Raw genomic sequence first — 144,179 nt, 5'->3', positions numbered from 1 at the left:
AGACCTGGAAGTTCAAGGGAAAAAGATTGAATAGACTTATTGGATAGATCTCTTATTTCGGTGTCAAGAAAAAGTTAAATATATTTGTTGGCAGAAGAAAGCTCAAGACTTTTCTCCCAGCCTTGATGTTTGTCATTCTGTATTACCATGGACACCATTCAAAAAGAGAAAATCCAGAAATGGAAAATTCAGGCCCAAGAGAGTAGCCAATCCCAGAAAGCCATTCCGCAAGTTCAAATATTTAAAAAAGCACAAGCAACCAAAAAGAGACAATGCATGTTTTATTTGCAAACAAGAAGGTCACTTCGCTAGAAAATGTCCAAAAAGCTCTTCCAACAAGTTGAAAGCCTGTATAGAAATTGATGATTTTGTAGATAATTGGTCTATAGTTTATTCGCAAGATGAAGTATTAGATGTGTACATATTAATTGATGCTTCCCTGTCAGATACAGAGTCAGTTCTTGACATATGTCAAAAAATGAATATCTGCTATGATTGTTTTGAATCAGAGATTGAAACTGACTTGCATTTCAGTGATGAGTATAGCTCCGATGATTACACTGATGAGACATCTAAATCCATTTCAGAAGATGTTATCTCTACGGTTCCCTCTTTATCTATTGATCAAGGTACTAAGAATTCACAGTCCGTTTTAAATTCTCTGCCTCCACAATCCACGATGAATTCTTTTTTGCCCTTATCCAAAGATAGTCTCTCCATCATCTTCATCATTACCTGTTCCCACATCTGTTAATACAGATGAAAGCTCTTTTCTCAAAAAGATTGTTAAAACAAACAATCTTCTTTATATTCCTGTTGAAGTCCAAGTAAAAGGAGAATGGATCATTGTGGATGCATTCATTGATACGGTGGCTCCAATAATTTAGCTCGCCAATCTTTATTCAAAGGTTAATGGAAGCCTCTACAAAATATTCTGATTTCTGAGACCATTGGTGGCCAATTATTGAATTGAGGCTTCTGTGATCCATAATAGTTGTAAGCAGAACTTCGGCGAAAATCACATGAGGAAAGACCTTTGTCGACGCGTTTCGAACCAACCAGTGATGATGAACCACACTGGTTGGTTCGAAACGCGTCGACAAAGGTCTTTCCTCATGTGATTTCCGTCGAAGTTCTGCTTACAACCATTGGTGGCTCCGTTAATCTCACCCACTATGTTGACAATATTTCTTTAAAAGTTGGGGGGAGTATTGTAAAAATCTCTGCAATTCAGCACTATGATGCCTTTGCAAGTTTGTTGCTTGGAATGTCGTTTATTAATTCTGTGTTGCCTGTTACGATTAGTGATGACAAAGTCATTCTAAATATAAAAAAGAAGGCAATCTCAGTTCCAAGATTGTCTTTGGCTAATTCATAAGCCAGAAAAGAAAATAGCCAAAAGAAGGCAGGTATGAAAAAATCTCAGAATACTTCTCATAGTTGGCAAGAAGTGTTGCAGATTTATGAAGAAAGGAGTCAAACAAAAACTAAACAAAAAGAAAATAGAAATCCTGATTGGTCTCCTGAACAAATGGCTATCTATGATGAATTATTGAAATGTTGTTCTGAGAATCCTCAAGCATTCTGGATTAAAGAGAGTCCTCAGCAAGAAATAATTACTCTGCATGACAATGGGGTTACAGTAAAGCTCATATCCTGTACGCCAATAGATGAAAAAGAAATCAAAAAGCAGATTGAAGAACTAATAAACCTCAAACTGATTGAACCAAGTTCTTCCCATTATTCCTATTCTGCTTTCCTGGTAAGAAATCACTCGGAAATAGTTATAGAAAAAGAACGAATGGTTATTAATTATAAGCCACTGAATGCAATCACGAAGGGCTTTAATTATCCTCTGCCCTGCCAGGAAACAATTATGCAAAAAATTCAGAACAGCAAGATCTTCAGTAAGTTCGACATGAAATCTAGTTATTACCAGATACAAATCAAAGAAGAAGATTGTCATAAAACTGCTTTTACATGTCCCGCAGGATTTTACCAATGGAGGGTAGTCCCATTTGGTCTGAAGAATGCTCCAACTTTCTTTCAACGGCGAATGGACTATATTTTTGGTAAATATGATTTTATTATTGTCTATATTGATGACATTTTGATTCACAGTCAAAATCTTGAATCACATACGAAGCATTTACAGATATTTCTTGAATAAGCAAAGCAACATGGTATTGTTTTGTTAGAAAAGAAAATGCTTCTGTTTCAAGATAGTATTGATTTTTTGGGTATCCATGTTATCAATGGTAAAATTCAGATGCAACCCCATGTTTTAACAAAATTATCTGAATTTCCCGATCAGTTACAGGATACTAAAATGATTCAGCGATTTCTAGGAATACTCAACTATGTGCATAAATACATTCCTAGATTGTCAGAAAAAAACTGCTCCAATCAGAAGACATTTGCATTCTGGATGGTCACCAGAAGCCACAACAACAGTTCAATTGTTAAAAGCTGAATGCAAAAATCTCCCCGAGCTCAAACCACCAGGTAATGGATTTCTCATCCTTCAGACTGATGCGTCCGATAATTTTTGGGCAGCCATCCTTTTCGAAAGAAAGGAAGAAACGGGAGAAGAAACTTTATGTGCATATGCATCTGGAGAATTCCTAATTCACCGAAAAAATTATTTTCCAGCAGAAAAAGAAACTCTTGCCATTTTTAATGGCATACAAAAATTCGAATTATATTTGGCCCCTGCCAAGTTCTTGATAAGAACAGACTCAATGAATTTCAAGTATTTCTTATCAACCAAGATATCAAAACAGCACGCAAGAGGTAGACTTTTGGCATGGCAAATATGGTTTCAAATGTATGATTTTGATGTTGAATGGGTGCCAGGTATTTCCAATTATTTAGCCGACTCTCTTACCAGAGAAATGAACAAGGCCCATGTTCATAACCAAAGAACTGATATTTTTGTTATTCCTGGTAAGACCCCTGCAGATGATAGCTTTGAAACTTTTGTAAAAAGGTTTCAGATTCTTGAATTAATTCTTGGTGATGTGGTCGAAGAAATTAAAAAGGTTATTGGACTGAGAATGAGAAGAAATCAATGGATATACAGATGTGAAGCTTGGCAGTCCAAAAATGTTGGTGTTTTGTTGGGTCTAGATGAAGAATTGGTATAGGTATATCCTCTGCCAAATATGAAGGTAAAACTTTATTTCAAGACTCTTGATGATTATTGGACTAAAGAATATACTAAATCCATGATCAAGGTTTTGCAAACTTTGAATTATTATCAGATCATTGGAGGTATAGATTTCTCTTTTGTTGTTTATACTTCTGCTAAAATGCTGGATTTGGATGAAATAAATATGACCGAAAGGGTAGGAAGGTTTCTAAAGTCGTTAAGAATTCCTGATCTTTTTGAAGAACTTGATGCTGCATTTCTTCAAAGAAATGATGAAAATTTTGTAGGAACAGATTCATTTCCCCAGTATGAGCTCTTTGAACCATTTGCAGATTAGGAAATAAAAAATGGCCATTGTCAAAAGAAGCCACAAACAAGAGCTTCTCAATGTGTTGAAAGGACATTGCAATATTTGCGAACATTCTCAACACCTTGGGATTATCAAAGTTTAGAGTTCAGAAATCCTATTATCCCAAATCCTTTTGCACAATTATATGGCCCTGAACGAGTTGTTGCCTCTGTGATAGCCAACAATAATGAAGAAATTAAGAAAATAACTCTCTGACTTAAAGAATATCACAGCCTCAAGTTACCTGAAAAATTGTCTATGATCAGAACTTTGGAAAGTTGAAACACTTCAAGGAAGATTTGGAGTAATCAAATTACTGATTAATTCAAAGGCATTAATTACTATTAGTGTTATGGCAGGAAATTGGAGTGATGATGTAGTTTGTTTGATAAATTTATTATTGTCAACCAAGGTTTGTTCATCTATGATTTTTGAATTAGGTTGGCAGTAGCAAGAGAATATCAATCATAACTGCAAGCTATGGGTCCAATGTGCCATAGAACGCTCTGTCAGCATGTTTCAAAATTTCAAATGGGAATTATTAGATGGAGTCGAATTGTCAGTTCAAACAATGCCTGAATTCTGTAAAAGCAAAAAGGATTCCTTCCTTGACATTGAGATAGATCCAATGGCTTATGTAAATCGGTGGACGAAAGAGGACAATAAATATCTCTTTCCACAAAAGAATCTCTATGTTACGACTAACACGATAAAGTTTGATACAAGACAATCATCCAAGGCACCACTAAAAGGAGAATCTTCTACAGTCTCGACAAAAGAAAAAGCAGCTACGGCAAAAGGAAAAGAGAAGGTATCCGATGAAAAAGAAACTATTTTCGTGGATTTGTACCAAGATGCTCAAGAGCAACAGGACCACACATGGGAGACAGAATATTTGGAGTGGTTAAATCAATCATGGTTAAAGCAAAAGCTTCCCTCATCTTCATCATAAGCACATGATCCTGATTTCGATTATGATAGTGATCGAAGTTCGATGGGACCTTGGTAGTGCGTTTTCTTTTAATTATTGTACTTGAGAATATTGAACAGACACCGCCTGGACTAAGAAATGTCTGACAGGACCTTCAATAATTCTCATATGTTTCTAAACTTATAAGTATGAGTCTTGTGTATGTAGATGGATATGTCTGTGTCGTGAGAATGTGTGTGTGAGCGTGTGAAAGAGTGTTTTGTATTCTGTGCTTTAAGAGACTAGAGACTAGAAAGCTCTACTCTGAGGCATAACTTGGTATGTAACATCTTTATTTGAATTAATTCTGAAGCCTGCTGGGCCGTCTGTCTGAGGACAGTGTGTTCCAAGATCGCCTTAAGTCGGGATTGTAAAGCGAGTTGAAGACCGAAGGAGTCATGTATGTCCTCGTATTTCCTATGCCCTTGGTGGATGGTGTGATGAATTCAGCATACTCTTTCAGATATTCAAGTTACTGAGTCCACTTTTGCTCTTTGCTATAACCTGTTTAGGTCCGTGTATTATCGCAATCGACACTTTCAATGTGGCAAGGCTTTGCGAGAGTCTTGCGATATGGCGATGTGATGTAACTTTAAGGTGTATTACAATGGAATCCTCGGGCCCGAGTATTGTATCGCGTATATATATATATATATATATATATATATATATATATCGCAATCACATATTTAATGTGCCATCCCTTTATAACTTATGCTATGATATTAAGCGGTATTCCTTAGCGATCCTCCACCGTTGATCTGCTCACGATCTGATGGTCAACACTTAACCTGATCAGCACAAAACTATCTGTTGATCCTTCGCCGTCGATCAACCCGTGCTAGATCCAACGGCCCGCATGAATTTCAGGTGAGCAAGTTGCAAGGGAAATAACCACCCGAAAAAGTGGTTTTCTCTCTCCACCCGAGTGCTACGTGTCGCCCATTGAATGGGATCGGGTGCTCTCCTCTAAATACCACTTACTACCTAACATCCACCCAAAAACCATTGCCACTATTACAAACCCGCTTATAGTTGTTGAACGCGGATACACAGAGTAACGACTCTCCGCTCCAATAGCTCTTTCCACTCTTCTCTGGTCTGGTATGGCTCCACGTAGATACACAGAGTAACGAATCTCCGCTCCAATAGCTCTTTCCGCTCTTCTCTGTTCTGATATGGCTCCATGATGGCTTCTGATACACTGCTCCAATAGCTCTTCTCTGATATTCCTCCTCTATCTCATGATATGGCTCCTTTGTTAACTGCTCTTTCGCTGGCTTCTCCTCCTAATGCGTGTTCCTCTTTGTTCCTTCTAAACACTATGGCTCCTCTGTTAACTGCTCTTCCGCTTATGCACCTCCGATATGTGTTTCTCTTTGTTTCTCGTGGCTTCCAGTGACCTTTTCCTCTTACGCTTTGGCTTCATGCTTTATGATGGCTTTTGATAACTTCTTCTCTTGTTTCTCCTCATGGCTTTTTGCATCGCTTCTCCTAGAATATTGCCATTTGACATCAATTACAATCTAGGTCAACAAGTTTATCTAGGCAAACAAGTAATAGCTCAAATATGAGGTCTCAGAAGATAAGTGAGAGTGTACCCTCCACTGAGGCTGAAGTAGGAAGGCCAAGGTGCAACATGTGAAAGATTTCAAAGCCCACTTTGGATACTATTTTTGATCAACTCAGCATGCAACCTACACCAAGGAGCTTTATGGATATAACTGGAAATAATTAGTCGGCCCTGCATGTAGTTCTGGATGAACAATTTGCAGTTTCATCGGCAATCATTTATGATAGCAGAAGGCATGTATGTAATACGACAATGGTTAGTAATGCATATAGTACTATTAAGGAGCTTCTTATTTCATTTAAGGCAACAATGTGTTAGTTTTTGTAGCATCGGATGTGTTCTAGCCACAAAATTTTGTGGAGAGGCTCCAATACATGTATTCTCCAAAACCCAGAAATCGTTTATGGAAATTCCACCTAGAGACGACTTAATTAAAACAATCAATATTTTTTTAATGGCGCCTAAGTCTAAACTAAGGAAAACTACTTAATTAAAGGGTATTAATTAGGTCGTGGTGAGAATTTTCTAGAAGAAGACTTGGATCGAGTTCTAGTTAATCTTAGCCATTGATTATGTTTTAATCTTGCCTGTTGATGCTTCAACGAGAGATTATAAGAAAAAAAATAATGGGGGTTGGAGAGCACACTTGAGAGGCAAGGAATTCGATATTGCTGGGAAATCAAACTCTAGATGATCTGATAATCACCCTATGAGTGAACTCAGTTAAAGATTTATTGAATAAAGGTATTACAAACTCATGTGCTGGTGTGTGTGTCTATGTTATTTAAGCAACGGATCGATCAGATTGCCAATACACAGACAATTGAAATGGAAAGACAACAGAGAAATACAGTAAGCAAATACAAGAACACAAGAAATTAATAAGGAGTTCACCCTATCCTCCAAGGCTACATCTCCGATCCAACTTTCAGTGGTGGCCTTATTTTATTGTGTCTTAAGAAGAGAATTACAATACAGGAGCTCAATATGAGTCACCTGAAGCAGATTTGCTTGGCAGGGTGGTTCTTGGATTCCCCAAGCCACTGGAGTGCACAGACTCGTTTGCCTACCAGCTCTGTGACCTTTTGGTCTACAGTGAAGAGAGCCCAATGTGGTGTTCAGTCCGGACAGATCCTCTCTGGGATGGCTTGAATCTCTCAAGCTCTCTGGTGCCCGACGCTGCCTTTGGTCAGCTCGGCCCTCTGTCTTCTTCTGCTTTTGCTTCACTGTCTTCTTCTGTTCTCTGTCTTCTGTCTTCCTCTCGGGGTTCTCTGTCCCTCTCTATGTGTCTCTGTGTTTTCTGTTCATGGCTTTAAGGCCATTCGAGACCAAGACTATTCAGTTCCTCTTCCACCTCCGTCGAATTGCCTTCTGCAGCTGTGCTTGGAGTTCGCTGTTCAGCGTCATCATGGGGCTCACAGGGAGTGGCCACATGTCCTCCTGTAATGCGCTAGCCTACTTCGTCGGTTCAATTCTTCGGTTACATTTGTGGAATGAGTCTTCCTCCACCATGGCGGTCAAAACAGACCTCAAATCTTTACAAATCGCGGCTTATTCCCTCGTTGATTCCGCTTCCCCATCGGGCGTGATCTCAGCCGTTGGATCTGGGGCCTCCAGATCTGACGCCATACGCACGTTTCGTGCGGTTGACTTGCTCGACCGTTAGCGCGCGATGAATGGCAGTTTTCTCTCTCCTCCGCTCGCCACGCATCGATCGCTGAGTGGGATCGCTCCGCTTCCATCCAAAACCGCTTACCGTTCAAGGAGCCCCCGATCAATACCGCCGGTTTCGGAGCGGGTCCCACCTTTAGCCTTTAGCTCTTCTGCCTTTTGCCCTACGGTTCTTCGGCTCCCCACGCGACCGAGTGCTTGGGGCTTCCCCATTTCGAGCCTTTTCGCCCAGCTAATCGCGCATCAAAATCCACCTCCGTTTCCCGATCCGAGCCTCCCAGGGGCTAATTGGACCTCTTGCGCAGTCTCCATGGGCCTCGGTTAGCGCACTTTGACCGAGGTCCTCGTCGTTCCACGCTGGCTGCCATTGCCACTGGTTCAAGGGTGTTTTTGATCGTTGTTTTGAATTCTTAGAAGTTTGTCTCGACCTGATACAGTCATGGTTCTTTGACAGTTCTTATGGATCCAATTCGGATCACGACCTTCCTACTGAAAAAGCTTTTGGAGCACAAAGTTGGTTTTCAAGCATCGACTAAGTGAGGGTATTGCTTTCTCACTTGTCCAATCTCAATCCACTTTGCACTGCTTGGCTTTGAACCTTTGAGCCCAATCCTGAGGTACTCCACGTCTCCCCTGCGCGCGCGTTGACCTCACCTTCCTGTCCAGCACTGTGTCTTCCTGCAATTCATTAAGATATTCAGGTAGCAGATCATCAATAGAAGGCAATTGACTTCGCTCTTCAGGGTCCTCAATCATTGAAGGTTCAAACAATCTCAAGCAATCTGCATTTGAGACTAAGTAGATGTGCATGTAAGCTGGTAGATCAAGGCGAAAAGAATTTTCACCAATCTTCTCAAGTACCCTGAAGGGTCCATACCTGATAGGCTTTAGCTTTTTACCTTCACCTTGCATTCTGTCCTTACTGATATACAGCCAGACCTGGTCACCAACTTGAAAACTATGCTCCATCCGATGCTTATCATGCCTAGCCTTGTACTTGGCTTGGCTCTTTTCTAACTGTTCTTGTACTGCCTGGTGGATCTCCTGGATCTGTTCAATGAACCTAGTTGCCCTGTCCACATCACTGTGTCCATCAACCATGGTATCTTTACCAAAGACAAAATCCAAAGGAGAACTTAATGTGAAACCAAAACAGGTCTCAAAAGGAGATCTCTGTGTAGAAGAATGTTTTGCTCTGTTGTAAGCATGCCGCACATGACACAAGTGTTCATCCCAAAGCTTAGGATGTTTGCTGCAATAATCTCTCAGTAACTAGATCACTGTCCTGTTAACTACTTCTGTCTGGCCATCAGTTTGTGGATGAAAAGTTGTGCTCTTTTTCAATTTGGTGTCCATCAGTTCCCACAGACTCGACCAAAACTTCCCCACAAATCGGGTGTCTCGATCAGATACAATGGAAGTGGGTAATCCAAAATGAACCCATACATATTCAAAGAATAATTTTGCAATCTGTTCAGCTGTAATCTGTTTATTACAAGGTATCAAAATACACATTTTGCTGAACCTATCCACAACAACATATAGATAATCATGAACTTTTTTAGATTTAGGCAGTCCTACAACAAATTCCATGGAAACACTTTCCCAAGGGTGAGAAGGAACTGGCAATGGAGTGTACAAGCCTAGTTTTTTGTTGCTGGGCTTGCTTTTAGCACACATAGCACACCCTCTTACATATCTAGAAACTGTCTCATTCATTTTCGGCCAATAGCAAAAGCTTTGCAGCTGTGCAACTGTTTTACTTACCCCAAAGTGACCTGATATCAGAGAAAAGTGTACTTCCCTAATTATCTTTGCTCTCTCAGTTTGTGGAATGCAAAGTTTCCCCCAATGATATAAGAGTCGGTCTTTCACATGATAGTCCAATTCTTCTACTCTTTTGCCTTGACTCAAAGTTGCATATACATCTTTAAAGTCCATATCCTGAGAATATTGTTCAATGTAGCTTTCATGTAGTACAGAATTATGCTTAAGTATGGTAGGTGCATTTATAATGGGTCTAGATAACATGTCTGCAACTTTGTTATGTATGCCCTTTTTATATCTGATGACTAAATGAAATTGTTGTAGAAAACCCATCCATCTGTAATGTCTTGATTGCTGCAACTTAGTTTGGGAGTGCAAATATTGAAGTGGTTGATGATCAGTATGTATTACTGTCTCTTTGCCCATTAAGTAATGTTTCCACTTTTTTACACTCTGAACTAATGCATACAATTCTTTATCATATGTAGGATAGTTAACTACTGCAGGATTAAAATTCTCAGAATGATAACATATGGGTTTACCGTGCTGTGTCAACATTGCTCCCATGGCATAGTCATTAGCATCAATTTGGATCTCAAATGGTCTTTGTAGATCTGGCAGTGCTAGTACAGGTGTTGTACTAATCTTTTCTTTCAAGGTGTCGAAGGCTTTCTGATGTTTGCCTCCCCACTGAAACACCTTATTCAATCCTGTTAAAGCATGTAAGGGAGCTGCAATTGAGGAAAAGTTAGAAATGAACTTCCTCCAATACTGTGCTGCTCCTAAGAAGCTTCTCACTTCTGTAGCAGACCTGGGTTTAGGCCAGTTCACAATGACTGCCACTTTAGAGGGATCTATTTTCAATTCACCTCCCCCTACTATATGACCCAAGTAGTTTAGAGATGTTTTGCCAAATTCACATTTTGAGAGTTTAACATAAAGTTTTTCTCTTTTCAAAATATCTAATGTCTGCTTAACATGCTTTAAATGTTCTTCCCACGTTTTACTAAAAATCAGAATGTCATCGAGATATACAATAACAAAATTATCAAGAAAAGGTCTGAGTACATCATTCATTAATCTCATGAAAGTAGCAGGAGCATTAGTTAAGCCAAAAGGCATAACCAGCCACTCATACAATCCCTACTTTGTTTTGAAAGCAGTCTTTCATGCATCTTGCTCTGTAACCCTGACCTGATGGTATCCACTGTGCAAATCCAGCTTGGTGAAGTAAACAACTTCCTTTAATTGATCTAAAAGATCATCTATGCGAGGAAGGGGATAACGATTTTTGATTGTTATCTTATTCAGTTCTCAGTAATCAATGCACATTTTCCACAAGCCATCTTTCTTTCTCACCAAAACGATTGGTGACCCACATGGTGATGTGCTAGGCATGATGAACCCTTTCTCGAGCAACTCCTGCACTTGCTTCTTGATTTCAGCATTCTCTAAAGTAGACAACCTGTACATCCCAATGTTAGGCAATGGAACATCTTGCTGCAAAATAATATCATGTACTATTCCCTTTTTGGGTGGCAGACCTTTAGGTTCTTGAAATAAGACATCATACTCTGAAACAACCTTTTCTATATCAGCTTGCTATTCAGCATTATAGCCCTCAAATACATTGGTTTTATCAGGTTTCCTTTCCTTTACAACCACCAGTAAGAATTGTTTGCATGAATTTATCATTCTTTTCATCTGCCTTGAGTTTATGAAAGTATAATTATTCTTGAGCTTATGAGCTCTTACAAAGTATTCGATTCCACCTTTAACAAGTAGATACTTGTTTTCAGCTCTATAGAAAATGGCCTTTCTATCATACAAGTAAGGACTTCCTAAAACAATTCCACATATATCCAAAGGAATTATGTCTAACTCAACCTCATCTACAAATGCTGACCCAAAAGAAAACTTGAGTTTGCACTGTCTAGTCACTTGTAGTTGTGCTTTATCATTCAACCATCCTAATGGGTATAGTTTCTTATGAGGTGTAGTTGCTAATCCAAATTTCTTTACAATTGCTTCAGAAATTAGTTTTACTTGTGAGCCACTATCAAACAAAGTATCAATCTTTTGATTTTTGGAAATGACTCGAATATGGAAAAGCTCATGTCTTTTTCTCTCATTTTCTTCATCAATAACAGATTGAGCAGAATTACTAGTAGATGCTTCAGAATTCTTACCTTTTATACCTGTGGCTGCAATAGTTGTTTCATCTCCTCAGTCTGACCCCAAATCTTTCTGAATAGCTGCAGCAGTGTTCTTCGTCTTGCCCTCAGACTTCTTAGGTCTCAGCTTTGGATGCAGAATCCAACAATGCTCATCATCATGTTCATCCTTTTACAGTGAGTGCATGAAGCTTTGCCTCTCTGTGCAGTGTTAGCCTTCCTTGCTTTCCACTTCTGCTTTCTTTTCTCCTTGCTCTTGCTTACAGTGGGTTGGGATGATCCCCCAACTTCTAGATTTCCATTCTTTCCTCTAGATTCTAGATGAGTAGCTTGTACAGATACCTCATCTATACTAGTGGGATTAAACATGAGGATGGTATGCCTCATGTAGCTATGTAGACCACCAATGTACTTCAAAAGAGTTTCTGGTGAGTCTAATGAGATACCCAACATCAATGCTCTCTTTCTGAATTCTTGAGTGTACCGTTGTACACTTTGCCCTTTCAACTGTCGAAGAGTTTGCAAACTCATCATGGCTTGTTGCATGTAGGCCAATGGATAGAACTGCTTTTTTATTGCAGAAACAAATTCACTCTAGACAGAGATAGTCTTACCATGTCTTTTCATATCAGCTTGGGTTCTGCCTTCCCACCAAACCAAGGCAGTGCCTCCTAGGCGTAGGCTTGCCAGCTGAATCTTACTCTTGTCTGAGTCTATGTTCTGTACCCTGCAATACACATCAATTTGTCTAATCCAATTGTCCAACTTTTCAGCATTTAACTCTCCATCATATATAGGCAAATCAAATTTAACATCTAGCTTGATCAAAGATGCTTTCTTATTATGCACAGGGCTATTAGGAGGTGTGAGAAAGCTTTCCTCTTTCCCTTTTCCTTTGGAGTGGTCATGGAAGTGAGACTCATCTTCTTCTTTATCTTGTTTAGAGCCTGAGTAGTCTTCAACCTTATGCTTTCTAAAGTCCCTATACATTTCTTCTACCATAGACTTTATAGCTAGGAAACTTTCTATGAATTGAGGGTCTGGCCCCACAGAACCTTCCTCTAACATTGTCTTTCGATGATAGACTCTCCCAATTTTAGGATTAGTTTCCACCAACTCTCCTTCTCCTAATTTGAGCTTTGATCTAGTGAGCATTCAACAGCTAAACCAACACAAGCTTGTCTAACCTTACAGCCTAGAGCTCTGATACCACTTGATCTGATAATCACCCTATGAGTGACCTCAGTTAAAGATTTATTGAATAAAGGTATTACAGACTCATGTGCTGGTGTGTGTGTGTCTATGTTATTTAAGCAACGGATCGATCAGATTGCCAATACACAGACAATTGAAATGGAAAGACAGTAGAGAAATATAGTAAGCAAATACAAGAACACAAGAAATTAATAAGGAGTTCACACTATCCTCTAGAGCTACATCTCCGGTCCAGCTTTTAGTGGTGGCCTTATTTTATTGTGTCTTAAGCAGAGAATTACAATGCAGGAGCTCAATATGAGTCACCTGAAGCAGATTTGCTTGGCAGGGTGGTTCTTGGATTCCCCAAGCCACTGGAGTGCACAGACTTGTTTGCCTACCAGCTCTGTGACCTTCTGGTCTACAGTGGAGAGAGCCCAATGTGGTGCTCAGTCCGGACAGATCCTCTCTGGGATGGCTTGAATCTCTCAAGCTCTCTAGTGCTCGACGCTGCCTTTGGTTAGCTCAGCCCTCTGTCTTCTTCTGCTTTTGCTTCACTGTTTTCTTCTGTTCTCTGTTTTCTGTCTTCCTCTCGGGGTTCTCTGTCCCTCTCTCTGTGTCTCTGTGTTTTCTGTTCATGGCTTTAAGGCCATTCGAGACCAAGACTTTCCTCTTCCACCTCAGTCAAATCGCCTTCTGCAGCTATGCTTGGAGTTTCATCAAGCTCACAGGGAGTGGCCACATGTCCTCCTGTAACGCGCCAGCCTACTTCGTCGGTTCAATTCTTCGGTTACATTCGTGGAATGAGTCTTCCTCCACCATGGCGGTTAAAACGGACCTCAAATCTTTACAAATCATGGCTTATTCCTTCGTCGATTCCGCTTCCCCATCAGCCGTGATCTTAGCCGTTGGATTTGGGGCCTCCAAATCCGATGTCATACGCACGTTTCGCGCTGTTGACTTGCTCGACCGTTAGCGCGCGATGAATGGAGGTTTTCTCTCTCCTCCGCTCGCCACGCGTCGATCGCTGAGTGGGATCACTCTGCTTCCATCCAAAACCGCTTACCATTCAAGGAGCCCCCGATCAATATCGCCGGTTTCGGAGCGGGTCCCGCCTTTAGCCTTTAGCTCTTCTGCCTTTTGCCCTATGGTTCTCCGGCTCCCCACGCAACCGAGTGCTCAGGGCTTCTCCATTTCGAGCCTTTTCGCCCAATGATGCGTGATTAGTGCTAATCGCGCATCAAAATCCACCTCCATTTCCCGATCCGGGCCTCCAAGGGGCTAATTTGACCTCCCGCGCAGTCTCCATGGGTCTCAGTCAACGCACTTTGACCGAGGTCCTCGTTGTTCCACGCTGGCTGCCATTGCCACTGGTTCAGGGGTGTTTTTGATCGCTGTTTTGAATTCTTAGAAGTTTGTCCCGACCTGATACAGTCATGGTTCTTTGACAGTTCTTATGGATCCAATTAGGATCACTAGAGTAGCAACAATAAGTTACTGGAGGCGATTCAGTAGTTTCGAAGCAGTGAGAGAGGGTCAGGGATAGTAAGGTTGGAAGGAAGTTTTTCCAGCCCGGTGAGTGCATAATAAAGAGACGACGTACTCCACAGAGAGGTTGACGCAGTGCAGAGAGGCAACGCAGAGCTTCAGAGGGAGGTTCGTATTTTGCTAAGGAGAAGTCGAGATTCAGTGGTAGGAGCCGGAGTGTGAGCCCGGAGGCTAGGAAGATCGAGTTTCCAAAGTAGCAATTGATCAATAGAGTGAGAGAGACGTTGGTCCGACCTGGGTGATGCAGATCTGCATAGGGTGACACAGAGGCAATATAAAGGCAACAAAGAGCAACTCATCTTGAGCTAAGGTCAGTGTCAGATCACCGGTGGAAGTGAGATTTTTCTCACTAGACTTCTGTTAGTCATTTTCTCTGTATGGAAAGCTAGACTTGAGCTTCCATAGATTTGTACTCACATTTACTACTACATAATAATAACACCCTTAGCTGCTGCACTAGTTTTCCCCTGTTGGGTTTTTCCGGGGACATTGGTCCAAAAATAACGGTGTATTATTGTGTGTGCACATCTATTTTTCCAGTGTTTTTATTTCTTCCGCAATATTGTATTTGTGAAGGCTGCAATGTATATGTTTCGATATTTTCCATAGGAAACTGCAAATAATTTGTTTGATTAATTTAACAAATAGAAGAAACATTATCAGTTGTTGTAGTAGGATTCAAGGTTTTCCGAATTTTCACATGGTATTGGAGCACAAATCGTAAGCTAGAGAGCTCAGCGCAGAAGGAAGGAGGCAGTTCGAATCTCTGTAGAGGCAACAATTCAAAACCCTCTAAGGCAGCGTAGTACCTTGGGCCAAGAGGGTCAGTTTTTGAGGAAAAAATATTTCTCTGAGTGAGTCGACAGAGAAGCTAATTTTTCCAGATCGAAGATTTCCAAAGGCAGAGGGAGTAGAAACAGTTTCCTTGTAGAGCAGATCTTCAACTGGGACAAAGATATATTGCAGCAGTTTGCTAGTGCGAAATAACGCCAGGCAGGAGGAAGACCACACACTGAGAAAATTCTTTCATCAGGGGACTTCTAGCAGTAGTAGTTGTGTGCATAGTTTCTTACTCCAGAAGTGAGTGTGAATAGATGGGCAACAACTATGTAGAGGAGAAGAGGAGGAATTCAACATTTTTTTTTGGAGAGATGGCTCAGCAGGGTTAAGAGATCAAGATCAGTTGGAGGGAGCCTCCAACTATGTGATCTGGAAGGCTAGAATTTCTTACCTTCTAGATGAACATGATCTCAAGACTTACATCGATAGTGTAGTAACTGTACTCGTAGATGCAGATCCACTTAAAAAGTACAAGAAGGAGATGGCGAAATCAAAGAGGTTGATTCTCGATGGGATTCGAGATCACGTGGTATCTCACATCACTGGCAAAGATACTGCTTGACAGATGTGGGAGGCACTTGCTACATCATACGAAGGATCTTCTGAGCAACGAAAGATTTATCTCGAGGAGAAGCTGAGATGCATGAGGATGTAGAAAGAAGAGCGTATAGACCCCTTCCTTACTAGGCGTCAAGATGTCCGCGACCAACTGCCTTCAGTAGGGTCAGTACCCCAGCCTACAGACTTGGTGCGGTTAGCTCTAAACAACGTTTCCAAAGAATGGCAAGTTTTCGTCCAGAGTATCCTGGGCAGAGAAAAACTGCCAGATTGGGATCGTATGTGGGTGGGTTGATATGCAACATGAGGAGATGAGGCGAGATTTGGTGAAGAGCACCATCAATGGTAGTAGCAACAGTAGTGGGACGAAGCAAGTAAAGGAAGAGGAGAATGCAACCATCGCATCAAAGGGGCAACAAGAGCAGTGTATGAGGAAGAAGGACATTTCCAAAGTGAAATGCTTCAGATGTGGTGAGCTTGGCCACTTTAGCACTCAATGTCCTCTCAGAAAGGACAAAGAGGAGAAGCAGGATCAACATGTTGCATCCACAAAGATAGACATGCTTTCTTCCAGATTGGAGGAAGAGTTTGTCATGATCACCGAGATACCTCCAGGGGTGAGGTGGGGTGATTTGGTTTTGTAGCCCCAGAGAGCTACAGGATGGGCAGGATTCTTAAGTAGGTCCACCTCATGAATCAATACCTTGCTACGGGAGCCCATAATATGCAATAGAAGGATGGATCAGTGGTAGTTGGTGCAGTTAGGTGCCAAAGTGACAGATGTAGTAGCTAGTAGCGGTCAGATACTGAGCAACGCAGAGTAGAGTTGGCAGCAGTTCAGTTGGCACAGAGCAGAGTCAACAACAGCACAAAGGCTTCAGTGACAGCGCAAAGTCTAGTAGCAGCCAGGACTCGGGTGACATATGCATCCTACGGACCACAGTTGGTTCAATATTGTGGATGCTTTTCCGTTGCAGTTGCAGCAACATCAAATGGAGAGGGAGTTGCAGTATCAGAAGCAACACAAATGCAATGTTTATAAGAGTTGCGCAGTGGTTGGTGGGCAGCGGCAACCAGACATCAACAACGTAACAGGAGGTGGTGCAGAGACAGGGTGTTGCTTTAGTGGGTTGCAACGCTAGAGCACATTCCTCGCTAAGAGGGAGTGTTAGTTTTTGTAGCATCAAATGTGTTCTAGTGACAAAATTTTGTGGGGAGGCTAGAATACATGTATTCTCCAAAACCCAGAAATCGTTTCTGGAAATTCCACATAGAGACGATTTAATTAAAATAATTAATCTTTTTTTAATGGTGCCTAAGTCTAAACTTAGGAAAACTGATTAATTAAAGGGTATTAATTAAGTCATGGCGAGAATCTTCTAGAAGAAGACTTGGATCGAGTTCTAGTTAATCTTAGCCATTGATTATGTTTTAATCTTGGCCGCCGATGCCTCAACAAGAGATTATAAGGAAAAATTTGATGGGGGTTGGAGAACACACTTGAGAGGCAAGGAATTCGATATTGATGGGAAATCAAACTCCAGAGTAGCAATAGTAAGTTGTTGGAGGTGATTCAGTAGTTTCAAAGTAGTGAGAGAGGCGCAAGGATAGTAAGGTTGGAAGGAAGTTTTTCCAGCCCGATGAGTGCATAGCAAAGAGACAGCATACTCCACAGAGAGGCAACGCAGAGCTTCAGAGGGAGGTCCGTATTTTGCTCAGGAGAAGATGAGATTCAGTGGCAAGAGCCGGAGTGGGAGCTCGGAGGCCGGGAAGATCGAGTTTCCAAAGTAGCAGTTGATCCACAGAGTGAGAGAGACGTTGGTCCGAGCTGGGTGACGCAGATCTGCGTAGGGTGACACAGAGGTAGCGCAAAGGCAACAAGGAGCAACTCATCTTGAGCTAAGGTCAATGTCAGATCACCAATGGAAGTTAGATTTTTCTTACTAGACTTCTGTGAGTCATTTTCTTTGTATGGAAAACTAGATTTGAGCTTCCATAGATTTGTACTCAGATTTACTATTGCATAATAATAAAACCCTTAGCTGCTGCACCAGTTTTCCCAAGTTGAGTTTTTCCGGGGACATTGGTCCAAAAATAACGTTGTATTATTATGTGTGTGCATCTATTCTTCCATTGTTTTTATTTCTTCCGCAATATTGTATTTGTGAAGGTTGCAGTGTATATGTTTCGATATTTGTCGTAGGAAACTGCAAATAATTTGTTTGATTAATTTAACACATAGAAGAAACATTATCAGTTGTTGCAGTAGTATTCATGGTTTTCCGAATTTTCACAAAGTGAATTGTTAGGGACACTTCACAAGTCTCACTATTGACAATGGAATCTGAACATGTGAAGCATAGTGAGTATGACAAGTTAGAGCATAACTCATGGTTGCTAGAAACTTTCCAAAATTATTCTACACTTCTATCACCATCCTTTGTATCATAACTATTAGCTCAAACTGTTTCTGGTGGGTCTTGCTCTGTTCCATATGTTACAGGCTCAGGTGCTAGATGTTGTTCTTCATTTATTAAATCATTCATTATTCTCTTATTGTAGCACAACTTTGATTACATATGTAATAATTATCATCAATCGTTATATATCCTGGCATAGGTGATGTGAAAGGTAGGAACGAAGGTCCTATAAGTGAAAATCAACGTTTTATGGCTTCTCCTCCTGATGAGTCTACTATATCTTTGATTGTGGAAATGGGCCTCTCAAGGGAAAGAGCAGAGGGAGCCCTAAGGCATGTGGAATAAAGCAATGTTGAAATGGCCATGGAGTGGTTGTTCAGTCATCCTGAGGAGCCTGGGCAAGAAAATGATGATCTTGCACGAGCTATTTCTCTATCATTGGACAGTTCTGTGGACCCCCCCAGGATGATACTAGTAAGACATTAGCACAAACTAAAGTTATAATTCCTGGAACTCCCCCGATCGAGTACATACTAGTTATTTCTATAAAATTGTTACAAAGCACAAATTTACTAGCATTCCCCTTGGCTTATTTGATTGTAAATTTGTCTAACCAAAATAGAGGTCAAGACCATCTCAAAGTAGTTTTGCATCTTATTTAGAAGTTAAAGCTCTTTAAACTAGATAGCCCTAAAATATATGGTGGTCCCGAAAGTACAATTTCTCATATATTGGCCTTAGTTCTGGCAGAGGATGACAATGAAAAGGAAATTGCTGCAGACTATGGTATTGTGAGCTTTACATTGGATATTTTGATGAACTTCATGATTACAAATGTTGCAGGTGGAAATATTTTAATTTTAATTGGGTGACTTATTTTTTAATCATACTCGATCACATATTGCAGTGCAATCCTCTAATTTCACCAGCTAGTCCAGATGCAGCAGGAACTTTTGTTGTTAAGATGGGCCTTACTATTTTTTGGAAATTTTACTGGGTAAACTATAAAGACCTCTTTACCATAAGGTGTTGAAACGGATTTCCAGGTTTGTTCATGGTCGTATTCTCCCAGGAGCAATTGATGAAGTTGGACTACTGTGTTCTGCCACATTATATTCTAATCCTACAAATGCATTAGTGCATCTGCTTCAGCCTAGATAAAATCCGTTGAATATTCTCTTAAAGAATCCCTCTCGCCTGGATGTCGCAGTCGTGAAATTTCATCTGCATTATCTGTAATAGAGGTATCGTTATCTTTGGCTTTGGAAGCATCTATAGCATACCAAATGAATGTTCTTTTTGTTGCCATCAATTTTGGAGGCCCATATATTCTTCAGGACAAAGAAGAAATAGAAGAAGTCATTTCAGCTATTGTGTTTGATGCACCATCTTGGAAGGTGAACGTGGTTGGAAACCATCTTTTGAGGTCCCTTATTGCAAGCGTAGTTCTTTATCCCGGCATTGTTGGAGTAGAAAAATGGATTAGCACAAAGGAAAATCACAATGAAGAAGCTTTAGTGGGCCCTAAGTGGCATATTCCTAAAAAAGATGAGATAACATATTCAAATGAGCTCTTGGACTTGAATTTGAAGCAAATTCCTCAAGCATAACATCCACCAGAGTTTGGATATGTGAAGTAGGTCCTAAGAGTCATTCTTTTGCAAATTGGTGCATCACTCCAAGGTGCTCGATATTGTTTGTCTAGATTTCACAAACAACTAGGAGAGGAAAAACATGATACTGAGAAATACAACACCTCATACATTGCAAGAGCATATGGTGTAAGTATTGAAAGTACTAAACTAAGGCAAGAGGCTACAAAGGTAGTAGATTTCACCAACAAATATATATTGGAGCATCTTTGCTTAATTTAGAGGGATCATGAGGATCTATACTCTTCAATTTTATCAGAAATTTTTGGGGAGCTTGACCTACATCTTTATGACATGGCAGAGTATGGTAGGATTGGAATGATACAACAATTGTGTAAGGAAGCATCCTGCAGACTGGTGTGGGATCCTAGTATTGATGATGGAATTGCTTGGGGCCAAGCAATTTCGGGAAGGGAGGATTGTAATGTTGCTTTCCAAGGAGATCGTTTTAATTGTTCATTTTCAATCAGAGAGAAAAAGCAACATCAAAAGGTGAAATGAATAATTAAATTAAAAGGGGTTATAAAGAGAAAATCCATGGTATTTTGATGACCCATGGTATTTTAGCGACATATGGTATTTGGATGAGGAAAAATTATAAAAAGAAATATGAGTGTCCTTTCAGGGTATGATTGGTTATTGATATTTTGATAACTGTATTGGGAGCTTTAGTAGCTTACGGTGTGAGGGGACCCTTGTCGAGATCCCAGTTTCGATGGTGAAACATCCACCTTAGCTAGTGGCAATTAGTTTCAATGTTTGCAAGATACAACTTAGCTAGTCATTTGGAGGGATAAACCAAATTCCTCATTGGTGCTTAGCTAGGAAGGACGAGATTTTGGAGCATTAGTTAGAAGGTTGAAGCAGCACACATTTGCAGACAGGGGAGTCCAACCATAAAAGGTTTCTCCAACTCATCTATTTGTCAGGTTCCTTTTCAAAATGAACTTGATGTAATTTCCATCTCAGTAACAAATAAATAAATAGTTGGGATTTACAATGGAATTTGTCTACAAGTTTGTAAATATTGATTTTAAATTTGTTTTTTAAATTTGTCAAATTCTTGGCAAGAATTATTATGTGTTTTTTCTAAAAAAGTCACAGTAATGTCAAGGAAATTAAATAAATTTAAAAAGGGAATTACATCATCTTCGTAGAAATAAAAACTAGTCCTTTACATCGATAGACATCCCCCCTATTCAAAGGTGGTAGAATAATCTTTCTTTTAATCTAAAATCTATTATACACCATGGTAAAAAATCAAAGATGCCGATATATCCTCATTGTCTCTCTAGATCAACAAATAGTGTTTTCAATACCAAAATCCTTGCACTTATAAATACTTATATTTATCATTTGAACCAATTTACTATTTCACATTTACCTAATATAATTAAGAAATTAACATGGACAATCAAGTGACACTTGGATTTATGAAATTAGAAAACACAGCCTGAAGTGTGGGCTTATGAAACATATCCTATGTGGGTTTGTGAAATGCATCATGCTCACTCTCATTTATGTTTTTGGCTGAATTAATCAGCCATCAATTATACAAAGAACTTACAACTTACAGGCTTTACAGGTTTGGGTACAGTAGGTTAAGAGAGCTTTTTTATAATGCCATTTTTCTAAAAACATTCTTTTAGAATAAACAATAAAACAAATGTTCATCACTTGAATGAATAAAGTATCGTCTCTTATTTAATTACTTTAAAGCACGTTTGGAGAATAGTTTGACTCTCTTTTAATGTGAATTGGCAATATCTCTCAATGAATAATTCTATTAATAACAAGGCCTCATAGCTAGCGTTCCTGCCGCTTAGTTTAAACATTCAATTTTGAAATGTATGAACCAGCTATTTATGACATATATTTAAATGGTTACGCTCCAAATTATTATTTTTTTCTCTTGTATTGTTCATTATGTGTAAAAATAATGAGAACTTTTTTTTTCCTACACATATTATCTAATACTTGATAGAAATCATTGAACTCAACCCATATTATTTCATGTTCTTCACCAATCAAGAATAAAAATATATAATAATGCATAATAAACTTACTTACATTTAAAAAAAATAAACAATAATGGTAGCATTGCTATCATTGACCACTACAGTAAATTTTACTAATCTTCACACAATAAACTAAATTAAAGTAAAGAAGTTAAATGTGACCTCATTACCAATGTTTGAGTTCAGAAGTAAAATTGCACAAAAAAATAACAGATCATTTATAAATTATTGTAGATAGCAGCAAGATTGTGTCAGATGTAGTGGGTGATGCAGTTCACATAATAGAGTTCTTCTATTAAGGAGAGGGCAAGGCTCTACCTTAGTTTCAGACATACATAGAGATGGAGAATCTCATACTAGACACCTAGATTAGAACTGTCTAGATTAAAGCTCGTAACTTGAACCCATACCTAGTACATAATGCAGTCTTGTAAATGTCTTCTTCTTTGATGCACACCTAATAATATCTTGATCTCAAATCAATCTTTGAGAACATTTTTGTTCCCTTTAGTTGATCAAACAAGTCACCGATTCACGACAATGGATACTTGTTCTTGATAGTCACTTTATTCAACTACTTGTAATCAATGCACAATCTGAGAGTATTATCCTTCTTCTTTACAAACAATACTGGTGCACCCCAAGGCGACACACTTGACCTTATGTATCCTTTATCAAGCATCTCCTTAAGTTGCAACTTCAATTCTACCAACTATGGAGTGCTCATCTTATATGGTGCCTTGGATGTTGGTGTTGCTCTTGGCATCAACTCAATAGAAAATTCCACTTCCATATGAGGTGGTAACTTTCAAGGAAACACATTCTGAAATTGCTGCAAAACAGGTCACCTCCTTAATACTTCATCATCCTCAACATCCTTCCCTTTGCCACTAGAAATGTGAACTGCAAACTATATACACCCCTTCCTGCAATTGTGCTTTGCCTGCATAGTTGTAACCATTCTCATTGATGTAGGCTTCTTCTTTTCCTGGAAGATTCTCCTTTCCCCATTATCATCCAAGCACTCAATAGCCTTATCATAGCAGTCCACCTCAGTCATGTGAATGAATAGCCAACCCATGCCCAAAAGCATACTATATGAACCAAAGGGAAGCACATTTAGATGTGTTGATGTAGGCATACCATTAAACTCAAATGTACAAGATCTCACCCAATGATGAACTCTTCTCTTAGTCCCTGTAGCCAACTGTACCAACCAAGATTCTGCATCCACTTCTTTATTCGAGCAACACTTATCCACCAATTTAGGACTAATATAACTATAATTAGATATAGGATCAATCAAAATGGAAACAAAATGATCATAAATCTTACCTTCCATTTGATTAATGGATGTTTGATGATCAATTTGCATGTTATCCATTGCTGCATAAATCCGAGGAATACTCTGCCCAATGTCTCCAACTGTCTGTGCCTCCTAAGCACCGTAAATCTGAGACTCCTGCGATGCTCTCCACCATAAGTCCAACACCTCAAGGCATCCTACCATCGCCCTTATTTTCCCCCTCAAGTTGAAATCCATGCCCTTTGTCAACTGCATTAAACTTTTTGTACAATGTTACATTCTCCTCGTCACCTACATCTTGAAGTCTTCCTCACTTCTTAGCCACTTTCCTTTAGTCTTCTCATTACTTTTCCAATCCCACTTAGGCTCAGAATTGCTCTTTGACTGCTCATAATAATGCTTCAGCTTCTTGATGGATTCCTCCATTGACCGAGGCTCATCGTACTCAATCTGATCTTTAAATGCTAAAGGCAATGCACTTATGAAATTTTGGACCTTTGTCTCTCATCCTTAACGTAGGGCACATACCTCAACAACTCCAAAAACTTGGTTGTGTACTCTTCATATTTCATGGAACCCATCTTCAAATCATAAAACTCCTTGGCCTTTCTGTCATAATATCTTTTTGACAATTACTTCTTCTGAAGAGTTTTTTAAACTCATGCCAATTAAGCTCCTTTTCCTTGATGCCTCTGATACACTTCACATCTTCCCACCAGATATATGCTTTTCTTTGAGACTAAAGATAACTATCATGGCTTTCATAATTTTTGAATAATCATGCAATCTGAAGAACTTCCTCATCGCAAGTAGCCATGCTTCTGCATCTTCTGGTTTCTTCACATCCCCATCAAAAGTAGGAGGCTTGGCTTTCTTGAACTCTTTTGGAAAATACTACTTCTCAATCCTCCTATAAGGATGTTGGCAGTAATGATGATGATGTATCTTAGAACCGGAACTATAATAAAATCCACGAGTGTTAGCCCATCTGTCAGGTGTATCCAAAAATCTACCACCTATGACTGTGTCATCCTTGTCCAACCTATATCCTAATCGAGACTTGTTGCCATATGCCCCATTAGTCTTTTCCTCTTGTCCATAACTGATCCTCAGTTGTCCATGCTTCTGCAAATATGAAAGACTCTAAAGGATGACTACATTAACCTTTGCTTGCTTTTCTTTTAGCTCCACCAAGCCTTTCCTATACCTCAATCAACATGCTATTATCTGCCTTACAACTTTTGATTTCTACCTTTAAACTTCTTAGTGTATCTGCTATATCAAGACAATACTCTTCTCCTTGTTGCTCAACTGACCTATCCCATTCCGTTGAATTCACACCGGGCCTATAAGGGGAGTCATGTGAATTGTAGTCCACCATTATGCTCTTCATCTTTGATCTTCTATCTTCTGCAAACATGACATTTTATATAAACCAAATAGAGACAATCAAAATCATACGTCAATGTATTTCAGGGGAGGTTATCTCATATGCCCAACCAATCCAGATTAGCATGGTATAGATACATAATGGTATCAACATATCAAAATCATGCATGACACAAAACTACAGTAATGACCACATGAATAATAACAATAACCATCATAATGCATGCATAAAAATATGAATTTAGCCCATCCAGTCCAAGCGTTTAAACTTGGAAGTTGCGATACCACCTTGTAAACGCCTCCTCCCACATTTACCCACTTTTACAAACTCTCTAGGGTAAACATGAGATGAGTGTCACTATGATATGACTTGACCTCCAAGTTCCAGTTATGGAAGTGGGGTCAACTAAATAACAACTTACAACCATCCCTCAGGGACTACAAACCACTTAGGACCCTACAGACCACCCCAGGTGATCAATCCTCGAGTTAGAACTCTTTTTCACAAGAGAAACTCCCCAACCACACCCTAGACACTTTGTGCATGTGGTTGTGAAGCTATAACCACACCCATAGGCCTGCTTGCATGTAGTTATGACCCAAATTCCTTAGTTCAGAGCATGCGTTCATGAGATCTATGGCACCTTTTTAGGCAGGCTTCCAGACCACTGCCTATAACTTTCTAGAATCATAAATAATATGATAACAAGGATAACCATACAAAAATTGGACAAGATCTTGACCAGAACATGCCTAGTATATGATAGACATTTCATCAAACACATGATAAACATATTAGTTACAGGTAATAAATGCATATCTAATCATAAACTTCTGAACTTGATATGAAAATCACTAAGAAGGCTCAATGCCCTCTCAAGCTAGCTGCAATAATACTTGTTAGCCCAACCATTCATCAACCAACCAATAACCTATCAAATCATGAGAGATCCATAGCAAGAGCACATCATAGAATCATGCATCTAACCAACATATATCCAAAATAGAAACTATGAGAACTCAACCATAAGATCACCATAATAATTAGTACAAGTTCTCATAGATCACAATAGGAAAATAACTCATATTAACATATGAAAATGCCAACCAAGTCAAGGACTTCCACATATCGCTGACCATAGATTGGGCTGAACCAAATCTCTCTTTTATCCAATCAACCCCACACCATATTCCAAGCATGAATATGGGATCATATGGGTTAAATCAAAATAAAACCAACCAAGGCTTCCTGAGGCAACACCATCTCAACCCCTAATCACAGTGATTTCACCTAATTGGTCCATAAATCATTAATACCAAACCAGATTGGTCTCTATCCAAGTTGTTTAGGGCTATAGGAACTAGTAACTCAACCCAAAATCTTCAGGGAACCCAAGCTGTTTCAAGGCTCCAAAGCATTTGTCCCAAAATGCAGCCTCCAGGGACTAGTAACTCAATCCAAAGTCTCCACGGAACCTAATTTGTTCCAGGGCTCTAGAGATTTTTTTCCAACCCATAGCCATAGGAAACATGAGAACCAATAAAAAAACCAAACGGGGAACCCATTACACTATGTCTATCCAAAAAATGGCAACACAAGGCTTAAGCCATTGCCAATATAGAGAAATCTCCATGCTAATGACAACACATAACCAAGAAATCACATGCATATATCATGCATCCAAAAACCAGTAAGGAGATCACACATGCAACATTTTACTTGCAAAGTAAGCTTGTTGTAGCTGTTAATCCAATTGTCTCCTTGAGTTTCCTTGCTTTCCTTTGCTTTCTTTCTCCAATCCAAGTAAATGCTAAAATGCTCCGAGGATGCTCTAAGAATTCTCTGAGTGTGCAAGAGTACGAGAGAATGAACATGAGCTAAACTCAAACTATCAAAAAGTTAGTAATTGATTCTCTGATGTCTTTTATCATTGATGTCTCAATTTTCTTCATTTCCTTCATTTTTCCTCTAATTTCCCTTGCGTGCAAATTTGTCTCTTCACCTTCCTTTTCTCCTAATTTCCTTTATTTTCATAATTAAATGCCATATATTGCCTCTCACCTTCACCAATTTCCATAGCCATTATTAGACCACAAGTGATGCCCACTACAATGTTTGCCCACCATTTAGCCTGGAATACATGTCCCATGACCTTGGTGTTATTTTACTTACATGGAAAATCAACTAGGGGCTGTTACACACTACGTTTGAATTGACACTTTAATTCCACTGCAGGTTTGGATCAACACAACTACAAAGTTTTTCACAATACAAGAAGTGGAGAGAGGAATTAAGAAGTTGAAAATAGGAAAGGCAAAGGACTTGGTTTAACTTCAAGCAGAATATCTAAAGTGAGGAATGAACATTCTTGCACGACACATTATGGAAATATTCAACAACATCATTTGGAAAGGATTCCCAAGAGATTGGACAACTAGTATAGCAATACCCCTTTTTAAAAGTGAAGACATTAACAATGCTTCCAACTACAAAACCATTATGATCAATCCTTTGTTTACAAAGCTCTTTAGCGGCATGGTATAAAATAGAATCAGTAAGTGGGCGGAAGTAAAAGAAAAGAGGGAAAAAGGGCAAGCAGGTTTTAGGTCGAAACATTCTACAGTAGATCATGGTATCACGTTGAGACACATTATTGAAAAGGTTTGGGGGGGCAAAGAAGAAGTATTTTGTTGCTTTGTTGACTTCAAAAAGGCATTTGACATGGTCCCTAGAGATAAGTTGTGGAGTAGAATGGAAGAACTTGAAATTCCTTTGCATTATAGAGCTGTTGTCCATAAGCTTTACGAGGATGTGAAAGTCCAAATTAGAACTTCAGCGAGCATTTCAGAAATCTTTAGATGTGACATTAGAGTCAAGCAAGGTTGCCCTTTATCCCCTACTCTTTTTGGTTTATATATTGATAAATTAGAAGAGTGGCTAAATCTGCAAGGCATGGATGGTGTTCGGTTGGGGGAGTTTGCAATAAAGCTTTTTTTATATGCTGATGACCTTGTATTGATTGCTAAATCGGCCCAGGGATTGCAGATGCACCTATATGCCATTGAGCATTTTTGTAAAGCAGTGGGGATGCAAGTCAATACCAACAAAACCAAAATAATGATTTTCACAAATAAAAAGAAGCAGACCCAACATACGTTCTTCTTTGAAGGAAACATTCTTGAAGAAGTAAATGAATACAAGTACCTCGAGATTGATTTCAACAACAAGCTTAATTGGGAGGATTGCAGAAAGAAGATAATTTTAGAAGGGTGGAAAGCATTATATGCTCTTCAAAATAGTTGTAGAGAGGCAAAGTTATGGGATTGGAAAACTATTAAAGTGCTTTTTGGGCTCCTAGTTTGTCTAGTGATATTATATGGGTGTGAACTATGGGCTAGAAACATCCTTGTCTCAAAATGGAAGCAAATTGAGAAAATCCAAAAACGCTTGATCATGAGCAAGTTTAAAATAAAAAGTTCGGTTCCTTATGAGATAATGTTGAGTGAAACAAGAGCAAATCCCATCGAAGCAATTGCTATGGTGCATCTCATAAGGTACCTACAAAGAATTGAGCAAATGGGAGAAGGTAGATGGCCTAAAGTTAGGTTCAATGAAGGGATGAGTGAAAGAAAGAAATCATGGATGAGACAAAACAACAAATGGATGCAAAAAAGGAATATTTACCTCAATGCATGTACCACAAATAGAAAGGAGTTAAAGAGTTTTGTTATGGATAAGTTTCGTAACCGTATATGGGGATGTTGTGGCCACAACCACTTTCAAGTGTTTTTGTTGTTCCCTCCAGGGAACAGTTGCTGTTCCCTAAAGGGAACAACACCTTTTTGGAGTGCTTTTTGTTGTTCCCTCTAGGGAACAACACTTTTAGAGTTTGTTGTGGCCACAACCACCACCCTATTGAAACCTGCTCTTGGGGCAAATTTGAATGGGTCCCCTAAGAAGTTTGATCTTTCGTTTCTCCGAATGATAACTGGAATTGTCAGATGGAATTATGTCCTCAAAGCTGAATGGTTCAATGGTTTAATAATTATGTTTGCAATGCGTTTTGAGATTAAAATGGAAACTGTGACTGTGCATGCCTGAAGAGTGTCACGAAATGCTTGATACTATAATTCATGGAATCAACCTAAAGGTTGAATCGTGTCCGACGTTGAAACCTTGCCTAAGATAGTAGGAGTTCAAGATCGTCGTGTGATCGCTTCCCCTGATGCCTGAACTCTAGATTTCGAGGAAATTCCTTGAGGGCTCTCAGTTCACAGTATCGAACATGAAGAAGTGAAAACAAAATTCGAAAGAGGTGCATTCCCACCGTGCCGAAAGACTTTAACCATTTCATCGCATGGCTATCCATTTTACTTTAATCATCAGTTCCCCATCGCCTAGCAGGTTTAGAGCCATCATTGTGCCGTGACCAAATAAAGATCACCACGCCCTCTTGAGACTTAGAGCTCGAAGGACTCACAGAGCTCCCAGTTACAGAGTCTTTCTCTTTATGAAAGTTCTAATGAAGGCAAGGTTTGTTTTTGGGCGTTTCTATCATATCTCTCATAATCATAGCTAATGCTAATTATTTCTGCAAGTGAGGACCAAGCGAAGAAAAGCGAAGTTGGTGAGCAGATGCGTAAGCATCAGGAATGGTTGCGGGGAAAAGATGCAAGCGTGACCTAGCCGAAACAGAGGAATTTATGACAGGCAATCGGGAAGGCATACACAGTGGGGAGCTACGCAACAGACTATGGTGATTTCTTGTTGCTTATCCTCCCTCCAACCCTTTCACTCTTGTAACAGAGCTTTCAATTGCAACTGCTGACTTGCAAAAGGATCTTACGTCCTAAAATACCTGTCCAAGAAAAGAAGGTACGGGCTCAGAGATTTGTTTCATATGTATAGTGTTCTGTGGATCCTAGAAAAACGCCTCCGTCTGCTGGATCTGTGCAAGTTTGATAAGGCTCAATGGACGGAAACAACCTCACAACACTCTACCTCGCAATCTGTCAAAGAAACGTATGAACACATCGGAGAAACTCTGAATGAGTACGAAGTCATTGTTGATCGCTGGCCTGAATGCTCAATTGATTTGAAAAATGAAATCACAGTCATAAAGAGGTAAATACACATGGGCAACATATAGCTAAACTTTAAAGAATTCTTCGAGATGCAAAGGGATATGGAACCACCACATTGTATAATGGAGGCACGCTCTATACTAAGTAACAATACTCCTGATAGCGTAGATCCATCAAGTTATTATTACCTCTGGATACACCTTAAATCGAGCCAGATGTTGAAAAATGAGCGCACTGTTTGCATTTGTCTTCAAGAAATAGAACGTTCTAGTAGCAATGGCTTCAACATGTTCGCTGTTTCATTAACCGTCACATTTTGTATATTTTAATTTGAATATGGAAAGGAAGAGGGAAGGCCGAAGGTCGGGAGAAACCGACGGTCAATTCTCTTTCTCCATAAGTATCACCTTTGGATAGAGGAAAATGACTTTTTTTTGGCAGAACAAGGGTCGATTTTATTGTGTTAATAAAGAAGACTATTTCGGTCAAGAAGAAGCCTCTTTTTTCAGATTCTTCTTCTTCTTTTTTTTTTTTTTTATATATATATATTTTTATTTTTATTTTTATTTTCTATGTTTGGAATCAGGGTGTTGTGACTGGCATGAGGATATATATGTTTTGTTTTTGTGCACAGTGATAATAGACAGCTTATGACTAGTCTTGGTTATTTGAATATAATTCGTTATCATGGTTACTTCATGAGCAGTCTTTGATTCGAAGCTACATTAAACATCAGTTGCAAATTTTATTTGTAGAAACAGGAATGTGTATTCTTGTATGAATAATTAGATTGCAATTAAGCTTAAATATAGCCTTGTTCATCGGTGAACTCAGTAATTGATTTACTTGGACTTGGAATCTATATATGATGTTTAATCTCTTTTATTATGCTCCTGCAGGATAGATTAGAATAGTTAGAACTAGCATAAGTAGGTAGAATCAGTGTAGATAGGACTTGATACATATAGGTTAGCTGTTTCTTTTGTTGATTTAATTGAAGTCTTCCTCCAAGAAGCAATCTTTCAACACCTATAATAGTTTACGGGATCCTTTAAAACCCGTTGGAACTAGCCACTCCAAACGAAAGCGGATCTAATTGGGGTCTGCGATCGGGTTGGTTCCCTTTGTTGGCACAAAAAACATTCGACGTGTCAATAGGGGAAAAGAGTTGGGTAGAAAGAAGAAGTACTATAAATGAGAATAAAAATTAAGATATATATATATTTTTAATTAATAGACGACCTTCATCTCCTAAAATAAAATTATCTTATAACTATTTATCCTCTCACTAAGCTCTTCTTCTATCAGCGTTCAAAATTGTCGTGATGATGGATCCTTGTTGGGATTTGAAACGTTGACAAATATGGTTATTACTGTGGATATTCTGAGACTTAATTCAAAAGAAGTACTATGTTCACGAATTCAACCCCACTTGTGATCTCCAACAAAAAGAGTACATTGGACCTAACATTCTATGGAGAGCAAATATTCTTATTTCTCAATTAAGAAATAACTCGCATCAACTACGGTGCAAAACAGGTAGGTGGAAAAGGCCTAAAGAAGCTTGGGAAGAACGGGTGCGTACTTTTTGCACTTTTGGGGCAGTGGAATCGGAAAAACATTTCTTTTTGGAATGTGACACTTTCAGAGACATCAGAGATAGTTACAATAGTATGTAAACATCAGTTCCTTGGCATTGTCTTTTAAGTGAGGGGACCGTTAGAAGGTTGGGTCAACTCATCATTAATTTGAATAATAAAAGTATTGAATTGCAAAAGGTAGGGAAGTTGGTGGTCCCATTGACTATTTCTAGTCTCGTGGACGTTAAAATTTCATTCATTCCAACTTCTTTGCACAAGTTGAGGGAGGCGAGGAATACCTATTTAAGGACGAGGCTGCAAGAATCCATCCTCCACGTGACACTTTCGCCTTTCCAATGCCACTATGTCCTATTCCTTGTTCAACTCAATCAATCCACCTGTCATATTATTCCCCAATGCCACTATGTCCTATTCCTTGTTCAACTCAATCAATCTACCTATCAGATTATTCCCCAATGCCACTATGTCCTATTCCTTGTTCAACTCAATCAATCCACATGTCAGATTATTCCCCAATGCCACTATGTCCTATTCCTTGTTCAACTCAATCAATCCACATGTCAAATTATTCCCCATCGCTTCCTCCTTATGGGTGAGAACAAGGTAGGTTGAGGTTTCAACTGCTATCATGGAACGAGATAGGAGGACATGGTTTTGTCCACCCACAAGGCTCCATAGTTAACTCCTTGTTGTTTGGTTTGCAACACTATCTACATTGGTGTTTAGGTCTCTTAAAACATAAAATGCTTTGTAATTTGTGAACGAGGTTAACTGTTAGATGATCCTTTTATAAATTAGAAAAAATCTAAAATATGATAACACTCAACTCAAATTCAAATATCAAAAAACATTATTAAATCTCTTATTATAATGATTTTGTTAATTGAAAATTTTCAAAACAAATTTAATCCACGCCCCAAAACAAATTTAACACTTTACATCAACTCATTTCTTTATTGATCCCTAAAGCCATAACTTACCATCCTATGTAACAATTTTACCATCTAAACTCAACCTATTTTCTTTATAATTTCAAGATAGAAATAAAATATTATTAATATTAATTATCATGTAATGGAAAACCCCTCTCTTTATCATATTTCTCAAATAATTTATTTCATACTCAGGAATTTATTAATTATTTTAAATTTAATTTATTTGAATTATACATTCATTGTTTTTTATGATGATTTTATTTGAATATAAATCCCAAAATTCTTACACTCAAGGCATTACTTCAAGGGCACACTTCGTAAAAGCATTGGAGGCCAAGAGTACGTATAAAAAATTACAAAGCAATACGGAAAGGCAAAACCAGAGGGTTGTGGAGTTCTTTTTTAAAGCCCAGCGAAACAGAGGTTGGATTCCATCAACAGATCCATTTATCCCAGCTGCTGCTGCTCTATTCGCATCTGCTCGCTTTCAGTGCATACGTTTAATTCATTCCCGGCACCAACAATGGTTCTGGAGGTACTTATTCCAAATCTTTCACCCATTTAATTATTTGCCATTCAAACCCTGAACGCCCATGGCATTGGCAGCAGTAAATAAATGCAGAGTAATTCGTATTGTTTTGCAACAGGCGACTATGATATGCATCGATAATTCGGAATGGATGAGAAACGGAGATTACCCACCAACCAGATTTCAGGCGATGGCCGACGCCGTTAATCTTGTTTGTGGGGCAAAAACCCAGGTTCGATTCTTGTAACGTCCTTTTCTTCAGTTCTAAACCGTTTTCTTCGAAATAGGTGAGTTTATGCTTGATTACTGGCTTTCTTTTGCAGTCACATCCCGAGAACACGGTTGGTGTTCTCACCATGGCGGGGAAACATGTTCGTGTCTTGGTGACTCCCACAAGTGATCTTGGCAAAATTCTGGCGTGTATGCATGGTACCTTTTTTTCGCCTTTGCCCTCTTCGTTTTGGAAATTATTTTTACGTTTATAATGCCAAATAAAGTTGTATATATATCATTTTTATACGGTAAGTTATTTTGGTCGTTTTTCTATATTGCCATGCTTTTAGAACGCAAACTGGTGGGTGTATGATCTTACTGTCTGTTAGTCTAAAGGGGCTTTAGAAATCAATTTTTTGATTTATGTGATGTAATTTTTTCTTTTGAATATAGGAGCTAGGTTTGCTGAGTTTGGGTTTTGGCTGTATGATTATTTGTGTGGAGAATACGTCTGCCCAAAGGGTGTACGGTGTGGAAAATAACATTAAATGCATAATTGTGGTCAGTATTTTCTACTCGGCTCATCTAATGTCATTGAACAGGATGCCATACATGTGAAAGTTACTGGGGATATAATGTACATGATTAAAGCTCTAGAATCCTCTAGATTTTTTTTTCAGAGCTTCCGAGATTCACAGAACTTGGTCGAGACAGTAATTGGCCAACAATTATGTTGGACTGTGAAACCTTGTGCGTGGGTTCTTGTGATACAGTAACAGTTGCTATTCTTTGATGCAGAGAACTAGCAAGTAATGTTAATGTGATTAACTGCTTGAACATTTTGTGGGGCGATGTAAAAATTTTTGGAAGAGAAATGTACTTGGATTGATATATTATTGCAATACATAGGACTTATGACATTATCTTATTTATGAGATGGGAGACGTACAATGAGTATGCTACCGACTTTCCCAAACACGTAACATGAATTTATTACTTAACATTACATTATGACATGATACATCACAACATAACCTCATTATAAAGTACACCAAAAAAGAGTGCCAAGTATTAATATGACCAGTATAAAATTTATCTAACATCTCTTCGCCCCCGTAACAGTCATATTACACAGTTACTTGTCTCATGACAAAAACAACTTGCCTGGACTAAACAAACTTACGGGCACCGGCTGCAGTTTGCTTCTCTGTGATGGCAGCAATTAGCATCTCGAAACGATCAACATGACATGGAACCTGCATGGTTAATGTCGAACAAGTTATTTTACTAACCATCCGCCTGACATTTGACTCACCCAGGGTTGTGGGGGAGCGACCTGCCCCCCCCCCCCTTCTCGCTCCCGCTCCCAATTCGCGCTCCGAGCGGGAGCAGCTCCGGAGCGCCTCGGGTGCACGCTCCCTGCGTTTTGGGGAGTGTTTAGCCTTTTTTGCAATTTCTTTTTTTTTTGCAGTAATGTTCCAAATGCAATCTTTTTTCAAAGAAACAAATAAGTTTTGAGTGGGGCAGCTTAATGATCAAGCCTATGGCCCTAGTATTGATATGCACCTTCCCCCCTGCACTGTGGCTGATTTTGCAGCCATAACAAAACCCTCATTAATTATTTATAGTTCTGATTTCTGATATGAAATGGTCTGAAAAAGTCTTGCCGCATTATTTTTAAGTCAGATTTTTGATATGATTTTGGTATCTTTTTCTCCTTGTTTTACCCTCTGATTTGTGTGATTTGGATCATTTCACTGCTGAGTTCTTCCTGCACACCAGCTGCAGAGGATTCCTTCCTCATGTATCTTTTTCCTCTGCACTGGTTGATTTTGCAGCCATAACAAAACCTTCATCAATTATTTTTAGATTTGATTTCTGATATGAAATGGTCTGACAAAGTCTTGTACTTTCATTAAAGATAACATCACAGTTGAATATCCATGTGTCAGTAAACATAAGTTTCATGCATTTTACATCAAATTCATCAACTATTTTCTGGAATTAATGCATATGCAATAGAACCAAAAACTTTAAGTTAACTCACCTGAGGTTTTCTTCTGGACCCAGCTTTTGTAGGGAATTTTTGCACTGCCTGAAGCGCACTATGGTGCCTATTGCTTCTGCCCTTAGGCACTGCCTATGATCCAACATGCATCTTTACATCTCAACTACCATGCATTTTCTTGTTTCAACTACTCCATTCTGCTGAGGAGTATAAGATGTGGATATTGGCATTGAATTCCTTCTCTTTTACGAAATTTAACTAATTCATTGGAGGGAAACTCTCCTCTATGATATGATCCGAGGATTTTTACACCTCTACTAAACTCCTCTTCAAAAGTTCAACCATGGCTTTGAAATTTTTATCTTCAATAAAGACAGCTGACTGTTGTTTAACCCAACATTTTTCTCGAAAAACCATCTACAATCAATATAAGTACTTGGTGCGTAGGACAGACATTGCCCTAGTTGGACCACATATATCAACATGCATCAATGCAAGAACAACCTTTGCCCTCCATGCTTTGCATTCATTTGTTGTTGATCAACGTTATTTCCTTCAAGACAAGCTTAACATAAATCCTTCTCGATTTGTTCTCGAATCTATGGTAGACCAAACACCTTTTTTATTTTTTGTGACCAAACACTTTTTTTTTATTTTTTGTGGATAAATAAATATAATGGAAATACAAAGATCTAACTTCTGGTGCCAAAGTGTATTCTCATTTCATCCATTGTTGGCTATTAGGGCAAGTGACTTTGCCTCTTTATTATGGTTGGACATAATCCTTTGGGATTTCTATCATGTAAATAGATTTGTAGATAAATAAAATAGGAGAATGTGAAACAACCCTCGGAAACAATAACAAGGGATTAGTTCATTGTATAAAGTAGATATTAATGAAAGATCATCAATTCAAGAGTTACCTCCTATAGTGATATCAAAGCCCTGCTCAATTCTTGACCTCTCAGCACTTGCAGAAACACTTCCCCTCAGGTTTTCCATTGCTGCGCAGAGTACAATAATGCTCTTGCCACACTTGCATACCCCAATGCTTACATGCGTCATTGTGTTTGATAGTCCTTGTCAACTGTTGAGATTCCCTCTAGACTACGACCTATCCTTTTAATGTGCACTCAATCGGGTGTTCTAGTTGCTAAAACTTTCTAACAATATCCTTAGTAACTCTTTTCCTTTCCTAGACGACACAAATCGATTTCCATTTCTTCTTGTGTATCGTTGATGTTGTGATCACACTCATCTAACCTCATCTCCCTCATAACCCTAGCGTAACAAATTCCCTTTCTTGTGTAGATGGAAGCCACAATATACCCCATCATTGTCATATATAGCAACGAGAAGGCCAACCCGAAGACTTTGTAGTCTGCTAGAAAGACAAAGAGTTACGTCCATTCCTAGATAGTTTGAGAAAAAGTGGTGCCCCAAATTGCGAAAGAAAGGGAAGAACAAGGGTGACCGACCCTAATAGTTTAGTCACTAGTTCATGAGAGAAGGATCTGGAAGGTCTCTCCAACGATTCCATTGAGGAATTGGAGGTCCTTACGATCTTTGTTCATTGTTTTCCTCTGATCTGAACGCTGACTTTTTGCTTTGTCCACGAAGTAGTCATTCATCTTCGTCTTTGTCTTTGTAGTTGGCATCTCACTTATTCTCTCAAATGTTTCACTTGTCTTGCCTTAATAGTTTTCTCCACGGATTGTAAATAAACATTGATATTTGTTTGCAAAGGGGTTGAGGATAGAGTTGCAAATGGAGAGTTTTAGTGCAATCCTATTGTTTGCAATCTCTTTCATTGAATCGATTTTTCTTTTTAGGGATTTGAAGCAACACCTGCATCACATAATAAAAGGAATTCATTTACTAATTTCTTTTATTTAGGAAATTATTGATGCAAACTTTGTTGCACTAGTTCAATTATTCTAGCAAAGATTTTGTTATGTTTGAAGATGCATTCCCTCATTTTCATTATTGGCATAGTGCAAGGAGAATATCGAGAATGGTCTAGAAATATTAGGCATACCCTCATTTTTAATAACTTGTCGAAAATAATTTGTGAAGGTGAGTCGTCATATAGTTTTCATTACAAATTATTATGGTGCTTTAAAGAAGTTGAAATATTTGTAAGACTTATACTTTGAATTGGAGCTTGTTCAACTAATGGTCAAACTCTTCAACCTTGAGTTGAAAAGATGGACATGCCACTCTTCAAACTAATTAGAGCCTTAATGCAAGATATATACTGGAGTGAAGATGGACATTCGTCTCATGGCCATCATCAAGGCCCTCTAACCTACATACTCTCACTATCTTGAATCCTTGAAAGCTAGTGACCAACTCAAGTCTATTAATTTTGACTGTTTGAAGGAGAAGGTTGCAAAGCGAGAGAAATCTTTTAATAAGAGGAAGACAACAACTTAGGCCCCTGAAGAAGCACCGTGCCTTGTTCAGAAGGGAAAGAATCAATCGCATGATTCTCCTAAAGGAAGTAGTAGTAGAAGAGGACGTTGAAGAAAGAATTTCATAGGCAGGAGTTAAAAACCATCAAGGAGGCTTGGTCTTCATTTCATTCATTGCGACAGAGATGGACATGATGCATCAACATTCAAAATCTCCTAGGAAAGAATCAAAGATAATGAAAACAAAAAAGAAGGCAGAGGTAAAACAACAGATCCAACTAAAGGTAAAGCACCTAAGTTTGCTCATTATATTATTGCTCATTGCAATATTGGAGTAACTAAAGACAGTGTCATAGGGTTCGCCGAACTTCTTGGTTGAAGTTGAAATTTGGCAAACCCAAATAAAAATTTCAAATTTGTTTTGGTTTGACCTAGGTTCGTTCTAGTTTCGCATTGTCGGCTAGCTTCAATGAGTTGCGGTGTGGTCGACCTTTGTGTGTCCTCACGATACCACCAATTTTTTTTTGAATTTGCTTAGGTTTGACTTAGGGTTCATTTAGAAATCTGGTCTCACATTGTCACCCCGTTTCAACATGCTGCAGTATGGTCAACCTTTGCAACTCCTTTCCATACCACTGACCAAATCGGTTTTAACCGTCGAGCTTCATCTCTGCATTGTGGCATTGTGCGATCCACCAAGCGACTAGGAAGTCGACGATTCCATTATCCATATCCATACCCGTGTCATTGAGAAAACATACTTTGCAACAGAAGATGTTAGCTGTTTCGACTCATTGGGGACTATACAACATCATTGGTTTTGTCTCGTCGTTGAACATGGGCACAACATCACTGGTTGACCATGATTTCCTTTTTTCTCAGGTTATTTTTTATTCATATAGTTTATATGCTATAACAAAACTTAAATGCATAATACAAATCGTATTCCATATATATATATAATGATTAATTTATAACTTATATTTTGTATGAAAAGTTAATTGCTCTTTATATAAGTTAATTTATGTGTGATATTTTAATAATTTAAATTATAATTATAATTATATACACATATATAATTAAATAAATTATAATTTTATATATAGGGTTTCCAACCTAATGTCGAACCTTATCCTAACCTCATGGATAATTTCGAGCTCAAATCGATTTTTTGTTGTTGTTGAACTTGAATTTGAACCCAAATCATGTAACATTGATTGAAGATTTGTTTCACTTTTGATTTGCTTCTTAGAGAGATGCATGGTTGCTTGATACAGGTGCAACATACTATATAATCTTCTAGATAGACTTCTTTGAAGACTTCAGTGATAATGTAGATGGAACAATGTATTTTGCAGATAAGTCAAGTCTGAATTGCTCATGACTTGGCACCATCAGGTTTAAAGTGCATGGATTTCTCGATTTTCTTTTGCATGATATACTCTCCCTTCTAGAGTTGCAGAGAAATCTGTTATCCCTTGTTCACATTCGCCAGCAAGGCCACTCTATTCATATCTTTGATGGAAAAGTAGAAATAAGGAAAGCACTTGACAACTTGGTTGTCATGACTGGAGTGGAAGATGAAAGATTGTTGATGCTAAAAGGGACATCTGCTCATACGCAAAATTCTTACCACAACTCTCATCGTGATGAAGGTACGTTGCCATCTAGTCTTCTGTGGCATGTTAGATTTGGGCATATTAATTATGACAACCTTTGTTGATTGAAGAAGGATGGTGTTTTTGGTTCGCCTACTATTCCTAGAAAATGAAACATGTGATGCTTGTATCTGTGGAAAGCATAACAAACAACAGTGTCATGATTCTGCTTCCAGAGCATGTAGAAAACTTGGATTGATAAATTATGATTTGTGTGGCCCTATTCTTGTTCCTTATGGTAATGGAAATAAATATATGATGACTTTAATTGATGAGGACACCAGAATGTGTTTGGTGTATTTGTTGAAAAGTAAATCTAAAGCTTTTGAAACTTTGGAAATTTTCATCTATTGATTGAAAATGAACAATAATCACATATTGGCTCTCTTTGTACTGATAATGGAAGAGAGTACACCTCTAATGAATTTGAAAACTATATTTGCCAACATGGGATCTGACATCAAACCACAGTTCCATACCATCCTCATCAAAATGGTGTAGTTGAAAGATGTTTTGGGGCTGATGCGATGTTATGTGCAGTGTATGTGAAAAACAAATGTCCATCTCATGCCTTGAGAAATAAGACTCCTTTTGAAATGTGATACCACCAATGCTATCGTCTTTATGATGAGGTAAACAAAAAGATTATTCTTTTTAGAGATGTAACTTTTCTTAAACCTTCCAAGATTGACAACACTGTTGAGCGACAACTCGATTGTTTGGATAGATTCATTCATGCAAAGACATATCAAGAATTTGATAATGAGATTTCATGTTTTGAAGAGGGGATTCCTATCTTGGATCAATCTATGGAATCTTCTTCAAAGGCGCTGTCTCCTTCTCATGAAGTTTCAACCACTTCATCACATCAGGAAGACTCTTTGAGTGATGTGATTGAGAGGATTGGAAGGCTAAATCTTGATGCAACCCCATCTCATTCAGTGGAGCAACCTTGACCATTTCAGAAAGGCCCCCCAAGATGGCTTACCAATGAAAGTGTTCATCCTAATGAGGTCTAAAAGGTAGGAACCAAAGGCTCCACTAGATAAGATGGAGGTGATGTAGATAATTTTGATTCAGTTGATGTAGATGATATTGATGTTTCATATGATTGTGGATTGAATTTATTTGCTAACTTTGAACCAATTTCCTTTAAATAAGCTCCTTCTCATAATGAATGGAAAGAAGTAATGAAGGAGTATGATGCTCTCATAAAGAATGTAACATGGAATTTTGGTTGACCCTCCATTTGTAATTAGACCAATTGGATGCAAGTAGGTCGACAAGAACAAGTGCAAATCAGATGGCTCACTTGACAAGCATAAAGCAACGCTTATTGCAAAATGATTTGCATAGAAAAAAAGGTGTTGATTATGAAGATACTTTTGCTGCCACAGCAAAGTGGGCCACCATCCTAACTATCTTTTCCTTGACAACTCAAAATGGTTGAAAAGTTCATTAAATTGATGTGAAGACTGTTTTCTTGAATGGAGACTTGAAAGAGAATTCTTCATGGCTCAATTAGAAGGTTTTGTTGTGAAGGGAAATAATAGAAAGTATGTAAACTCATCAAATCCTTATATTGCGTAAAACAAACACTGTGAGCCTAGTATGAAGAGTTAATTGAGCATCTTTTGAAATTAAATTTCAAGCACTTTCATAATGATGATGCAACATTGTTTGCCAAGAAAGTTGGCAAAATTGTTGTGTCTCGTGTTATGTGTAGATGATATGTTGATAATAGGGGATAATCAAAACTTTATTGCATCTATAAAGAAAGAGTTGAAGAAGGGATTTTAGATGACATATTTGGGACACTTTCACTACTACTTGGGGATTGACGTAATTCAACATCTAAAGTATATTTTCCTCTCCCAAAATAAGTATGTTGGAGAAACGTTGAATAAGTTTGGCATGGTTGAATGCAACCCTCTATCTAATTCAATGGACCAGAACTTGAAGCTCACATCAAAAGAACATAATGAATTTGAGGATGCAACTAGTACATACATCTTGTGGGAAGTTTTATCTACCTTACTACTACCATAGCATATATTTCATTTGTTGTGGGAATTCTTTCTAGATTTATGCAAAAGGCTTGTGAAGGATATTGGTATGTTGCAAAAAGAGTTTTGAAGCACTTGAAAGGAATTCAAGACTTTGGACCTAAATACTTATTGGTGGATGGATTTAGTTTGATTGGATATTCTGATTTAGACTTTGACAAAGACAAAATAAAATGGAGTTGCAAATTCAAGCTATCTCATGATTCTTAGATCAACAATTGTCTGTTGGAGTTCACGCAAATAATTAGTTCCAACAAGTTTCACGACAAAGGCAAAATATGTTGCATCTATAAAAGCAACAAAGGAGGTTGTGTGGCTCAAGAAAATTCTTAAATATTTTTAAGGAGAATCAAGTGAATTCTACTCCTTTTGGTTGACAATACTTCTGCAATCAATTTGGCCAAGAATACCATATTCCATGGTTGAACCAAACACATCAACAAAAAGTATCATTTGGTTTGATATTGTGTAGTGGGCAAGGCTATTCATTTAAGACATTGTTATTGTAGACATCTTCACTAAAGCTCTTGGAATAGAAAGTTCGAAAAATTCAGAATAATGCTTGAGCTCACAAACACCCCTTTGACATAAGGGGGAAATGTTGGACATAATCCTTCGGGATTTGTGTCCCGTAAAAAAATTTGTACATAAATAGAATAGGAGAATGTGAAATGACCCTTGGAAACTAAAATGAAGGGTCAATTCGTCGTATAAATTAGATATCACATTAATGAAAGATCATCAATTTAGGAGTTACCTTTGATGACATGCAAAGGTCCTTCTCCTTTACCCTTGTTCCAATAGTCTTCTTGGTTCGTTTGTTTTTAATGGGCATATCTCGTTTTGGAAAGTGACATCCATTTGTGGATTGTGTTTTGTAATCTTTTTCACTAAAAGAACAAGAATATGGAAAACATTCATGAATAACAATGTAATGTTTCGTTTGATTTGGACATTGCCTTTTCCTTTTACAAAGTATGCTCTCCAACATAAACACCACTTAAGTTGGATTTGGTTTTATCCCATGCAAAGTTAATAAATCAATCTTTGTAGTTAGTTATCTTGGGAATTAATATATCAATAAAAAAACTTAACACCCTTTTAACCCCTGTTTCTTGCTGTAAAGGAATAAGAGTTTTCTGCTTCGTGTGGCTACATTGGCTCAAACGTTTTCAAAATGTTGCCCCTTTCTAGATGTGGTCCTTGGTTGTTAAAAAAAGAACTTTATTATTTTGAGTTTTCATACCTAGAGTTTTGTTGCCATAATTTGGTTTTCCAAACTTTCACTTGTTTATCAATTTTGCTACAAGAGCCTGTTGACCACTACATGTCAAGGACCCAAAGCAGTACACTCCCTTTTTTCGCAAAAGGAATAGCGCCTGATCGACGTGTTCGTGTTGTTCAGCTATTATCATCAGCTTGATCACCATGTTATAATGTAAACCCATTCTGCATGTGTATAATGTAAATAATCTCAGCAGATCCGTGTCGTGTATGTAATTTCCTAGGTAAACTTACTTTTCTGGTGATGATCTACATTCCAAGAGGTTTTTTGTCTCACTGATCCATTCTCGAATGGTCGATAGAGTTTTCCTTTAGCCTTATCCCAAAGTCGGAATGGATTTTGTCATTGGGATCTTAGGCGAGTCCTACTGTTATAGATCTAGTCTATGTAACAGTGATTTGGGAATAATCCTAACTATTTGGTTAGGTTATTTTATTACAAATTGCTTGGTCTATTGGATTATATTTGTGTCGCAAAAATTGGTAGTCTGTGAGGGTCTTCTACAAATGGGTTTTCCCCCTTGAGATGTAAAAAATATGAAAATTATGATGTAAAGTGTCTTGAGGGCTGGAAAAATAATTTATCCCCTCATAGGTTAATTAATTAAATTTTCTGGCAAAAAATTAATTAAAATCCTAAGCTGAAAATTTAATTAATTCTATGTCCTAGGTAAATTTAAATTCTTCGAAGGCAAAATTCGTCGGTCCTTAAAAATTAAATTTTAAGAGGTCCTGGGACTTAAGGTAAATTGATTATTTTGTTGAATCTTAAGCCTTTGGTCCCTGGGGTTAAGTCAAAGTCAAAATTTTGAGGAAATTAATTCAAGAATTTAATTTTTGAATTAATTAAAATGCATTTAATTGAAAAATTCGAATTTCCTCGAGAATTTAAAATTTCGACAGATGAGATTAAAAGAAATTTTGATCCTCATCAACAGTCGAGATTACTTTGACAAGGATCACTCGAACTAGCCATTGGAGGACTTATCTTTAAATAGGAAGTCGTTTGTCAGTCAATTCATCCGATCTTTTGAATCGTGTACTAAGCTCTCAAGCTCTCTTGTATGCTTTTTTGAATTAATACAAAAGTCTTTGGGGTTTCAACGTGCTGTAGTGTTCCTCTTCATGAATTTATGGTAACATTGTTTTAATTTTTGCTTAATATTATGTGAAAACTGTCAATCATTAGCTCTCTTAGAATAATCTGAATATAGGTATCTTATTCAGTTTGTTGGATCTAGGATAACATTTTCAATTTTGATTGAATGGCAGGTATCTCTATTTTTTCATAATTTTATTGTTGTTCTATTTTTTTACTTGATTTGATGGTTGATCTAGTGTTTGCAGAAGATCTCTCAGGTTCTCATTGAGCGTTTAGGTATAGTCTTCGGCTGGACTAGCCAACCCTCAACACATATTTTCTGAAGAGCCTACTTCATATAAGCCTCAGGATTTATCTAACGATAATCTTTTTCTGCAGTGTGTTTTTGGGCTAGTACCTCTCTAAAATTTCAAAATCTTTGAATATTTTGTGGAAATTTTGATAGATTTAGCTATTAAGAGCCTTAGATGATCAGATCTGGGAGCGGAGTTGGACTCATACTCCTCGGATCTGATAGATCTATAAATTATTTGTATAGATTTGTTATTCACTTATGTAGATATGAAATTTTGTAACATAATTTTGAATTTTAACACTTGAGTTTTTGGGATTTTCTCTATTTTTGTACATATTGGTTACTGGGTTTTTCTCTTTTCACTTGTGCAGGAATAGATCTAAGAAATCAGCCAAGAAAATCTTCAGATCTGAGCTAGATTTAGACCCTAGAGGGCAAGATCTGGGCTCAAAGATTGTTTGCAAGAATAGATCTGAGAAATCGGCCAAGAAAATCTTCAGATCTGAGCTAGATCTAGACCTTGGAGGGCAAGATCTAGGTTCAAAGATTGTTTGTAGGAATAGATTTGGGAAATCAACCAAGTAAATCTTCAAATTTGAGATTTTTTTTAGGCAGATCTGGGGGTTTTGAGACAGATCTAGGCCCTAGAGGGCAATATCTTGTTCCAAATATTTTTGCAGGGTCAACCATTAAAGATTTCGCAATAAATCTGAAGATTTAAAGCAAAATATTTTTTTCAAAACAAGGGTTTCAAGTTTTGGGGTTCTTAAGCCCAAATCTGCCTTCTCTTAGCCCAACGCTAGTTCTATTGGCCCTGTGCTAGCTCTCATTGGCCCTAGATTCCCCTTGCTCCATTTCTGATTTGAATATTTAATATTCTGAAGTTGATCATTGGTGGGTTTTTACAGAAATTTTGGTAAAAAATTGTGCTTCAGGTATTGAATTTTTTTTGGCAACTTGGGCAAGTGATCTTCAAGGCCTAGGGCCTAAGGGTTTGATCTCTAAACCATCTTTTTCCTCACTGTTTGCAACAACAATCATATATCTTTCTAATAGTGGTAAAAAACACATCTAAGTGGTTTGAAATTAACTAAAAAAATTGCTAAACACATTAATAGGTCATTTATGTTTGATATGTATCAAGAATTTGACCTAGATCTACATTTTGGGTGACTGTTATCTCTGAATAATTTTGTTTATGAAGTCTGAAATATAACAGTGGCAAAATTTTATGTGGGTTACCCTAAAATCAGTTCCTAAGTTGTCTATTACATTAAAGAATTAATTTCTTGAGTTGGGCATTCATCATTAGGCTTATTTCATGTTTTAATGGCTGACTGTAATAAGTATATCAGATATGATATAATTATGGAAATCACATCATAACAGGCTGAAATTTTTTGATAATTCATGTGGGCAAGGTTGGAAACTTTACAGTGAATTTTTGGCATAAAGATATCATTGCTAGCTTACTGTTTTCATTGTCATATTGCTGTTGTCCTAAAAACTAATTTCTAAAAATTAAGTACTCTGTCATCGAATTGTGATAAAACGCATATCTTTTGTTTCATAATTGAGTTTTTTTTGAGCATCTGTTGACATTGATTGCAAAGAAGTTTTTTTTCTCTTTGAGCTATAATTGTATAAAAAAGATTTGAAATAAGCTTGTGGTTTAAATGTAATATTTGCAGGGGTTTATTTTTAAGTCTTCCTCCAATAAAGCGAGCAATATATTTTGGTGATTAAGGGATTTTGTGACGCAAGTGTTTCTAATCCTTGGGTCTAACTTCTTCTCATCATCTGGTGCATTTGCATATAAGTTAGTTTTGCATAAACAAAATTTACTTCCAAGCATAAGCTTGGTCGATAGAGAGATAGGTATCCATCCATCTTTGCTTGAGAAGCTTGCTTTTAATAGTACTTAAAACGGTGACCTTGCAGTCGTCAGAGCCACAGCTCTTTGCAGCGCCTGAGGCACTGGGTATGTTAGATTTTCAAGAGAGGTATCGTTAATCACAACTTAGTGTGCTTCACCTTATCTTCTTTCTGCCAATTACTACGAAATCAGGCTCAATATAGAAAGGATCGAAGCGTTAAAACTTAGATAGGCATTTAACTAAAATTAACCAAGATTCTTGCATCTCATATTAGCTTTAGGATCTGCACTTCATATAAGATAGTCATTCATTCAAGCAGCAATTGCAAATCAATTACTTGGTCCTAAATTTCCTAGCAAGATAGTTGACTCCATAAGGCATTGAAATCAATTGCTTAAAATCTAATCAAATCCTATAAATCTTGCTAAATCTAAATCAAGTACTTGGTCACTTCACTGTGTCTCTCGAACGGGCCGATTTCCAACTAGTTCACCTTCATTCCATTTTCGTAGGGTCTACCCCCCTTAGCCTGCTGTAGGGAGACAACTTAAACGGTGAGATTGGGGATCAGGGTGATAGCCCCCGATTTGAGCCGTTGTCGCGGTGCCTAGACATTCCGTGCGACAACAGAGCCATCTCTCAAAATTTGTGGTTGCTATCGTTGTGAAATTGTATTTTTTGTCCTTTTGAAGCAATTTGTGGCACAACTACTCAATAATAAGGTTAGTATATTCTAGTGTGACATCTGAAAAACCTCAATGAAATTTTTAAAAGATGGGTGACTCTTCAAGGTTGTACTAACTAAGTCTTCCTTCAATAACCAAGTCTTCTTCACTTTCTTTTATATCAATTTGAATCATGAGTAATTGATCTTTTTAATGTCTCTAGTCTTCAATAGATGTTTTTGAAGTGATTCTGGTTCCATGTTCATTGTAAATAACATGTGTTTGAGCAAGAAAGATTTACCTTTATGTGGCGTGTTATGGATTGCTAGCAACAACTTCTAGATTATGCGAGCAACCTCACCATCCCGCACTTCAAGAAATCTTTCATTGATCACCTAGAATTTTATAAGCATTATAGTTTCCCTATTCTTGACACCAAAAGCATCATGCGTAAGGACTACTTTTCTTGCAATGGCTTCCAATTATTCTTGGATATTAGGTTTTCTTACCACTCTACTTGTGACTATTACTATTAGGGATTTATATTGACAAATAACTATCATCATCTATTTACAACTATTGAGGTTATGTTGTTAAAATCTTTGACTTTCTTCTAAGATAATGTTTGATAGACGATCACTCTAAATCAATTTTTGAGCATTGCACTACTAAGCGAGCGTGATTTTTTGTTGTTGTTGGAAAATTCAACCTCAAAAGGGTTGCCTTTTTTTATTATTTTTACGAGTATAAGTCAATCTTAATGATTGTTGTACCAATGTGGCCACTCACAACCTTGTTGCTATGGGTTCGTTCTGAATTCATCAAATTTTGTATGCGGGGCATCTATTTTTTTTTGAAATTTCTTCTCACATCAATTAGAGAAAAAACTTATGCCGACCTAGATAATTTATCATAAAACTTCATAACTAAACTTAAAGAAAAACACCTTGATAATTAAACTTGAAATTTTTTTTGCGTATCCTTATATGTATGACATAGTCATGACGTTTATTCATGCTTATATGGATATCTCCTCTTTGTTCAACGTCCTTGCAACACGTGTCTGTGACCTCTACCACCATTTGCTTCAACTTGTCTTTTCACGAAGCTTGTTTCTGCCCTATGTGCTCTCTATTTGTAGATGAACCCGATCTTGATCTTTTTGTTGTTGAACTTGATCTATTGATGATGTAGGTGTTACTTGTACACACATCTATCATAAACAATTTTCTTTGTGCCTTGCTTGCACCTACACTGTGATCTTTTCCACAAGCATTTTATCTTGTGTGCACTATTGTTTATGCTCTAGAGGTACCACAAGAACTTTTCTTTAATCACGTCTCTTCACTTTGCCAACTACGCTTAAATTATATTTGTTTTGAATGTCAGAAATACACGCATAACCACAACCTACATTATTCACCAAGCCACCCACGTAGCCATAATTTGTTGTGCCGTGTCGTCTGTGCTTATTGAATTGTGAAATCTCCTGTTAGTGAATGTTAGGGAAGACTTGCACTGCCTTTTTTGTTGATGTTTGTAGTTTTGGAAGGTCTTCTACATTGGCTTAGTGTTTTAGCACGTAGAAGATATTTGATTGCCTCTGTAGGTGCTTGCTTGTTGAAGTAAGTGATTTATGATTTCTTTTCTAAGGATAACTTAGGAAAAGTACGATAATTAATCTAATTAATTATTGTGGACTATTAGGAAAAATTTGTAAGGATAAATAATAAAATTATTTAAGTGACCTAGATATAATCTCAATCATTGATCTTAAGTGAGGCTTATGATTTAATCCCAACCATTAATCACTTAGGAGATTAGGTTTAGGGATTTTGGGTTAATGAAGTTATAAAATAAGCCCAAGGGAGGTGAAGAGACACACAAGTTAAGGAAGCGATTTTTCTTTAGAGCGAGAGGCTCAACTAGATTGAAGAGAAGTGAGGAGAAGTGTAGCAGGGAATTTTGGGAGAAATTCAAGGAGGTTGAGTTCAGGAAAGAGGGAGGCTGAGTTGTTGAAGAAGAGCGTTGAATTATAGAGGAAGCTGATTTTTCTAGTGCGCAAGGGCCGTACGAGACAAGGAGAAAGAGAGGCCAATTTGATGGTGAGACAGGTTAATTTTCCAGGGCTAATTTGCTTTAGGTGGTTTGAATTCCACAGGCCAAATTATTTGTACGCGATTTTCCCAATGGGGCTGAGTTCCAGGAACCTAACAACTATATTTTTCTGTGTATTCTCTGTGGGTCTAACCCAAATTTTTTCCGAGAATTTTAATGAAGGAAGATTGTGTTGGGTGTAAATTTGTTGTTTTGGTGTGATTGATCTCTTCATTTTGTTTCCGCTACATTTTTTAAGTTAATATACCAGTGTGTTTATTTTTCATCAAATTCAGGAATATTTGAGATAAATGTTTTCTGGGGTTTTAATAAATTGTTGATATAAAATAAATCAGACCTGGTATGAGAAAAATTAACATGGTATCAAAGCAATAAAAACTTTGTGGGGGAGATCATATATCAGGAAGGTTTCACGACAATGAATTATTTTACTACAGCGGAATTTTTATTTTGTAGCAAGGGTTTTGTGGCTAAAGTTGATATGATAATATGGTATTATCAATCCTAAGATATGAAGATAGGTTGGAGGGGGCTGTAAACTTTAGTCCATGGAAGGAGCGAATCACCCTTGTCTTAATGGCCAATGGTTTGTGGGAAATTGCAAGCCAAGAGATGCAGGTTGTGCAAGACGCTACCCAAGCGATTGAACATTAGTTGAAAGATATAAGAGCTAGGAGCATCATTTTGGATGGTGTGAAGGATCACAGAATCTCTCACATAACAAAGAAAGATACAACTTGTCAAATGTGGTCAACCTTGACTAAGCTGTACTAGAGTGACAACTAGGATAGAAACATGGTGCTAAGGGTGAAGCTGACTAACATCAAGATGAATAGATCTGAGACTGTGGCCTCATACTTCACGAGGATTCAACAAGTTCATGATGAACTTTCAATTGTTGTGAAAGAGGTGGCTGAAGTGGATCTTGTCAAAGTAGAAAGGGTGTACCAAGCAGTGGGTTACATTTGTGACGGGGATCCTAGCCAGAGATAAGCTTTCTGATTGGGTCATATTGTGGGATGATTTCATCCAAAAGGAGATTTGGGAGGATAATTGGTGGACAACGCAAAAGTGGAGATGAGGAAAACCTTGCTCTCTTTGGGCAAGCAAAGAAGGGCAAGGGTAAAGCCAAGCAAAATTAGAGTGGAGGAGCATCTTCATAAGGGAAGAAAGATATGAGCAAAGTCACAAGTTTGCTCATTATGTTGGACAATGTCCAAATGATAAGAATGGCGCATATGGATGAGTTGGCTAACAAATTCGAGAAGGAATTTACTCTAGTATCCTGTCTTTTTGACACCACCATGTGGTTTGTTGACAGTGGAATATCTCGTCACATGATGGGATGTATGTACCTGGGTTAGAGAAAAATTTACTCTCAGTTTTGGAGGATAAAGGACTTGAGGTAAGTTTCACGAGAGGTGAGGTAGCTCTCAGGTTGAAAGACACTGATCCTATTGTGAGGACAGGATAGGACGCTGATCCTATTAGTTGAAAGGACAACTAGTGAAAGCCATGGTACATAGCAATGATAACCAGAGTGAGATTTGGCACATGAGAATAGGACATCTACACTATAGGGCTCTACCACTATTACGTGAGATAATGATTGGTTTCCTAGAGTTTAGTATAGAGCATGATGTTGTGTGTAAGGGATGTTCGCTTGGAAACAGGCCAAGGCAACATTTCTTGGTAGTAAGACGAGATCCAAGGGTGTATTGGATTTGGTGCACGCTGACATCTATGGTACTATGTCAATGGAGTCTATATCAGGGAGCAATTATTTTCTAACATTCATAAATGACTATTCCAAGAGGACATGGATTTACTTCTTGAAGACCAAGGATGAGGTCTTTGGTCAGTTTCAAGAGTTCAAAGTTATTGTGGAGAACTAGATTGGGAAGAAGATCAAGGTCCTGGGATCAGACGATGGGGGTGAGCATACATCCAACGAGTTTAAGGATTTCTGCAGGGATGTAGGAGTCGAGGAAGAACTTATAGTGCCTTACAATCCAAAACAGAATGGAGTGGTAGAAAGGAAGAACAAGAGTATATTCAGAGAAACCATGGTCATGATCCATGATCAAGATTTGCCAATGTTTTTGTGGGAAGAAGCATGTAATTCAGTTGTATATTTGCAAAATAGGAGCCCTCACAAGGCAATGGAGGACATGACTCATGAGGAGGCTTTTACAGGAGTAAAGCCAAAGGTGAGTCATGTGCACATCTTCAATATTCTGGGGTATGCCCACATTCCTTTAGAGAAAAAGACTAAATTGGAGCCCTCGTAAGATAGGGGAATTTTAGATAGATACAATGAGACTTCAAAGGCCTACAAGGTCTACATTTTGGGACAAAGGAAGATAGTGGTTAGGGGCGATGTCATATTTGAGGAGAGGGTTAGGACCTTTAGGAGGTTGCATGGGATATATCTAGCAGCGACATAGGATCGGGAGCGTGAGGCTATGAAGGTTGAGCAAGGACTAGTAGTAGGGGCATAACCTTCAGATCAGGAGGAGTGAGATCTTCTTTTGAGCTCTACCCAGAGGAGGCCAAGATGGGTCAAGCAAACCTTGAGAGATGTTGAGGAGCATGTGGAGGCTCCTAGCAACACCTTTAGAGAGAGTAGACCACCAACCATATTTTCAAGTTATTTGGCCTTGACGAGCAACATTAGTAAGTCCGAGCCTTCAACCTTTGAGGAGGCAATAAACCAACAGGTTTGGAGGGATGCCATCGTGGAAGAATATAGTTCCATCACGAGGAATGATGTTTGGGACATCGTACTTAGCCTCGAGGGGAAATCACTGGTCACTTCTTGATGGATCTACAAGGTCAAACATGTAGCAGATGGTAGTGTCAAAAAGTACAAGGCAAGGTTTATGGCGAGAGGCCCAAGGGTTCTCCCAAGAGGAGGGAGTAGACTACGAGGAGATATTTGCACTTGTCACTAGATATGCACTAGGGCTATAATTTCTATAGCTTCATAGATGGAGTGGAGGATACATCAGATGGATGTGAAGATTACCTTCCTCGACAAGTTGATAAAGGAAGAGGTGTATATTGAGCAACCTCAGAGCTTTGAGGTGCATGGGAGGGAGTCCCATGTATTTAGATTGAAGAAGGCTTTATATGAACTTAGGCAGGCACCTTGCGCATGGTACTCTAGGATTGATGGGTACCTACTTGGATTGGGCTTCACTAAGAGTGAGGCGTACTCCAACTTATGTACTTATTGAGGGCGAGCCGCTCATTTTGGTCCTCTATGTTGACGATCTCTTCTTGATGGGATTGGAGAAGCTCATAAGGTTGTGTAAGATGTTGAAATTTCTAAGTATTACCTGTTAGAAATTTTATCTGTATTCTTCTGGTTTATTTCTCTTACTTGGTAATTACCAACAAGCTATTTAAACATATAAACATCGAATTAAACACAATACAGTCTCAACCATGTACAGATCAATGGCTGAAAGAATAGCAAACACACAAGTGACACTGTTATTTTTGGACAACTCGTCCCCGGAAAAACCCAACTTAGGAAAACTGGTGCAACAATTTTGAGGGTTTATTTATTATGTAGTATATCTTTGAGTACAACTGGGTGCCAAAATGGCTCACTTGACAGAGAAAAATAACCGGCAGTAATACTTCTCTATTCGGAAGCAGATATTTAGAAAATCTACCCCACGAAACCCTCTCCAGCGCCACTGAAGCACTGCGTCAACCCTCCTGGCCTCTTCGTCAGCCCTTTGAAGCACTGCGCAGCCTGTACGTCCTTCTGCGTCACTCTTGCTGCCCTCTGCGTGGATGACGCAAGGCCTTCTGGCTCTGCGCTGTCTCTGCTGGGCTCTGCGTGGCCTACTCTGGCTTCTGCGTCTACCTCTCTGCTTCTGCGCTGGTCCCTCGGCACTATCGCTGCCTCGCTGTCCAGTACTCATTGCCCCTCGCTGCAAACTGATCACTGATTGGACTTTACGTAGCAAACCCCGCTCTAGTAAATTGAATGACTGATCACTCTGGTGTGTTCTCCAACTGATCCTCAAGCCTTCTCTTATACTTTTCCTATTGGTCCTTCAACAACAGAGATTACATCTCTAATCAACGACTAAGATTAGATTTGGCTTGATCCATGTCTTTTGGAACCTTCTAACCCAGTTTTATATATATATATATATATATATTTTTTTTTTTTACAAGAACGGGTATGGGATTATATTAAACTTTGGCCAAAATGCCTTTCACCGGTTACATTTGGTCGGGCATAGCCCTTAAACTTTCTTCCACTAGCTGATCAAAGGTCCCAAATCCTGGGTACCCGCGAGATTTATTCAAGACTATCGAGTCTATCTCTGTTATTTTCCCTATCTTAAATAGACAAACAAACTGATTCAGCAAAATGCAGAAAAACATGACAATCGTTATGGAATGGAATCCCAGCTCTCAATTTCGTCTGCCAAGAGACAGCCAGCGGAAAGAGGAACTGCCCTGTTGGCTTCCATATCAACATCTTTATTGTTTTCTCTCAAAACATGGAGGAAAGTTGTAGTCCGGAAAGATTTCATCAAGGTTCTGATTCTTGAAATGATTCTTGCCAGTCTAATGTCTACAAGAGAGGAATCCTCTACTAAGACTTTGATAATGGCTTGAGAATCTCCTATAATGCTGACTTCTGAGAGACCAATAGCCTTTGCTTGCTTAAGACCTTGCAGAAGTGCCAAGGCTTCAGCTTGCATGCTGGTTGACTGCCCTAATCCCCAAGCGAACTTTGCCACTGTTATGCCCTCTTTATTTTTTATAATTCCTCCTGCCCCAGCCAATCCAGGATTGCCTTTCGCTGCTCCGTCGAAGAACAAAGAAAATCTGGATTGCCTGAGAAGCAAATCTGACAGTTCGTTCTCCTTCCCCCTGAATTGCCATTCTTTTATGGCCTTGTGGTGCCTAATTTCGCCTGAGAAATGGAGGCCCATCGAGGCACCCCAATCTAAGTCTTGTTGGATCAGATTCAGATCCGGTAGATAATCCCCAAGACTTTCTTTCCAAAGGCATTTTGTTTTGATGATGATGACCTGTGAGTTGAGACTTTAATCCCTGAAAACTCTTCTGTTAAGCTCGAGCCAGATCTGCGAGCAAGCGAATTTCGGCAAGGAGAGCCATGCTGCTATGAATATTTCGTTTTTTGGGAGAGTTTCAGGGTAGTAATTCCGCCAATTAGCAAAGAGGTCTGATATAGACATGGGCAAAGTGAATTTAGATTTCTAGAAACTCAGAAGTCCTTGCCAGATTTCTCTTGAAAATTTACAGTCCAACATGATATGCTGAGAGTTATCCTCACTGTCACAGCATAAATGGCAATGGGAGGGGCCATAAAAGCCTTTCTTCTGCAATCTGTCAGCTGTTAATATCCCTCTGTGGCATAACAGCCAGCAAAAAGAATCGACCTTGGGCATGGATTTAAAGTTCCAGATCCCGTTCCATACAGCTGGGTTAGGGGGGACATAAGGACGATCCTGCAGACTCTTGTAGCCTTGCGCCACCGTGTACAGCCCTGGGGCGGCTCCCCATCCTCGGGCGTCCTTCTTACCCACGCGTAGAGGCGCCATCCCGTTTAGCAAGGCAAGGAGCAGATCGCGAGCTTGAGACAGCTCAAGAGGGACGGGTGGGAGTCTCCAGCGCAACCATGATTTGCCTTCCGATTGCGAGTGTGTTGCAGCCTGCGTTGTCCAACCACAAACGCAGCGATTGTAGAGAACTGTGAGACGATAAGGGTGGATGCATCATAATGCTATCTTCCCATATCTTACATTCTTTACCGTTTCCTGGAATCCAATATGCTCTGTCTCTGATTAAAGGGATTGCTTTTTGGCAAAGTTTGATCAGCTGCGAGCCTGTGGTGGGTAGAGGGGCATCCAAACATCTCTTTCTCTTTCCCCTGAAGTATTTCCTCCAAAGAGCTCTTTGCGCCCAGCCTGGATGTGATCCAATGACTCTCCAGAAGATCTTGGCTCCCATGGCTATGTTTTGGAGGCTGAGATCCTTGAAGTTAAGGCCTCCTTCACTCTGAGGCTTGCAAATTTTCTCCCAACTTACCAATGGGATTTTCCTGTCATTATGATTGCCCCCTTTCCAGAAGAACTTGCGAATGAAGGCTTCCATTTTTTTTATGATGCCTGAAGGGGCTAGAATTACAGAGAATTGAAAAATGGGGAGGCTACAGAGAACGGATTTGATGAGGACAGTTTTTCCAGTGAGATTTAGCCATGAAAACCCCCAAGCTTGGATTTTGGCCTTAAATTTGTCCAACAGAGGGACCCAATCTCTGTTGTAAGCCAATTTACGGAAGATGGGGAGGCCCAAATATGTAAAGGAGGACCAGTTGAGGGAAGCAGTAAAGCCCAGAATTCTTGAAATGATTGAAAGGGTGGAAGTCGAAATATTCCAACAAAAGATTTTACACTTACCACTGTTTAAGCTGCTGCCTGTAGCTTCACTGTAGTCGTCCAGGACCTCCTTGAAACTTGAAGCAGATCTGGCGGAGGCAACCCCTAACAAGAGGGTATCATCCGCGAACAGGGTGTGATTAACATTTTTAACACCTCTTGCTATATTGAGCCCCAGGATCTCTTGGTCAACCAGTTTCTGATCCAGGTAGAAACTCAGGACAGAAACATGAAGAACGAAGAGGAGCGGAGAGAGGGGGCAACCCTGCCTAAGCCCTCTTGAGGCTTTAAAAAAACCAGCTGCTCTCCCATTCACAAGAGGGGCGATCCAAGGATCAGCAATACAAGCACGGGTCCATTTTAAAAAACCCATTCCAAAGCCAAATTTTTTCAGGACCTCCCAAAGAAAGCTAAGTCTGACCCGATCAAAAGCATTAGCTAAATCTAATTTAATTACCATACCTTTCTCTTTGCGAAGCTGGCTCGAATGAATCGCCTCTTGAACCAAGATGAAGTTGTTAGCAAGCTGTCTCCCTTGAACAAATTTGCCTTGGTTCTCCAGGATGATGGCTGGACGAATGCCTTTTAGTCTGTTGGCAATGACCTTTGTGATTAGTTTGTATCCAATATTACAAAGAGAGATGGTGCGGAACCGATTGAATTCTTTAGCACCCTTTTCCTTGTGGATGAGGGCAAGGAAGGCTGAATTGGTGTTGCCCCCAATTTTCTGGCAAGTTTGGGATTTCAAAATCATTTTGTAGAGGTCTTTCTCCACAATCTGCCAGCAGATTTGAAGGAATCTTGTAGTGAAGCCATCCGGGCCCGGGGCTTTGTCAGGCTCCGTGTCGGAGAGAGCATCTTTTATTTCTTGTATAGAGGTCATCGCCTCGAGCTGTTGATTCATTGAAGGAGAGATCCTAGGAGGAACCGCCTCCAAGAATTTAGAGTTGGCCCAAGAATTCAGAGTTGGGTCCGTCACTCCCTCTTCTCTATACAAATTTTGAAAATGATTGAAAGCTGCTCTCTTTATGCTATCAAAGTCTTTGTGAGTTGAGCTGCCATCTTTGATTTCTGCAATAGAATTGAAGCTCTTTCTGGCTTGAGCTTGTTTGTGGAAGAAGGCAGAATTTTCGTCTCCTGCTTTAAGCCATAAACTCCTAGACTTCTGTCTCCAATGCTCTTCCTCCGAAAGGCAGGCTTTATGGAAGATTTGCTGGAGTTCAGCTTCCTTGTCTAGAACTTCTTTAGTGATTTCTGAATCTTCACTTTGAGCATGATGGTGGGCGAGGTTGTCTTGGGCCTGCTTTCGCTCTTTTGTAGGGGAGGGAAGGTATTTGGCCCAAGTTTTAAGGACTACTTTCAATCTTCTAAGTTTTTCTTCCCAAATGAAGAAAGGGGAACCTTTCACTGGCAAAATCCAACAGTCTTGAACCAGCTTCAGGAACTCTGGTTCCTTAACCCAAAGAGGGTTGAATATGAAGGGGATGGGTCCAAGATCTTTGTGGCCCAACATCTCAAGCAAAATGGGCTTATGATCAGAAGCGCTACATGGGAGGATATGCAATCTGGATTCTAAGCCCAGCAGAAGAAAGGAACTCTGCACCAAGCATCTATCAAGTCTAGCAGCAATATGACCAGGACCTATTCTTTTGTTAGACCAGGTGTACTTACCATTTTCGATCAGATTCCAGTCCTGCATGAGGTCTTCCACCCATTCCCTTGCAGGATCCCTTATGATTGTTCCTCCTCGCTTCTCCTCCATGCGCATGGTAAGGTTTAAATCCCCTGCCACAATGATGTTTTCCAGATTTTCTGACTCCGACAATTGTCTGATGGAGTCCCAACACTCCCTTTTCTCCCCTATATTTGTTGGAACATAGACATTGAAAACGCTGACTGCCTCCCTCAAGTCCAAAGGCTGGAGCTTCAAAAACAGCCAGTGGATGTTGTGCAACTCAATGACCAGCCTATACTTGAGAGGATTCCAGAGGGAGCCCAGACCCCCAGAGGCTCCCCGTGCTGAAACTGCATGTCCACTGCTTCATTTCCAATTTTTTTTACTGATTTGGAGAAACTCCTTGTCCTCCATTTTGGTCTCCTGAATCAGAAGAATGTCTGGGGCTTCTCTTCTTATAAGGCTTCTCGTTGCTTCTTCTTTCACTTTGCTCCCCATTCCTCTGCAATTCCAGGAGACGATCTTCATCATTTATTTTTATGATGATGGGCTCCCTTGGAACCCTGCACTTGGTTTTTGGTCGTCTTCGGATTTTTTCCAAGGAGTTTCTCCAGAGTGGGCTGACTACCCTGAAGCTTGTCTTTGTAAGTTTCCTGATCTCTCTTTTCTCTAGCAGATTTACGGCCTCTTGCAGATCTTCTGACCGATGTCTGCATGTCTCCTATTTCTCCATCCTCCTCAGACTCCTCCGAGTCATGTTCCTCCTCGGATGCTTCTGTTTGCTTTTCCTTGTTTCTTGCCGTGGCGCTTTCTTCAGGTCTTGCATCTGCTGAAGTCGTTTTTTCTGGTGGATTATCTTGCTTATCTTCTTCCTGGGGAGTCTCTTCAGCGGAGCTTAAGACCACATACCTGTTTTCTTGACTTTTTGGCGGGGGAGCATTCTGGGTGGAGGCAGGATGGGGGCCATGTACCCCAGATTTCTTTTGGGATGCCTTTGACCTCTTGACCTGGTTCCAACCCTCTTCCTTACCTTTCTCTGCTTCCCCTTTGTTCGGGCACCCTCTTGCAAAGTGGCCATAGATATGACATTTTTGACATTTGAAAGGAAGTTGCTCATAGTCCAGCGCTTGCACGTGCGTCCAATTGCCGACCTTTAATTTGATGGCCTCCGGAAGCCCCACCTCTAAGTCTACCTCGACACAGATTCGGGCGCAATCATACTGGTCATTGTTGTTTGCTCTATCAATGAATTTTCCCAGAGTATTCCCTATGTGCTTGAGGGACTCCCAGTTCCGGCAATGCATTGGAAGATTAGGGAGCCGAACCCAGATAGGGACCGCCGTTGGGACATCCATGGTCGGATTGAAGTCAGGGGTCCATTTGTTGAGATAGAGACCCTGAGGTCCCATGAAATATGGCCCATTCCTGAAGATCAGGTCTTTGTCCTCCTTTGTGTTGAACTCAAACAGGAAGAAGCCTCTACCCAGAAAATAAGAGGTGACATTGTTTTCGATCAGCGGAACCCAGTTCTTGATGACCCAGTTTTCCGTCGATTTTGGCGAGGGCCAAAGGCCCGTGAATTGACCCACCAAGGCTCGATCTGCCAGGGACAAAGCAACCTGGATCGGACCCTCAGGAGGAAGGTTTACCTCCGGAACATCGTCGAGCCTTTTAACGAAGTTAGAGACTTCGAGCTTCTTCTTTTTGGGCAGCGAAGCAAGGAGAGAGGAGAAGGCTGCTTAAGCTTTCGGGGGTGAAGCTTGCGAGGGATCGATAGGCGAGCCTTGGGCCTCCATGGCAAAGCACAAATCAGCAAAACCGATCTGCACCAAGTAAGAACAGGAAGCGAGGCATCTCAAGCTCAGAGAGAAGGCAAGGGTGATCCAAGCAGATCTGACAGGTGCAGGGGGCACAACGAGGTCTAGGCGAGGAGCAGGAGGGAGGCCTGGCAGATCCAAGCAACCCCGCAGTCAGGAGGACCAGGATCGGGGGCGGAGAGACCGAGAGGGTAGCGCCCAGACTCAGACTGCGCAGATCGAAGCAAGGGCAGCGGCGCTCAGCGAAAAAAATTCCTTTAACCCAGTTTTATATTAATACCCATTAATATTTTATTTTTCCTAAGTTTAGACTGAAGAACTCCATTAAAAATATTAATTATTTTAATATCTCCCAAACCGGGTAGAATCTGCCCAAACCATTTATGGGTCTTGGAGATCTCATGTGCTTTAGCCTCTCCACCAATTTTCATGGCTAGAGCACTTCGATGCTACCCCAAATGCAACATTAGTAAGTCCGAGCCTTCACCTTTGAGGAGGCAATAAACCAACAAGTTTGGAGGGATGCCATCGTGGAAGAATATAGTTCCATCACGAGGAATGATGTTTGGGACATGGTACTTAGCCTCGAGGGGAAATCACTGGTCACTTCTCAATGGATCTACAAGGTCAAACATGTAGTAGATGGTAGTGTCAAAAAGTACAAGGCAAGGTTTATGGCCTCTCCCAAGAGAGGGAGTAGACTACGAGGAGACATTTGCACTTGTCACTAGATATGCACTAGGGCGATAATTTCTATAGCTTCATAGATGGAGTGGAGGATACATTAGATGGATGTGAAGATTACCTTCCTCGACAAGTTGATTAAGGAAGAGGTGTATATTGAGCAACCTCAGAGCTTTGAGATGCATGGGGGGGAGTCCCATGTATGCAGATTGAAGAAGGCTTTATATGAACTTAGGCAGACACCTTGCGCATGGTACTCTAGGATTGATGGGTACCTACTTGGATTAGGCTTCATCAAGAGTGAGGCGTACTCCAACTTATGTATTTATTGAGGGCGAGCCGCTCATTTTGGTCCTCTATGTTGATGATCTCTTCTTGATGGGATTGGAGAAGCTCATAGGGATGTGTAAGAGACTTTTCTTCGGAGTTTGAGATGAAGGACATTGGATTGTTGCACTACTTTTTGGGATTAGAGGTGTGGCAGTAGCCATGAGATATTTTCTTAGGGTACAGGGCAAGTATGCAGTTGAGATTTTGAGGAGATTCGAGATGGAAGATTACAGATTGATGTCTACACCTATGATCACCAACCTGAGGAAGCTAAGTGCTTTTGAGGGTGAGTTAGTGGGTCCCACCTTGTACAAGCATTTGATTGGGTCCTTGATGCAGCTGGTCAACACTAGGCTGGATATTTGTTTTGTTGTGAGCACACTTGGCTAGTTCATGGTGGAGCCAAGGAGGGTTCATTAGGTGGCAACGAAGCATGTGCTCAAGTGTCCTCGTGGTGTAGTGGAGTATGGACTGAGGCATGTCAGAGTTGGTGGAGTGGAGTTTTAGGGGTATGAAGATTCTGACTGGGCAGGGAATGTAGTGGACATGAAATCTACTTTTGGATGTTTCAACTTGGGATCAAAGATGATCTCATTGTATAGAAAGAAGCAACACTCAGTGGAACTTAGCTCAGTAGAGGCAAAGCACCTAGTAGCAAGTCTCGTGAGTTGTGAGGCCATATGGCTTGGCAAGATGCTTACAGGATTATTTGGTCTTGATATGGGGCTAGTTGTGATTCAATGTGACAATTAAAGTTGGATTAAGCTCTCTGAAAATTTAGTGTCTCATGATAGGTCCAAGCATAGAGAGATCAAATACCACTTTGTTAGAGATTAATTATTGTGGACTATTAGGCCAAAGTTTTAAGAATAAATGATAAAGTTATTCAAGTTACTTAGAAATAATCTCAACTGTTGATCTCAAGTGAGGCTTAGGATTTAATCCTAGCCATTAATCACTTAGGAGATTAGGGTTAGGGATTTTGGCTTAATGAAGTTATAAAATAAGTTACTTAGATAATCTCAACCGTGGATCTCAAGTGAGGCTTAGGTTTTAATCCTAGCCATTAATCACTCAGGAGATTAGGGTTAGGGATTTTGGCTTAAAGAAGTTATAAAATAAGCCTAAGGGAGAGGTGAAGAGACACAAGTGGAGGAAGCGATTTTTCTCTAGAGTGAGAGGCTCAACTAGACTAGAGACAAGTGAGGAGAAGTGCAGTAGGGAATTTTGGGAGAAATTCAAGGAGGTGTAGTTCAGGAAAGAGGGAGGCTGAGTTGCTAAAGAAGAGGACTGAATTGTGGAGGAGGTAGATTTCTCTATTGCACAGGGGCTGTACAAGACAGGGGGAAAGGGAGGCCGATTTGCTTCAAGTGGTTGGATTTACACAGGCTGAATTCTTTGAGGTTGATTTTCCCAGTGGGGCTGAGTCTCTGGGTGCCCAACAACTATATTTTTCTATGTTTTCTTTATGGGTCTAACCCAAAACTTTCTCGAGAAATTGAATGAAGGAAGATTGTGTTTGGTGTAAATTTGCTGTTGTGGTGTGATTGATCACTTCATTTTATTTTCGCTGCATTTTTAAGTTAATATACCAGTGTATTTATTTTTCGTCAAATTCAGAAATATTAGAGATAAATATTTTCCGGGGTTTTAATAAATTGTTGAATTAAAATAAATCAGATCTGGTATGAGAAAAATTAACATTTATTTATTTTATAACTAAGCACGAGAAACACTAGAAACTTCATTGCCGTCAATGGGATGAGCTATGTTTCCAAGCATTGTGGAGCATAGCTCCCAACCAAATAATATGATGATTATAAAATTTATCGAATATGATATGATTAGTTTGACATAGTAGAATATATGCCATTTTCAATAATATTGTTAGCAAGAGATGTGACATACAATCACACAAATTGAAACTAATATTAGGGTTTCTTAGAATGCCAATGTATGAATCCCTTGTAGTAAACCCATTACGTAAACCTTTCAACACCAATGCATGACTTATCAACATTATATTATTGTCATTTATTTCCAACACATTAATGAACTTAGCGAGCACTACTTTAAATAAAAAGACATAGAAGATTGATTATGCAAGCTAGGATTGTTGGTTGTAGGGGTGACATCAAGCATATGGTAGCATCCATTTTCTCCCTAGGAAACACAAAGACATCCTTACGTTGTTTTGAGAGAACATAGTAAACAATATTTGGCTACATATGGTAAATCTAACTACATATTGTAAAGGAGTTGCCTTCCTTTCTAGGACTTATAAATGATCCATATACTTGCCTGGAGCTTATAGGGAGTATTGCATTAAGAATTATACAATTCACTCCTTACTTTGTCAACCTAAATCACTTGGTTCATTTTTCGTGTTTGAATTTGGCAACCATGAAATTTTTTTCAAATTTCATGTGCAAAAATATGATAAAATTTGCCCTTAAGTTCAGCTATGAGAATTTGTTAAATTATGTTATAACATCTTGAAAGCATGTTTGAACATCATACATTATTCAAAAATGTCAATGTGTGTGTGTGTTGGAAGAAATGTCAAATCTTAATGCTTTTTTTAACCATCTATAAAAAACATTGTTTGGTCATTAAATATGACTTTAAATTGACCAGTAAATTTGAAATTTTCTATTAAATTCACCAATTATTGAGGTTGGCTGAATTTTATTGTTTTTAAGAGAAAATACACCGAATATAGTGACTGAGATGTCAACAAAGGAGTCCCATGGTAAGGGTGTTACAACAATTAACTTATCACCGTCAACTTGAGTTACCTTCTTGTCATGTATTTATATTTGAAATGAGCTTATGAATATCAAGCCTACTCATATATTTGTTTAGAGGCTTAAACCACACGACAAGGCTTAGCCAAACATTATCCATCCCAATGGGCATAATGCTGAAGGTGAGTGCTATCATTTATTGGGCATATGCATAGATAACAATGTTGGAAAATAAAAGCCTATTCATCTCGCGTGACAAGGCGACAGCTTGAGTGGGCCTAATGGTTAAGAGCATGTGTTTCCTCCTAAGAGGTAGCAGGTTCAAAACCAGAGCGGGGTAGAGTATGTATGCCTTTGTCAGAGCTTAGTATGCAGACTCAAATTGCTGAGCGGAGGTGGGTCCCTTGTCCCACAAACAAGGGGGTCTCATACACCAATTTGGTGTCTGGCTTGGCTGTGACCTTAAAATTGGATAATAATAATAATAAACTCCATTTATTATAACTTTTTAAAAAAGATATGAGAACCATAAACTCTAGGTTCATCATATATTTTTGTGGATGAATTAGTAAAAGATTACACCTATGGGGCATTAAGTCCGGTCAAATGGGAAGGCAATCCTTGCAAAACAATACACAAAAATTTGAAACATGCGTAAAACCAAAATGTACTTCTATTGAAAGATGGGAATCACTCCCCCCCTCTAAGGGGTTTCTATCTCATTATTATCCTTTAAGTGACATTTCACTTCTTTCCAATTATCAGTGCCTTATTTTTGCATTAAAGTTGGACCCAGGATTTTCATGTCTTTTTTACTTGGGTTCTTCAGGTTATATTTTTTATTTTTATTTTTAATCTAAATTTTCCCTTCTCAAATAACCTTATATATGTTTTACTTAACCTATAACCTAACTCTTAATGACTAGTCCATTTGTTGATTCAAGAGAGCAAATATCTCTACATCATCAATTGATATTAGACCCCCCTTATGAGTGGTCCCGAAATTATTGTACAAATTCATGACAAAATAATCTTAACTGTTGTGCTAGTTTAGCCAGACAAACTAAACTTGTAGAAACAGAAACATTGAAGGTAAAATATTGCACAGATTCCCCACTGAATTTCAAGCCTTAGTGCATACTGAAAAACATTGATGCATTGATATAAGTACTCCTTTCTGGGCAGAGTTACATAGCAATGCCCATTCTTCCATCTATTAGTATGAGAAGAAAAATGCCACTAGAATCTATGGTATATTTTTCCATGGATTCTCATTCCACAAAATTAAGTGTGCACTCTTCAAGCACTTGGTGAAGCATATTTTAACCCAACAGCATAGAGTGCTAGTTCAAGAAGTGTCAGTCAGCACACAAATAAGTGTTGCTACAGTTATTTTTGTCCTGAATTTGTACTAGATAACCTGCTGTTCTATATTAATTATTGGATAGAATGTCTTTTAATTAATTTGGGTGCTTGTGAAAGCTAGCATCTGTCTAAGCATAGTAAAAGCAAAATACAGATGCATTCAGCCAGAAGGCTTTAAAATGTAGCATGGTTCTATTCGGAGAGGTTTCTAGAAATGCACAACTGGTGTATAGATAGCAAAATATAAAGATGCAGTGGTAACTAAATGTCAACTCTTAAGGAAAAACTCAGCACTTGGTAGTGTCGTTTCCTTTTTCTCCTGTACCCTCATCAGCATCATAGATTAACTTCTGTATAATAAGAGGATACATTTCAGCTTATAGGTTATGGTTAAATTTTATGCAATGAAAATTGAGTCGATAATCAGATAACTTGATAATATCAACCTTGCATAAATAACACCCGTCACAATTGATTTAATGGTATTTGAAGTATGTTAGGTTTCTATGGTTGTTATTTGCAGGTTTACAAATTGGTGGGGAGATAAATTTGACATCTGGTATTCAGGTGGCTCAGCTGGCACTTAAACATCGCCAGAACAAAAAGCAGCAGCAACGAATTATAGTGTTTGCTGGAAGGTATTTTAGGTGGATTATATATTATATGGTGTTCATGAAGGTTTTGAATTATTTCTTCTTCCAGCTAACTGTGTTCTGGTTATTTCAGTCACATTAAATGTGATAAGAAGACTCTAGAGGCAATTGGAAAGAAGTTGAAGAAAAATAATGTAGCGCTTGATATTGTGGATTTTGGAGAGGAAGATGATGGGAAGCCAGAAAAACTGGAGGCTCTCCTTGCAGCTGTAAATAGCAATGATAATAGTCACATTGTACATGTTCCTCCAGGCCCGAATGTTCTGTCAGATGTTCTCATCAGGTATTAAATTAGTCATGTTTTCTATGGACTAGTAACCTGCATCGTGAGTCCATGTCTAAAATATTAATAATTCTTTGTTATTACACTGTGCAGCTCACCTATATTTACAGGAGACGGAGAAGGTGGAAGTGGATTCGCAGCAGCAGCAGCTGCTGGTGCTGCTGCTGCCGCCGCTGCTGCTGCAGGAGGTGGATCAGGCTTTGAGTTTGGTGTTGATCCAAATTTGGACCCAGAGTTGGCTTTGGCTCTTCGAGTTTCTATGGAAGAGGAGAGGGCAAGGCAAGAAGCTGCTGCTAAAAGGGCTGCAGAGGAAGCTGCTTCAAAGGCTACGAAGGAGGGACAAGAGCAGGCTTCTAGCTCTCGTGATGTGTCAATGGCAGAACCCAGTGCCAGTGCAGGGACCGGGACAGCTGGGAAAGGGCCTGATTTAATGGTATGGAATTTTATGAAATAATGCTTGTGAATGAATTTCTGTTGCTGTTTTAGAATAGATAATACAATTTGTAATATGAATTAATTACTTTGTTATCTGAACTTTAAGGACTTATGGCATAAACAACTTAATAGCACATGGTCTAGATGCAATTGGCAAAAGTACATGGCTGGGGATGCAACCGATTATGACAACATGATTGAGTCTATAGCAAGTCTAATGGCCAAATAAGTGGAATTTGTTACGGTTAATTTCAGTCATAATGTTTTTACCTACTTTTAATCCTATTCTTTAACAATAGATATTGCCTCTTATGTGCATGGTGGTGTTCCTGAAGATTAGGAAGATGCAAATTATATCGTTTGGAGGTCAAGAACAATAGTAAGGCTGTAAGCTTATTTTTACATGACTTTTAGTTCATTTGAAAGCTTTGATGCTATCCTTACGTTGAGAGGCAATGAATGAGTGGAGTCATATGCTTCATATATGGCGAGCATTGTTAGAGTCCTGCTTGGCATGAGTATGTCCTATAATCTATGTTGCCAGGGGACTTGTCCTTGGCCCTGGGAGATGCGTCATTGTATTTTTCTGTGTATTTTATTTGTTGGTCGAAACCCAGATTTTCCTGAGATTATTGAATGAAGGAGAATTGCTATGGGTGTACATTTGTTGTTGTGATGTGCTTGATCTCGCTGCTTAATTTTTTTGTTGCATATTAATTTCTGGAAGTTAAAATACTAGTGATTATATTTTTTCAGCAATTCAGAAATTATTTGGATAATAAAATAATTTTTTGGGAATAAATAATTGTTAAGAGAATAAATCTGGGTTGGTATTAGAAATTTAACATCGTGTCAGGGCTCTAGAAAACTCAATAGAGAGAGATTTATGATAACCATGGTTTACAGCAGCAAATTGTTTTTCTTTGTACGGCAGCAAAATTAATTTAATTTTACAACTAGGGTTTTGTTGCCAAGGTTGATTTGTGAAATGCCATCACTGAGTAGTTTGAGATATGAAGACAGGTTGGATGGGGTGGCTAATTTTAGTCCATGGAAGGAGTGGATCACTATTGTTCTGAAAATGAATGGTTTGTGGGATTTTACAAATACAAATATCCAGGTTCCTTCTGATCTTGTGGAAGCAGCCGAGCACAACCTTAAGGATTTAAAAACAAGGGGTATAATCTTGGATGGAGTGAGTGATCATATAATTCCTCACATAGCAAGGAAGGACATGACATGACAGATGTGGGTAGCCCTAACCAGTGTTCATCAGAGAATGAATGAAAATAGGAAGATGGTGCGGTGGGAAAAATTAAACAACATTAGGATGAATAGATTAGAAACCGTAACATCTTCCTCACCAGGATCCAGCAGGCTTGTGATAAGCTATCAGCTATTGGGGAGGCAGTGAATGATTTAGAGCTTGTGAAAGTAGCTTTAAAAGAATGATGCTCTAAGTAAGCATTTGACCACCTTTGTGGAGGGGAGATCCTTGCTAGGCAACAACTTCTTGATTGGGGCTGGTTGTGGGATGACTTCATCCAAAAGGAGATCTGGGAGAATTTATTGACTGGTGGACAATGAAGGAGTAGTGGTGAGGAAGAAGAACTAGCTCTTGTTGCGCAAATGAAAAAGGGCAAGGGGAAGACCAAGCAAAACTAGCATGGAGGAGGATCTTCTCACAAGGTAAAAAGAGGGACATTAGCAAAGTAAAACGCTTTGCATTTCGTAAATTCGGTCACTTTGCTGGACAATGTCCAAACATGAAGAAGGGCAATGGAAAGGCACCTATGACAACAACAACAACACAGATGGATGAGTTGGCCAAGAAGTTTGATAAGAATTTTGCCTTTGTTTCATGCCTTTCTGGCAACATTACATGAGGGGTGTGGTTTGTGGATAGTGGAGCATCTTGTCACATGATGCGATCTTGAGATATTTTCACCATGGAAAAGAGCCTAGAGACCTACATGTGGAGCTTGGAGACAACACCAAGTATGTAGTAGAGGGCATTGACAACATTGAGTTTCAGATGGACTTAGGGGGTCATGGAGGTGAACCAAGTGATGTTTGTACCGGGGATGGAAAATAATCTCACATCAGTTTCGACCATGGAGGATAGGGGACTAGAAGCCAGCTTCACGGGAGGTGAAGTAGCTGTTGAGCCGAAAGGAGCTGATTCCAAAAAGAGGCGAGTAATTGGGAGTAGGGAGAAAAACCTATCTCTGTTGAGAGGACGATCAGTGGAGACTCTCGTACATGAGAGTGATAGCTAGTATGAGACTTGGCATAGGAGGATGGACCACCTACACGACAAGGCTCTACCTATGTTACGAAAAATTGTCACAGGTTATCTGGAGATTAGGGTGGAGCAGGAGGGAGTGTGCAAAGGGTGTGTGCTTGGAAAGCATGCCAAGGCAACGTTTCCTCACAATGAGACTAGGCCCAAAGGGATATTGGATTTGGTGCATTCATATATGTGGTCCTATGTTAATGGAACCAATCACAGGGTCTTGTTACTTTGCGACATTCATAAATGACTATTTTGGAAAGACATGAATCTACTTCTTGAAGACCAAGGGTGAGGATTTTGGTCAGTTTCAAGAGTTCAAAGCTCTTGTGGAGAACTTGACTAGGAAGAAGATTAAGGTACTAAAATATGATAATGGGGGTGAGTATACCTCCAATGAGTTTTAGGATTTCTGTAGGGAGGGAGGGATAAAGAAGGAACTCATAGTGCATTACAACCCTCAGCAAAATGGGGTTTCTGAGAGGAAGAAAAGGACCATATTTGAATAGCGAAGGCAATGATCTATGATAAAGACTTCCCAACTCTCCTAACCACCTTTGGACGTGCTGCTGCAATCTCGGCCCTGTTAGTGGTTACAGGCCTTGTGGTCTTCCTATTTTCTCGCTACGACCTTCAACAGGCCTCCAAACTCAGCTTGGCCCTCCTATTCTCGAGCTGCCTACAACCAAAACACTGTCCAACTGTCCTAGAATTCGGTCTTCTCCTTTAGGCCATAATTTTTTCACAGTTGTCCTTTCACTCCTGCAACTCCTTTGCTGCCTTCTTCACAAGAGAAACACCCTTCTTGCTTTTCTAGCCTGGCCTATACTTATACTTTGCCAAAAGGTCCCATTGGAAGGCTCTTTGTCCTTAAAGAAATCCCCAATATCAACTCAACAATAAATGAATATAAAATTCACTTTCTTGGGTTCTAAGCCCACTCCTTTGGGTCCACAAACCCAAACTTGGGTGCCTCGCCCACAAACTCTTCTTTTTCTGGGTTTTCTCCTCACAATACAAGCACCCAGTGTTTGTGGGAGTACCTCCTAAGGCTACCTAATTTCAACAATCACTTGGTCATTTTTTATCTGTTTTCCTATTATGACCTACGTGGGAGTACCTCCTAAGGCTACCTAATTTCAACAATCACTTGGTCATTTTTTATCTGTTTTCCTATTATGACCCATTTTGGAATTCCGGCAATCAATTTTCTTCCAATGCCATTGATCTGACAGAATTTTGGGCATTGTCAAAATATAGTTGCTCCTGGAATTGGCCACCCTTTAAGAAGTTCTAGAAGTAAATACTCACGAGGAGATGGTTGTAAAATTCTCTCTCAGGAAATCTCCCAAATGACCATAAATTTTGGAGTTTTTGAGTGACTCTTCAGTGAGACATTTTATCAAACATGTCACATGCACATTGCTGTAGGTGTTTCTGAATGGTTTTAATTTCCCAACAGTGGCTTTCAATAAACTAATGTCTCTAAATATTAGTCCTCAACTTCGGTATATAATAACAAGTAATTTTATGAGAATGAACAACACGAATCAGAGTGTGGGAAACACCTTTCCTTTATTTAAAATATCAGTCCACAATAACAGAGCATGTTTTCTTCAACGTTCAACACATCATAAATGTAGATAGCAGAAGTAAAACTCAAAAAAAGATATACAGTGAAACGAGTAAATTTGGAAGTCCATATTCATGTCACAATCAGAGAAATAATAGCACAGACTTCAAGGAATAGGAAACCTGATATTAATGCTCCCCGGAAATGTTTGTCTCCACTTCAGACTTGGTCTAAGATGATTTGAATCAGCTCCAGAAATGAATTTGACTGTCACAAGTGAAAACTCAGGTGTATGGTAGAGTGTAGGCCCTCTTTAATTGGCTGTCCAGCAGATGAGAATGGTGGAGAGTGCTTTCCTTTAATGTAGCTCCAGAACTGATGTCAAAAGAATCTCCACAACACACCTTCATCCAAGCCCAGAACTTCAACCAGCTTAATAAACAGTCCCACGGCCCACAATATTGGTCACACTTAGCAATAATGAAGGAGAACACGTCCCAGACTTATATAAATGAAACTCGGCCCAGTTCTAACAGTAGAAACTCGGCCCCGTGGATGTAGATTTCGACCCCTGCAAATGAAAGAGGAGACTCGACCTCTCAAAAAAAGGAAGTTTGTGCTACTGAAGTTCCAGAACACGTCCCTGTCTTTTCCTTCCAGCTCAGCCTTTATTTCAGTCGATTCGACCAACAAAATGAGAGAAAAACTTGTTCTCTCTTCAACAATGGCATTGGCTTCAGATTTGACTAGATATCTTCACCTGTAAGAAGGAGATATGTAGAAAACACAATATCAGTGAATAAAATCAATTGATAAGACTTCAATACCTCAATATTCACTGCCAACTCTTTTCTCCATTGAAGCACAATGGTGAAATTTGTGTGATTTCACTCTTTGGACCAGTTAGAGTGTATAGTTTCAACACTGAAACCAACTATGGTGGCTAGGGTTTTCCAAACCCTAAACTCCTTTCCAAAATTTCTTCAAGAACTCTTTCTCCAAAAGCAAGTGTAATAATGAGGTGAGACTACCTCTTTTCCCCTTTTATAACTCACTTACCTTTTCCCTTCATTTAAATATTAAAAACACTTTCCCTTTTTTTCATTTAATAAAGTGACTTTTATAAACTAATTAAAGTCACTTCTAATGCCGAAAAATGCTTAATTCGCCTCTGTGGTTACATTGGCCACCCAAAACCCCTTTTCATCATCCTGTCCTGTAGATATTTTCGCCCTAATTCTAATGAGCTATTACACTAAGGTGTTTTTCCAAGTAATTGGCCCGAAGCAACACCTTAAGCGTAAGTAAGTAAAATATGCCTGTTAATTACTTTGTTTTATAGAATTTGTCGGAATGCAACGAAACCAAAAGCAAACTGTGTGGAATTGATCTTGATGATGAAATATGGTAAGCGATCTTAGTTGGACCTTGTAGAACTCCTCAAAACCCTCTGGGCTCACCAAAAATGTAATCCATCTCCTGTGACCTGGTTGACATAAGCTTTGGAGACTCCTAATCTCATCACAAGATAATGTAAAAGTTGGGGACATTACAGTCTCCCCTCCCCAAAATTGCTTGTCCTCAAGCAATGTTATCACTCGCTGCCTCTTCACAAGTTGATCTTGATTAAAACCGGGGTACTAGACAATATTGATCATTGTGAAACATTCCTCGCTCCACTCACTCCCAAACAAGGCATATACACTAGAGGCCTTCAACACATTGCCAATAAGTAGTGTCCTGAAAATGCGAAATTTCGACCAACTCCTTGAGAAGTTGCTCTACCGGAAAACCAATCCCATTTACCTCAAGAGTGAACCCATGAAAATACGATCCAACTCATGCTGAAAAGGGTCCTCGTCCACATGAACTAACCCCTGCCTCCTCCTCTGATACCATCAACAAATCACTGAGAAGTAAAACACTCCGCCAAACTGAAGTCCAATGGAAGATCTGAGTGGTTTTCCCTTGTAAAGACCAACTCGCCCGTAATGGTAGTTGAGCTATCAAGCCTTGTAAGGCCAGGGTACCATACTAATCCCATGTACCTCAAGAGTGAACTCCTGAAAGTAGGATCCAACTCATGTTGATAAGAGTCCTTGTCCACATGAACTAACCCCTGTCTCCTCCTTTGATACCATCAACGAATCACCGAGAAGTGAAACGCTCTCCGCCAAATTGAAGTCCAATGGAAGATCTGAGTGGTCTTCCCCTGTAAAGACCAACTCACCCGTAATGGTAGTTGCGCTGTCAAGCCTTGTAAGGCCAGGGTCCCATACTAAACCCAGAAGGAAATTGCCATGTTGCTGCTGCGCCACTCTGATCATAACTAACTGCTGTGGCGAAGTATTGCTAACTTTTGGCGCCCATCTGTGCCCCATCACTAATCCATGTATGCAACCAATAGAAGGACACTATGTATCATGAATCAATTTGGTGCATGCTAAACTGCCTTACTGCTGCCTAATCACACAATAGACTTCGCTATCCCATCCCTTGGTGATGTACCCAATTACTGCCTAGAGCCCACACACCCTTCTATAAAAGAGGCCTACCATCCACTGTGCCCCATGCTCATGCAATGCCTCGAAATGTCTTGCCGAAGGTGTGTCATGCAACTCTCTCTTGATCATCTCCCCAAGTGTGTACTCAGGGGTGGAACATATGCTACCTTTGCAATGGGTCACACCATCCCTAATCTTGTATCTGTCAACTCGTGCTTCACCATATGCCCCAACTGGGAAGTCATTCTCCTGTCCACGATGCACTGTCTCAAACAACTGTCTTAGGTGACCCCCATGTGTCCTGCTATATGTTATGAGAGCATCAAAGGACAACAAAAAAAGCCTTTGCTACGGTATGTAGGACTGGAAAGTGACAGGTGCATGGGTCAATCTCAAGGGCGTGTTCCAATCAAATATCCTTCTATTTGACTGTGATCAGGTGATGTTCCAATCAAAGATTAATCTTCGAGGAATGCAATGCTCCCTGACGCTCATCCACCCACTCATCGATCTTGGGTAAGCCCAGGCCCACTGGTATGCCTGATGTCCTAATCAATTGGTCTCCCCAAAAGCATCCTCCAAGATCTTGTTGTGCAATACTATACACCATTACATAAGACCATGCATCACCGTACTTCTCTGCTTACCTCTGCACACTTTGGCATATCCCTGTACCCCAATGGGTATCACTGCCTGCTGCTAACGCACCTCATACCAATTGGTATCCCGCAAGAGCAAATGCATCTGCCACCCTGCTAGTGGACCCACTATGATGTTAGTCATATCGCCTTCTCTGTCGTGGTAGACCTAAGTGGCATGACCCCTTACATGCTAATGGGGATGTCACTATTGTGTTGATCCTCGATGGCTCCTGTGCCCAATACATCAGTGGAAGAACATCATCCCCATATACTGCTTTGTCTAGTGGCTTACAAATGCCATCCCATCTGAATAACTCCCATTGGGGAATGCTGATCACCCTAGAACCCCATGCATGAACGATGTGCCAGGACATCTCCTGAAGCCTGCATACTCTTCTGTCAAGCCAACTCGCCACTAGCGCTAACCATAACTCAGATGGAAGTGTGAAGGAACGTGAGTGTTTGGTCATTGGGTCAATCACCCTGTCAACGACATAATCCTTTTTCACACTTGGTGAATGATTGAAAATCCCACCTGGATCCCAATGCCAACTTGGGTCTCTAGTATCCACTCCACTCATGTCAACTAAACCTGGATCCTAGATGGATGCATCCTCATCTGCAATATATTTGTCTCCACATCCTGTGGGTGTATAATCGAAAACCTCTGGAACATACTTCTCTGCAAGTGCCAATTCATCTAGGTGTTCCTCGTGCTCCACTATCACCATAGGCTCCTCTATCAAATCATGAGTGCCTCTAACATCCTCTTGTGTGATGGTTTCCATAGTTAACTCACTGCCTACTATGGAGAATGAAGAACACACATAACTCAACTCCATACAAAGCTGCTCAACTTGCAACTTTGATTCTTGAAGGGCCATCAGAGTGCTCTTCAGTGACTCTTGGGTAGTCTCAATCTCATGTGTAAGCTTGCCAACTTCCTTCTCTTTCCCTACTTGTGCATCGTTATATATCTTAGCAAGCATGTGTAGGTGCTCTATATGAGATGAAGTGTAGGTAGTTAGATCTCATCTCTACCAATGCCTTTCTGAGGGTTTGAAAATCCATAAGTGAAGGTTCTCCTACTAAACTGTCATGTGCCACTGCACTTCTCGAACAATAATTTGTCACCAAACCCAGTGCATCATCATATTGCCTCGTCGTTGCCCTAATCTTGTTTGCGTTCATCTTCAATTGGTTTTCCAAGATATAGGCATAAGTATGTTGGTGAGGAACATCTACCTCATCAACTGATGGGTTTGGGTTTGCACCATCAACAACCTGTTTGTTATCATCTTTACACACCTCTTGGGAATCATCATCAACTGTCATAGCCTCATGATTTTCTTTGTACTCATCATCTAACTCAACAATCTCGCTAAGTGACGACTGACATTCTGTATCAATTTCTGATTCCCTTTCATCCCAAACTCTCATTCCAACCTGTTGGGGTGAATCTGTGATAGCTACATTTTCAATGGGTGTGACATTTTACAATTCGTCCTAGAAGGTTTGGTCATGGTTTTCACCTTCAATCCTTGCTCCTTGGTCTTGGACTACATTTTCATCTTTGGATTTGCTATTCCTTTTATTATTTACTGCCTTTGATGACACCCATGCTTCCATGTGCTCTATCACCTTTGCAAAGCTTTTGTCATAATTTTCAAATTTTTGGGCAAACAATTATTTTTGACTTGGAAGCATTTTTCCCTTGTTATAATCTGCCCTTTAAACCCAGGAGCTGTTCAAGAACATGCTCTGATACCATTGTAAAATTCCTCTCAGAAAATCTCCAAAATGACCATAAATTCCTTAGTTTTTCAGTGACTCTTCAATGAGACATTTTGTCAAACATGTCACATGCACATTGCTGTAGGTGTTTCTGAATGGTTTTAATTTCCCAATGGTGGCTTTCAATGAACTAATGTCTCTAAATATTAGTCAACTTCAGTATATAATAACAAGTAATTTTATGAGAATGAACAACGCGGATCAGATTGTGGGAAGTACCTTTCCTTTATTTAAAATATCAGTCTACAATAACAGAGCATGTTTTCTTCAACTTTCAGCACATCATAAATGTAGATAGCAAAAGTAAAACTCAGAAATAGATATACAGTGAAATGAGTAAATTTAGAAGTCTATATTCATGTCACAATCAGAGAAATAATAGCACAGACTTCAAGGAATAGGAAACCTGATATTAATGCTGCCTGGAAATGTTTGGCTCCACTTCAGACTTGGTCTAAGATGGCTCGAATCAGCTCCAGGAATGAATTTGACTGTCAAAAGTGAAAACTCAGGTGTATGGTAGAGTGTAGGCCCTATTTAATTGACTTTTGAGCAGATGAGAATGGTGGAGAGTGCTTTCCTTTAACGCAGCTTCAGAACTGATGCCAAAAAATTCTCCACAATATGCCTTCATCGAAGCCCAGAACTTTGACTAGCTTAATAAACAGTCCCACAGTCCACAATAATGGTCACACTCAGTGATAATGAAGGAGAACACATCGGCGCAGATCTAACAGTAGAAACTTGGTCCCATGGATGCAGACTTTGGCCCTGCAAATGAAAGAGGAGACTTAACTCTCAGAAAGGAAATTCTTGTTACCAAAGTTGCAGAACACCTCCCTGTCTTTTCCTTCCAGCTCAGCCTTTATTTCAGTGGATTCGACCAACAAAATGAGAGAGAAACTCGTCCTCTCTTCAACAGTGGCTTTGGCTTCAGATTTGACTAGATATCTCCACCTATAAGATATATAGAAAACACAATATCAATGAATAAAATCAACTGATAAGACCTCAATTGAAGCACAATGGTGATCTCACTCCTTGGACCAGTTGGTGTGTATAATTTCAACATAGAAACGAACTATGGCGGTTAGGGTTTTCCAAACCCTAAACTCTCTCCAAAAATTCTCCAAGAGCTCTTTTTTTCCAAAAGCAAATGTAAGAATGAAGAGATACCTCCTCATTTCCCTTTCTATAACTCACTTACCTTTTCCCTTCAATTAAATATTAAAAACACTTTTCCTTTCTTTATTTAATAAAATGACACTTATAAACTAATTAAAGTCACTTTTATTGCTGGAAAATGCTTAATTCGCCTTTGTGGTCACATTGGCCACCCAAAGCCCCTTTTCATCATCCTTCCCTGTAGATATTTTCGTCCCGATTTGAACGAGCTATTACAATAAGGTGTTTTTCTAAGTAATTGGCCCGAAACAACACCTTAAGCATAATCAATTAAAATATGCCCCTTAATAACTCCGTTTTTTGGAAATTGTTGGAATGCAACAAAACCAAAAGCAAACTGTGCGGAATTGACCCTGATGATGAAATATGGTAAGCGATCTCAGTCGGACCTTGTATAACTCCTCAAAACTCTCTAGGCCCACCAATAATGTAATCCAACTCCTGTCACCTAGCTGACATAAGCTCTGGAAACTCCTAATCTCATCACAAGATAATGTAAAAATTGGGGACATTAAAATGGTCAAATGACTTCCTAGAAGCTTCTAGACGAGTAATAATGATGCTCAATTAATAATGAGCGTACATGAATGTTGATGTAGACCTTTGGTGATGATGTGGCATCAATGCCATTGTCCATGTTAGTTGACACAGATCCCAATGCATGGACAAACCTCCCAAGAGATTTTGATATGAAATATAACTCTAAATAAGTTTATGGATTCCAATGCATGGCTTCCAACCTATGATGACACATTCAACTTCAACTAGTTGTTAGGCGTTAACATAGATAAGATAATTTAGCACAAATAACATAAACAAATGTTCTTGATTTACTTAGAAGTTAGAACCAACCAATTGGGGCAACCTTACCGCCATTGATAAATTTAGCAAAAGTGTCCTCAAACACATAATTTTATTAATAAGAAAAATATATTACATAAGGGGTGAGAGGCATAGCATATATATAACCTTTCTAGCCTTATCTCGTCATGCCATGTGCTCGTCATGCCATGTATCCTTGATCAATAACTCAAAGATAAACAAGGCTTTGACAAAGCCTATCTATCTTTTTGGGAATGCAACACTTTGTTATGCTAGAAGTAATATGTTTTAGAACAACTTTGTTAATCTAGGAAAACTTTCTAACTAAATAAACTTTAGGATTATGAGGTTAACGCACATTACATGTGTCTATGGGCTAGGACATAAGTATTTCCCAAGTCCTCTTAGTTAGAGTTGCTAGATTTCCTTAAAACCCAGTACTTGATTCACAATTTTCTAAGTGTAAAACAAAAATACAAACAACTGCTACTCTGGAAAGTTAAATCACGATTACACTGAGTTTTCTAACTTAGAATGCACAATGGAAAATAAAAAAATATGAAGACAAACGCATTTAACACATAACACAAGATATACCCAGGGAACCCCAACTTCGGGGAAAACCTGCAAGTGTGTGTGTTTTCTATTAGCTCAGCAAATACTAAATTCTTCAGAAATTTATATGGTAAGGGAATGCTTCCTTTCTATAGCAAACTCCACTCAATCATTGATTTGAATTAAAAGCAAGACAACCCCTACGCAATGCTTGCGCATATTTGCTTTTCTGTGCACAAATGTGCATTGTATGTCCGCACAAGTCGATCTTTCCTTGTGCGTTGCAACTTGTTGTACAACCATGCAGGTCCTAAGCTAGGCTAAGGTTATTCGGCCTCTTCCTTCTTACCTCTCGATTCCTGATCTACTTGCTGATTGCTGAAAACCCTTCTCTTGCTTAGCCAATCACACACTCTCTGTGCTCATTGATTTGGCTACTTATTCACTCTATCTCCTCTAATTTCAACGTCAACCCTAATATCTCTCTGCTAGCTTTACCACCTATGCAAGTAGAACTCTTACTTCTCTACTCCAATCAACAAGAGTAGAACTGAAGATAACTTATAGAAAGGGGATATGAGGGTAATCCATGGATTAACTTTCAAAATCATATTATGATGTGGAGGATATATATCTGGTCAAACTCGCCGATTAGACTGTGTCTAGGAGTCTTCATTTACTTGCAAAATCTTATGAGAGGAGCTTTTTCTGCTTCAACCTACACATACTTCCCCTTCCTTTTCTTTGTTAATTTTAATTCCTTTTTTGCTTTAAATAGGCATTCTGCTCTTAGGACTTGGAAACTGGGGCCATAATGATGTAGTTGTTTTTTATTTTCTTTATTTCTTTTGCTCTTCACCTCCTTAGCCTCTTATTTTGGCTCAATTTAATTAAGGTTTGCATAAATTTTCTTTCTTTTTCTTCTTGATCCTTTTTGATAACATTTGATAAGTATTCCACGAGTTAGGGGATATTAATTTTTATGGATGAGATGGAAATGTAAGGGAAATTTATGGAGGGTGTTACTTATGAAGGTGATGTGACTATGCTACACACATTGATTTCCTAGTAGTATCTAGCGGCCTAGATTAAGGAACAGTTATGCAGAAGTGATTATGTCCCAACCATAGTTTTAAAGACTGGCTGGGTTGAACCAGAAATCAGCCTAACTGGCCGGACAGACCCTATTGCCTGCTAACCAGATCAAATCCAATCCAAGGATCGGTTAGGGTACCTAGTCGGCCAAGTCTGTAAAAAACGGTTTGTATTTTCTAATTGTCAGTGTATACAAATTTATTGGTTAGACATTGGTGTTTTTGAGAAGAGTTAATAGTTTTCAGTTTACTGATTGTTACAGTTTAGTTTCTAAGTACGTATCATTGTATGGAGTAGGTTGTTCCGTGTGAGAAAATTCTGTTGAAGGATTTCAGTGGGTGCGATGCCCTAGCTTCAATGATTGATGCTGATTTGTACCTAAGATAGGCATTGGGACATGTGATAGGTTGTTGAGTGTGATGCACTAGTTGCTCCAGGGATTGGAGTGTTGTTTATGCCTGAGAGACTTGATATGCACCTGTGATAGGTTGCTGATCTGAAATGCTTTCCAAATAATTTATTTGGTTAAGGTATAAGACACTACAAACTTTATTCCTTCGAAATGCAGAACATGGATGTTGTTGGAGGGGGTTGATCTTTTGGTGTTTTGTTGAGGGGAAGGTCACAATGCCTACCAATCTTGCACAATTGGCCAAACACAACAAAAAGGCAGGCAAAACTAAGAAAATCATCCTTGATTCTGTGAAGAGCCATTTGATCCCTCACATTGGAGAAGATGATGGCAAAGGAGATGCATGATGCCTTGATCACTCTGTACCCAAATCATGAAAGTTACCACAAGATGCTTCTGAAGAACAAGCTTTCTGCCACACACGAGTGACACAAACAAGGTGGCTAACTACTTGATGAAGATCACTATGCTGGGAGATCAGCTTGCTGCCATAGGATTGAAGATCACGGGTGAGGATTTGGTGCCCTTAGCACTAAATGGGTTCTCTTCATCGTTAGACTTGTTTGTTTGGGGTGTTTGGGCTTGTGACAAGCTTCCCAACTTTGAGAAGCTTTGGGTTGATTTCATCCAAGAGGAAACCGAGCTAGAGACAATTTCAACTAGAGTGGAAAATATCCATAGTGTTGAATTTTGTAGCTATGGTCGGTCTTCATAATGTATCATTTGAACTTGTAATATAAATTATAAGTAAAAGAAAAAAATATTCTGAAGCATGTTCTTCATGCTTGCAAGGAAAAGAAAAATATATATATGTTTTTATTCAAAAGAAATTTTGGAAGGCATGTTCTTCATGACGTTATAAAGGAGGGAAAATTTCAAAATTGAAATTCGTATTTGCCTCCACAAGTGACCAAATCGGCCCTCCAAGAGTCATGTTGGCCTGCCCATGAGACACACCCATTCATATGGTTGGAAGGCTATAAATAAGCTTGTCATATCCCCAATTTTGTGAGCATGGGAATCACTAAGGAATTTTGCTCAATTTTAATAATATTAATTAACAAGGGGCAAACATTATTGGAGAAAGGTGGTTAGTATTATTTTATTGGAGAATAGCAGCGAATTTATTTTATTAAATTGGAAACAAAAGTAACTTAGTGGAAAGTGGCCCCCACCAATAAAATAATATTAAAAAGGAGTTTAGAAGCATGAGGAGGAATTATAAAAGGAGGATGGGCTCATTTTGTGGATTATCTTTTGGCATTTCATTTCAGAATTAGAGAGTTTGCTTGAGCTGCTTAGCCAAGTCAACTAGTGCTGTTCAATAGAAGGAATTTCTGAGTGAGAATTCCACCTTCATTTCAAAGAACTTCGAGTGTCTCCCTAGTGAGGCAATTTGGGGAGCTCAATTCAAAGTTTCCATTGGACATCATTGCAAGAGTTTATTCAGTAGTGTGTTTTTCTTAGGCGCAGAGGTATTTTGTGTAGCACATTTTGGGAGCAAGCATGGGCTAGAGGCTTCGAGCTTTTGCAGGGAATTTCCTTATTGTTAGATTGAAGTTTGCACAGTGATTCGTTGGGCTAGATTGGAGGCAAAGTTATTACCTAGGTCGATTTTTCTATATTTTGGCAAGGGCGCCAAAGCTTATTGACTAAGTGTTGCACATGGGTTTAGAGAAGTGGTGTTGGGAGAGATAAAGGTTGGAGATAGGAGGTATTTCTCAGTGTAGAATTTAACTGGAGCTGGGAGAAATTTTTCATGGTGGATTTGGGCATAATTCAGTAGTATCAATTATGTGGGGCGTTTTCTGGCCAGATTGGGCAATTCACACTTTTTGGGGGTCACCTAGGGTCGGTGGATTCAGCTCAAACCCTTTCTAGGTTTTTGTGGGTGTATTGAGAGGAGTTTGTGGTTAATTTCACAAAAATTTCTGAGCAATTTAGAGGGAAAAAACCCTGGTTCTATTCCAGTAGTAGCACCAATAATTTTATGGGCAGTGCACATATTTTGTGGGAGTCATTTCTAGCACTGGGGTCCGTGAGGATTTTTTGGGTTATTCCAGGTTTCTAGTGAGAAGGCCACACGCAGAGTTCCAACTCATTCTAGGCACTCTTCAGGGCAGCTATTCCAGTTCCATTCAGTAGCCAACAACATTTTTAGGGCAAGGCACAGTTTCTGGTGGAAAACTCTTTGGCACTTGAGCATTGTGCTCTCACCTGGGTTTTGCGTAGCTTGCAGTAGCAAGCCCAAATTCAATCTTTCTTATCATCCGATGTACTTAGTTCTCCATATTAATAAAATGGCTCAGTTATTCGCCCTATTTCTCGTGTTTTATTGACCGGTGCATGTGTGTAAATTTTATTTGTTGTATCTTAGTTTACTTATCTGTTATTTGTTGTAAATTTCAATTTGGGATATTACAGCGGTATCAAAACATAATCTTGGCCAGTTGTGGGAAAGCTAGCAAGATCATGGAGGTGTTAGACATGCATGCACAATGATTGGTGAATTTATGGACACTCCAATGATGCAAAAATAGAGGAGTACGCAGGGTAGCATGGAGGAATTGATGAGACAGAACCAACAGATTCTAGAGAGGATGCAACAAAGGATACATAAGCAACAGAGAAGCCAATGACATGCACACCCAACCCAGAAGAACAACATCCATCCGTATGGCTAGTATAACCGTCCTACCATGCATCATTTCCTAGATGGACTTGAGAGGAAGAGAAAGCTAGACACTTTTGTAGACTTGATGAGATCTTTCGCAAGGGGGATTGATGAGTATGATGCATTGGACCCTAAGGTCAGGAGGGCTCTATCATTTGGGGAGTTTTGTCATTTGAAGAAGAAGCATATATCAGGAACTGGATCTTCATATAGAGGGGGACAATCAAAGGATGAGATCACGAGCCGTGGACCCTAGGGCACAGGTGCACTAAGGAACAAGGCCCACTTCATGGAGGTGATTCCTGACATCGAACATGAGGACGAAATGGCGCATGGGACAGGTAATATCAATAGTTGTGAGGACTTAGGTCGACCTAGTGTGACTCAGGAGTCACCACTGTTAGAAAGCCCATTGATGGCTCAGGTTGAGACCTTTGCAGGCACAGAGTTACCCAAAGCCGTGATAGAGTTTGCAAATGACAACCACCTATAGTAGCATGGAGAGAAACTTGAGGAGTGTGAGCTAGATGAGGATGTTATGCACGATGAGCTATCTATGGAGGGATAGTTAGTGATTCTTGTTGAGCCCATTGTAGAGGAGGAAGGGCATTCATCTTTTGGGCCTGCAATCAAGGGTGAGCAAATAGATGCGCATGCAACCAACAAGGCTGCCATACTTCCTTGCAGTAGATTTCTATAGGCTTATATAGATGGGACTTGTAGATTAGGTTATCGTTGCACATTGGAGAGAGGGAGGTAGGGTTACCTAGACGAATTTTAATTCAGGCTTATATAGATGGGGCTTGTAGATTAGGTTATCTCTGCACATTGGAGAGATGGAGGTAGGGTTACCTAGATGAATTTTATGCATTGATCAGGATTGTGGGACGACGCGACACGAGTTGCGTAGGGCACAACATTCGCATGATGGAGTTGTTAGGTCTACAAGTGTTCTTACATCTGGTCCCTCTCATGGGGTTGGGTGGCGAGAAGTATTGAGTTGGTACCTGATGGAGCGAGCTTGGTTTTTGGATATATCTATGGCTATATTTGAGTAGGGGCCGTGGATTACCATAGGAGCTCCAGGGCTAGACTATTATTGGGATCCAGGTGGGATACCCCATCACGTTAGAGTTTTGGGCGGTGATAGCAGCAGCTCTGTGATGGATCCAATGACTGAGTGCGTACACACTTTCAACTATCCATTAGAGTTCGGGACAACACTAGTGACAAGATGGATTGATAGGGGAGCAAGTAGATACTGTGAGTTGTCATGGCAGGCTAGCCGTACATGGGGTCATAGGAGGATCTGCATACTCCGACTAGGGCTGATTTAAGGAGGTGGCATCGACATGCCACTAAACAAAACGTTGTATGGGGATGAGGACGTTTTGTGGATATGTGGGGCACAAAGGTCATGGAGAAACAACACCTTAGTGACACCACCACTGACATTTAGGGGGGTTTGCCTTTCAGATCTCTTTGAGAGGATTAAGAGTGGACCACTCATTCGATGTTATGGAGGCATGGTAGTGGAGATGGCGACCCTGACAAGATGCGGGATGATGCTCATGGACTCGGCCTTAGGCCTTGATATCTAGGGATTTATAGGGGTATGCAACGGTGTGGCAGTATGCAAAGGAGCACATAGGTGTGCAGTGGTGTACAGAGTTGCACAGTGGTGTAGGAGGAGCGGTTCACATCATTTCCTCATATTGTGACATACACATCAATACAAGAGGGATGCTAGCTGATCCGGGACGATGCAACAACATGTAGCAGGGTTCAACGGTGCATAAAGATGTGCGACTGGGTGTAGTTGTATGCCAGGGGACACGAGGCTACATGGTTATATGCAATAGTGTGTGAGGCTGCACTGCAGACTGAGGGAGTGCTACTAGTAGGGGGATTCTTTGACGGGGATGTTAGGCATGCCATTGGGGTGGACATACCCAGGTTGGGAGAGCAGATTGGTCACGGGACAAGCCAGGAGCGTACACAAAGGTTCTTGATCATACCCATCAGAACCCACACATCTTCCACTCGTTGGCACCATGTGCAGTTGTGGGGAGCCTTGTTGTGTTTGATCCAGACCCATAGTGTGGATAATAGGACTTGGGGGATTTTCTTGAGACGATGCTATGAGAATCAGTGCCTCAAGCGCACGATAGATATTCTCTAGTGGAGGAGCAAGGGCGGTGCGCGAGTTGACAACCACATGCTGGGGGATGAGGTGATCTTCTGCAGGGATGACATACCATTCATCACTGCGCCTACACTTGGTGAGCTAGTCACGGGGGAGACATGTGGAACTCTTTTCGTAGGGCATGTCGTTATCGTTCATGAGCAGAGGATATCATGTACGATTGAGGAAGTTTTCCAGTGGGTGTCTAGGCTCTAGACATTGTATTGGCACAATATCGAGAGGGTGGATGGCAACCTTAGTGGTGATGGTTGGCAGGAGCATGACGAATACACATACACTGAGTCAATTACGAGTATTAGATACCCATTTATTGGTTGCATTCAAGGAGTAGCTATTTGGCAGATGTGGTTTCTAGCGATTTTCAATACTATGTAGTGGCATGCACAAGGCATTTTAGCATGCATCAAGTTAGTTCATGATATGTGGAGCCTATATATTGATTGCATGCAGGGACTAGCGACGAGGTACGTATGGATTCTAGTAGTTGTTAGAGCTATGTCGCACTAGGTCTGGTTATGGGATCCAGGGATTCAGTTGGTTGATAGATCAATTTGTCTTGGGATGAGCGGAGTCATGGCAGAGAGTGATCAAGTTCACTCTTGGGTTGATACATGGGGGTTCACGGAGGTCATTATCATATGGCGAGGTAGGCTTTCCCTTTTGCTACACAAGTTCTGGCCAGATTGGGCAATTCACACTTGTTGGGGGCAGGGTTGTGAGGGAGCGGCTCCCCCTCGTCGAACCCTCTCCTGGAGCGCGCTCCCACAGGGAGTGAATTTCGGGAGCGAAATTTTGGATCCCTAGCCTTTTTTGCAATAACATTCCAAATGCAATTTTTTTCAAAGAAACAAATAATTTTTGAGTGGGGCAGCCTAATGATCAAGCCTATGGCCCTAGTATTGATATGCAATTCATGGTAATGTTAAATTCTCAAAATAAAAGTGACATTCTCCTTAATCTTCATTTTCATCTTTTTACTTAAATTTTTAACATTACCATGAAATGACTCGGGATGTTTGAGAGTGGTTCCGACCTCATTGGATTTCATATGGAGAAAGTAGAATTTTAGATCTCATTCAAAATCCAATAGACTTCTCAGTTTTTCAGGATTTCAGTATTGGGGGGATTGCAATGTTTCCATTGGATTTTGTCATGTATTAGGGTATGGAATTCGTATTTAATCAAGAGAACCAATCCCCTCTGTGTACCTTGATTTTAGTGACATTGGTTGTCAAACTCCTCTATCATGACCCTACTAAAAATGTACCCATCACTCAAACAAAATCTTGACTTGACATGTTATGTTTTTTCTATCTTATGTTAATGCTTAGAGGGTGATATTAATGACACAGATCCCTATACAGATCCAGAGGTAATGACAAAGATACCTCTGGATGTTAATGCTTAGACGGTGATATTAATGACAAAGATCCTGATTTTCCGACAAGACACAAAAGTTAGACATTTATTGTGGCGGCAAGAGGCCCAAGCATTAACAATAGATAATAGATTTACTTGTCTTTTCTAGTTTCTAGTAGTTTTTATAACTGTTGACTCTTTTATATTTATTATGATATTTTTGGTAAACAATATATGACAATTTAAGTTTGAAGTTTGATGTTGGCAATTATAACTCATTGGTAATGAATTATGAATATGATGCTTCGTGAAAGTTGAAAGTTGATTCATTTCATTTCATTTTATAACATTTCATTTCATGTTAGATATTCTTTGTTGTAATGGTTACACTTAGCTTACAAGTACAACTTTGGTGATCAATGATGATAAATCATAAATGTTATATATTGAATTTTGAAAGCTTGAAACTTTTAGATTGATGAATCTTGAGACTCAATATATTGTATATTACTAACTGGTTGACGTGGTTGATGAAGATTATAACTTCTAGGTGATTGATGTTATATGGTTCAATCTATGTTGTTATGCTTTTTATATGTAATTCATCATTCTACATGCTTTTGTTGACATATATGCATCAAAATATAAAAAAAAATATATTATATAAAAATTTGCTCCCGAACCGGGAGCTTCTGAAAATGTTGCTCCCGCTCCCTGTTTTCACTCCCGCTCCCAAGTAACCTTGGTTGGGGGTCAATGGGGGTCGGTGGATTCAACCCAAACCCTTTCTGGGTTTTTGTGGGTTTATTTTACAAAATTTTTTGAGCAGTTTAGAGGGCAGAAACCCCAGTTTTATTCTAGCAGTAGCAACAGTAATTCTTTGGGCAACGCACATATTTTATGGTAGTCATTTCTAGCACTGGGGTCTGTGAGATTTCTCTGGGTTATTCTGGGTTTCTAGTGAGGAGGCCACCCACAGAGTTTCAACTCATTCCAGGCACTCTTCAGGGCAGATATTCCAGCTCCATTCAGCAGCCAACAACAACATTTTTTGGGCAGGGCACAATTTTTGGTGGAAAACCTCTTCGGCACAGTGCACTTGAGCATTGTACTCTCACTTTGGTTTTGCGTAGCAAGCCCAAGTTCTACGTTCCTTATCATCTGATGTACTCAGTTCTCCATATTAATAAAATGGCTCAGTTATTCGCCTTATTTCTTGTGTTTTATTGACTGGTCCATGTGTAAATTTTATTGGCTGTAGCTTAGTTTACGTATTTGTTATTTGCTGTAAATTTCAATTTTGGATATTACAAACCCTATTCGCTCAGCGCCAAAAACACACTTTGGACCCCACACATCTATCTCTGTTCAAGCGAAGAAGACAAGGATTTTTTGAAGGTTGAAAATTAGAAGAAGAAAGATCATCTTATAGCCCTTGTTCTAGTAATCATGGAAGGCCGAGTTCTGAGATATTATTCTTCGTGGTATAATACGAAGAGGTGAGGCACAAAGTCTGGGATTATCTTATTTTCTGAGGTGGAGACATAGAATGAATTTTGGCCCTTTTGAGATCTTGTTACTGTGTTATAACTCTGCGGCAGACTGCGAATTCTGAGGCAGAGTTGCAGGATGTTTTTCGGCCCCTCTTGGAGACCTTGTTGCAGAGCTTCTATGGACAGAACTGTGGACAGTGTATTGGATCTTGTGGAGGGTTGACTTGGCTCTTGGTGGATGGTCATCTTGCTGGTTAGTTGACCTTGATGTATCTCTTGTTGCATTGATTCTCTAAGGAAAAGGCTGGCTAGGGTTTCCCCCCATTGTGGCTTTTCCCAGGATAAAATCTTCTTGTCTCTTTGTGCATTCTGATCTCTATTGCTCTAGTGCTTTCTATGGTTGGATTTTTGAATGCATAATTGCTTAGTAATATTTTGAAAGAGCAAATAATCATCTACATCATTGGAAGTAACTGTTAAGTTTCAGAAATAAGTACTTGTATCTATTGTGCTGTAAAAAATCAACACACAAGATATCCCTTGTCAGGAAGGTGAGGAGAGGAGGAAAGGAGGATCTGGGAGGGGTCAAAAGGGAAGGGAGGAAGGATCAAGTTCTTTGAGCCAAGGGAAGAAAAACTTGAGCCACAATAACTGTTTCAAGTGCCACTAAATGCACCACTATGCATCTCAGAGTCCTAAGAGGAAGAAAGCCAAGTAACTACGGAAGCAATTTGTAAGGACTCAGGACTCGTCAGGAGTGCAGAAGCTTCTATCAAAACAGATGAGTTAGTGTCCAGAATCAAGACTGTTGAGATCTAATCTTTGGGATTAGGTAAATCCATGTAAGTATTGTAAATAGCAAAATAAAGGGAATTGGAAGACGAAGAGACCTTGGGAGATGAAACCCAATAGTTTCCCTCTCCATGTATATATCCATGTTCTATCTTAATGCAAAAACTGAATCACATTCGTGGAGTTACTCCTGGCCTGACACAGACTTGAGACCATAGTATTGTGCCTTCCCACTAACATCATTTCTGGTGTAAGGTTGTATGGAAAATGGAGCATCGAAACACATGACCTTCAACAAGAAGGCTTTTTGCAAGCTTCAAGAAAATAGGATGGCATGCAGTAGGAATTGGGAAATGATGCCACTTATTCATTTAATGGAGTGGGTTTTATGATTATCTCTTTCATTGCTTCAAGTGCTGTTCTAGAGTTGAATGATGTTTTGTATGCTCTTGGTTTAACAAGGAATTATCTTTCAATTTCTTGCATGACATATCTATTGTGCATGGCTAAGTTTGATGATCAGTGAGTGAACATTAGAAAACACAACCCTGATCCTGATTGAGTTTTGTCCATAGGAGTGAATGAAGGTGGCCTGACAGGGCGCTAGTATTTTTTTCATTAAAATTTGATTATGTTGTCATTTATGTATTATTTTTTTCAATTCCGGTTTATTGTATCTGGTTCGATCTGATTCAATGCAGTTCTGGTTTGAATCCTGGTTAGATAGGCGGCTGGTCCGAAACCTGGTTCCAGTTTTTAAAACTATGTTCCCATTATAACTAAATTTAATGACTAGATAACATCCTTACTTAGTTATAAGTGATAAAGTATCCATATAATTCTAATACTTCACAGACAAGTCGAAACTGTAGCTTACTTTTTACGTAAGCAAACAACACAATGAAGACCATACCTACTGCAGACTGAAGCATCATCCTGCACATCTGAGATAGGGAGCATAGGACACAGGATCCGGTACCAATGAATACATGAAAAATGATGAGCACAAGACTTGATATTGATGGATGAAAAATAACAGGTCCAGGTTGATGAGCAGGAATCTCATCAAACCAGCAACAAGTCACACCCATATGAGTGTGTCTCTGAGGTAGTTGCCTTAAGGGCAATAGACACAATTCCATGTCTTCTCTAGAGGCTTGCAAACAATTTTAATCTACCCATTGAGGCATAGTTGAATGCAAGACGAGTAAATTGTCCACCTACCCATCCAGCTATAACTGAATGTAAGAGTAAATTGCTCCCTTAATAAAAAAGGGGTTTCATTTACTATCTAATGGCCTAAAGTTTGGCTGACACAATTTTTTTTGGCGACCTTTTAATTTTAATATAGTAAAAGCTACTATATAGTCTTCGAAATTTTAGGGAGTTATTCTTACATGTAGAGTATGCCTGATTTATGTCTCCAGTTTGGGAAAATTTAGATTGAATATGCTTACTTTTTGCTAGATATATCTATCAATTTTTGGGCTTTTTAAATATCAACAAATCTCTTGATTGGATGTTGTTAGTTTCAGATATTGCAGTGGAACCACATGCTTGATGTGCATAAATTGATTGTTAATTTTATGCCCTTGTGACAGGATGATGAGACAGCTCTTTTAGAGCAGGCTCTAGCAATGTCAATGGATAATACTGGAGCTAGTCAATCTAGTACCATGTCAACTGCAGACACCCATATGATGGAAGCAAGCCCAGAGGATCAAGATTTGGCTTTCGGTTTGTAATCAAGCTGCTTTATTTTGCATTTTTCTTATATTGTGGATGTTTTTCAAGGTTGTATACATTATATTTAGCTTGTAGAGATTATAGGATCTACGAGTTTTCTTTTCATGTTTTTGAAGTCTTATTGGTGTATTTGGAATGACTACTTTATTGCTAAAACTGTTCTAGTCTTTTTGCAGATGGATTAAGTAATATAAACTGACTATTGACAATCAAGATCGAATGTTAAAGTAGAATGTATAAGTAGAATAATTAAGGGAAAATGGTGAAATGGAATGTTTTAGACTTCAGTGTTCTTTTCAGATGGATCGTGGACCAAGTGTTACCACCTGAAATTTCCCATGGGGAATTTTGTCCCAAGGGGATCAATTGAACTCTTAGACGAAGTGCCAATGTTTCCTTGCACAATCCCTCTCACTTTAGGGCTAGTGCATACTAGCCTTGGGGAAATCTCTATTTATTTGGAGCAAAAATTATTACACTGTGCTTTCCAAGATACTTCAAGTCTGCAAGATATGCTTGCTGAAATACCCAAATACAACTCAGATTTCTGCAACCAAATGTGTTATAACAGCAAGTACAATTCAGATTTACTCTTTGAGACGTCAAATCTATGTTAATTTCTACTAATATGCAATAATATACTTCAGATCTGTGCTCTCTGATTAGGGTGCCTTCTTCCTGACAAGACTAGGTTAGATGAAATATGATAGGCTTCCAGGAAAATTTGAGAAGAAAAGTGCACTAGTCAACTGCTAATAGGGGAAAGATTTTGCCTAAAATATCCACTGGAACTTGCTGAGAATAACCTCCTCAATTAGGGAACATGAGTTAAACCAGACCAAAATCAAAAGTGTGTTATGAACCTTATATATGAGGGCACACTTTCTGCCAAAGTTAATTGCTGGATAATGCTCAGAATAAGGTCAAGCGGGCATCCTCTTCCTCTAGCCCGTCAAAAATGAAAGTAGGATAAGCCCTCTCAAGCCATGCACCCAACTTGGAGAAGATAAAATAACTATAAGACAATGGGGAAGATAGAATATTAAAAAAAACATGCATAGGTCCAAGAAAAGCACTCTCCAAGTGTGCTGAGCATAGAAGTAATATCCAAGAAAAGCTTCTGACTGGAGCGATCTATAGGAAAAGCATTCAACTGGAGTCCAACCAAGTTGCCCTCGTCCTTTGGAAGTAGAACACTACTTGCACTGTCAAAATGAGCTCCCTTAGACAAATCTTGCGTGAAGAACAAGTTACTCAAACAACTTCTTAGAATAAAAATTTAGTTGAAGTGCAAGTCAACTTGGAATAAACTTGGAGTGTATATCAAGTCAATAAGAAGGTTCATGAAGTAAGGCATATCCCTCTAACTCACCAAGTTGCATGAAACATGGAAATGTGACAACAGCCACCCCCACACCGTTAAAAAGAAAGAAATATGTACATGGGGAAAACACATATATAAAAATACAAAAAATATAGATATATAGGTTTTTCTTTAAATAGCATAATATCTTGTAAGAAAAGAAGAATGATAACACATCAATTACATTTTAGAAGAAGACCCATGTCTATATTAAGTCCCATGGATGATTACATGATGCGAAATCCCATGGCTTGGTGCTCTTGACTAATGCTATTGCCACACCCTCATGGAGGATAAGCCCTCTCAAGCCATGCATCCAACTTGGAGAAGATAAAATAAGACAAAGGGGAAGATAGAATATTAAAAAATCATGCATAGGTCCAAGAAAATCATTCTCCAAGCGTGCTGAGCATAGAGGTAATGTCCAAGAAAAGCATCTGACTGGAGTGATCCATAGGAAAAGCATTCAACTGGAGTCCAACCAAAGGGCCCTCGTCCTTTGGAAGTAGAACACTACTTGCACCGTCAAAGTAAGCTCCCTTAGACAAATCTTGTGTGAAGAACAAGTTACTCAAATAACTTCTTAGAATAAAAATTTAGTTGAAGTGCAAGTCAACTTGGAAAATAGGTTCCCGAAGTAAGGCACACACACCCCTCTAGCTCACCAAGTTGCATGAAACATGGAAATGTGACAACAGCCACCCCAACACCATTAAAAAGAAAGAAATATGTACATGGAGAAAACACAATATATAAAAATACAAAAAATATAGGTATATAGGTTTTTCTTTAAATTGCAAAATATCTTACAAGGAAAGAAGAATGATAACACACCAATACCATTTTAGAAGAAGACCCATGTCTATATATGTACATGGAGAAAACACAATATATAAAAATACAAAAAATATAGGTATATAGGTTTTTCTTTAAATTGCAAAATATCTTACAAGGAAAGAAGAATGATAACACACCAATACCATTTTAGAAGAAGACCCATGTCTATATTAAGTCTCATGGATGATTACATGATGCGAAATCATTGGCTTGGTGCTTGCTCTTGACCAGTGTTACTTGGGAGCGGGAGCGGGAGCGGGGAGCGGGAGCGGAAGCGGGAGCGGGAGTGACCATTTTCAGAAGCTCCCGGTTTGGGAGCGAATCCCGGAGCGATTTTTTAAAAATATATATATTTTTTATATTTTTTAATTTTTGATACATATATGTCAACAAAAACATGTAGAATGATGAAATAGACATAAAAAACATAAAAAAACATAAATTGATCATTGAACCATATCACATCAATCATCTAGAAATTATAATCGTCATCAACCTTAGTAAAATAATAAATTAAAATAACATTCAATTCAATAACATTTATCATCATTGATCACCAAAGTAACAAGTTGTACTTGTAAGCCAAGTTTAACCATTACAAGAAGTAATATCGAAGATATTTCTAAGTCCTAACTTCTAACTGTTAACATGATATGAAATGTTAAAAATTTATAAAATGAAACATGAATAATGAGATGAAATGAAACAACTTTAGTCTTTCACAAAGCATCATATTCATAATTCACAATCATTACCAATGAGTTATAATTGCCAAGGCCCAACTTCAAACTTCAAATTTTCATTGTCACAGTGATATAATGTTTACAAAAAATATCATAATGTCATAATGATATGAAAGAGTCAAGAATCAAGAGTCAAGGACTCAAAACTCAACACTGAACAGTTATGAAAACTAAAGTGACAAGTCTAATAGAAACTAAAAAAGACAAGTAAACTGTAAATCTACAAGTGGCCCTTGCCACGAGAGTCTCCAGGAGTATAAGTAGGTCTTGGCGGTCTTCTAGGAGTCTCCCTCCCAGACCGACGACCAGAACTAGAGCCTCCACGCGAGGGTGTCGATGGAGGTGGCGACAGCAATGGAACAAGACTCGGGCCCCGAGAACTGCTACTGGATGGTGGAGGTGGAGGTGGCATGGCCGCTGCAGCTGCTTCAGCTTCATCCCGTACAAGCTCATCTTCTAGTTCTTCCATATGTACAATGCCATCCTCTAAATTGTCGTCCTCAGGGTGACTGTCCCAAATTTTATATGTGGGATCTTCATTAGCCCGATCACAGTAATGGCTCAACAACCTCAAATTGTAGTGCACATAAACCAAGCTTTCTGCTCGGTTTTCGTTGAGCCTGTTTCTTTTCACATTATGTATATAACTGTAGGTGCTCCAACACCTCTCTGCAGAAGAAGAATTTACAACCTGTGCAAGAACTTTCAATGCCAATTTTCGCAAAAGTCCGTCGCCGCCATATGTTTCCCACCATGTGAGAGAATCAAATTTATCTTTGTCGTCCATTGCATGGAAGTTACCATACAAACCACTGCCAGTGAAGTATCTGCCTATTTCAAGGCGCACAGCTGCACATTCCTCCCTGTCAGGCACCAACTTTTCTAATGCATCCAGATATCCTTTAGTTACCTCTCGATCTAAATGGGGTTTGGTCCTAACACCACCCCCTGCTGCAGGTTTGCCCAACCAAGAATCTGAGTAGTATTTTGGCGTAAGGATATACGCCAAGCAATGTAGTGGAAGGTTAAGCTTTTTCCACCGTTCACACACACAATCGTGAATCAGATTGTACAAGTCGGGATCTCTGTTATTAACAATGTCTTTTATTTCCCCCAACATGGTATCCATTTGCTCATACACCTCGCCAATCACTGGTTTGTCTGTATCTGCAAACCGAATCATGTTATAAATTGGCTTGGTGAAATCCAATACCTGTCTCACAGCTGTCCAAAACTGCCCATCAAGAGCGGCCTCCTCCACCGTTTCAAAACCTGCAATGTCAGCTACATTTGTAGCCCTTTCCTTTAACACCTGCCAATTTGGACTTGATACCATGCTAGCTAAACCCTCTCTTACCTTCAAAAGGCGCTTGAAGGTGAGGTAATAGCTACCAAATCTAGTCCTCGCAATCTTCAGCAACTCCAATCTCGAGTGACTGCGGAAAAGGCCATGGGTATTGCTATGATTTGTAATAAATTTTATCATTTTTTTTCCTCTCTTGTACAAATCCCCAATCCATTGGTATTGTTCATTTTTGTTTTTGACAATATCATGCAACAGAAGGTTCAATGTGTGAACCAAACATCCAGACCAAAATATGTTCGGGTATCTATCCTCAATAATTGCTCCCGCTGCCTTACAATTAGGAGCATTATCAGTGATGACTTGGATGACATTGTATGGGCCAATACGCTCAATTGTTTCAAGCAATGCTTCTGCAATGTTGATAGCGGTCTTGAACTTGTCTGAGTAATCATGTGCAGCTAGAAAAATGGGACCACTTCGGGACACAGCAAGAACACTTATCAATGGCTTGCCTTTTACATTTGTCCATCCATCAGATACAATGGACACCCCATTGTCAGTCCAAGAACTTGTCATTTTATTCAAAGAATGTGATATTTTTGCTTTTTCATGATCAAGGCCAACTGTTCTTGCCTTGTCATACCCAGGGCTCTTGTATCCTTTAGGGGCATCATTTATGGCAGAAACCATTTCGTGCCAATAAGGTGAGCGTAGAACATTGAATGGTATCCCATTTGCATAGAGGAACCTGTAAATTTTTGAATCCACATCATTCCTACACCCCTCATCAAGGAAATCTGATATGGTTCTACGGCGTAAAGATGATGACCCTGAGCCTCCATGTCCATATCCACTGCCTTGGGAGGATGCTGAAGGAGTTCTTTGTGAGCTTGGTTCAAAGAAACCCCTTGATCTTTTTGCTTTGTATTGGGCGTCCTCCTCTTCCTTTATGTATTTGGCTCTATCAACTGTTGACACCGCGTCGCAAGTTCTGATTCCTATTTGTTTCTCTCCATCCCATGCCCTTTTCCCGCAAAGGTGTCTTCTCAAACGGGTGTATGAGCCTGTGAAATCAGTGTTGCAATGGGGGCAATGAAATTTAGTGGTTCCACCCCCTCTCCCTGTTTCAGGCCTCTGAACATATTTCCACAATGGAGTTTGGTCTTGTTTAGTTTTTTGACCCTCATGTTCACCCTCCACATCCTCCTCACTGGGGTTTTCACCTATTTGACTTCCTCCGGCTTCTTCATCCACCTCTTCAGTTTCAGGCCCCCTCCGTTTCCTACTCTCCACCACCATAATAACCAGAAAGGGGACCAGGAAGAGGAAAATGCCAATAAAAATGCTCAGGTCCATCGTGTTTGATGTTTGTAGGGTTTGAGTCTTGAATCTGCAAATTAATTTAGTTTATTGGGATTAATTCATTTAATTTATTAATTTAATTTAAATTAATGATCTTTAAACTCAAACAGGTAAATGAAACTAACCAAATTAACTACCTAACCAGCTAAACTAACTAAATGATTAAGTTACTTACCTCTGCAAGCTTGCTCCTCGCTCCTCGACACTTGCTCCTCGCTCCTCAGCTCTGGCTCCTTGCTCCTCAGCTCTTGCTCCTTGCTCCTTTGCTCTCAAACTCAACCTCAATCTCATTAGAATGATTTTGTTTTGGCCCATTGGGCTTATAAATCCAAAAAAATTTGTTTAATTTTTTGTTTTTTTTCGGGTCCGCGGATTTTTTTTCCGCCGAATCGCTCCCGGAAATTTAAAATTCGCTCCCGGAGCGTTTTTTAATGCCCGGGAGCGATCAGGGAGCGATCGCTCCCCGATCGCTCCCGGGCATTAAAAAGCGCTCCGGGAGTGCGGGAGCGATCGCTCCCTGAAGCGCTCCCTCACAGACCAGGGAGCGCAAATTTTTTTATGGGAGCGCGCTCCCGAAAATCGCTCCCGTCCGGGAGCGATTTGGGGAGCGCGCTCCCGACCCGCTCCCGCCCGGAGCGCGCTTCGGGAGCGGGTTCGTAGGGGGGGGGGCCGCTCCCCCGCATCACTGCTCTTGACTAATGCTAATGCCATAGCCTCACATGATAGAATCTAGAGGAAATGCTACAGTCCTGCAAATCCTAAAATCATGACACTGTTATGTCTATTGAATTCTCTTTGGGATATGAAATTCTATTTTCTCCCTTTGAAATCCGATGAGGTTGGAACCACTCTCAAACATCCTGAAACAATTAATTGTAATGTTAAAAATTTAAGGAAAAGGTTATAAAAAGTAAGATAAAGGAGAACGTTAATGTCAACTTGGATAAAAAGAGTCAAATAAAGGAGAATGTTGATGTCGAATTTAACTTTAAGAAATTAATATTTCCATTAATTACCAAGATCACAAACTCCTCAAAGCTCAATCCCCTACCGACTTTTGTTTTGTCTTAAAGGGTCATTGGTACAGAGGGCAATATTCTCCTACGGGTCCCATGCCCCGATCGAGCCCTTAGATCAGCCTGGAAACTACCAAAGCAGTCCCTGGAACATCATTGCAAATGGTGAAAGGCCTTGGAAATGCCACTGCCTGTATCGTATGATGTTCTCGGATTGTTTGACAACCCTCTTGGGCACTTAGGTCAGCCTGGAAACTTCCAAATTTGGTGCTTGAAACATCATTGGAAATGGGTGAAACACCTTGAAAACATTGTTGGCCATACCATATGACGTTTCCATATTTGGAGGCACTGTATGGTATGGTCAGAGCTGTTTCCTTGGTGTTTTCTACCTGTTTTGGCATTTCTAGGTGTTTCAGGTACTTGTACGTGGCCAAACTAGGCACTTCCTGCAACTTATCTAGCTCATAATAAGACAGATGAACTCCAAAAATAGAAGGTAATTGTCTCCACAAGCCATGTGCTCAATTTCTAAGATAGCACCTACGTGGAGTGCAAGTCACATCAACCTGAAGCAAACTTGGAATGCAAGCCAGTCAAAAATAACTTCACAATTAGGGTGCACGCCATCTAGGTCAGAGCACAAAGTATCAACTGGCAAAAATAGATTAGGGCACACATCTCCAGTGCTAAAAATAATTTTCATCAAAAAATATCAAAGTTTCTGGAATCTTCTGAAAACTGAAAACCATCTCCCCTGCTTGAAACACAATTCTGGGATACCTGCTATTTTTAAAACTGGCATAAAGCCTTATTTGGGCTGTTTTTGACTTTTCTCAGAATCAGTTGAAATTTGGCTCATATGCTGTTCCCCATAAAGATGTACTAAATTGTGATCAACTTAGAAAAATACACGCTTTTTAAAGATAGAAAATTTTCCAAGATAGCAATCTGAAAAATAAGTAAGTGTCCTTGTGAAATACTCTCAAACAGGTACTGGAAAGTGTGATCAGACCGTGTAAATGTGAAAATTCTGAAAATGGGAAGTTTCCCGAAGGGCTTCATCAAGAATTCTGGTCATTCTATTAGGCAGTTCCCTACTTTCCATGCACTCCCTAAATATTGTGTGTCACATGAATGCATGGAAAACTTTCTGTAAAGAACGCTGAGGTCCAAAGATGTCTGAACCGGAGCACTGAATATGGCATCCTCTTGTGTCACTTTGACAAATTCTGTAAAAGAACTCTGCATGATCTCAAATAGTGGAACCAAAGGATATACTCACAAACATGTTAGATTTAACACTCAAACTTGAATGGGAAAATTTTGTTGTTTTTTTGTAGCTTGGGCAGGTATTTCTAGCCTTGTGTCTTGACTAGAAGGACCTTAGTTTTGCTTCTTTAGGAGCTTGCATGTGACATGCATGTTAGTTGCATGCACCATGCAAGGCATGCATGTCAGTTACATGTGCCATGTGGGGTTTGCATGTTGATTGCACTCGACATGAAAAGTGTGCAAGTGAGTTGCATGCATGCGGATGAGTTGCATGTGACATGCATGTAATGCAAGCTAAAGTTATCACTGATACTTGAGTTTTTTTAATGTGGTTCATGGACAATGAGCGACTGCTACGTCCACGGGAAAATCAAAGTAAATCAACCCAAAGGGATCTACCCGCCGACAAAATTAACAAGCCCTAACTCCAAGGGCGTCAAGGAGATTTGACTCCGTGACCTCCCAATAGGCGAGGTACATAGCAACAGGGACTCGACCAACTGAGCTATCCCTTGGGGCTATGACTGAAACTTGAGTTAAAATAAAGAAAGCTAAAGATAAGAAAGTTAACTGAAGCTAAGTAACTTATTCTCAGTTATCTTGACAATCTAATTTTGGCTGTCAATCTTAGCTTATAAAAGTTATAAATCAAGCCTAAGGGTTGAGGCAAAGACACAACAACAACACAAGGTTGAGAGCAGTATCTCGGTGAGTGTGTGGTGGGTCCGAGAGAGTGTAGAGAGGCTGAACATCTAGATTTGCAAGAGAGAGCAGATCTGCTAGATTAGATCCAGAGTATTGTAATTTATATTTTCATAGTTGGGCCATTATCCTGGGACGAGAGCCCAAGAAAGCTCTGAGTTTTGTTAATGATGCACTGATTTGTTGGGCAGAAATTTGTTTGTGATTCATGTGATTCAGATCGTAATTTGCTTCTGCTGAATATCGTGTGTTAGGAATTTAGCTGTGCGTTTATTGAGTAATTTATTGCTTGGAATTAAATGCTGGGTGCTGGGTTCGTGTAAAATCTCACAAATTTGGTGGTAGCACTAAGGAAGATGACTATTGAAAATGATTATAAAAGTGGAAAAACATATGTAGAATCACTAAGAGGAAGCTGCAAAAAAGGAAAACTGTAACAATATATATTCATATGAAAACATGTTTATTTATATTGACTATATTCTTGCAAGTGCAAAGAACATTTACCTACATTTGTAGTTCTGATATTTTTACTGCATTTTTTTGATAACTAAAGCTCCAACCAACACACCGTTCCATGTTTCCTAAGCAAATATCATATTCAACATTTCCAATAAATGTTATTTTACCCACTTTTTGAAAATTTTCTGAATCATAATCTGACTTTTGTGCCCTTTAAAATAAAATCCGGACTGTAATTTTTTTTTCTCTCCGGTTGTTCGGTTGATTTACTTCGGCCCTTAAAAAAGATTTCTGTTGGTATGATCGTGGTCGAACGTGTCTTTGATGATCTGGTATGAACCCGACACTTGCAATTTTGAGATTTATTCAGAGTTTCAACTTTGATACTATTGACCACTGGAGTGGCACCTGAAGATTATTTGAAGACTCCATGCCCAATGATGTACCAAAGGCTGCTTGTACCATCATAGATCATCATATCGCAAGAGTTTTTCAACTTTGCTTCTTTTTCGCATTTTCTTCTTCAGTCCTCACTTTCTGTAGCCCTACGGGGATATTGTGTAAATGCCAGTAGCATGATGAATAAAGCCATGTAACATGCCTAGGGTGTTGGGACTCGATCAACAAGCGAGTACACCTTGGAGTGTTTTTTTTACTTCGTTAATTATTCTTGCTTTTTTTTAGTGGCGAATAATTTTCTAGGTTTTTTCACTCATTGCATTACCCCAATGCCGGGGTGACGGCTTGAAGGTTGAGCCCTTGACGCATCTTAGTGTCTAAAGCCAATGTATATTACCATGCTAGGTCATCTCTGAAATTTCGTAGAATTTGACTTGGTCTAAGTGGAATTTTTTAATAATTAAAAATTTTCCGCAAAACGAGAATTTTTAATTAATTTCTATGTAATGATGTAAATAAGTTGTCTTTGGAAATGTTTAGGGCATGTGACTGCTCAAAATTCATCCTCAAGGCCCAACATTATTCTAGGACCCGCTTTGAGGGTCAAAAAATGACGTATAGTCCCTCAAAAGCCGATTTTTCTAATGTCAGTGGCAAAAATGAGGAAAAAATTCAAAAAAATGAATAATTGGAAAATTTTGGAGTTTTTTCCAAAGTCATAATCCAAAGTCAAAATAAGTTAAATTTTGACATGGAAATTATGTGGAGAAGCAAAAGATGATGTGGCGGCCATGTGGGGCCCACCACATAAGGTACAACAAGTCAAAGTCAAAGATCCAAGTGCCAAGTCAAGCTGGTCCCACATTGGTTGCATGAAACGTACGTATGGCTAAAGGTTTGATTCAATTCAAAATCAAATGTTATAGAATACAAGTCTAAGGTGAAAATGTGAATGAGTGGGGATGGGACCCACTTCACCTCACTTTTCATTACCTACGCATAGTTATGAAATAAAAGCACATGCCAATTAAAAGCTCACGCAGGCCCAATCAATGGTTAGCTTTGTGACAGGTTCACATCAACAGACTCGTTCCCTCCTTGGTGCCTCACGAATTTGACAATAGATTGGGTGGCAAATTGTATGGGAATTGACAACAGATTTTGTGGAGTGTGTCTCCAGTTTTGCAGACCATCCACTTTCAACCAATACGTGTAGGAGCTAACAATTATTAAGGTTACAAGTTGGCCCAGTCAACACAACTCCATGCAACTAGTCAAATTTTAACACAAGTGTCAAAGAAATCAACGTATGGCATGAAGGAATCAATTCAAATTTGATTGCAAATTTTGTGGAGTTTGTCTCCACATTTGACACTTGCACGCTGGTGACCCACACACAGAGATATTTACAACAAATGAGGGTAGCTCGTTGGCACTAATAGAGGTTGTCATTTCTTGGGTTAGTTGGTGGAAGATTTAGTGGGAGTGTGCTCCCTCTCCTCTTGTTCGATTTCACATCTGTTCACAACAGAAAATTGGCACACGAAGAAAAGGAATATGCTGCCCACCAATAACAGTTTGAGGGCCACTTGGAGGAGCTTGCCTGTTGGAAATATTAAGAGGGGGGGTCAATCATTGTTTCTTTTCAATTGTTATTTTTACTAGTTAGATCACTTATAATTAGAACACAAAATGAACAATAAGAATAAATACTTTTATTAATCAGGAATAACGAGGACTTCAATCCTCTTCTTTATAATGAATCAAGTACTATATAGTGTAGGGATCCAACCGTAGATGAAGACACCAATCTCCAATCCACTATGCTCCAACATGTATTTTGCCAAGCATTGACTTGGACCTCACGAGGCTCCAACTCGTAGGGCTCCAACCCTATTTTCGCAGGGCTCCAACCTTGTCACTTTGAGGCACCAACCCTTAGGACTCCAACCCTATCTCTGGTACAGGTTCCAACCTGGTCTTTGAGGACTCCTTTCCTCTAGGGCTCCAACCCTATGCTTCAATTTAAGATAAGATCAATAGTTCTTCACGGTTCCCAATATCTATTAGGTCATGAGACTACATTGTTAGGTCCCTATAATATTAGTGATCCCCCCATTACTATTGTCGTTGTATCCCTTGTTATTATTGTGCCCCTATTGTCCCCATATTGTTATTATTGTGTTACACAAAATCCCTCTATTGTTATTTTTGTGCCTTTATATTATTATTGTTAGGTCAGCTTGGTTATATTGTGACCTCGTAGACTCCTATATATAGAAAAGAGGTTTTGTCATTTGAATCATCTAAGGATTGTCCATTTGTGTAATGTTAGGGAGGTTGCCCCCTCAAAGAGGCTTATTTCTAAGGTGTTGATCTATCTTTTCTATCTTTTTGTGAGCTGGTTTCATAACATTTGGTATCAGAGCTTTGGATTCTAGGGTTTCGCTGCTCCAAACAGGGCATCATGCCATTTTCGCTATAACTTTTTTCTGCGATGTTTCAGAAGTTAAAAAAAAAACCCATTTGGGTTCGAAATAGTTTTGAACTTCTGGTCCAAATTTCAGAGCTTTTCTTACTATATTTGCGGAGATATGATCCGAGGAAGTTGGCGTGTTTGCAGACTTCCGAATTATATTCTAAACAGGGGACTTGGGGAAATCGTCATAACTTTTGTTTTGAGCATCCGATTGAAATCTCGTAAGAAGTTTCAGAAAGAGGACGGCCTCTAGTTTTCTGTGTATCAGTTTCAGGTACTAAGGTCGAAACAGTGACACGTGGCACGCCGTACAAGTTCGCTCTACTGAATTAGTCTATAATGAGGTCACCGTGGGAGATTTGGCATAACTCTTCCTTGGAGAATCCAATTTTGATCAGGCTGGTGGCATTGGAAAGAGGACGTAGAGAGCTCCTGCAGGTCATGATTTCAGAACTAGGAGATCCAAAATTAAAGAGGTACATCAAGTTCAATATCGAGCTCCTATAAGTGAAAAAAGGTGTGTATTTTTTAAATTTTTGCATAAGGTTGGTTTGAAAAATTAGTTTGAAGGAATTCAAAGGGCATAGTGAAGCATTATTATCGGTAATTGATGCCCTGAAGAAAGAAAATGGAAACACCTAGTAAGCAACCTGAAAGCTCTAGCATGACTCATGAAGAAGAGGAAGAAATGCAACATGATATATCAATATTACAAAACCAAGTGCAACAAATTTCACTCGCACAAAAGGTAACAGAAAATAAGATGGATGGTTTAAAGAAAGACGTAGAAGCTAAGATGGATGGTTTAAAGAAAGGCGTAGAAGCTAAGATGAATGACTTGGAAGCTAAGATGGACGGCGTGGAAACTAAGATGGACGGCGTGGAAGCTAAGATGGATGGCATGGACGCTAAGATGGAAGCTAAGATGAATGGCATGGACGATAAGATGGAAGAATTGAAGATAAATTTGAATAAGTTGCTACAAGAAATGGTCACTAATGGTGAAAGGGTAGTAAAGGAAATTCATGATGAGAACAAAATAAATGTTAATCATGATTTCATAGACTCTAATGTTGGATTGAAGACCCACCATGTTCCAAAAATCGATATGAGGAAGTTTGATGGCAAGGATCTCGGAACATGGATACTACAGATGAAGCAATTTTTCGATCTCCATAATGTGCAAAACACACAAAAGGTACGTATTGCAACTTTATATTTGGAACCAAATCAGTTTGTATGGTATCAATGGCTTTGCTCTCGTAAACAAATTGTCACTTGGGCATTTTTTACAGAAGAAATGATAGCACATTATGAGGATACAAAAAGCAACACATTTTTTAGCCAATTTATAAATCTCAAACAAAAATGTTCAATGATAGAGCACATTGAGGACTTCCAAAAATTGAACATAAGGGTAAAAGATAATCCAGAGGAGCATAGGATTGATGTGTTCATAGGGACTTTAAAGGATAATATCCAACATGAGGTTCGCCTTTGGGAACCTAATTCATTGGAGAAGGCATTCAGGTTAGCAAGAAAAATGGGAAGCAAAATTATGGCAACTAGGAAGCCTACCACTCACAACTATAAAGATGGAAGTGTTGCTACCCCTAGCCTTCCACAACCTACAAGGTTGACACCACAACAATTGGAAGAAAAAAGAGCAAAAGGGCTTTGTTACAGTTGTGATAGCAAATGCACTAAAGGTCATAAGTGTGCTGAGAAGAAATTATTCTACATAGATTGTGAAGAGGAGGAAGAAAAGGAACAAGAAATGTCAAAAGAAGAGGATATACTCTAGGAACAAACCCTAGGTAAAGAAGAAATGAATCCGACCGTATTTTATAATGCATTGGATGGAATTACCACTCCTCAAACTATCAAGATAGAAGGACATATCAAGAAGAAAAAGGTAATAGTGTTGATTGATTCGGGAAGTACCCATAATTTTATTCGTTGTAAGATAGCGAAGGAATTGAGTTGCTTCCTATATCCAACACCAGAGTGTCAAGTGATGGTTGCAAGTGGAGGAACCATAAATTGCTCCGGAAAGTGCCATAATATCAAGTTATTCATGGGAGAATATCTATTGAATAGCCCAATGCTTTCCATTCCAATGGGTGGTGCTGATGTTGTACTAGAAGTCCAATGGCTACAATCCTTGGGTACAATAGCTTTTAATTTTTAAGAACTTTTCATGAAATTTTCTGTGGAAGGAAAGGAAATTGAATTAAGGGGTATTGTAGGGAAATCGGGAAAGATAATCAGCTCTAACGGTATGACTAAGCTTCTAAAGAAGGAACAACGAGGTGTAATTGCACAATTATGTTCGCTAGAGGTTCCCACATCGAAATCATCTATTTCTCCAGATCTCCAAAAAGACTTGGACAATCATTCCAAGATATTTGAGACTCCCAAAGGTCTCCCACCTATTCGTGATCATGATCATGCTATTCATTTGATTCCGGGAAGTGTTCCTTGAAACATCAGGCCGTACAGATATCCCTATGCCCAAAAGAGTGAAATTGAACGTATGGTTGCAGAAATGCTAGAGGCTGGTATAATTCAACCTAGTCAAAGTTCTTTCTTTGCTCCAGTAGTATTAGTTCACAAGAAGGACGGATCATGGCGCATGTGTCCAGATTATAGGGGGCTCAACAAGCTCACTATTAAAGATAAATTTCCCATTCCTGTCATTGATGAATTATTGGATGAATTGCATGGATCAATTTACTTCACCAAGTTGAATCTTCGTTCAGGATATCATCAAATCAGAATGAAGACTGAAGACATTCCAAAAACATCATTTAGAACTCATGAGGGTCATTATGAATTTTTGGTCATGCCTTTTGGCCTTACTAATGCACCTTTTCTACATTTCAAGGTTTGATGAATTCCATTTCCAAACCCTTTCTTAGAAAATTTGTGTTAGTATGTTTTGATGATATACCAATCTACAACAAGTCTTGGAAGGATTATATCCAACATGTTGACATGGTGCTCAAACTATTGGAGGAGAAACAATTATATGCAAAAGTCTCCAAATGTTTTTTTGGAGTACAAGAGGTGGAATATCTGGGTCATATTGTATCTCATGAAGGTGTTAAGGTAGACACTAGCAAAATCAAAACCATTAAGGAATGGAAAATCCCCACATCCATAAAGCATCTACAAGGATTTCTCGGGTTGACAGGGTATTATCGCAAGTTTGTTAAGAATTATGGGAGAATAACAACACCTCTAACAACATTATTGAAGAAAGATGCATTTTCATGGACTCCAGAAGCAACGAACGCCTTTGAACATCTTAAAGAGGCAATGTGCTAAGCACCAGTCTTAGCTACACTAGACTTCACAAAAACCTTTATTGTGGAATGTGATGCCTCAGGAAATGGAATCGGTGCTGTTTTAATGCAAGAAGAAAGACCCATTGCTTTCGAAAGTCGTCCAATCAAAGGAAAGTATTTACACAAAGCTATTTATGAGAAGGAAATGTTGGCGATACTACATGCACTTAAGAAATGGCGACCCTACCTAATGGGAAGACACTTCAAGGTAAAAAAAATCATGATAGTGTTAAATACTTTTTAGAACAAAGATTATCTTTAGAAGAGCAGCAAAAATAGGTCACAAAGATGTTAGGTTACGACTTTGAAATCATCTACAAAAAAGGGAAGCAAAATGTTGTGGCAGATGCACTCTCAAGAAATGATGAGGATGTGGAAGCATTTCTTTGCGCCATTTCTATTATCCAACCAGATTGGATAAACGAAGCAAGGGATGGATGGAAGAATGACGATGAAGTGTGGGCACTCATTCAAAAGATACAATAAGATCCCAGTACATCTGATACATTTATATGGAAAAATGATTCGTTATGGTAAAAGGATTGGGTATACCTATGTAAGAATTCCCAACTCAAACAAAAGATTCTTAGGGAATTGCACACCTCTCCCTTAGGAGGGCACTCAGGATTTCTAAAAGCCTACCACAGGGTTAAGAAGGATTTTTTTTGGGATGGCTTAAAATCAGATATTCAGAAGTTTGTGGCGGAATGTTTGGTTTGCCAACAAAATAAAGTTGAAACAATTAAGACTCCAGGACTATTACAACCTTTATCCATTCCAAACCAACGTTGGGAGGAGGTTTCAATGGATTTTATCACAGGTTTACCCAAGTCCGAAGGAAAGAGTGTTATCATGGTGGTAGTGGACAGACTTACCAAGTATGCACACTTTTGTGCATTATCTCATCCATTTAAAGCGAGTACAGTTTCTACTGCATTTATGGAAACAGTTCAAAAGCTACATGGAAACCCAAAAATTATTGTAAGTGACAGAGATCCCATTTTCACTGGAAATTTTTGGACAATTATTTTCTTGTCTTGGTACTCAGTTAGCTCATAGCTCATCTTATCATCCTCAATCTGATGGGCAAACTGAGATAGTAAATAAATGTTTGGAAGGATATATTCGTTGCTTTGTATCTGATAAACAAACACAATGGGTCAAATGGTTGCCTCTAGTTGAATGGTGGTATAACACTTTCTTCCATACTGCAACAAAAATGACCCCATTTATGGCACTTTATGGATATCATCCACTATCCATCACATCATATTTAAGAGAAAATTCTAAGGTTCAAGCAGTGGAAGATCACATCAAGCATCAACAACAAGTTCTCCAGCTCTTAAAGGATAACCTCACCTTGGCACAGAATAGAATGAAACAGCAGGCAGATCAACATCGCAGCGAAAGAAGTTTTGATGTAGGTGATTGGGTATTCCTACGGCTACAACCATATAAACAAATGTCCCTCAAGCAAGCTAAGAAGGATAACAAATTATCACCAAAGTATTATGGTCCGTACAAGGTGTTGCAAAAGATAGGTACTATGGCATACAAATTGGAACTTCTTGCAGCGTCGCGTGTGCACCCAGTTTTCCATGTTTCATGCTTAAAGAAGGTTATAGGTGACAAGCTTCCAGTTTAGGCAATATTGCCAGAACTTGATGAGGAAGGAAAAATCATATTGGAACCTGAAGCAGTGAAAGAAACAAGAACTCGACAGCTACGAAATATATCAATTTTAGAGTATCTCATCAAGTGGAAGAACTTACCAATTGAAGATTCCACATGGGAGGATGAGAATTTTATACAGAAGCATCCAGAACTACTCATGCGTTGAGGACAACACTTTTTTGAAGGAGAGGAGCATGTTAGGTCCCCATAATATTAGTGATCCCCCCATTACTATTGTCATTGTATCCCTTAATGTTATTATTGTGCCCCTATTGTCCCCATATTGTTATTATTGTGCCCCATAGAATCCCTCTATTGTTATTTTTGTGCCTTTATATTATTATTGTTAGGTTGGATTGGTTATATTGTGACCCTGTAGACTCCTATATATAGAAAGGAGGTTTTGTCATTTGAATCATCTAAGAATTGTTCATTTGTGTAATGTAAAGGAGGTTTCCCGCTCGAAGAGGCTTATTTCTAAGGCGTTGATCTATCTTTTCTATTTTTTTGTGAGCTGGTTTCATAACATACACAAGTCGGCTTGGGCATTTTGACAGTTTTCAACATGTAAATTTAAAAAAATTATTTCTCACTAATGACAAGGAATTTTAGGGCATGTAAATATTCATTGGAAAGCCCTTGACCTTCTCTACAAGGTGGTGAAGAGATCTTAAAAAGATAATATCCTCATGACACAAAAATATTTTTTTATGTGGTTGATTGTCATAAAGTATGAGATAGATTTTTGGATTGTCACCAAAATGAGATCTTCATCCTTGAATGCCTCAAAGTTATGAATGCTTGTATAGGGGCCTTCCATAATTGCTCATCATTTGCAAGGGTAGCTAGGCATTATAAGAGCATCATTCATGTGTGTAAGGCTTCATACGCATTTAGTATTTTTCCATGTAAGTAACATATGTATCTAGAGTTTTATATATGTATTTAGGGTATCATTCATGCATAGGCTTAGGGTTGAGGCTTCTTCATTAAATAGGGAACAAGGACTAGGGCATTATGAGCATTTTCAACAAGGCTAGAACATCATATAGAGTTTGTCATTATTATGCATGCATGTGCCTAGGGGGGTTTATGGTAAAGGCTTCTTCATCCATCATTAGATCATGCATCAACTATTTAGGGCTTGTCATTATATAGATAGGGATATATAGCTAGGGAATTTGCATCATCTCATGCTTATTAGGGTTTTCTCCTAGGGTTTGCATGAGGTTAGGGAACAAGGGTTTTTAATGTATCATAAGAATATTTGCCATCTCCAACAATGCCTTATTGACATCAATGACAACTCTGACTAACATGACCAACATTGGGATTATCTTCATTCACCACTTGTTATTAGTTTTTACATTGGGATTATCTCCTATTTCTCTATATAACAAAGCTTTGAGCTGTCACTAGTGATCTTTTGTATTAGTTATTGTGCTTGGGGAGACTCTGCTCCTATGTACACTTGTGCTTCTTATGAATAAAAAAGGTCTATGGGGTTCATTCATGGATGTTTCTCTCTTGGAATTTCCCATTTTTGCTATCTTGATGTGTGTTGAGTTTCATTTGCAAATATCAAATTTTTTATTTCAAGAAGCATTTATGATGCAAGTATTGTGAGTCCTTTACTTTTGCAACAATTTAATTTTCTTGTACTTGGAATATTGTTCATTGGTGCAATTCTATTTCATGTTATTGCTTTGATGATCATTATGCTCATGAGTAATTGATGTATCTTGTTATTTGGGGCATTCACTTCCAAAGTACTATTTCCTTTATAGTTGCAATTGATGTTCATATGCTTATCTTGGTCTAACATTTGAATTGTCTATCATTTGTATCTTGATTTCATTTTGAGCAAGCTATTGTTATTTACTTGAAGGCACTAGTCTACATTTTGAATCTATATTTCAAGTTTGCTTGTTTATTCATATGCTTGCTTATTTCTTGGAAACAAGTTATTTTTTGACAAGTAATCCAAATTAACATTAACTTAATCTCCTAGAAACTCCCATCATATAACTTTTCATTTAGGGACCACCCCCCTTAGCTAACCTAGGAGATAGCTTAGACGAAGAGAGTTGGGAATAGGTGACAACCCCAATTCTTTATCCTTGCCACTAACCACACCTTGTGGGGTTAAAGGCTTTTCTCACTAACTGATAGGTGTGCGTGACGGGCAACACGCGTAACAGATACCATGTTAGTTTTTTTGCAACCCAACACTTGATATTTAGTTCCCAACAAAAGATTATTGAATAAACACACAACTAGTTTCCTATCAAAAAATATTCAACCGAAACAATTAATGATCTGAATAACGTGAATCACAAATAGATTTTTGTCCAACAAATCAATTCATCATTAATAAAACTTGGTACCTACTTGGGCTCTTGTCTTAAGATAATGGCCCAACTAAGAAAATACAGATACAAAAATTACCCTAGATTTGATCCAATAGATCTTCCCTAGATCGATGCTCGGTCTCTTTACAGATCTAGATCTTCAACCTCTCTACACTCGCTCAAACCTGGCACACGCTCACTGAGATACTTCTTTCAAACTTGTGTTGCCGTTGTGTGCCTTCTCCCTCTCCCTAGGCTTGCTTTTATAATTTTGCATTGAGCCAAAACCCTAACCCTAACCCTAATCTCAAATTGATTGACGATCAAGATTAGATCTCACCTCACTTGAGATCAACAATTAAGATTAAAGCTTTTCACTAATGTAAATTACTTTACTTTTCCTAAGTTTTATTAGCTCAATAAGCCAACATATTGTTATGTGCTTTTTCCTAAGTTAGACTTAGGCTAAGTTACTTTAGCAACTTGCTCAACCTAGAGCAAGTGTTCTAAGGAGATATCGACGACTTCTACATGCCTGGACACAAGGCCTGTGCAAAAGTACTTGCCCGAGCTATAAACTTCAACATAGTTTTTGTAGGTCTGCTTGAATAACATTTGGTTGGTTCTAGAATGGATTAACAAAGATGTTTTCCCAATTTAGCTCTAATAAGAATCTCTACTGGCTTTTACCTTTGTATTACTTTTGGCAATTCTTGTGCTACCAAAACATCTTTTACTATATATTGGTCTCAAATATTCAATTTCCTTCCACATTATATATGTTAAATTTCCATGAAACTCTACAACTACTTAGATGAGTATCTGAAAATTGAAATCTAGTTAACTTTCACCAAGATACAAAGTCTCTTAATGATTCATAAACAATGGAATAAAAACACAGATAAAAACACATGCGCAAATTGACACAATAATTTTTTAGTAAACCCAACAAGGAAAACCTGCTTGCTTGATGTGACTATTTTATTGATTGTTCTTGAGTAGTTGGATATATTACAAAGCAATTTGTCTCTTTGAGAAAGCGTTCCGCTTCTCTCTCAAATCTTAGTTGATACACTTGATCTTGGTTGGCCTTGTTCCTGCTTGATCTTCACCCTCTAACACACAATTGTTCCTTTGTTGCCTCCTTGACTTGCCCTCATCTGCGTGATCTTTGTGCACTAGAGGCTCCTCTTCTTTGCGCACAACCAACTCCTAAATTCTAGCGCACTTGTTCCTCCTATTTCTTAGGAAACAATTCTTGTGTTCTCTACAATCAAGGCTCTCTCACAAACTCGTGAGCTCCGTCTTGTGACACAGACCTTTGTGCACAAAAACAATTGAATTCTTTGTGACCTTGTCCTCCTCTTTTTAGGCTTGATTCGAACATGCAAGAAGACCCAGTTTAAATTTAGAACTCGCGGTCTGATTGACAAGTTAGCTGAGAGTGTTGCACTTTCTCTCTCTAATCAACACTGGAGTTCTTAACTCGTTCTTCCTTCAATCAAGACTGATGACTAACTCACTCTAACTGAACTTCTAACTACCACCTTGTTCTGAAGTCAAACTGATGAAGGTTCCTCTTAACTGAAGCTCCAACTCTACACATGCTAACTTGATGATTATTCCAGTAAAATGGAAATAACTCATTCTAACTGAAGTCTAAATTTGAGGTCTTCATTGGCTAAGGCACAAGCCATAAGACTTCGCTCACCATATTTTCAACACTTCCTCTTGGCGAGAAAGGTACTTCTAGAAGAACCTCTTCCACCTGAGTTTATCGTCATCACCTCCACATTATCTTCTGTTGCGGCTACTCCCTCTGAACTAGAAGATTTCCCTACTTCTTGCTGCGGAATCTAATTTGAAGACCTGTTCTATCAAACCATGCTCTGTGAGTTTATCACCTCAGTCATAAGTGCCATGTACCCCATGTATCTCGGTCGCTGCTTACACTGCCTAAAGGTGGTACAGGGAGGTCCAACTCTCTTCCGACCCTCCCTAAACAACTCGTCTGCCCACTTGGCTCGAACTCTCCCTATACTGGGAGTCACTGACTGAGTGGATGCCTCCACTAGCCCCGGGCTTTGCTCCTCATCATCCTACTGGTCAGCCCAACTGCCAATTGGCCAAGACTCAAATTGAGATACTGGCCAAGGCTCCATCTTGAGTCGCTGCTTCAGAGCTCTACTCTCCTCAACTATCACTTCTCTACTCTGCGCACTTCTTGCCTTGCTGCTTAAGGCTGCGCCTGTCGCTACTTAGAACTTGTACAGATTCTTCATCCTCACACCTATTTGCTTCACACATCCAGAAGCTAAGTGCTTGAGGGAAGATGACATCATAACCCTTCTCCTCAAGGGTAGCTACTAAAACAAGATTCTGCCTCAGGCTTGGAACATAGACGACATCTTTGAGATGGAAAGGATTACTTGAGTCCCTCTGAAAACTGACAGTACCAACTCCCCTAGTTGCATACTTGCCTTTATTTCCTAGCTCAATTTGAAATTGTATGTCCTCCTTCAAGGAGTTGAAATTTTTCTTGTTCTCAATTATGTGGAAGGATGCTCCTAAATCAATATACCATATGTTGCTGTTTGCTGAGCTTGCCATGCAAGCTATCAATAATATATGTTTCTTAAACTGGGCAGAAAACACATCTACCTCTAGTGATCTAGCCACATGATCCTTACTCGACTCCTTCTGATTAGGGCACTTAGTGGCGTAGTGCCCAAACTTATGGCCTTGGAAGCACTTGATCTTGCTAAGATCCTTCTTCTTCTTCTTCTTCTCGCCCTTCTGATTGGACTCCGCCTCTCCTGGCCCTTCTTTCCCTTGGCTTTGCTACCTTTTCTTGCCAGTGCAAAGTTCTCCTCGGCCTCTTCTGGAGCTTCTCTACTAGCTCTTGATCCTCTCCGGATTTTTGATTGAACACAATCACTCCATAATCTTTCCCAACTGGGAATATTCTCTCTGCCACTGACTGAATCCTGGAAATTCTCTCATGACTTATGAAGTCCTAGTATGCAAGATTGACAAAGTCTTTATTTGCTTCAGTCTTGCGCACTCTAGCTAGGTCATCCCGAACCTGGGTGAACTCAGTAAGATATGTGATGATGGGATCTTCTCTGCTCTTTTTGAATATTTCTTAGCTTTTCTTTGAGAGCAAGCTTCTTGGCATCATTGGAACCTTGATATAGATCTAAGATAGCTTTAAACATCTCATATGTTGTTTTCAAGAATAATCCTCCTCTCCTCTATGTCATTCTTGTTATGCTAGATCAAATGTTGGGCATCTTGAGGCAAAGCTATTACCTGCTTCACTTACTCGAGCACTCCTTTATCTTCCAACACCACTGAGATTTGCTCCTTCCATGAGCAAAAATTCGAGGCTGCTTCTAAACTGCGATCTGACCTCCGTCCTTGGAACACCATACTGTGAAAATTTCATCTATTGCAGCAACTGGAAATTATTCTCCTAACTGTAAATTAAATTGTGCAGTTTATTTGCTACGACAAACAATGAATAAAATCACAACTGCAATTTTCACCATAAAAATACTGCGGAAAATAAAATATTGGAAACTGAGAAATTCTAGCACACATAAGAATTTTGACACAGTTATTTTGGAAAATTGTCCGCGAAAAAACCCAATGTGGGAAAATCGGTGCAGCAGATGAGGGTTTTATTATTATTCTTCAATAGCTCTAAGTACAATGATTTAGATGCTCTATTGGCAATCTAATCTGAGGAAAAGACTGGCAAAATTATTGTGAGAATTTTCTCTCACCCCACAGGTAAATTTTGCCATCGAAACTGCCTCCGTAGCCTTATGTTGCACCCTCTGCGTAACCCCCCGCGCAATGCTTGCACAGATCCTCTGAGGAATTCTACCTTCCTCTCACTGCCTCTTCCTGAGACTGGAATACCTCCACCTGGAATGCTGCTACTCCCTTAGCCACCTGCTACTCACCCTCGGGCTATATCTTCCCTGCTGAATCTTTTCCTTTGAGAAAATCGAACTGCCTGGGCAACTGAGTATCTGCACTGGTGTATTCTCCATCACCACATCGATCCCTTCTTATATCTTCTTGTTGAGATTCCAACGACCAAGCTTAAATCTTAATCGATGGCTTAGATAATTTCTGGATCGATCTGTGGGAATTTTTAGATGATTCTCACCTTATCTCAATTAATAGTAATTAATTAACCATATTCCCTAAGTTTAAACTTAAAAAAATATTTAAAAATCGGCTAATAATCTAATTGAGACACTTCTAGGTGGAATTTCTAGAAATGATTTTTGGGTTTTGGAGATCTCATGTATTCTAGCCTTTCCACCAAATTTCGTGGCTAGAACACACCCGATGCTACAAAAACTAACACATACTGCTATCCAAAGAACTAGTTTTCTATTCAAACTCTAGTGCAAGCCTTTTGCTTGATCTACACTGCCCACTAACTAGTCAATCTAGTGCTGTTCTTTATACCAATCTCTGTTATGATACCATGTTAAATTTCCATGAAACTCTTCAACTACTTAGATGAATATCTTAAAACTGAAATCGAGTTTACTTTCATCAAGATACAAAGTCTCTTAAAAATTCATAAGCAGCGGAATAAAATCATAGAGATAAAAACACATGCACAAATTAACACACTTATTTTCTCCAAAAACAATGAAACTCTGCAACTACTTAGTGAATTACTGAAAACTAGACAACTAAAATTGAAACCAAATTTACATTCACCAAGATACAAAGTTTCTTAACAAATTAGAAGCAGCGGAATAAAAACACCAGAGATAAAAATACTTAACACAAATTAACACATTTGTTTACCCAGGAAACCCAATAGGGAAAACCCGCTTGCTTGATGTGGTTATTTTATTGATTGTTCTTGAGAATTTGGATCTATTACAAAGCAATCTGTCTCTTTGAGAAAGCGTTCTGCTTCTTTCTCAAATCTCAGCTGATACAATTGATCTTGGATGGCCTTGATCCTGCTTGATCTAGGCCCTGTAGCACACTATTGTTACTCTTTTGCCTCCCTGACTTGCTCTGCAAACTCTGCTCTCTTCTGCTTGTTCTTTGCGCATTAGAGGCTCCTCCTCTCTTGCACACCCAACTCCCAAATCCCGACACACTTGTTCCTTCTATTTCTTAGGAAAGAAGTCATGCGCTCTCCACAATCAAGGCTTTCTCACAAACTCGTGAGCTCTGTCTTGTCACACAGGCCTTTGTGCACAAAAACAATTGAATTCTTTGTGCCTTCGTCTTCCTGTTTATAGGCCCAATTCAAACATGCAAGAAGACCCAGTTCAAATTTAGAACTTAAGTTCTGATTGACGAGTTAACTAAGAATGCTATACTTTCTCTATCTAATCAACATGAGAGCTCTTAACTCGTTCTTCAAGACTAAAGACTAACTCGCTCTAACTGAACTTCTAACTGCCACCTTGTTCTGTGGTCAAACTGATGAAGGCTCCACTTAACTGAAGCTCCAACTCTACGCATGCTAACTTGATGATTATTCCAGTAAACTGGAAATAACTCATCCTAACTGAAGTCTAACTCATGAGGACAATTCGAGTTCTTCACTGGCTAATGACAAGCCAAAAGACCTTGCTCACTACATTGTCAACAATATATAATGGTAAATAAAGAAGAAATTCTATTAGGTAACTGTTCATATACATCATAGAAGATAAGCGATGTTAGGATATTCTGACACATAGGAAATAGTTAAGTATAACTTGGTCTAGTATAGAGTTAGGTAAGGTGTGTTTCTTTACTATGTACATTTTGTAACTTACAATCCGACGGTCACGATATGTAGTGATCCGATGGTTCATTCTCTCCTCGGTATTACCGACACTTGATCCGTGGCTTAACACCCGATTGGTCCATGATCTCTATTTAAAGAGCATGGAGGGTCATTTGTAGGTTAACCGTCCATGAGAGAAGCTTATGTAAATTTTCATTCTTTTATTAATAAATTGCCTGTAGTGGCCGCGTTGGCTCAGGCCATGGACTGTTTCCCTCTTTGAGGGTTTTAACCACGTCAAAAGTACTGGTGTATTGATCTGTGATCTGTTTGTGAGCGGTGTCCTTTGGTGTTCTGTCTGACGAACTTACCCTTGTAAATTTTTACATGGTATCAGAGCTATTTGAAGGCCGCGTCCGTTGGTGATCCAAATTTGAAGCCGGTAGAACTGCATCCGACTACCGTTTCCTAGATCTACTGTTTCTGACTACTTTCGGGCCGAGAGGACTGCTCTGTTGTGTTGGGAGCATCTGTTCCAGTGAGGAACCTCTTTTGTTTCACGCGAAAAGGTTTCCGGTAGCCCTAGCTGCGTCATTTTTAAGATCTGGAGGTATACAATGTTTATTTGCAATTTACAGTTATTTTCTCTCTGTTTATTTCGGTTTCGGTTTATTTAGATTTTTTTATTACCGGATCTATACCTTTCATTTCTGCGTATGCTCTTTGCCCCGCGACTTTGTGCGATCTGGGCAAATCAGAAACAGAAAGGAAGGATTTTTCTCATGCGTATGCTCTTTTCTGTTGCGCCTTAGTGTGATCTCGGAAAATCAGAAACATTGAGGAAAATATTTAGTTTCAGGCTAAAGCTAACTTCGAGCCGTAAGGTTCGTTTTTTTTGTATGTCCGTGTTGGGTTTTGTGTTTTTTTGTTTTGTATGGAAAAAGAGCTTTCTCAAAGCAAGCACACAACCCAAAGCTTCAACCCCCCCCCCTCTCTCTCTCAAACTTTTTGTATAGCTCACTTGGTCCAAAGTTAATTTATGAGAGTAGAGGTCTTGAGTTAAAGTCTCCTTTTTGTGGGGGCGGATTTTTCATTTCCGCACATCCCGCACTTCGTCGGCATCTTCATCAAATTTTCTTCAAAAAGCCATAACTTCTTCATCCGAAAGCTGTTTTCAGAACCGTTTTTTTTGAAACAGCTTAATTTTTCAATATCTTTCCATTGCAACACTTAGTTTCAGCATCTATAGCTTTAGTTTCTGTTAAAATGGAAAGTCCATGCCAAAGTTATTCTTGACAGCACTAACTACTTCCAATGGTGGTCTTACATTGTGGATTTACCTAGAAGTAAAGGTCTCTACAGAATAGCCTCAGGCCAAGAAACCAAACTGAAAGATGAAGATAAGGCAGCTAAATGGGAAAATAGGCAAGATCAAGCATGTGGGTTGATAGGGATGTCTATTTCTCCAGATCTTAGATTCCATATTGCAGAACTTGATACTCCTGATGAAGCATTGAAACAGATTACTAAAGTTTTTGGAATAAAAAATGAACTTAGAGCCCATCAACTTGAAAATGAGTTGCTTACATTGGACCCCAATAATTTTTCTTGCATTGAAGATTTTTTGTCCAAGTTCAAAACCCTTAGACTTCTCTTGGAAGGTGTTAAGGTTAAGAAAGAAGATAGTAACCTTATCTATTCCATTCTTACTAAGTTGGGACCAGCCTACTCTGTGTTTGTTTCCACCTTCCATTCTACAAGAGAAGCCTTCATCTCTCAAGGACAAGACTACAACTCCCCTTCCTTTGATTCTTTTTGTGATTTTTTAATAAGAGAACAAGAAAAACTCTTACACCTTGGTCTTCTTAATCTTGGAAACTCTTCTAAGAAAGCGTTAGCCGCCCAGCAGCAACCAAATCCAAAGAATTCTAAGAAGTTGTATTCTAAAAGGAATGGTCTTAAACCAAACGAGGGTCGTAAGCAATTTCAGCCTCAAAATGAAAAATCTTTTCAACAAAATGATAAGACAAATAAAAACAAAGGGAAGAAGACTGATAGACATTGCAACTTTTGTAATCGAGATGGCCACTTAGAATCCAAATGCTTTAAGAAGATGGAAACCTTGGTAGCAGCAATGAAGAAGCATAACATCCATTTGGAGCACTCTTCAACTTCAACTTCATCTTCAGGAATGGCACTTTCTGCATGTGGTTGTCAAGCATCTCGGTCTGGCTATGCACTAAATGTATCTTCTTCTTCTCATTCTCATGAGTGGCTCATTGATTCTGGAGCTTCTTATCACATGGCCAAAAACAAAGCCATGTTTTCTTCTTTAAATGATTGTAACACCAAAAATATATATGTTGGTGATGATAGATCTCTTAGTGTTGTAGGGACTGAAACTATTCATATAGACAATGGTCAGTTTAATGATGTATTATGTGTTCCAACCTTATCCTGCAACCTTCTACCTGTATATCAGATAACTCATTCAGGTGAAGGTAAAATCGTTGAATTTTCACCTCACGATGTTGTAATTAAGGACCTAAGAGATCCTAGACAGATTTTAGCTACTGGCATTGCTGATGATTCTACAAGGTTGTATAAGTTTCACAACTTTGGGTCATCAAATGTTCCCTCGGTATTTGTTGCTTATAATGATGAAGTGAGCAAACTTTGGCATGAGCGATTTGGTCACTTAAACTATCACTCTCTTCAGAATCTATGTAAAGAAAATATGGTGACAGGTCTTCCAATGGTATCTTGCAGAGATGGTGTTTGTTCCGGATGTGTACTCGGAAAACATCATCGGGATAGTTTTGAAAAACGTGCCTCTTGGCACGCCTCAACCCCTTTACAGCTTGTGCATAGTGATTTATGTGGTCCACTTCCAGTTGTTTCATTCTCTGGCTACAAGTATTTCCTAACTTTCATTGATGATTTCTCTAGACGCACTTGGGTATACTTCTTAGAACTCGAGTGAAGTATTTAACATGTTCTTGACCTTTAAAGCCTTTGTTGAAAAACAATCTGGACATCAAATTCTTAAGCTAAGATCTGATAATGGCGGAGAATATGTTAACAACAAATTCATCAACTTTTGCACTGAGAATGGAATTCAAATGCAACATACAGTTCCATATACTCCACAACAAAATGGTGTAGCTGAAAGGAAGAATCGCACCTTAAAGGAAATGGCTAATTGTATGCTTCAATCTAAAGGACTTAGTCTTAATTATTGGGCAGGAGCAATTAACTGTGCAAATTACATAATAAATCACACTCCTACTAAGGTTTTAAAGAATATCACTCCAGAAGAAGCATGGAGCTCAATTAAACCAGATGTAAGTCACTTTCGTGTTTTTGGAAGTGAAGCATGGGCCCATATTCCAGATGAGAAACATAAAGCTTTAGAACCTAAGAGTGAAAAATGTATTTTTGTTGGATATTCTGAAGATGTCTAAGGATATAGACTTATTCCACTTAAGTCCAAAAATGTTATCATTAGAAGAGATGTAAAGTTTGCTGAAAATATATTGGCCTATGAGCCTAGTTCGGCGGATGTGCCACCTCTCCCTATCTCTTCTACTTTTGAAAATATTTCTTCTTCAGATGGTGAAAGCGAGGATGAAAATCCTTCCCCACCTTCTCAGGATCCTCCTTCAGCTCCTTAGCTTCCAAAATGGGTCCGTGCTACTCGGGATGCAGCAGGTGATCTTGCTGGTGATCCTACAGATCAGCGATGTACACGTTCTCAGTCTGATAGAGCCTCTTCTTTACTGGCTCAAGCTTTAGTGAATTATGATCCTGACACCTTTGCAGAAGCTTCAGGCCATCCAGATTGGGAAGCAGCTATGAATGAAGAATATCATTCATTATTGGCAAATGATACATGGGATCTTGTTCCTCTACCAAAGGGACGAAGACTTGTTAGATGCAAATGGGTTTACAGAACCAAGTATGGACCAGATGGGAAAGTTGATAAACATAAAGCTCGTCTTGTTGCTAAGGGTTTTTCACAAGTTGAAGGCATTGACTACACTGAAACCTTCTCCCCTGTTGCCAAAATGAACTCTATCTGCCTTGTTCTTTCCCTTGCTGCCTCTTTCAAATGGGAAGTCCATCAGATGGATGTTAAATCTGCCTTCTTGCATGGGGACTTGCATGAAGAAATCTATATGGAACAACCTATTGGCTTTATACAAACAGACTCCAGCCTTGTATGTCGGCTTAAGAAATCCCTTTATGGTCTCAAGCAAGCTCCTCGAGCTTGGTATGCCAAAATGGATAACTTTCTTTTAGAAAATGGCTTTTCTAGGTGTCATTCTGACAATACTGTCTACACCAAGAAAGTGGGCAAGTCTCTTATCATTCTTGTTCTTTATGTTGATGATCTTATCCTGATTGGTAGTGATCCCAACCTTATAAACCATGTGAAGTCTAGCCTTAAAAGGAAGTTTGAAATGACAGACTTAGGACACTTACATTATTTTCTTGGTCTTCAAGTCTTGCAATCCAAGGAAGGTATTTCCCTTTCCCAGTCCAAGTATGCTTGTGATATTTTATGCCATTTTCACATGGAAGACTGTAAGCCCGCCCCTTCTCCCTTTCAGTCTGGAGTCAAACTTTCAGTCACTTGTACTTCTCCTGAAGTTGATGTTACCTTATACCGTCAACTTGTAGGAAAACTTTTGTATCTAACCCATACTCGTCCTGGCCTTTCCTTTGCTGTTGGCCTTGTTGCTCGGTTTATACAAAACCCACATGAAAGTCATTGGAAAGCAACTAAAAGAATACTTCGTTATGTTCGAGGTACAGTTCAGTTTGGGATTCATTACAGTGCCGAAGCAGCTCCTCTATTGGTTGGTTTCACTGATTCCAATTGGGCTGGTGACCCTGATGATCGGAAGTCTACTGCAGGTTATGTGTTCACTCTTGGTTCAGGACCTATTACATGGGCTTGCAAGAAACAAGGTGCCATTTCTCTTTCTTCAGCAGAAGCAGAGTATTGTGGTGCCGTAGAAGCTAGTAAAGAAGCCTTGTGGCTTCGTCAGATCCTGTTAGAGTTTGGCTTTCAGCAGCAACATCCGACTACACTTTGGTGTGATAATCAAAGTGCCATTCAACTGTGCAAAGATCCAATCCAACATCAGCGCAACAAACACATTGAACTGTACATGCACTTCATCCACGACCATGTTCTTGAAGTGCAATATTGTTCAACAGATGATCAAGTTGCAGACATATTTACAAAAGCTCTCACAGAGGCGAAGTTTACTAAACTTCGATTTATGGTTGGAGTTCAGGAAGTTGTCACTAAGGGGGGATAGGCTCTAGTGCCTCCTTCCTTCTCCTATTGTGTCATATTTGTAAATCCTTCAATCCTATCCCAAGTTGTTCTTAAGGGGGGATGTTAGGATATTCCGACACATAGGAAATAGTTAAGTATAACTTGGTCTAGTATAGAGTTAGGTAAAGTGTGTTTCTTTACTATGTACATTTTGTAACTTACAATCTGACGGTCACGATATGTAGTGATCCGACGGTTCATTCTCTCCTCTGTATTACCGACACTTGATCCGTGGCTTAACACCCGATTGGTCCATGATCTCTATTTAAAGAGCATGGAGGGTCATTTGTAGGTTAACCGTCCATGAGAGAAGCTTATGTAAATTTTCATTCTTTTATTAATAAATTGCCTGTAGTGGCCACGTTGGCTCAGGCCGTGGACTGTTTCCCTCTTTGAGGGTTTTAACCACGTCAAAAGTATTGGTGTATTGATCTGTGATCTGTTTGTGAGCGGTGTCCTTTGGTGTTCTGTCTGAGGAACTTACCCTGTAAATTCCTACAAGCGATGGGCCCTTTAGTTGAGTTGGGGGTCCCATCTGGTCTAAGTTGGATGCTACATGGAAGTGGGTATGCACTGGGAACATGACCCCAAAAAAAATTGGAAATGGGAAAATGTCATATCAAAATGAAAATCATAAAAATGTATGAATAACACAAAGAAGAATAATGAGCAAGAAAATTTAAATAAAGACTGAAACAATATTCTTGTTGCCCAAAACACACAATGTTTTTTGTAGCTGCGATAAACACATTTTCCTAACATTTTTGAAGAAAGTGTGAGGACATGAACCTCAACACAATCCTGTTGTAGCCTACAACTGTCTTCTTGCAATAACTACACCAAAACCAGATCACGGTGCTCCAAAATGAAAAATCAAATCACTAATTCCATCTTGTAATTTCAATTGAAAAATACAAATAAAAAGTGGAAGTCTAATGTTTTGAAGTTGCTTAGTCTCACGGATTGAAATGAAATGTTCAAGTTCTAGAACTTCAGTGACTTGGATTAAGATTTAATTTTAGCCATATATCTCAAGATGGAGATGGGCGTTAGCTAAAATTGAGGGGATTAGTTGCTAGGATTGAAGAGATTTGTTTTTTCTCTCAAAGCATAAAGAGGACAAGATTAGAGAGGTCAAATGCATATGTGAAGAGAGCAAGATAGCTAGATAAAACAAGAGCACATCAGGAAGAAAAGGAGGAGTTCTACCAAAGAGAGCAGTAAGTATAGTATGCTGTATTGTTTGTACCACTGCTATAGGTGTCTTCTTTAATGGACAGGCGATACCTCTTCAGGTATGTCTGTACACCTTAAGATTTAGTACATAATCATAATTTTAAAGCTCAGATTTGGACTCTGACTTGGTCAGTTATCAGCGCAGGTTTCGACTCAGATTCAATGACTTAGTTTTCAACTTAGAACCAGGGTATTATAACCAATAACAATACTATAAAAGATATTTCAAACCAAAACCACTAAGTTAGTGGGACATAATAGTGTAAGTATTATATTTTTTTGAAACTATCGTATGATGATCTAAACATTACCCACATGACAACATCTTTATGATACCAATATATAGATGCATATTGTTACTCTCAGTGCAACTAAAGAAATACATACATACATACATATATTTGGTTTTTAACTTCGAATGTACTAAAGCAACTCATCTTTATGTGTGGGAGTTTCTAAATTATGACTGGAAAAATGACTATAGAAAGTTCAAACCTCCTTGGAGGGAAAGCGGAAGTTGAAACTTGAAACACAATAGAGTAGTTTGTGTGTAACTAAATTGCTTCCATTCTCTCATCAATTGCATATTCTCCTTTGTCTCCTTTCCTGTAAATGATTTAATATATTCTTCTTTTAGCTAGTTACCTTACCAACACCGCTGCAGGTTTGTAATTAATTAATTCTTGTTTCTTCTAGTCAAGCTTCAGTGCCCTTTTGAAGACAGTTCCAAACTTATGGAAGCGTGATTTTAGTATTGATGAACGAATACTTGCACTATTTTGTTTGCAGCTCTACAAATGTCTGTACAAGAAAATGAAAAAGCTTCCTCAGAAAAGACAGAGATGGGCAAAGTTTTAGGTGACCAAGGTTTTGTGTCATCTATTCTTGCATCGGTATGAGCTTTATCTGTATCCTATTAATCTCAATGATGCAAATAGAAACAGAAGCTAAGGATACCTTTATGATAAATTTTCTTTTAACCTCTATCTTGCTGGTTTGTCTTTTTGCATGCAGCTTCCAGGGGTAGATCCAAACGATCCTTCTGTGAAGGACTTGCTGGCAACGTTGCAAACAGACACTGAGGTAATCTAACTATCTTCTAGTTTTTAGCTTTAGGCACTGGTTTAATGGTTGGCAAATGGAAAAAAGGAACTGCCTGACTGAAATCTTTGAACACTTCAACATGTGTGGAAGCATGTGAATCCAGATAAAATGGTTATCTGCTATTTTCACTATGTCTTGTAAAGCCCAACGAAATTAAAAATTTCCTTAGAAAGATTGGTGCTACTTCCATTTCAGGATTAGAAACTGGTTGTATTCGGAGGCTGGGGGCGGTGAACCATTATATCTCTAGTTTCAAGGACAATTTGTAATATTTGCTGCATTTGCTTGTTACACTTCTATGTACAGATTAACTAATCTTGATTGAAATTTCCATGAGCCTCCCAATTCATAGGATATTCCTAGGATTATAGTTCTTAGTTTTTCCTTGTTAGTGTGACAGGATCAAGTAGACATTTCTTTTTGGTGGCCTTAAATACTATAGATTAGTTGGCTTCTGTATAAATTTTCCTTGAGATGAGATTGAGCTTATTTATTGGTAAAGGATGATCACGTTGACTCTTCATTGTAAAGTCTCCCTGGGGAATCTCGTTAGCAATTTTGAATCAAGTTACCTAAAAGTGGGCAAAGGGATGAGGTTTCTGAAATAATACCAGTTTTGGAAATGCAAGAGTCATAGTTTTAGGAAACAGGGAAATAAAAATGTTTATATGTATATCCTAACTATGAAAGTAAGTTAATAACTCCAGTTTGACAGCTGCATAGACCAAGGCCCAAAGCGTAGTTTGAGGACAGTTTCTTATTGAATGTTGGGTAGGGTAACAATTTTGGAGACTTGACAACAGTTTCAGCGTGCTATTAATCCCCATTAATAGCTATGAAAGGGTATATGCTAAAACTTAACCTTTAAAATATAAAATTTTTGGGTTTTCCTTTAAATTGAATGTTATATTATAGAAAGATGCACACTTTGCAGAAGAGATAAATGAATTTGAGAGAACACAAAAGATGAATGAGGATTTATTGGAAACTTTCTGTCTTCTCTATGAAACTGTTGACTTTATAAATTCTTATTTGGTTATGCTGAAGCAATGGAGAAATTTGGAAGAGACATTTTTACACAGTTTTGACATGACAAGCTATGTTGTAATTATTTTTATTGTTGTCATAAATATGATACAAGAGGTTGCTTTAATTGAATGCTTTTTGATTTGGATTCGCATACAGGAGAAGAAGGAGGAAGAAAAGCCAAAAGAAGGAGATGAGTGATACTTGCTGATTTATTACAAATTCAAATAACTGTGATAGAAGAGGACAAGAAGAACTGTTTGTAGGCTTTCTCCTGCAAAAATTTATTATGCCAGTAATCAAATTGGCTGTTATTCTGTCATCTGGTTTAGGTTGTGATTTTTGTTTCTTTGGGAGGTCCAGATTCCCAGATTCTGTTCCACAACCTGTTTTATATAAGTTTGTAACATTCGAGTTAATTTATGGGCTTTACCTGGCAACATACTTTATATTATGTTGATAACAATCATTTATGTCACCAATTTTTTTTAAACTCCATCATTATTTAAATTACAATGCCATATCCAGATTTGCTGCTTTTCTTTTGACATTCATTAAGCCTTCTTCATGACCGTACTGTTGTCTGGAAATATGATAATTCACTGCAATTGCATCTTGTTTACCTATAAGAGCAAATGAGCTTCAGACAGATAAAGGTTGATTTCTTTTTTTGGTAAATTAGCAACTTCTTCACTATTAATATACAAAAAATCACATCATTATTAGCACAGAGATGCTACTTTCTGTAGGTATGTCTGAGATTTCGTAAAGTTGCATTATTAGAGAGCACATTATGATGTCTTAGACTCTTAGCATAGCTAAACAGTAATACCTAAGGCTGCCACTAGTACTTAGCAGTTTGACATTAATTTATACACAATGCATAGGTAAAACTTAAAACTAATGATCTTCTCTTTATCAGCATAACTATGCTATAAGTCAAGTCTGAAGAACTAGACCTTAAATCTAGACGCCAAAAGAGAAGATCTGACATATTACAAAGCTAATTCTCTTCTTCGGTATCAGATTCTACCAAGATATAGGCTGTTAGTCTGATTGTCTCCTGGTTGGTGCTGGTCCTCTGGTTCCTCCTTAACAACTAGTCCCTCTGTCCCCCATGCAGCTTCTATCAAGGCATCATTTTTTTTTTCCACAAGATTCAGCTTCTCCATGGTTTCCCTTGCTGGAATACGTTCTCCTCTATTACCTTGGGAATGAAGCTTTTTCTATGCCAGTATTGCTCAACCATTCTGAAGAATTGTGTCATGGCTTTGTCCTGATTTTCTCTTCAATTTTCTCAACCTCAGCCTTGACGTCTGTAGAGAACCTCTTGTGGTAGTGTTTGGTTCCTTCTAGTGCTTCTTCTAAGTTTTTCACTCAGGTTATTCTTTGATGTTCCATGTGGTTGAGAAGATTACCACAAACACTGGGTTGTCCTCTCCTAGAGGTCATTCTACTTTCAGCAACCGGTTCCATCTAAGATTGTAGACAGCCCGCCCTTAAAACAGTTCCTGACATCACTGAGACTACAGACTACAGGATATAAGGGGATTCAGACTGCAATTTGGTTGCCAAACAAAATTAAAGGGCAAAGAGGCTGATGTTTGTAGCTTAGACGTACTTCTGCACAGGACTAAATGTCTGGGTGTGTTGATGATATAGCAGTGGATAGGTACTTATGCATAGTCTTCATGTCAAGCATGCAAGAGTGGTTCAGGACTCTTTAGGTACTTGCTCATGTTGAGTAAGTGGCTTTTATGATTTCTTTCCTAACTTTGGAAAAACACTTTGATTATTTAATTAATTAATGTTGGCGATTGAGCTAAAGATTTCCAAGGAAAAGTGATTCAATCACTTTGGTGACTTAGAATCTAAGTGGATTAGGATTTAATCCTAGCCATCCATTGCTTTGGAGATCGAGGATTAGGGTTTTGGCTCAATGATAATTATAAAAGAGAGCCTACGACACGTTGAATCATTAAGAAAATGATTTTCTCAAGTGGAGAGTGAGACTCTAGGCCAAAGAGAATGATTATTTGCAGCAAGGAAATTCCGGTGGAAGAATTCTGAAGGGGCTGAGATATTGGAAAAAGGAGGTTGAATTTGCAAGGAATCTGAGATTCAGCTTGAAGGGTTGCGGAGGGGGGCATATGGCCTAGGTGAAGGATTTCCAGCGCTTAGGGGTAGTACAGAGCTAGGAGAGAGGAGGATGAATTGTAGGCCTGAAAACTTCCAGGTGCTGAGTATTTTAAAGGGCCGAATCTTCCAAGGGGCCGAATTTTCCAGGTTCCCTTTTGTTGTATAATTTTTGTATTTCTTTGAGGGCCATTTTCCCTGTTAAAGGAGCCCTTATATTAATATTTCCTTAAAGTAAATTGCTAGGAATTTAAATCGGATCACATGGTTTCGGAGCAATAAACTCTGGGGACTGGAAGATTGATTTGTCACAGGTTTTACAATAGAATAAATTCAGCAGCAATAATTTTCTGGGTTGAGTATTTGATTTGAAGTTTGAAAGGATGGCCACAACTGGACTAAGATTTAAATACTGGTTGGAGGGTGCATGCAACTAAAGTCTTTGGAAGGAGAGTATTGCATTGGTGTTGATGGAGAATGGGGTCTGGGAGTTTGTAGATCAGCAACTCACCCCTCTTACTGATTCTTCCCCACTGACCATCCATAACCAAAAGGATATGAAAGCTAGAAGGATTGTTCTAGATGCAGTGAAGGACCATGTGATCCCTCATCTTTATGGAAAGAACACTGGTAGGGACATGTCAGAGGCTTTGATAAAATTATATTAGTGTGATAACTAGAACAGGAAGATAGTGCTAAGGGAGAAATTTAGGAGCATTAAGATGTCTAGATCAAATACCGTAGCATATTATCTCACTCAGATCTCACATGTTCATTATGAGTTAGCTGCAATTAGAGAGGTTGTGTCAGATGAAGAATTGGTGAGGACAACCCTAAATGGATTCACTAAGCCATGGGCTCCCTTCATCAAAGGCATTGTGGCACGTGAGAACCTACTTGACTGGGAGAGCCTTTGGGATGATTTCATCCAAGAGGAGATTCGAGAGGAATCTTTACAGGGTGGGCAACAGAAGGGCGATGATGAGAAACTTGCCCTTGCCAGTTGGGAAAGGAAGTGCAAGGGGAAGGTTAAGAAGAATTATGGGGGAGAGGCTACCTTAGGAGTTGCAAAGAAGAAAGACATGAGCATAGTAAAATGCTTTGCATGTCATATTTTGGTCATTATTCAAGTCAATGTTTGAAGAAGAAGAAGGGAAAGGGGAAGGCATAGGTTTCAACATCAGTGAATTCACATATCAGTGAGTTTGCCACCAAATTCAAGGAGTTCTTGTTGGTGTCTTGTCCTTTTCACACCATAGCCAAGGGTGCATGGTTCATGGACAATGGTGCTTTTTGTCATATGATGGGATTACATGAGTTGTTCACCAGTATTTTAGAGGGTGACTCAAAGCTACATGTGGAACTTAGGAACAATGCCCTTTGTGCAGTCGAGGGGGTTGGAACTATTTAGTTTCAGCTAGAGTCAAGAGGGCATTTTGGAGGTGAGAAATGTGTTTTATGTTCTAGAGCTAACGAAGAACCTTCTAGCAATCTCAGCCATGGAGGACAAATGATATGAAGCGTATTTTTGAGATGGACAGATACAAGTTGAGAACTTCTAGTCTAGGTGCAAGGCATGTAATTGGGTGGTGGGAGGGTAACTTGTACATACTGTAGGTTCAACTTGTATGTGCTCTGGTTCATGATAGTGATGACTTGTGTGAATTATGGTACAGGAGGATGGGCCACTTGCATCAGAAGGCTTTACCAATATTGAGGAATATTGTAATTGGTCTTCTAGAGTTCAATGTAATAAAGGTGTGTGCAAGGGATGTGCACTTGTTGAATATGCCAAGACAATTTTTCCAAGTAGTGATGCCAAGTCCAATGAGATATTAGGCCAAGTGCTTTCATATGTGTGGTATTATTTCAATTTTCCTTTTGACTCTTGAGTGATTACAATTATTACATAACCTTCATAGATGACTTCTTTAGAAGGACATGGATTTACTTCATGAAGACCAAAGATGAAGTCTTCAGTTGGTTTTGGGAGTTTAAGGCTCTTGTGGAGAACCATACTAGGAGGAAGATTAAGGGTGAGTATAGCTCAACGATTTCAAGAATTTTTTGCATGGATGCAGGAATCGAGAAGGAGCTAATAGTATTGTACAATCCTCAACAGAATGGGGTTGCAGAAAGAAAGAATAGGATCATTGATGGAATTACCAAGGCTATGATCCACGATCAGGATTTGCACATGTTCCTTTGGGCAGAGGCACGCATCACGACAATATACATTTAGAACAAGAGTCCCCGTAAGGTCTTGGAGGACGAGATGCATGAGGAGGTTTTCACAAGGGTGAAACAGGAGGTGGGTCATTTACATCTTTGGGTGTCTAACTTATAGCCATGTACCTTCAGAGAAGAGGATGATGTTGGAACCCTCAACACATAATGGCATCTTTGTAGGTTATAGTGAGACTTCAAAGGCATATAGGGTGTAGATTTCATTGCAGGGGAAGATTGTGGTGAGCAAGGATGTCATATTTGAGGATATTCAAGCCCTTAGGAAGTCATATGAACCCTTTCTAGTAGTGGAAAAAGATAAGGAGTGAGGGGCTTCGAAGATTGACGAGACACGAACACTAGTAGCAATTGTGACTCAGTCTTTAGATTGGGAGGAGTTGGAGTTTGCTTCCAGTTCTGTCGTGAGGAGGCTGAGATCATAGTTATCAGAATCGAACGGTCGTCGAACCGGTAGACCCTTTGGATCGGGAACTGGTTGGAACTGGATGGAAACCGGTAAAAAAACCAGACCAAAAAAATGATTGAGCAAAAATACATAAAATATTCAAATTAAAAAAAACATATATATTCATGTGCATCCATATAAAATTCAAACCATTTATACACACATATGAAAAATTTCTCATTTATATAGCAAGTAAGAGTGCATAATATGATAATACCAAAATAAAACTTAGTGCAATACATGTCTGAAACAAAATACATCAAGATACAAACTCTAAATGGCCTTTGATACATCAAACTACAATACAATTAGTACTAAATTACTAATCAGAATCAACATCCTCAACCTCCCCCTCATCTTCATCCTCAGAATTAGCAGTAGCAAACTGAGGATCTATAGTGGGATTTTGACTTGATTCCCCTCGCCTTGAAGGTGGAGCTGGAAGTGGGTCAAAGTCCATCCAAGAAAGATCTTCATTGTCAAATGTTGGTTCCTGGGTCTCGATAACCCACTCTGATGATCCAAAGATAAGTTGCTTGATTCATGTGTCTTGTTTAACAATTGGTTTTGCCTCAACCTGAGGTTGTATTGAACATAAACCATGTCATTTAACCATTTTTGCTCTAAACGGTTCCTTTTCTTGGTGTGTATTCGCTCACAAACACTCCAATTTTGTTGACACCCCGAAGTCCCAACTAAGAAAAATATTTAAAAAATTGCTTGAATGGGCCCCACACGAGTTGTTAGGTGGCTGCACCGAACCGGCCTGTTCGGTACCAGTTTGACAAAAATGTCCGGTTCAGTAACAAAACCAGCCGGTTCGGTACTGAACTGACCATTTTTGGTCCATTGCACCGGTTCAAACCGGTTTAGGCTTCAAAACGACAGGATTGGCCGATCCAAACCAGTTTGGTTCAATCCTGATAGCACTGGCTGAGATGGCTTGAACAGACACTAAAAGATGCTCATGAGTATGTGGAAGCTCCTAGGAGGACTTTCAGGGAGAGCAAATGACCACATAAGTTTTCTAGTTATATGGCACTTGTGAGTGACCTCAGTGATTGCAAGCCTTCTAGTTTTGAGGTTGCTATGAACCAACAAATTTGGAGGGATTCATCATGAAGAATGATGTGTGGGACATTGTGCCATGCCCAAAAGGTAAATCAATAGTTAGCTCTAAAAGGATCTAGAAGATCAAGCATGTTGCAGATGGCAGTATAACATGATTCGGGGAAAGAGGTTTTTGCTAGGAGGGAGTGGATTATGAGAATACATTCACTCTAGTTACCAGATATACTTCTATCGAGGTTGTTATCTCTAGTGGTTCAAAGATGGGGGGGGGAGGATACACTAGACAGATGTGAAGACAACGTTCCGCAATGGAGTGGTCGAGGAGGAGGTATACATTGAGCAGCCTTAAGGCTTTGAGGTGCATGAAAGAGATTCCCATGTATGTAGGTTGAAGAAGGCACTATACAGACTCAAGCAGGCACTGAGGATATGGTACTTGACGATTGATGGTATCTACTAGGCATGGGCTTCACCAAGAGCTAGGCAGATCCCAACATATATTATATACTAGTTTGCAATGATCCACTCATCTTGGTTCTTGATGTGGATGAACTCTTTTTCACAGGTTTAAGGAAGCTGATAGAGTTGTGCAAGTGATATTTTTCTTCAAAGTTTGAGATGGAGATCAACATGATGCACTATTGTTTGGGATTGGAGGTGTGGCAACAGACAGGTGAGATTTTCCTAGGATAGGGAAATTTGTAATTTATATCTTGAAGAGATTTGGGATGCATTGTAAGCCTATGTGTACACCCATGATTATCAACTTGAAGGAGTTGAATACTTTCGAGTCAGCCTTGGTGGATTCCACATTATGCAGACAACTAATTGGTTCATTGATGTATCTAGCCAACACTAGGCCAAATATATGCTTTTCTGTGTATACTCAGAGCCACTTTATGGTGGAACTGAGGGTGGTGTATTGGGTTGTAGCGAAGCATGTGCTTAGGTATCTATGAGGTACAATGGAGTATGGGTTGAAGTATATTAGGAGTGGTGGACTGCAGTTGCCTAGCTACATAGACTCGGATTGGGCTGCGAGTGTAGTGGTCAAGAAAAACACCTCGAGGTGTTGCTTCAACTTGGGGTCACTAATGATGTCATGGTTTAGCAAGAAACAATCTTTTGTGGCACTTAGTTCAACACAGGTCGAGTACATGGTAGCAAGTATGGTGAGTTGTGAGGCCATTTGGCTTTGCAAGGTGCTTACAGAGTCAAAAGGTTATTTGGTATACTCAGAGCCACTTTATGGTGGAACTGAGGGTGGTGTATTGGGTTGTAGCGAAGCATGTGCTTAGGTATCTATGAGGTACAATGGAGTATGGGTTGAAGTATATTAGGAGTGGTGGACTGCAGTTGCCTAGCTACATAGACTCGGATTGGGCTGCGAGTGTAGTGGTCAAGAAAAACACCTCGAGGTGTTGCTTCAACTTGGGGTCACTAATGATGTCATGGTTTAGCAAGAAACAATCTTTTGTGGCACTTAGTTCAACACAGGTCGAGTACATGGTAGCAAGTATGGTGAGTTGTGAGGCCATTTGGCTTTGCAAGGTGCTTACAGAGTCAAAAGGTTATTTGGTTTTGAGTTAGATTTCTCAATGATTCACTACGATAATCAGACTTGCATCAAACTCTTGGAGAATCAAATGTCTCATGACAGGTCCAAGCATATAAATATCAGGTATCACTTAATTAGAGACACAATACAAAGGGCGCTGTGAAGGGGGAGTTTGTCTTCCATAGGGATACGCTGGGGGTGGTGTAAAATACCTTCCTTGCTAGGAGGGAGTGTTGATGATAGAGAAGCGGACAAGTAATTCTGTATAAGCTAGGTGTGAAGCATACGTGAGTGGTCCTAGACTCTCTAGGTACTTGCTCATGTTGAGTAAGTGATTTTTATGATTTCTTTCTTAAGCCTAACTTAGCAAAAGCACATTGATTGATTTATTAATTAATGTTGGCTATTGAGTTAATTTTTTCTAAGAAAAAATGATTTAATCACTTTAGTGAATTAGATCTAATCTCTATTGTTGATCTAAGTGGGTTAGGATTTAATCCTAGCCATCCATCACTTTGGAGATTGAAGGTTAGGGTTTTGGCTCAATGATAATTATAAAAGAGAGCCTAAGGGAGGAGAAAGACACCTTAAATAATTGAGAGAGCGATTTTATCAAGTGGAGTGGGAGACACTAGGCCAAAGAGAAGGATAAGTTATAGTAAAGAAATTTAGGTGAGAGAATTCTAAAGGGTCTGAGATATTGGATAAAGGAGGCCGAATTTGCAAGGAAGCCGAAACTCAACTTGAAGGCTGGCACAGGGGGCTAAACGACTTAGGTGAATGGTGAGTTCTTCTAGTGTGCATGGGGCAGTACAAAGCTAGGATAGAGGGGGCTGAATTGTAGATTGGGAAGTTGATTTTTTTTTTCTTTTCTAGGGGCATAACTCTTCAGAGGATTGAAACTTCTAGTGGGATAAAATTCCTAGGTTCAATTTTGTTGTATAATTTATGTATTTCTCCGAGGGCCAGTTTCCTGGTAAGGGGGCCCTTATTTTTCTTGAGCAATTTAATGAAGGATAAATTGGAGGGAAAACATTTTTGTTGTGTTTGTGATTGATTTTCACTTGTGTTTTTGTTGCAAAGATTTTACAAGTTAAAATACCAATTTATTTTTCCAGTAGCTTTTTCAGAAAAATAATTTTTTTGGGTGAATTTTCTAGGCATAAATAAATTGCTAGGAGTTTCTAAATCTGTTTTGGTTTTTAAAATTAACAAGGTGTGCATAAGTCATCCATAGTTTCTTTAGGATACTTGCTTGATTATTGAGCAAGTTTCTTTTGTGATTTAGCCTAAGTTTAACTACGGAAAAAATACATAATTAATATGTTGGCTATTGAGCTAAACAAACTAAGGAAAATTTAATTATTTACTTTAATGAATATGTTTTAATCTCAATTGTTGATCTCAAGTTGTTAGGATTTAATCCTAGCCACCCCTCACTTTGGAGATTAGGGTTAGGGATTTAACTTAGTGAGAAATTATAAAGCATGGCTAAGGAGAGGAGAAAGACAGGCGACACAACAATGAGGGAGCACAAGATTTCAGAGGAAATCTCAACGATTGGGTGGAGAAGGAGTTTCATCCAAGTGGTGTTGGGTCCAAGGAAGGTGCAAGGGTGTGTTGATGCCCCGAAAATCGTTGCAACAACATTGGGGAAACCACCCGGTCCGGACCTTAGTGCAGCTCCTTTTCCGTTTGGGATAGTGGCTCCGACTGGGGGTAATGGGACCAGTTTCCCAGAAATATAGATAAATGGGATGGATGAGTGACTTCTATATTATGCTAGCGGTAAGCGATGGACTTATACTATCGGCAAAATATAACAACTAAAATCTATCCCGGGGTCTTATCAATCTTTCAAAGCGTAGCGTTTGATAATCTGTGCTTTATGGTAGGCATATAGATGACTCTAACACTAAAGCATAGAGGTTTAAATCATTAAAGATTGTTCTGCATAATTAGTTATGCAGAACGATAATAGCGAATTACTACACTTATTCATTTATATCATTGACACACGCATGAGTAAAAGAGATAACAAATCACAAAACATTCAATAGTGAAATGAAATGAAGATTTGCCGTTATATCGCATTCATGTATTCAACAATAGCAAAGATAATAACATAACAATTCATATAAAAGGAAAGAATGCAGATGCAGATAATAGTACCATGTAAGCTGCTTAACAATCCAATGTATCAATCGCTATGTCGCAGTCCTTCCTTCAAACCAGAAAGCATTCCAAACAAGAGACAATAGTGCGCAATTGCATAAAACAGCCTTCTAATCAAAATTAAGAACCATTGGTCGAGTTTCACAAAAGAATATAGACTGAAGCACAATAGTGCAAACTTCAGCCTTTAAGTCTATTACAAAATTTTACGACCCTTTCCAAAACAATGAAAGGGTCTATAAATACTATGCTAATCTAAATATCTCAAAACTGAAAAGCTACTAAATTGGCATTAACAAAGATCATCATTTTTTTTTTTTGGCGATCTGGCAGTTGGCGGCAATGCTTCATTCGGTGGTCTCTTTGCCTTTACTCCTTTGCTGACATATCGCCAGCATTGGTTCCACTTCTGGTGGAGTGTTGAGACGCGAAGTTAGCTGGGCATCATATGTGGCATCCCGAATGTCGGAAATCAGGTATCGGAGGGCATCTGTTAAACAGTTGAGGGCCGACCTTTGAGAGTGTGGTTTAATCAGAAAGAGCCAGTATGCGTCGGAGGTTAAAGTATTTACTCCAGCGATTAACCTTCCTTGTTTCTCCAGATCAGGATAATTTCTCTGCTCAAGCAGGTTTGCTGTTGTTATACTTCCAGGTGTGCACTGGGAGATCAAATTTGCCAGATAGAGTGTGTCGTTGACTAGATTGATCATGTTGCTGGCAATCATTTTACATCTTGAGGCCGCCCTTTCCGCTTTCATTACCTGGGTGTTCCACTCCATGAAGAGTATGTCTTTGTACGTTTCATAAATTCGGGGCAAGTTTGCCGCTTTCCCTTCTTCAGAATCTTGCCACTCAAGATATTCGGATATGGCATCTTCGGCCTGATCTAGCTCATTTCTGGCTTTCTCTATCTGCTGACATACTGTTGTGGATGTTTCGCATAGTGAATCAGCGTCAGTAAGTTGTCGGCATAAAAGCCTGATCTGAGATATTAATGCGCCATTTATTCGAGTTGCCTCTGCTATGAAGTCGTCAACACTCTGGGCGTCCTTGATATTGTCGAGCTGTGCTGATAGCTGAGCTATTTGCTCATCTTTCGATTTCATTATCAGCTCATTCGCCGCTCTCAACTGTGCTAATGTCTCTGACAATGTATTCTATCTCTGGACTGCGTCCTGGTCTGCCTTCTGCTTTTCGGCCTGCATTTGCTGGGTTAATACATTGTTCTCTTGCCGTTGTGCCAGCAACTGCTCTTCTACTTGTGCTGCCTGTTTTTCGCCTCTATTACTTCTGCCTGTAATGCATAAATTTCATGGTCTTTAGTCTTCAACATAAGACTTACCTCTGATGCTTTGTCGATAGTTGCTGCCGAATAAGCTCCCGCGAATTGCGATAGCTTAGTTAGATCATCGGAGGGGTCCAATTCCCCTTTCCAGACCACATTGCCCGTGACTGTTCGCTCAGGAGAAATAGAAGGTTGATCAAGCCTTCGTCTCTTCTTAGAGCGCCTAACAACGGCTCTATGTTTTGGGCTGTAGAAAATATCCAGGGGAGGAATTTCTTCCACCTGGAGATCAATTTGATTGGACGGGTCTTGAGTGATTACCTCGACATCCTGTGAAATGGGTGGGCCGCTGGTTCTTTCTAGAACCTGAGAAGAAGTAGTATTGGGAGCATTGCTTATTTTAGAGGTGTCTGAGTCTTTGGAGGCTTCCTTACCACTGATAATGGAATCGAATTGGTTCCATTCTTTAATCAATTCAGGATCGGTGGAGGTTTGCTCATGTTGCTTTTCTTGTTCTGCCCTCTGCTGCTCCTCCTGCGCTTTCCGTTGCTGCTCCTGCAATTCCTTTTTCTGCCTATCTTCTAGTTCTTTCTTTTCTTCTGTGCCTTTTGTTGCTTTTCTAACTGCTCCTTTCTCTGCCTCTCTGCCTGTAGCTTGTTTTGCCTTTCCTCCTGTTGTTTGTCCTGTTCTTTAGTTGTAACAGGAGGTGGACGTATCTGCTGCCGACCAGGCTCGCTTGAGGAAGATGCTGGGGTTGTGGATAATAAATCTAGAGGCAGAGTTTGCAACCTCTGCTCTCTAAGTTTATTAAACTCAGTTAAAGCCACATCATTGTATCTCATTGCAGCAAGCTGTTTGGTTTGGCTTATTGAACCAGCACCTGCGAACAGGTCGTCAAACTCATCTTCTTGATGGACAATCTTTGACAGTTTGGCCTGTTCCAGGGCAATGAAAGCAGTCTTGTTCGGATCGTAGAGTCTGTTTGGGATAGTGGCCAGGGATATCATTTGGAGTTTTGTTGCTTCTTTTTCTGCATGCTTGTAATTAAGTAGAGTATAAACTCCAATTCTTAAAGGAAAAGAGGGCCAACCTCTTTTCTTCTCCTCTTTGAGAGTTTGTGTGACACTCTCAGACATAATCTGGTAACAGATTTCCCGGGCTAACAGTTTGTCTGGGATATATAAAGGGAGAACGTGCGGCCTAGCTTTGCTTCCAAAAACTCTAATATAGGTGAAATGCTCTTCCCCGAACCAATTTGCTATGGCTGGTAAGTCAAAAGAAGCTTCATGAGAAATTCTTGGGATGGGTCTGTCGAAAATAGAATAGTGAATGGGCACCATGAAACCATTGCAAATTTGATACAAATGGTCCTTGTAAGAGGACTTCCACAATTTCCGATGGTACAAATGGATGGGTGTTGGATCATGGGTAGTCCATCTCCAACCGAGGACAGGAAACTCAGAATTAAAACACAGGGTATCCATAATGTAAGCAGAGTAATAAAACGGTGGGATTTTCCTTTCGCTGACTATGGTTTTGGCTCTAAATTCACGAACAGCTATGACCAACTTATCAGACAGAATAGTGGCCCAATCCATAATTGTACTATTGACAGCCGCTTCTATTAGGGGAACCATGTCAATATGGATATTAGCGGAGTCATGTAATCCCCACAATCTACACATCATAATCCCGGCATAACAATAGGGAGAAGCCAAAGAAGCATTGGAGTACTTACCCGAACTTTCATGCTTGTGTTTGGCTGGGTTCTGCCTCCAATCTCGGAGGGGTTCGGATGGTGATTCATTCTCGTTCGCGAACTTCTCCACGAAGGCTCTGTTATAGACTAGTTCCGGTTCAGGCAAATGATACATTCGCCTCAGGTCATCAGGCTTGAACGACCCGAAAATCCTTCCATCCCTTGTATGAAAAGTTCTATCAGTGAGAGGAATTTCCTCGATCGCCCAGCGTACCACATCAGTGAAAGGTAGAACCTGCTCTCTTGCTGCTATTCTGTGCAAAAAGGAGTCGGCCAAGTCTTTGAGAGTTGCGTCAGACTTCCTTTGTTCATCAACGCTAGCCTCTGTCACTGTCTTCGCCGGTTGCTCGGCTTCTAACAGATTATATGTACCCTGCCATGTAGTGCTAGGAAGACCGGTGCATGTAGTATCTGAGATTAGGCCTTTCTTCGAAACTGTGGCAGCTTGACCTGCAACGGGTGCTGCATTAGAACCCGCAGCCTTCTTGAACTTCTTCCCCATCATTTTCAGGCTTCTCTCGACAGCTGAACTCTACACAAATGCAAGAGAAATCGTAACGAGGAAATAACAATGACAATCCATAATGGGAAAGATATATCACTTGAAGCGTGGCAAGATTAATTCTAAAAAGGGGCTGCGGATCTAATCATTTAAGAAGACACCGCAGATGCAATGATGGTGATTTTACGACCTGCAGCTCCATAAATGACCATTACATCGTCATTAGGCTGAATGACCCCTTAACGCGTGCAACAGATTTTTTAAAGGTCTAATCGTAAGTATTCGTTAAATCGAAGGGGCAAAGTTTTAAATACGCATGCATTACCTTATCCCTGCATTTAACGGCATTTTGAAATCTGTGCTTTATCAACCGGATTAAAATATAACTTAAAGGCTTTGAAAGAATCACCTTTTAAGAACTCTAATCATCGTTAAACGTCATCGCATCGCATTGGGGGTGTGAGTGATACTATCATTTGGGAGCTGTCTTGGCGAATGCCGATTGCGACATCGCATCGAATTAGCGCATGAGCACATTACCAGAGGTATGTCAAATGATATGCCGACTTCCGATTGCGATATCACATCGCATCGGGGAAAAGACCTGAGCGTCTTGTGAAAGTGTTTGGGGTTCCGCCGAATACCGATAGCGATATCGCATCGGGTCGGGGCTTATAAGTTAAGGCATTTTTCACAAGAGGCAGTGCCGATAACCGATCGCCGATATCACATCGCATCGGGGTGTAAGATATGTGCTCTTTTTGTGTGTGCATTGAATACCGCCGATCGCCGATAGCGATATCGCATCGGCAAGGACCAAGGTGATATTTAAATGTGTTTCTCTTGTTATAGCGACATGCGATCTTGCGATTGCTTTTTCGCACTAACCAAAAATTGCTTGATCATTATTCAAAAAGGCTCTCATTCATAAATTCGTTTGATTATCATACCGTTTTTGAACAAATTCATTAATGCCAATTAAATTTTTTAAAAGGGACCCATTTCATAATGTTAATTGTTTGGAATATAAGTGATATGAAATGGGGGGTTGTTGCAGGGCACAACAGGGTGCAACAAAGGAGATCTAGATCAACCAAGCAAATTAGAGCCATATCTAGGGCTTGATTAGTTCGATCAGATCCAATGCATTTTGTATTTGTAAATTCCTTAGAGGGCCATTTTCCCAGGTAAGGAGCCTGATTAGGTTTTGATATTATGTTAATGAAGAATTGATTTGATGGGGGAAAAAATTGTCTAATGTGCATGTGTGAGATTGGTTATTTTATTTACTTATGCTAAATAATTTATATTAAGATCCTAGTTGTGCCTTTATGCAACAGATCTGTATTCTACTAGGAAATAAATAGCTAGGTTGTTGCGTTTAAGGAGAATTTAACATAATATCAGAGTCTGACCTTTAAGGATCTGATCTCAAAATTTCACCAAGTGCCAGGTTGGTATAGGCGTTGAGAGGTTGGATTTCGCCAGTGACTATATGGGGAACATATTTATTATTGTAAAGTTCTTGATCGTACAGGGCCAACCACATGGCTTCTAGTTGTTAGCAGGTCGTCAACGCAAGGAATTTAAGGTGGGGGGCTAAGAGAGTGCAATCTGTGACAAACTGACAAGGTAACAACGTCGTGGGGAGTATAGCCGCCATTGTAGGATAAGCGATTGACAATTCACAGAGAAAGAATCAGGGGTTGCTGCGGGCAGTGCTAGCTTTCATTGCCATGAACGTCGATAGAGAAGGGGGCACAGGCTCCATGCCAACCAAGTCGCCAAGTGTTGGGCATGGAATCCTCCCAAAGCATGTTTTGGGGCTTAAAGCCCAAGTTTTGTATTTTGGATCATGCAATCTTCACAAAAATATTGCGGAAAATGATAGCGCTGGAAGTTGAGAAATATTCTAGCACACACACATAAAAATTGACACACTTATTTTTGGACAATTGTCCCCGCAGTGGGGGTTTTTATTATTATGCATCAATGAAATATTCTGAGTACAATCTAGATGTAAGAAACTAGCAATCCTGCAGAGAAAATACTGGCAAAAATTATCGGAGTGAAATTACCCTGACTTCAAGCAATCTCGGCATTTTCTAAACTCTAAAAGGCTAGCCATCCAACTTGGCTTGCGTAGGCTTTGCGTCACTTTGGCGCTGCCTGCCACATGTGTTGCCTGAATTGACTGCCAATGTAGCCGTCTTGTCTGCCGCTGATTGGGAAAACACTTTTCTGGCCCTCTAGAATCTCTTATGGAACCGAAAACATTTTCTCCTCCAGCAAAATCGAACTGCCCTTTTGAGGCTTCTGCGCTACCTCTGCACAACCTCCTGGAGAAAATCTCGATCTCTTTGCAAAGTACTCACCAGATCTGAAAAAACTTCCTCTGAATTCATTGTTCCTGCCCCTCTCTTCTTTGCTTCCTTCTTTGGTTCGAACTCTTCCGGCTGTTGCCTCTAGAAAAAAATTGAACTCTCCAAGGAAATCGATCTCAAGTGTGTGTTCTCCATCTACCCATAGATCTCCTCTTATAATCTCAAGTTGGGACTCCAACTTGAGACAGAAAGAATCTGTGTGAGTTTCTAGATGATTCACACATTTCTCAATTAATACTGATTCATTAACCCCTTTTCCTAAGACTTAGGAAAAATTAAAAAATAGGTTGATAATCCAATTGAGACACTTCTAGGTGGAATTTCCAGAATCGATTTCTGGGTTATGGAGAACTCTTGTGTTTTAGTCTCTTCAAAAAGTTTCGAGACTAGAACACCTCCGATGCTACAAAAACTAATAATTATTACATATAGGTATGTGTGGTTTGATGCCTATAGCATCGATGAAGTGTTCCAATTACTATGTGACCTTCATTGATGATTTCTCTAAGAGGATGTGGATTTACTTCACGAGGACCAAGGATGAGGTCTTTAGTCGGTTTTGAGAGTTTAAGGCTCTGATGGAGGATCAAAAAGGAAGGAAATTCAATGTCTTAAGGTCGCATAATGGAGTACCTCTGATGGCTTCAAATATTCTACAAGGAGGTAGGGATGAAGAGGGAGTTGATAGTTCCCTACAACCCGCAAAAGAATTGGGTTTTTGGAAGGAAGAATTGGGCCATAGTTGAAGTTGCCAAGATGATCATATTTAGGATCTGCCCATGTTCCTTTGGGCGAAAGCATGCAAGACGATAGTGTATGTAGAAAACATAAGTCCTCATATGATCTTGGGGGACAAGACTCCAAAAGAAGCATTTTTTGGAGTGAAGTTGGAGATGGCTACTTTCACACTTTCGATTGTCCAATATATGAGTGGAGAAGGGGTCAAAGCTAGAGGCCTTAGTAGGGAAGGGAATTTGTGTGGGGTATAATGAGACTTCAAAGGCTTACAATGTTTTCATTCCAGGGCAGAGGAAGACCTTAGTGAATAGGGATGTTAGGTTTGAGGAGAACTTGGCATCTAAGAAGTCTCATGAGATACCATTAGCAGTGATAGAGGACAACGAGCAGGAGGCTCCAAAGGAAGAACAACATGGAGAGACTTCTAGTTCATGGAGCCAACCTTCAAGTGGTGAGTGTTGGACATTGGATAAACCAACGCTCCCCATGTGTTTTGCGACATGGACTAACCGCCTCTCGTGGATCCTTATCTCTGGGGATGCAATCGTTGACTAACACCTGCGGGTTTTGGTCCAACGACAATCGTGATTCCCAACAAGTGGTATTAGAGCATAGGTCACGAGTTTGATACACACCGGCTCGCATTGGCCCGGGGGGGGGGATTGTTGGACATTAGATAGACTAATGCTCCCCGCATGTTTCGCGACATGGACTAACTGCCTCTCGTGGATCATTATCTTTGGCGATGCGATCGCTGACTAACACTTGGAGGTTTTGGTCTAACGACAATTGTGATTCCCAACAGTGAGAAGTTAGTAGCTCCTCCTAGTTTTGTTAGGAAGTCGAGTTGCTTTGAGCAAACATTGAGGGATGCTCAAGAGCATGTGGAGGCTCCTAGAAGGACATTCAAGGAGAGCAGGACTTCGAAGTTGTTTTTGAACTACATGGCATTAACGAGCAACGAACTGAAGAGGCAACAAATCAGGTGGTTTGGAGGAGAGCCATGGTAGAGGATGATGCATGAGATATTCTGCTAGGGGATTCTTCAAGAAGTACTTCCCTCACTAAGTGAGTATTGATGTTTGCAACTTCTTAGGTACTTTTGCACAAGGCTATAAGTGTCTAAGTGTTCAAAGGTCATCCAAAGTCTCTTCAGGGTACTTGCTTAATTATTGAGTAAGTTGTTTTTGTGATTTAGCCTAAGTCTAACTTAGGAAAAGCACATAATTAATTATGCTGGCTGTAAACTAAGGAAAAGTAAATTATTTACTTTAGTGAATATGTTTTAATGTCAATTGTTGATCTCAAGTGGGTTAGGATTTAATCTTTGCCATCCGTCACTTTGGATATTAGGGTTAGAGATTTAGCTCAATGGGAAATTATAAAAACAAGGCTAAGGAGAGGAGAAAAACACACAACACAGTAGTGATTGAGCACAATAATTAAGAGGAGATCCCAATGATTTTGGGTGGAGAAGGAGTTTCATCCAAGTGTGTCAGGTCGAAGAAGGTGCAAGGTGCAACAAAGTAGATCCAATCAGTCAAGCAGGTTAGATCCAGATCTAGGGCTTGATCAGCGGGATCATATCCAGCATATGTTGGATTTGTAAATTTTTCAAAGGGCCATTTTCCTAGGAAGGGAGCCTGAGTAGGTTATGATATTTAAATTAATGAAGAACTTATCTGATTGGGCAGAAAATATATGCATAATGTGCATGTGTGAGATTAGTTGTTTTATTTACTTTTGCTGAATAATTCATGTTAAGATCCCGGTTGTGTATTTATTTAGTGGATTTATAATCTGCTAGGAATTAAATAGCTAGGTTGCTGGGTTCAAGGAAAATTTAACCCAAGAAAGGTTTTCAACTATGGCCGATTGCAAAAGCCTGACTCCTGTCAGGTGTCCGACTGAAGGTTTCAACTCAATGGAAAACAAACCCTGCCATCTTGATATGTTAATGAGGACACAAATTCTTTCTCAGATAATTCACCAGGAGATCAATCCCTGTCAGTGGTATATATGTATTTCCTGGCCAACCTCCAATAACACCATGGAGACATAAGAAACAGATACAGTTTCAGCACTACTAAGATTTCTTGCAATCTCAGAGCCTAGCTACAGTTTCCCTTTGCAGTTAAGTCTTCTTTCGCATTACTTGCATTTCAAGGGAGCGACAATGCGAATTCATCGTTGTGACAGGTGGCATTTGAATTCTTTATGTCTGTGGTAACCAGGGCTCCGGACTGGAGAAATTACCCACACAATACCATCCGTGTTCTTCATATTAACAGAGCGTTTGCCGTGATACAATCTCGCTGCTACTTTTCAGTGGATTTTCAGGTGTACTCTTCATCTTGATGATGTACATCATTGCATTAAATTCCGTGATTGCTCGCCCAACACTATACGGGGGAGATTAAGTGTGATTTCAAATTATATTATAGGATTTGCTTTGGTTGTTAGTTATGGTACCTGTTATTTAAAATATAGGTACTCAGTCGTGTCTAGTTTGCCTACCTTTGAAAGTTACCTAATCTGAGTATAGTATAAAATATTTCAATTCTCAAATACCTGCGTTTCTAAAGGATTTTGGATAATAATATATATGGGTTTGTCATGTATCACCTGCAGACCAGAGATCTCTTGGATTTAGTCCAAAACAAGAAAATTATTCGAGAACGGTTTCTTACTTTTCTCTTTTCTCCAAGCGCCCATACGTCTGTTTTTTTAAATATTATTTGGACTTGTATTGCAAAAAACATATCATATTCTTTGGGGATATTAGTTTCAAATTTCTGTGAGGTTGCTAATTGACTGTCCTTCGTGCTAAGCAACTTTGTTTTCCAACTGTACCATATTTCTTGTTCTTGCATTTCTTGCTCTGACATTTTCTTGTGTTCTTTTTCCAAACTTCTGCTCCTTCATTATCCATCTTTCTTCTGTTGTTTTTCTTATCTTGGTTTAGTTTATTTCAGTTTTCCTTTTGAGTTTGGGGACTTTGTGAAGTTGCTAAGAGTCTAAGCGGAATTCTAGTATTACACATCTCCCATCGGTTGTATCTTTGTATGGATGGGCACCATTCAAACTAATCATGTATGCATCCCAGTTTTTCTTTAGTTATCCTGTGTGCTTTGTTTCATTTAACTTGTTTGATTTGTTTCATTTATCTTGTGTGATTTGTTTTATTTATCGTCTTATTTCTATATGAATTTGCATATATGTTTTTTTGTAATGGTTTTTTTTCTTGTCTGTTAGAATCACTTTTCTTATTAAATTTGCTTTTAAAATTAAATATTATACTTTCCTTATTAGAGTAGCTTTTAAACTAGTCTTGAGGATTAACTCAAGTGTTCTTTGTAATTAAGGTGACGGTAGTACTGGATGTTTTTCCACAAGGGTCTCCTTGGGAAAAACATTAGGCTCTAAAATTTGACACAGTTCCACCCATCCTTCTTCGGACTCTTACAGGTGACTATTGAGGTTTTTAATATGTTGTCAACATTTATGCTTTGATAATTTGAATACGAAAGAGACTTCAATACAAATCTTGGATCAGATTTGCAAGAGTTTAATAGTTGATGATTATTTCTGACCATTAAATTAATGTTATGCATGTGTTCTTAAAAAGACTTCAATATCAATCTTGAATCAGGATTGCAAGATTTTGGTGATTGATGGCTATTTTTGACTATTAAATTTAATGGTATGCACATATATATAGAAACTTTGCAAAAATACTGTAATTGTATTTTGGATTATTGCATTGATGACTAGTACTTGTAGTCTCTCAACCTTTTGTGTTTGATTTGGCTGGGGTGGTGGTGATATTTTGGGAAAGTTTAGAGAGAAAGTCTATAGATTTGGAAGATTCACTTGGACCAATACGAGAATTTTGAAATCTCAGGGAAGATTCACTTGGACCAGTTATGAACTCTCGGGGAAGATTCATTTGGACCAATATGAGGGTTTAGTGGAGCAATGTGAATATTTGTTCGTGGCTTTAGACATCGCATAGAGTTTATCGATGAACAAAATACGACTAAATTTTAAAACTTGGACCTGAACTTTCTAGGTTTCACGAGTCTGGATCAAACTAAAATACAACTGACAAGACAAGCTGGTGCTAGTGTGGCATTATCTGTTTTGTATAAATATACATTTATATGATAAATTTATATAAATATTATAAAATTTCACATGTATACCAAATTTCTAATAATTGCAAGAGTTCATGTTTATCCATATTATCCTTCTCACTATATCTTGTTTATTAATAAACAAAATACAGCAAAGATTTCAAATCTTAAAATTTCAATTACATTCAACTAAATTTTAGTGATCATATCCTCAACTTCTTAAAAGTTGGTAGCATATCTTGGTTTTGGTGTGGATATGATTATGTGTTGTATTGGGCGTGTACATTTATATAAAAAATGTAATTGGTACTTTTACAAACTAATGACTATCAAGGTGGCTTTGGAAACTAAATTATCATATGTTTTGGGCCTGCAATGCAAAGACACCCATACAATAAATTGCACATATGCTTATGATGTGACCTTGCAATATGATGCAGCTATGATTGAGAATGATCGTTTCATGAATGTGGACAATATAATCTGGTTAACTAGCCAACCATCCACAAACATGGGCTTATCAAATTGGTCTATGAAGCTTCATAATCACGTGGAGATTTTTTGGCCTACTATGTAAAGGTGTCTACATAATACGTGATAATGTTACCATCATGAGTCTTAGTAGGATTTTACGTGCCATTGAGAGTGTAGGAGGGTAAGCTATCAACTTATGAGGGGTGCTGGCGAATGAATAAGAAACAAATCCTTGCTTGAGTTGTGCTTAATTTCAGTTGAGTTTCTTTTTGTTGCTTTATATTATATGTAAAATTTAGTTGGCTTCTAAAATTTTACTTAATATGTATTGCAGTAGGTTTCCTTTTGTATAACTTAGAAAAAATTAAGCATTGCACTGAAGCTATTTTTAGATTAATATATAGAGAGAATAATAAGACAAGCTGCTTCAGTATTTATAATTTAAAACATGGTATGATGATTTACGGATAGTACTTTAAATTATTATAAAATATTAATTTGGCAAAAGTAAATTTCATTTAGGAATGTTGCTTTATTACATATGCATTGAATTTTGATTATATTTTTACTATGTTACAGTTTCTTTTTAGTTTCATCTTTTTACGAAGGAAAATTTCTATTTTCTACGATATTTTGTTTAGTCAAATTCTTAGGGTTTAGAATTTAACAATAAAACCCTTAATGCAACCAAAATTCTTTGCATAAAAATGTTCCCTGTTAGCGGTTATCTAACAAAACACCTATTATACTAGATTGACAAACTGAATTTGATGCACCACCGTTAGGATTTTACATAACTTGACCTATCCTTTGACATGCTTTGTAGGAAAATTTCTATTTTCTACGATACTTTGTTTAGTCAATTTCTTAGGGTTTAGAATTCAACAATAAAACCCTTAATGCAACCAAAATTCTTTGCATAAAAATATTTCCTGTTAGAGTGATGTCTTTATCTAACAAAACACCTATTACACTAGATTGACAAACTGAATTTGAGGCACCATCGTTAGGATTATACATAACGATTTTACATAACTTGACCTATCCTTTGACATTGATGGTATCGATGACTTCAATTTAGCCTAGATTTTACTTTGCCTCAATTTCTCAACTTAATTCAACTTACTTGGGATTTTCTTTGCTCTAAACTTGAGTTTGACTCAACTTGATTTCAGTTTTAACCTTGAGTTTGACTCAACTTGATTTCAGTTTTAACGGTTGTTTGTCTCGACTCAAATTAATACATTTTCATGATAAACTCTAACAAGTGTCTTAAGACAATTGACTTTGACTTGAGTTCAACTCACATCAATAACAAACTCCTGATTTTCAAATCAAAATTTGTTTTCAATGTAGAGTACATATTACGTGGATTATTTTAGAACTCTTAACTTTTGACATCATTATATTTTCTCAATACTCGCACACGAGTTTCCTCTATACAACAATCTTGATTGTAATACAAACCCT

The 144,179-nt window shown here is 39.1% G+C and overlaps 1 protein-coding gene across 2 annotated transcripts; it reads left to right on the top strand.

The window, feature by feature from the left end:
* Positions 1-32,496: 32,496 nt before the first annotated feature.
* Positions 32,497-122,339, top strand: LOC149218028 (26S proteasome non-ATPase regulatory subunit 4 homolog). 2 transcript variants are annotated; one of them, XM_089383750.1, is made up of 10 exons: positions 32,497-32,736; positions 32,849-32,962; positions 33,054-33,159; positions 64,009-64,123; positions 64,212-64,421; positions 64,515-64,854; positions 87,856-87,991; positions 120,459-120,562; positions 120,684-120,752; positions 121,549-121,991. In XM_089383750.1, the coding sequence occupies exons 1-10, from the start codon at positions 32,725-32,727 to the stop codon at positions 121,591-121,593; spliced, it is 1,251 nt and encodes a 416-aa protein (XP_089239876.1). In that variant the 5' UTR covers positions 32,497-32,724; the 3' UTR covers positions 121,594-121,991. The 2 variants fall into 2 exon arrangements, with proteins under 2 accessions (XP_089239876.1, XP_089239877.1); XM_089383751.1 differs by having other exon boundaries at positions 32,498-32,736; positions 121,959-122,339.
* Positions 122,340-144,179: the final 21,840 nt, after the last annotated feature.

The sequence above is a fragment of the Pinus tabuliformis genome, chromosome Q (genome assembly GCF_031772625.1).
Source record: "Pinus tabuliformis cultivar Carrire ecotype Pingquan chromosome Q, CPIR1, whole genome shotgun sequence".
Taxonomy (NCBI): Eukaryota; Viridiplantae; Streptophyta; class Pinopsida; order Pinales; family Pinaceae; genus Pinus; species Pinus tabuliformis.
This window is presented reverse-complemented; position numbering and strand designations above follow the sequence as displayed.

What these genes read in the sequence shown, in the direction of transcription:
- LOC149218028 (XM_089383750.1), top strand. An exon ending in AATTCTGGCGTGTATGCATG is followed by an intron (nt 33,160 to 64,008) that starts GTACCTTTTTTT and finishes TGTTATTTGCAG; the next exon opens with GTTTACAAATTGGTGGGGAG. An exon ending in GGATCAAGATTTGGCTTTCG is followed by an intron (nt 87,992 to 120,458) that starts GTTTGTAATCAA and finishes TTTTGTTTGCAG; the next exon opens with CTCTACAAATGTCTGTACAA.